At 36.4% G+C, this 141,970-nt stretch overlaps 8 protein-coding genes and 2 long non-coding RNA genes across 19 annotated transcripts; 5 read left to right on the top strand and 5 right to left on the bottom strand.

Moving 5' to 3' along the window:
• Nucleotides 1-1,509: 1,509 nt before the first annotated feature.
• Nucleotides 1,510-2,311, bottom strand: LOC108195730 (uncharacterized). Its single transcript, XR_001801582.2, has 2 exons — nucleotides 2,132-2,311; nucleotides 1,510-2,033 (listed from the first exon to the last, which is right to left on the bottom strand). It is a non-coding gene; the product is annotated as an uncharacterized LOC108195730 (long non-coding RNA).
• Nucleotides 2,312-6,057: 3,746 nt separating this feature from the next.
• Nucleotides 6,058-10,578, top strand: LOC108196865 (hydroxyethylthiazole kinase). Of its 3 annotated transcripts, XR_010285633.1 has the most exons (4): nucleotides 6,058-6,585; nucleotides 7,063-7,509; nucleotides 9,032-9,413; nucleotides 9,632-10,578. XR_010285633.1 is itself a non-coding variant. In XM_064081427.1 (2 exons), the coding sequence occupies exons 1-2, from the start codon at nucleotides 6,154-6,156 to the stop codon at nucleotides 7,450-7,452; spliced, it is 822 nt and encodes a 273-aa protein (XP_063937497.1). In that variant the 5' UTR covers nucleotides 6,058-6,153; the 3' UTR covers nucleotides 7,453-7,700. The 3 variants fall into 3 exon arrangements, 1 of the variants encoding a protein (XP_063937497.1); XR_010285632.1 differs by lacking the exon at nucleotides 9,032-9,413; XM_064081427.1 differs by lacking the exons at nucleotides 9,032-9,413; nucleotides 9,632-10,578 and having other exon boundaries at nucleotides 7,063-7,700.
• On the bottom strand, nucleotides 9,561-10,431 carry LOC108196867 (dirigent protein 16). Its single transcript, XM_064081428.1, has one exon. The coding sequence runs from the start codon at nucleotides 10,429-10,431 to the stop codon at nucleotides 9,688-9,690; it is 744 nt and encodes a 247-aa protein (XP_063937498.1). The 3' UTR covers nucleotides 9,561-9,687.
• A 5,866-nt stretch (nucleotides 10,579-16,444) lies between the features above and the next one.
• LOC135147911 (uncharacterized) lies at nucleotides 16,445-18,274 on the top strand. Its single transcript, XM_064081962.1, has 2 exons — nucleotides 16,445-17,420; nucleotides 17,550-18,274. The coding sequence occupies exons 1-2, from the start codon at nucleotides 16,445-16,447 to the stop codon at nucleotides 18,272-18,274; spliced, it is 1,701 nt and encodes a 566-aa protein (XP_063938032.1).
• A 21,119-nt stretch (nucleotides 18,275-39,393) lies between these two features.
• Nucleotides 39,394-78,078, bottom strand: LOC108196293 (myosin-8). Of its 7 annotated transcripts, none has more exons than XM_017363517.2 (36): nucleotides 77,580-78,077; nucleotides 76,458-76,586; nucleotides 73,865-74,008; nucleotides 73,440-73,585; nucleotides 73,196-73,352; nucleotides 72,995-73,053; nucleotides 72,721-72,880; nucleotides 70,361-70,510; nucleotides 70,153-70,289; nucleotides 69,933-70,079; nucleotides 69,738-69,839; nucleotides 69,351-69,408; nucleotides 69,159-69,260; nucleotides 67,515-67,552; nucleotides 67,265-67,418; nucleotides 66,856-67,026; nucleotides 66,636-66,767; nucleotides 66,434-66,543; nucleotides 66,271-66,331; nucleotides 64,861-65,038; nucleotides 64,619-64,755; nucleotides 62,599-62,775; nucleotides 51,612-51,752; nucleotides 51,406-51,461; nucleotides 51,095-51,185; nucleotides 45,570-45,740; nucleotides 44,621-44,743; nucleotides 44,190-44,357; nucleotides 42,955-43,050; nucleotides 42,800-42,870; nucleotides 42,595-42,691; nucleotides 42,459-42,515; nucleotides 41,344-41,400; nucleotides 40,150-40,233; nucleotides 39,945-40,018; nucleotides 39,394-39,868 (listed from the first exon to the last, which is right to left on the bottom strand). In XM_017363517.2, exons 1-36 carry the CDS (start codon nucleotides 77,685-77,687, stop codon nucleotides 39,751-39,753), a joined length of 4,161 nt encoding a protein of 1,386 aa, XP_017219006.1. In that variant the 5' UTR covers nucleotides 77,688-78,077; the 3' UTR covers nucleotides 39,394-39,750. The 7 variants fall into 7 exon arrangements, 6 of the variants coding, with proteins under 6 accessions (XP_017219006.1, XP_063937263.1, XP_017219007.1 ...); XM_064081193.1 differs by having other exon boundaries at nucleotides 67,292-67,418; nucleotides 76,458-76,699; nucleotides 77,580-78,076; XM_017363518.2 differs by having other exon boundaries at nucleotides 67,292-67,418; nucleotides 77,580-78,076.
• Nucleotides 78,079-82,250: 4,172 nt separating this feature from the next.
• On the top strand, nucleotides 82,251-83,657 carry LOC108194282 (uncharacterized). The gene is made up of 2 exons (XM_017361234.2): nucleotides 82,251-82,873; nucleotides 82,970-83,657. The coding sequence occupies exons 1-2, from the start codon at nucleotides 82,423-82,425 to the stop codon at nucleotides 83,206-83,208; spliced, it is 690 nt and encodes a 229-aa protein (XP_017216723.1). The 5' UTR covers nucleotides 82,251-82,422; the 3' UTR covers nucleotides 83,209-83,657.
• Nucleotides 83,658-86,074: 2,417 nt separating this feature from the next.
• On the bottom strand, nucleotides 86,075-100,459 carry LOC108196368 (uncharacterized). Of its 2 annotated transcripts, none has more exons than XM_064081073.1 (19): nucleotides 100,095-100,459; nucleotides 99,748-99,806; nucleotides 98,807-98,888; nucleotides 98,589-98,656; nucleotides 98,040-98,112; nucleotides 96,754-96,835; nucleotides 96,184-96,248; nucleotides 93,231-94,343; nucleotides 93,026-93,088; nucleotides 92,904-92,950; nucleotides 92,184-92,229; nucleotides 92,001-92,080; nucleotides 91,019-91,132; nucleotides 89,870-89,951; nucleotides 88,991-89,116; nucleotides 88,201-88,281; nucleotides 87,284-87,409; nucleotides 87,107-87,158; nucleotides 86,075-86,187 (listed from the first exon to the last, which is right to left on the bottom strand). In XM_064081073.1, exons 1-19 carry the CDS (start codon nucleotides 100,386-100,388, stop codon nucleotides 86,156-86,158), a joined length of 2,685 nt encoding a protein of 894 aa, XP_063937143.1. In that variant the 5' UTR covers nucleotides 100,389-100,459; the 3' UTR covers nucleotides 86,075-86,155. The 2 variants fall into 2 exon arrangements, with proteins under 2 accessions (XP_063937143.1, XP_017219114.2); XM_017363625.2 differs by lacking the exon at nucleotides 86,075-86,187 and adding an exon at nucleotides 86,504-86,616.
• Nucleotides 100,460-103,382: 2,923 nt separating this feature from the next.
• Nucleotides 103,383-106,137, bottom strand: LOC108196449 (beta-amylase 1, chloroplastic). Its single transcript, XM_017363744.2, has 4 exons — nucleotides 105,443-106,137; nucleotides 104,652-104,862; nucleotides 104,453-104,563; nucleotides 103,383-104,363 (listed from the first exon to the last, which is right to left on the bottom strand). Exons 1-4 carry the CDS (start codon nucleotides 106,021-106,023, stop codon nucleotides 103,557-103,559), a joined length of 1,710 nt encoding a protein of 569 aa, XP_017219233.1. The 5' UTR covers nucleotides 106,024-106,137; the 3' UTR covers nucleotides 103,383-103,556.
• Nucleotides 106,138-112,389: 6,252 nt separating this feature from the next.
• Nucleotides 112,390-126,810, top strand: LOC135148055 (uncharacterized). Its single transcript, XR_010285917.1, has 3 exons — nucleotides 112,390-113,048; nucleotides 125,826-125,885; nucleotides 126,506-126,810. It is a non-coding gene; the product is annotated as an uncharacterized LOC135148055 (long non-coding RNA).
• Nucleotides 126,811-127,468: 658 nt separating this feature from the next.
• On the top strand, nucleotides 127,469-128,684 carry LOC135147910 (uncharacterized). The gene is made up of 2 exons (XM_064081961.1): nucleotides 127,469-128,563; nucleotides 128,661-128,684. Exons 1-2 carry the CDS (start codon nucleotides 127,469-127,471, stop codon nucleotides 128,682-128,684), a joined length of 1,119 nt encoding a protein of 372 aa, XP_063938031.1.
• The last annotated feature ends 13,286 nt before the right edge of the window (nucleotides 128,685-141,970 follow it).

The raw sequence follows: 141,970 nt of genomic DNA, 5'->3' as shown, positions 1-141,970 counted from the left end.
ACAATTTTTTGCAAGTATTGTCAAAAAGAACCTGGAGAAGACTTTTGGAGTGTTTTTCTTTCATTAAGTATAGGAGATGTGTAACTTTTGTGTATCCAACATGTTGCTTAAAAAAAGAAGTTTCGCCGACTTCCGGTCTCATCTCTTGCTTTGAAATTTGTGGTCGACTCAATGCCCATGGCATTGCCCATATGCCCAACGGACGCATGTAACCTAGAGATTGATATTTGCCTTTCAGATCCAAGCCCTCTGGAGCTTGAAAAGAATAATTGCAGGATCATACAAACAATTTCTGGGATACCTTAACTGTAACGGGTTTTAGTAAAAATAAGGAATTTGTAGAATATCTTAACCAGATGTTTCGTTTCTAGTTCTTTGTGCTCTGATATGGCATATTGAACTTACAAAAATTAAGCATTCATCTTAGTTCATCCAAATAACTATGAACATCAGTGGAAGTCAATAATTTCTAATCAATATCAACTCATTTTCTATTGCCTATATAATCGAATCCAGGTCATATAATTCATTAAATATAAGAGAAAAATTTACCTTCAGAAGTGTGTTATGGGACATAGAGAGGTGCCTCTTTAATCTTGACCAATGAAACCAACTTCAATGAGGGTGGATCACTTCTTAAACTATTTGTTATTGACAAGGTTGATGCATATGATACTATTGAACAGAACTTGTCAAACAAACTAACAGAATATTTAGGCGGTGAACACATTTACTATAATCTACAATTTTTCTGTTGAGAGACACACACAAAAATTATGTCAACATGTTACAATTAAACTTGCTTTAACAAAGAAAGCCAAGTGTATATCTTGTGGATTTGATTTTCTCTCTTCAGTATGTAGAGCAGAAGGGGTTTGAGAAGCCTCGGCTCCAAGAACCACACAAACAACTTGACCAGAAATCCAATCATTCGAGGAGCTATAGCACATCACATAAACAAATTAATACAACCAAATTGGCAGATACTTGGGTAGATACAGTGTTCTGATATATGATGAGATGGTAGAATGGCTGCTATACTCATTCAACTATGTCTACAATCACAAAATGCATATTCAAGTGTTACGACTAGAATTGTTTAGAAGATAAATAACAGACTTCAAAAGGTGATAAAAGCCAAATATGCCGCTGGCAAAATGAAAAAATAGTTACAGTTTTGCCCAATCATAATAATTGGTTAGACGATATTGGACTAACAAGATTGCCGCCCTCTTCTAGAGGCGAACACCAGAGGACGAATCGTACCAGTATTTTATATAATCAACAAGCAGGGCAATAGCACATCACATTACATTTCCAGGTACAATATAGAACATGAAAACTAAATTTGAACAAAAGCAGACTTCATCAGTCTTTCAACATTCAAAGCATTCCGAAAATAGAGTATATAGACTAAAACATATAGTTTCATCGTCTCCACCACTAACATTATACCGGTAAATAGCATACATGTAAAACAACACAATGTACCACACTCGGCCTTAAGTATTTTCCAAAACCAATAAGTTAATAATAAAAAAATCCTAGCTGAAATAACTAACCTTACCAGTACACCAATATCCATGTTTTATTCCATCAATCTTTTGGGCTTCCCCCATTTAATGGCCCATGTAGTGCAATAAGAAAAGATTAATGATCGATACGCAAAAAAAATACAAATATTCAACAAATACATTTCCTTGTAGAGAAAAGCCACTGTCAGAATGCTGGAACATTTTAAATACTACAAGATTAGAGGATATTCACAAATGTTGGTGCATCAGCCCTCGGACTTTCAACAGACCTGTACAAGTACATTGTGTCGACGAGATCAGAATTCTCACCTTCTTCCCATTAAATATTTCCACAATCACACTCGGGATTTGACGAGCAATTTCCCTACAACCTCGGCGAGTTACCTTACAAGTCGACATCCAAAGGAATCTCATGTTATGATAGTGATGCATACCAGAGCGCTATATTTCCAAAAGGGGAATCCTTGATCTCAAGCTTCTCCAGTTTAGGGCAACCCCCTGAAGATCCTTACAAGTAATGACTAGTGAAAAAATATTGATAGATAAATACTTAATTTGTGTGAAGCATGAATTTGATTAGTATACAAGAATGTTACCTTATTAGCAGCTTCACCAATCACAATCTTCTTTTTGGAGCATCATCTTCATTGTTTATTAATATTATTTGACAAATACACAATTCTAATAGTTGAATTATGACTACCAAAGAAGAAGAAAAATGGAAGAAAGCAAACGAGAGAAAAATGGCGGAAACAAAACAAGAGCGGCCGAGCTGTGATAAAAATAGGGTTTGTGGAATGAAATGGGTTAACTAGCATGTTTTATGTACACTTATGGATGGGCCTTGTGTCTATTGGGCTTAACGTGCTTTTAAAATTTTTATATATAGGACTAGTGTGAACTTTCTTTTAACCCAACCCAGTTTTTATGACATTTGTTTATCAAACCCGACCCTACCCGAAATTAAAAACTCAAATTCTAGATTCATATTTTTTATAATCTGGTTTATGTTAAATTCTACTACATAAAACGAGGATGTGTCATTTTACAAATGTATTTTTTAATACGGTAAATACATATATTTTCTCATTTCACGAAACAAATTCTGGAAAATGTAGGTTAAAATATTGTGAAGAAAATAGGTCTCGGTGAAGCTCAGGGATCATGAGATAATGTTGGGACCAGAATTGGAGCATGAAAAAGATATTAAAGTTAATATCGAAGATAACACTGCTCAAGAAACACAGATTGTTCGAAGATCTAGTAAAATTCGTCATGAACCTGAGAGATATTATGGATTTCTCTTAGTTGAAAATGGTGATATGATGCTTATAGATTAAGATGAGCCCCTCACCTACCAAGATGCTATGAATAGTTCAGACTCTAAGAGATGGCTAGAAGCTATGAGATCTGAAATGGATTCTATGTGTAATAATCAAGTATGGACTTTGGTTGATCCACCTAAAAGAAGTAAAATTTATAGGGTGCAAATGGATTTTTTAAATAAATTCATAATATTGACTATGATGATTTTTTTACTAGTAACAATGGTCAAATCTCTTAGAATTTTGCTTGCAACAACATCTTATTATGATTATAATTTTTGGCAGATGGGGATGTCAAGACAACGATCCTTACCGGAAGCCTTGAAGAGGATGTGTACATGACACAACTTGTAGGTTTTGTCAATCCAAAGGATGTTGGAAAGGTATTTAAGTTACCCTGATTCGTTTATGGACAAAAATAAGGCTCAAGGAGGTGGAATATTTGTTTTGAACAGTCAATCAAAGATTTTGGCTTTATTCAAAAACGAAGATGAATATGTGTTTATAAGAAAGTTAGTGGGAGTCATATGACATTCCCAATATTATATGTTGATGATATATTATTTATAGTGCAGTATATATTTCTCTACAGGCTGTTAAGTCTTGTTTGCGAAAAAGTTTTTCGATTAAAGACTTAGGCGAGGCATCCTATATTCTAGTAATCAGGATTCAAAGAGATATATAAAAAAGGTTAATTGGCCTAAGTTAGAGTACATATACTGACAAGGTTTGCTTCGTTATGGAATCCAAGATTCTAAAAGGGGATTTATCCCGAAGTCTTATATGATATATATCTTAAGCGACTATAGTCCTAAATCATTGAATGAAAAGGGACACATAAGTAAGCATGATGAAGAAATTCCGGTCTAATGCATGTGAAGATCGCTAGACAACTATAGAAAATATTCTTAAGTACTTGAAAAGGAATAAAGATTCATCTTGGTATATAGAGGAGAAGAGAGACTAGTTGTAAGAGGTTTTACTGATTATGTTTTCAAACATACAAAGATGATTCTATATCTCAGTCTGGTTTAGTGTTTTGTCTTAATGGAGGCACTGTAAGCAAGAAACAATAAACAATAGCTGATTCTACAATAGAGGTTGAGTATATTACAGGACTTGGTGTGGTTCCATTGATTGATGATCTTATTGATCTTTAAATGACAATAGAGCCATTGAACATGCAAAGGAACCTAGAGCTAATTCCAGGACGAAATATGTGCTTTGAAGATATCACCTAATATGTGACATAAACGAAAGAGGTGATATACACATATGTTATCTGCATATACAGTAAATGGTAATGTTGCAGACCCAGTGACTAACGCTTTATTGCAACAGAAGCACGAATGTCACACTAATTACTAAGGCTTTATCGCAACATAAGCACGAATGTCACACTAATTTCATAGGTATTCGGTACATAGGTGATTGGATCCGGTTGAAGTGGGAGACTACAATAATAGATGGCATGAAGACAATACTTTATTAATGATATTATAGAGTTAAGTTCTATGGAGTACATAAAAACATTGGAGTATTGGAGTACAAATCATAAATTTTTAGTTTAATCATAAATAATATCTCATATTAATGATTTTCTAATTTATAACATTAATATATGTTAGCATAATAAATATCCTTCGAGAAGAATCTGAATTATTATGTGCCAAAGAGTTTGTAGATGATTGCACCTCAATTATTATAATTGATGTAGGCTATAAAGATGTTTTTATTATACCTCAATGAGATATTATGGACCGTTAGTAATGGTTGGTGTATACCAAATGTATATGATTAGTGTCTAAGAACATTATTTTTGTAGTTATTTGTTATTACAAGGTACTAAAATTAGACTATTCTTGGGTTTGACTGTTATGATATTTTGTTTTATAAGTCTTTTATATAAATATTTATGTGTATTTTTTAAGCTAGTGTTCATATTCCGAATTGTAGCCAAATTTAGGAGTTTATTTAATATTCTTAATATTATTGAATGCTATTTAGTTCATAAAATATTATCAGGGGGTGTATTCAATTAAGATTTTAAAGGATTTTTTCATTCATGAAATCTGAGCTGTATTCAAATCGGATTTTAAAAAATGTAACCGAAACTTGGGGTATTAATCAGGATTTTAAAATTATGCTTTAAAATCTTACGGTATTCAATTGAGATTGTTTTAAATCTATTAAAATATAATGGTATTCAAATACTAGATCTTTTTGGATATCACACAATTATGAATTTTATGGAATTATTCAGTGTATTTTAAGTTTTTTGAAATCTCACCAAAATCCATGTGATTTTGAATCATTATTTTTAAATCCTAAAGAATCTATATCAACTTTATGACATTTTATAAGAATTCTCGTAAAATCAAAATCTCAAAATCAGATAGAATACATAAAATCCATAAACTAAAACCAGTTCATTAAAATTCAAGTTGATATAATACTTAACGCGTTCGATTCTTTTAATATGATTTTTTATTTTAAATTTACATTGTTTTGGATTTGTTTGTAAGAAATTCTTATTTGTTTTATTAATTTTGACATAATTTTATCTCTTTTTAGTTGAGGAATAAGGTGATATTTTATTTTAGGATTTCTATTTTAGAATATTAAAGCTTAACTATTTAAATGTCCAAGATGTCATGCATTTTGGTTAAACGAAAGAAATTTCTCGCCTGAAATTAGATTCTTGTACGACTGTGAGTTAATCCTTCCGTCTCATTTTTATTTTTGAGATGTCCATTCTGTTCTCAATATTTTAAAACTTATCAAAAATAAAATTGTTTAATATAAAATTAACTATATCAGTTATCTTGCTCAACTGTAATCAATGTGTAATCTAAATAATCGGTCCCATCACTTTACCGCTTTCGTCTCTTTTTGGTCATTTTCTATTTTGGACGACTATAAAAGTCATAATTTATTAAAAAATATTATCAATTAATTACCACCGCTTCATAAAAGTTAGACATAATTAAATTTATATATTATAATTATAATTTTTAAGATAGATATCATATATATGTCATATGAATATAAATTTATATAATATATTATTCGAATTATTTGATCTGAACCAAAACATTTTCTTAAAAATTAAATCAAATTTTATTTCAATTTTTTGTTTTAAAATCAAATTTGCAGAAAATTTAAACACAGTCGAACCAAAATTGCATTCTAATCATCCCCACGAATGTGTACACGTCGGGTAAAAAAACATAAGAGACTGGAGTCCAGAGTCTCCAGACCAGTTACTGTTACCCCCAAGCTCTCTGAAATCCATGGAAGACGAAAGCACTAAGTGGGGTTCCACAGCATGGACCCACCTCTCATCAACAAGACAACAATCACCCTTGATCCAATGCATCACTAACTTCGTTTCAATGGATCTCATGGCCAACACTTTACTCTCCGCCGGTGCTTCTCCGGCTATGCTTCACTCTCTTCAAGAAATCCCTGATTTTACTCCTAATATTCATGCTCTCTGCATCAACGTCGGAACTCTTACCTCCGATTGGTTGCCGGCGATGAAAATGGCGGCTGATTTTGCTTTTAAGGCGGGGAAGCCGTGGGTCCTTGACCCAGTTGCTGCCGGAGCTTCAAGCTTCAGGTTGGAGGCTTGTCTTGAGCTTGTTAAGCTTAAGCCTTGTGTTATTAGAGGAAATGGGTCGGAGATTTTGGCCCTTTTTATGGCCTCTGTGGGCTCGAGTAAGGTATAAATGATGGCCCTTTTGGTTGAAATTGTATTTTTATTTGTTTTTTAGATGATTTTTGACATTCTTGAGTTGAGTGTATGGTTTGTGCTGTATTGTTTATTTTTTTGCTTGAATTTTTTTATATGAAAGTACATGTTTTTGGCTTAATTATGCTTGAGTGTATGGAATTTTCTCGGGTTGTTTGGTTGAGGGTAAATAGACCTACACTTACCCTCATGAGACCATAACAAGTGGAATTCTCTTTAAGAATCCAAATGGCCCCTTATTCATTGCATGCGGTGTTCGTTGCAATAATGCAATTTGAATGTTTATATTTGATTTGGTGTCTTTGATCAAGGGAAAAGAAGAAAGTAGTATGCTAGCCGTGCTCTAATGGAGCCCTTTTTCGTGCTAGACTCTCTTGTCTTGTTATTAAACACCGCAAAATAGTTGCCTCTGTCACATGTTTTTAACGTGAAAAATTGGTTCGTGTAGGGTGTAGATAGCACACATGATTCCACCGATGCCATTGACGCAGCAAAAGCCTTGGCTGAAGCAAATGGCTGTATTGTTGCGGTTTCTGGTGCTACTGACATTGTTACAGATGGTAAGCGGGTTGTAGGTGCACGAAATGGGGTGGCTATGCTACAAAAAATTACAGCAACTGGATGCTCAGTGACTGCTCTTATTGCTGCATTTGTTGCAGTAGACCCGGTACATGCCTTTGAAGCCACAGCTACTGCACTTTCTGTATTTGGTGTTGCTGCTGAGATGGCAATGGACTTTGCTAAAGGGCCAGCTTCGTTAAGGATGCACTTGATAGATTCACTTCATGGGCTTGATCAGTCTACTGTACTAAGTCGGGTTAACATCACCAGTTTGTAAGAATACGTTCGAGACTATAATGCTATGCCAATGCTGAGTGAATACATGAATTGGCAGGTTTGTAATTAACTTTTGGGTTTTTATTACCAGATGTTTCTTATGATACCATGTTTATCTCATAAGTTGTTTGTGTAAACAATTAGCAAGTCTGTTTTGAAGAATATAGCAATTGTAGTGAAATGTGCCAAAACTCTTGCTTGGGTTGTAAAAACAGGGTTCAGATATATTATAAGAAAATGCTTACCATACATTCCGTATTATCTTGTATTTTATGATTTGTGGAGTATCTAAATGCAGATGGTTTGTCAAATGTTTTGTATTATAAAATGACGCCACCCTGGCTCTGAACTTTTATGTCCAAGTACCGAGTTTCAGAGCATTATAATATGACACTGAAACTAATTTTTGACTAAGCGATTAATTCTTAATCAGGAGCATCCATGGGTTGTTATTTCTGCATTAGAAGAGCCGAACGCGGTCTTCTATGATATGACACTGAAACTAATTCTTGCGTCTGTTCTGTCGTGTATTTATGTAAAGTGTTTGATGAGCATGCTTATAATATGGACTGTAGTTGTTAGTGTTATCATGATTCAATGCTAATTTATTCTCTGCTGTAATTCCATTTTAGAATCTGTGCCTAGTATGTTTATGTTAAGCTTAATCTTAGAAATATGAACATGGATTAGGTTGTTATCATGTATTAGTGGGTGGTGACTAATCTTTTTCCAATCTGTTATCCACATCACTTGTTTACTTAGATTGTCTAGCAATGCCGGATGATTATTAATTATTAGTGTAAGGTAGACAAGAAATTAAATCTGTGCAAGTAAACCTAGATTATTAAGTTGTCAAAAAGTCAACTAACTTGCACAATCTTAATTCTGGAGTGTATGCTTATTTTTCTATTTTGCTTGTATTCACCAGAATTTGTGTTGGTAATATAATACATTCAGTCGCTGTGATCAGTTTATTTACCAATTTTCTGCATTCCATTCCTGCATTTCTGAATTATTTTAATAGATAATAAGATTTGTGCGAATAAATTTTTTGAAGCCAAGTTGAGTAGCATCGCAGTATTGCAAGCACAAGAATCTGCCAAATTGGCATTGTGACAATGTCTATGTTGTTCAGTCTATTGCGAAAATATGCATAAACATGTTTAACATCTTATGAAATCAATTTCTTATCTTCTAGTGAATGATGTAACTGAAATGTCATATTTACTAATTTAGAGGGATATAAAGATAAGTTTCAAGTTTTACCCTCAGTTTTTGTTTCAATTCAAAGAAAGGCTTGATTGTGCTATTGTGTTAGAGACTCACAGGTAGTGCTATTGATATGTTGCTAAATGTTTCATAGAAAGAATTTTGTAGCTTAATGTTTGAGAGTCTTGGTATACAGAAAGTAGCAGTTGCTGCCTGTATACAGCATGCTGGCTGCTACTGCTGGAACTTAAATATGCTGATGGCAATTTGGCCCTGACTCTTTGTTCTCGGTTGCAACCCATGTGGGACACTTGGACATGACGTTTATTTCGTGTCGGTTCCTTACTGAAATGTTGACACTTTTCGACCAGCTGAATGCGTAAATGTACTTGGGATCTAAAGAGAAAAGGATGAGAAGAAAGAAAGGGGAAATGAGAATCAAGGGAAAGAAGTCGATGCCTGATTTGCAGATTCTCTTACTAAATGTTGTTTAATTTGAGTATTACTGCTAGTTTTTGCTACAAAATTATATCTATTATACTTGTTTATCAATAAATTATGTCGTATCCCTTTACCTCACCTGTGTCCAGGAGTTGGACAGAGCAACATAGATAAAACTTTTTGCGATCAGGGTTATCTTGACTCTTAAATATCCATGGCGGAAGCTCAATACTTAATGTTTATGGACACTGGGGATGTTAGGCTAAAAACATGGTAAAATTTAAAAAAGTTCCAACTTGAGACACGTCAACAGTAAGTTTGGAATTTGCTTCTGCTCTTGTATTTATGCTTCTTTATTGGTGATGGTTTCTGTTAAGTTGTTACTTATAAGAGTTTCTGGTCAGCGTCTGTGGACACATGGTTTTATTGGATTAGATTTCATATTAAAGCGCACACACATGTATATATTTTGTTTCTTTTGCATACGTGCTCATATCACACACATTAACATATTACAAAGGAAATTGCAGATAAACCTGAGATTGGTGGAAACACACAGACAAATGCATCTTGCTGCAGAACAACTTTAAGAGTTAAGATGAATGGTGATCCTCAACAATGATTCTACGCCATCTGCAACATGTTGACCAGCTGGAATAAGCGAACGCACCTCTGCAAATCCACAAGCATGTTTAAACTTTCCAGTACCTCCGGTCACTGACAGCCGTGACATAGTGCTCCCTATCCTGAATACTCCAAAGAAGTTGAGGCTATCACCGTACTCTCCTCCTTCAAGCATGGCAGTAAAAGCCATCATCTGTGTACTCCCATCTGCAGAGCTTGCTATGTAGACTCCTTGAGCTTTCCCTACTGCCTGTGAGCCCAACTCAGGTGCAGTGGTCAATATATCATCAATGACTGTGATTGTTCCAAATCCTAGTCCTAAATTATCCGGTCCTAACTGAGTCTGCACATTATTACCATTGTTGTTGATATTTCCAGCAAAAGCTGTACCTGCTAAGCCAGTACCTAGTGGAATGCCGTTTCCATTAACAGTTGGAAGGGCACCATTGGAATTAGGAATGGCTACCCCTTTGGGTGGGAGGAAGCCTACTGGTCTTGCAAACGGCACTTGGCCGCTGTAGATGTTTCCTAGTAAGCCAGTGATAGGCCTGGCTGTAGGGCTGTTGCCTCCGAGAACGTCATGCATGTATATCTCAATAACAGGGACTTCTGAAACCGATGGATCAACTGCAGCCACTAATGCCGCTACATGCAGAGCTGCAAGTAACGCTGTGACAAAGATAGTAGCTGACGACTGTTTTAACATTTTGATGTATTTTTGAAGGAGAGGGATTTGTTTAATTGAAATCCTTGAAGAATAGTGTATGTTGGTTGAAATAGTATATGCTATCAGACCCTGTGATGTTCTTTATATATAGAATGTGAGGAAGAATGAAAGGTGGAGTTGTTTTTAGTTTAAATGTATAATTAGTGAAGTTGTTAAGTCTGATTACATAGCCAGCTATAATGGGTTGCATCTACGTTGCAAGAGTACTTAAATGGAAGAATTGCAACCAAATCACAAGGAGAAATGCTAGGTCCACAAAATTGGATACAGAAACTGTGTACAGAATGAGTTGGCGCGGGTGATGTGTAAATCTTGTCTGCCACTAACCTAATCTCCCTCCTTCGTTATTTCACTTTTGTTTGTCTGTTCTTTATTTCTTATTTAACTTTACTTTTCCTACATTACAAAATTCATTTATTTAATTTTTCCTCTTATGTTTTATTACTATTTTTATTATTAATTATTTATTCTCACTCATATTAATTTTTTAATATCCATTCAATATCTACTCTCTCATTTTATTTGTCATCAATTCTTTCCTAAAACTTATATATTTTTTTATTATGTATTAAAAATTTAACAAATTAAAATTATTTTCTCTGCCTTCAGTATCTGAAATATTTGGTACTAGCCATTCTTTATTATATTCCTAACTAATAATAAATATAATTATATATGTAGGAAAATACAAATATTTGTGGGGAGCATACTTTTCAAATATAATTTGTCAATGACCAATAATTATTCCTCCCTTATTCATGTTCATGGACATTTCCTACCATTGAACTCGTTGGCTCCGCGTTCATCAAATTCCAATATCAACAACATAAAGCAAATTCTTTTATACTCCATTTAATTTACAGATAAAATAATTTAATAACTAAACCCTTTTATTAAATTATGTATATATTAATATATTATTTTATATGCACGGAGGTGTTTTTGGGAATGGTGATCATAATTTCATATATATGAATCCAAAACAAATGGGAGGATTAAATATGAGTCTTCTTCGATAATTTTACCACGAGGGAAGAGACAAGAGGATTATGTTGAAATTTGAATATTTTTATTTAAGTTCTCCCATGTAGCGAAAATTATTTGACATTCCTGTTTTGCTACTTAAATCAAGAATTTTATTATTTTTGTTAATTATTAGTATATGTAAAGCATATTATTATTTAAAATGGATGTTATGTCATGTAGTTAGTTAATCTTAAATATAAATAATGACAAACACATTTTAAAAAAATTTATCATAAAAAAATATTTAAAAAAATTTTGTCACAGAAATTATTTCGAAAACACATAAAACAAATTTAACGTGCATAATTTTATAAAACATGTTTAACATAAAAGTACTCTAATGTTTTTTGATATGAAATTTTAAAATTATTTTTAAATACAAGTATAATTCATTCTATGCTAGAATCCTCAATTTTGTAAATTCAAGTGATTTTTTACATATTAATTTTAATTTGTTAAGTTTTTAATACAAAATAAAAATAAAATATAAGTTTTAGGAAAGAATTGATGACAAATAAAATAAGAGAGTAGATATTGAATGGATATTATAAAGTTAACATGAGTGAGATTAAATAATTAACAATAAAAAGGGTAGTAAAACATAAGAGGAAAAAATTAAATGAATGTTGTAATGTAGAAAAAGTAAAGTTAAATAAGTAATAAAGAACAAACAAAAGAGAAATGAGAGAGATTAGGTTAGTAGCAGACAAGATTTACACATCACCCGTGCCAACTCATTCTGTACACGGTTTCTGTATCCTGTGGACATAGCATTTCTCAATCACAAGAGTACTACTTGAGGGAATTTTTTGGTGTAAAATAGTAGAGCTGTGGTTTCTGTAACAACAAAACCTCAAACCATAAAAAAGTTTCATGTTGCTAACCTGCGGCAAAAGAACCTAGGACTAGCTAAAATTGTATATAGTGTTTTTAGATGTTCTCCTTCTAGTTTTTCCATTTTAAATTTCTGACAACTCATTAAGATGTGGGTTGGTTCGGCTGATTGGTTATTGGTGTGGGTATTTTCATTTTAAACCAATATTTGGTGTTTAGGTAAGAGAAATTCATTTTGAAACTCATACTTCAAATTCAGAAGGTATGAATTTTTCCTACTCAAATAGGGAGGTGGGTTTCATGCATGGGTATGAAAAATCAATTTTTTTTCCCTTTTTATTTCATCCGTATATATACAATTATATACATACTTTTAATACAAAACTAAATCAACAATTCAAAAATATATAATTAAAATAATATTCTAAATTAACCAAAAGACACGTAAGGCGATTGGGTGCATTTTAATCCAGATTTTAATTAATTAATAATATTTTATGAATTACAAGTGATTTTAATTTTATGTGGAGGTTGATGAATTTGGAGTAAAATATGAAAGAGTTGATGTAGAAAGTAGAAACGTAGATTTATTAGATTTAAGTACAATCTTTCAAAATCTCGATGATTACGAAAAGAATTCTAAAAATACAAAATAAACAGATTAATCTCATATAATTCATCATTTTTTAAAATTATAAAAAATTCAAATTTTGAATAATATCATATTTTAATAGAGTTTAAATAATCTCAATTATTTTAATTTAAGATAATTAAAAATTTTAATCAAATATCCTAAAATTTTAATTCTTTTTCCATAATCTAAATTAAATACCTTTGGAGATCACGAATAAAAACAAATCAAAATTTTAAGAATCTCAATCAGATAGACGTCATTTAATTAGCATAAATAAATAATTATATGTCTGAAATTGATTTTGTTCTGTAATACTCCCTCCGTTTCAATTTACATGTCCACTTTTAAGAAATTTTTTTGTTTCAAATTACTTGTCCACTTTAACTTTCAATGCAAAATCACATCTCCAAAGCCAATTCTACTCCACACATCTCTTATTTACATTTGCTAGATCAATCTCATTCCACATATTTTGATCATTTAATGCAATTAATTTATGAATATCCACTTTTCTTAAACTGTGTGATTTTTTTAAAATGGACATCTAATTTGAAACGGAGGAAGTAATATATCTTTGTATAGAACATCCATCGTTAAAAAAACAGCAATTAGCAGTTGAACCACTCAAATACAGATGACCAAATAGTAGAATGATTTTTATATTTCTCGAAAAGATGTGCGAACATTCTAATGCCTGAACTCAGGTATCACATAATTTCTGCTGACTAATCACCGGTTAACCTTTTGTCCCTTCGAGAATCTATCATCCAAGTCGATTTTGTTGTTTATTCAAAAAAATCAAAAAATTAGTCCCAAACAAAAAAATCAAGTGCAAGAAGCAATACTGATAGAATGTTCTTGTTTATGGTTATTCATGATATATGAAAAATATTAAATTTTATAATTTTAATTTATATTAATTGATTTTTATTTAATAACAATGACTTCTCTGCATATATAAAACCCACACTTATCAAAATGATCATAAGACATATAATTTAGTGTGTAGCATATGCGTCCATGAACACGTACTATACAAACCTCTTATTTGTTTAACAAAATCATACAATTAGTGTAGACAAGAAATATCAAGCGAACGAGAATACCGTTTATTGCATTAATTGAAAATTGCTCGCTGAAAATGTTGTAAAAATCATATTGTCCTCGCTTACTCGATTCTCGAACTTATTAAGAATTTGCATTACCATGTTGTGCATTAGTTAAAAAAAACACAAGTTTTTGTAGAGAAATCATAACGGATACATGATAAAGCTTAGAAAATGCTGTCAAAACTTTAATTCAACAAATTAAACAAATTATTTAGAGGAAGAGTACATTACATAATACCTAATAATTATTCAGAGCGACAACAACATTTATCATCTTGTGCACACACTCCGCGGTTAAATCCACATTGTTTGCATGTAAAATTGCAAACGGACAGATCACATGGAAATTGAACCGCTTTACATGGTTGATAGCACACGAGATTTTTGGATTGTAAATCTGCAACTTTGCTTGCTAATAATCGAATGATTAAGAATTAGTATAGTATCTCTCTTCAGAGGGTAAGATGTACGCAAATTTTTGTATATGAAATAAAATTGACAAGATACTAGTAGTAAGTTTCACGAATTTATAACATGATGGATTTGTTATCTAAGAAATTACCAGTTGAAATTGCAGTTGATGATGGAGTTAACACCACTACGATAAGCAAGATGTAGACAATATTTTTCAAAACCTCCATTTATTTTCGCCTTGATATACTCTTCTTCAATGCAGGTTGGCGTTTATATAGAGTTAAAAAGCATAATTTATTTGAATTTTGAGGAATTTTATTAATTTATCATATCTAATTTTTATTTAACAATTTTTACAAATTTAGTACAATACTGTATTTGTTGTCCATTCAAGATTTAATTACTAGATATAGAGATTTTTTGCCTATTAGCTAATTAAGTTCAGATGATATATATCTACTATCTTCTTAGAAATACGACATTACCATCTTGATATTATTGTCTCAAAAAAAATTGTAAATTGTAATATCATGTCTGTTTAATAAGAGCTAAGTATTGATCATATTCGATTATTAAAGACATTGAGATTTTTGTAACAATTTTGAGGGCAAATTTTGTTCAATGAGTTTGAAATGTAAAATGTTATGTATCGAGCTAAAGATAATGTGTCTTGACGTGGTAAGTTTTTTTGATTATATTAACATACCAAATATTTTTGAAACACTTTCAAATATTATATTTTTAAACACATCTTTATTATAAAAAAAACATATTAGAATAAATTACAGGAGGATGGCTATATTTTACATCGATTTACAAAATTATGAATGAATTTTAAAAATAGCAGAATGGTGGTTGACATTCGACTCGGGCATTTAAAATGTTGGCGGCCGTTAAATCTTCCCTAACGGATCACAGGATATTTGTGTATTTTGTGAAAGAATTTTCATCCTGTGACAAAAGTTTTCTTACATCTGAATACAAGTCCGGGTTTTCACTATTCTCCCTCTCAGTCGCTCCACATTCATAAGAAATAAGGATTGAGGAGCTGGTGATTTGGTTGGAATCACCAGTTGGAGTGCTAAAAGAATATAATTTACATCCATTACTGTTAAGAAGTTGATCTAGGGGTTACGGGCTGTAATTATGTGATGTGGGAGGCTCTCCAGCATTACGATTGGAGGTATTTAATTTGTGTCGAAAGTCTTCCTGACTAAGGGGGTTGGGCGGAAAGAAGTTTTGTCTTGAATATAAGCAGTTAAAATACACCATAAGTATGAGGGCTTTTGGGAGCCCAAAAATAAATTCGTGCGGAAATGGCCACAGCACGGAGCAGACAATATCATACTAATGCGGAGTTAACACACTACTGGAAAAAAGGGCTTAGACATCGGCTAAAAACCGATGTCTATTGAAAACAGGATCGATGTCTTTGCATATGCGGTAAAAGGTAGGTGATAGGGATTGGGATAATTACGACCTGATCCGAAAAAGACCCGATCCAATAAAGGTCCGAGTGTCATGTTTAGTCAGATCTGAATTCCGCTTCGATCCAATAACGGCCCAGCCCAGATGTATGAATCGTAGGGAGAATTTAGATGGACTCGAAGCCCATGTAACGGCCCAGCTACGAGCCTGAGTCCTGTAAAGCTACTAATTCTCGCGGATAAACGTCCGGGAGTCCATGATAAACACTAATATTCGAAGATAAGAGTTCAGTCTTATCTCCGACACCGAAGCATACTTCGATAAGAAGTCTGATACATGGAATCGTACTTCCATTCAGCTTCTGACTCCGAAGTATCTATATAAAGGGCTCTGCCCCTCCAAAATAGAACTACGTTTTGGACTTGATTCTTCTCCGAGGATACGTAGGCATCTCGCATCGAGACCAGTCCAAAGCACGAATCGCTCACCCCCTTTGTTTTCTGTTCCATAACATTTGGCGCCGTCTGTGGGACACGAAACAACAACCATGACGAACCCAACCGGACCACGTTCTGAAATCCATGTCCCACGAAGCCGAACCACCACTGGAGTCTCGACTGAATCAACCCCTGTAACTACCTCCCTCCCGCTCGGTACGACCATTGCTCAAACTACCGCTCCCCTGACTTTTGGCTCGCTGCCCCCTCTGACTCGAGTAATTGCAACCGTCACCGACGCCGGCACGCATTACTCAACCGTCACAACAACCACTCGTGGAGGCACGGGTGATGACTATGTGCACGTAACTGATTACGACTCCTCTGAGTCGGAGCAAGAGCGTGATACCCCCCCTCGAAGGAGAAGAGATACCGATCATACTCGGCACCGTCGACGCCGCCATAGGCAGGAGGCTAATGAGCTCCGTGGAGCAACGAACCAAGCCTATGAGGATCGAATCCGTGCTTATGAGGAGGAAATTGCACGATTAAAAAGGGACCAGGCAAGGTTGCCGCCTCCGGAACCAAGAGATGAAAACCCCCGTCAGAATGTCATGAATCAGATTCACTTGTTACCCGCGGGCGATCCTGATAACCCTGTTCCGCCTTTCACCCAGGAAATTATGGGTGCAAGGATTTCAAGAAAATTCAAGCTCCCAACCATAAAAGCTTATGATGGCACGGGTGATCCCGCTAACCACGTTCGAACATTCATGAACGCTCTGTTACTCCAACCTGTCACGGAAGCGATCAAGTGCCGCGCTTTTCCTCAAATCTTGAGTGGAATGGCCCAACATTGGTATAGTCGCCTACCCCCTAATTCTATCTCTTGTTTTGCTGACTTGAGCAGGGCCTTCATAGGACAATTCGTTGGAAGTAAAACTCACGCCAAAAGCTCCGCCTCATTAATGAATTTACACCAGGGTAAAAACGAATCACTCCGGGAGTATATGAATCGTTTTACCAAAGAGGCCTTGAAGGTCCCGGACCTAGATCAGAAGGTAGCCATTATTGCACTCCAGCAAGGTACCACTGATGACAATTTTCGCAGGTCTCTAGCCAAGAGAGCCCCTGATAATATGAACGACTTACAAGAGAGAGCCGGGAAGTATATTAAGGCAGAGGAAAGCCTAAGAAAATCCTAGAATAATCAAGGGCCGAACGCTAACTTTAAGAAATGTGGGAATGACGCCGAGTATAACGCTGAGAATAAGTATGCCAAAAAGGATGATGATGAGAAGTCCCCTGCTAAAAAGAAGGTAGGACCAAGGTTCACTGAATATGCTAGACTCAATGCCCCAAGAAGTCAAATCCTAATGGAGATCGAAAAGGATGAGAGTGTCCGATGGCCGAAGCCCATAAGGACTGACCCCGAGAAACGAAACAAGGATTTGTATTGTCGATTCCACAAAGACACGGGGCATAAAACCGATGATTGTCGGCAGCTAAAAGATGAAATTGAATTCTTGATCCGAAGAGGCAAGTTGTCCAAGTTCACCAAGGCTGGAGACAAAAGTTATCGGGACAATGACAACTGTGGAAGAGACAACGATGACAAGAGAAGTCAGCCTCGAGGGCCTGTTATTAATGTGATCTCCGGAGGGCCTACAGCCGCAGGTACTTCCAGTAACTCGAGGAAGGCTTATGCAAGAGAAGTAATGTGTATAGTTGGAGAACCCCCGAAGCGGGCAAAAATTGACTATGCAATGGCCTTCGATAACGTCGACCTCGAGAAGGTAAAGTTCCCCCATGATGACCCCTTAGTAATTACACCAGTGATTGGAAACTCGTCCGTAAAGAGAGTGCTCATTGATAATGGAGCCTCGGTGGATATCTTGTTCTATGATGCCTATGAAAAGATGGGATACTCCGATACTTAACTAACACCCTCGGACATGCCGATATATGGCTTCAACAATGTGGAAACCAAGATTGAAGGCATGATCCAACTCCCTGTAACTATGGGTACCGAACCTAAACAAGCCACATGTATGATAAATTTCTTGGTTGTTAAAGCCTCGTCAACCTATAATGCCATCCTTGGGAGGACGGGGATACACTGCTTTTAAGGCAATCCCGTCCACTTGCCACATGAAGATTAAATTCCCGACTAGGAACGGAATTGGAGAAGAATTAGGAGATCAGAAAATGGCCCGCAGCTGTTATATTGGGGCACTAAGATCTGGAGGAACTGGGGGGCAAGTACTACCCATAGAGGATCTCGATGTCCGAGAAGAGGAAGAAAGAAGAGGCAAGCCCGCCGAGGACTTGATTCAAATCTCATTGTATACTGAGGAACCCGAAAAGGTTACTTATGTTGGAGCCTTACTTCAGGAAGACTTGAGGCAGGAACTAATGAAGTTCTTGAGGAACAATCGTGATGTTTTTGCTTGGACAGCGGCTGACATGCCAGGTATTGATCCCTTATTCATGACCCATAAGTTGAATGTGAATCCCAATAGGAAACCGATTAAGCAAAAGAAGAGGAATTTCGCTCCCGAAAGGCAAGAAGCCATTAAACAGGAGGTCGATAAGTTGCTGGAAGCCGGGTTTATTGAGGAAATTCAATTTCCAGAATGGTTGGCCAACCCTGTTATGGTCAAGAAAGCTAATGGGAAGTGGAGGATGTGTGTAGACTTCACTGACCTAAATGACGCTTGCCCAAAGGATTGTTTTCCTCTTCCAAGAATTGATACACTGATAGATGCCACTGCTGGCCATGAGATGCTGAGTTTCATGGATGGCTTCAGCGGATATAATCAGATCCGGATGGACAAGGACGATGTACCCAAGGTATCGTTTATCACTGACTTTGGTGTATTTTGTTATTTGGTTATGGCCTTTGGACTTAAGAATGCAGGAGCAACGTACCAACGCCTTGCAAACAAGATGTTTAAACATCTGATTGGTAAGACTATGGAGGTATATGTAGACGATATGTTGGTGAAAAGCTTGAACAAAGCAGATCACCTTCAACACCTTAGAGAGGCATTTGAAGTCCTGAGGACGCATAAGATGATGTTAAACCCAGCTAAGTGTGCCTTTGGGGTCGGGTCTGGGAAGTTCCTGGGTCTAATGGTCTCAAAGCGTGGTATTGAAGCCAACCCCGACAAGATAAAAGCTATCCTAGATATGGAACCCCCAAAGAGTGTAAGGGATGTTCAGAAACTGACAGGAAGAATTGCAGCTTTGGGAAGGTTTGTATCCAAGTCAGGAGACAAGTGCTTGCCTTTCTTCAAAGCATTAAAGAAGGTTAAGAACTTTGAATGGACGGATGAGAGCCAAGTGGCCTTCGAACATCTAAAGAAATATATGGCAGAGCCACCACTCTTATCAAAACCCGAAGAGGGCGAAATCCTGTATGTATACTTAGCTGTCTCGGAACAAGCACTAAGCGCCGTCCTGGTTCGGGAGGAATCCAAAGTCCAGAAACCAGTATACTATGTGAGCAAGGTTCTGCATGGAGCGGAGCTCAATTACTCAGTGATCGAAAAGTTTGCTTTGGCCATGATTACGGCCTCGAGGAAGTTGAGACCTTACTTTCAGTCTCATAAGATAGAAGTCTTGACAGACCAACCTCTCCGAAATGTTATACATAGCCCTAAGGCTGGTGGAAGATTGATCAAGTGGGCAATTGAGCTTGGAGAATTTGATATCCGATACAAGCCTCGAACGGCGATTAAAGCTCAGGCCTTAGCTGACTTCCTAGTTGAATGCACCATTAGCAACCAGGAAGCCGGGGGGCAAGGAGACAAGGTAGAAGAACCTACTAAGGAAGAAAAACCTAAAGAATATTGGCTACTATTTTTTGACGGGGCTTCGAAAACAAAAGGTAGTGGTGCAGGACTTGTGCTCCAAAGCCCTGATGGCTTTACAGTGGAATATGCTATTAAGCTAGACTTTCCGACCACTAATAACGAAGCAGAGTATGAAGCATTAATAGCTAGACTTAGTCTAGCTAGAACCTTGAGGGTAAAGAATTTGAAGGTCTGTGGTGACTCAAAGCTTGTAGTCTTCCAAGTGAATGGTGAGTTTGAAGCCCGTGAGGAGACTATGCTGAAATACCTAAGGATTGTAAAGACCCAGATGGCACTATTCGAAGAATGCTTGGTAGAATATGTGCCAAGAGAGGAGAACACCAAGGCTGATGCCTTATCACAATTTGCATCCTCCGATGATGAGGTGTGCTCGGGAAGCGTTTATTATCAGGTTTTGAGAACCCCAAGCATCGAAGCAAAGTTAGTTGCCCACATTGACACAGGGGCCACTTGGATGGATGAGATTAAGTTGTATTTACAAAGCGGTCATCTACCGCCTAATGCTGATGAAGCACGAAAGTTACAGGTAAGGGCCCTTAAGTATGTACTCATTGAGGGGGCCTTATATAGAAAATCGTTTGTGATCCCTTATTTGAGATGTTTGAGGCCGGATGAGGCTCGAGAAGCCCTCAGAGAAGTTCACGAAGGGGTGTGTGGCCAACACCTCGGAGGAAGAGCATTAGCTCATAAAGTAACTCGCCTTGGATTCTATTGGGCAGATATGCTAAAGCACGCTCAAGACTATGTGAAAAGGTGTGATCGTTGTCAAAGGTTTGCACCCGTTGTACGACAGCCACCTGAGATGCTGACATCTATCAATACTCCTATCCCCTTTGCAATGTGGGGGATGGATATTCTTGGACCGTTTCCACTTGCTAGTGCGCAGAGAAAGTTTCTATTGGTTGCGATTGATTATTTCACTAAGTGGATTGAAGCCAAGCCGTTGGCCAAGATAACCACCAAGCAAGTTGCTCAATTTGTGTGGGAGAATGTTATCTGCAGGTACGGAATACCTCGAGTCATGGTTACAGACAATGGGACTCAGTTCAATAATGCTGAGTTTAGAAGTTATTGTGAGGATTACTCGATTGAGTTACGTTTCACTTCAGTTGCCCATCCTCAAGCTAATGGACAAGCTGAGGTGGCCAATAGGATAATCCTTGATGGACTGAAGAAAAGAGTTGAGAAAGCCCAGGGATCATGGGCCGATGAGATACTCCCTATACTATGGGTGTATCGAACAACTTGTAAGGTTTCAACTGGGGCAACTCCCTTTCAGCTGACTTATGGAGCCGAGGCAGTGGTGCCACTCGAAATCACTCATACATCCTCCAGGGTCCAGCAGTATGAGCCAGAAGCCAATGAAGAAGGTATGAGACTTGCACTTGATATGATTGATGAGATTCGTGATGAAGCTCATGCTAAGATTGTGGAAAACCAGAAACGAGCTTCCTGTTACTATAACCTACGGGTTAAGGAGCGATACTTCCGGGAAGGAGATCTGGTACCTAGAAAAATTGAAGCTTCTGGGGTAGGTCCCAAAGGCAAGATGGCTCCAAATTGGGAAGGTCCCTACCAAGTCAAGACTGTCACAGGCCATGGCTCATACAAACTTCAAACCTTGGAAGGAGTTGAAGTTCCCAGAAGTTGGCATGCAACCAACTTAAAGATATATTATATTTGATGTCTGCTCAGTGATAACAGAAGTTAGTAGTTACCACAAAAATAAGGTCATGTTGACCACTGCCATGTAGTTGATTTCCAAAGATAGTTATTTCTTTTACTATAATAATAAAGTCCTGAGGATTATCTAGCTTGTTTATCCAAGTCATTTTTACTTATACTTGTGCTGTCTTTGATGAAAGGTTCACAAGTTCTAAATTGAACTTACATGTTTAAAGATAGAAATCCTAAGTATGAATCAATATGGATAAAAGCTCGAAGTTGAAAAGTGCTAAGTGTGGCTCGAAGCTAAAAGCATGATATGCAAAAGAAGTTAACTCGATAGATAAGTTGACAAATAAATAAAGGAGTTAAACCCCGAAGGGTTGACATAAATATTCGAATAAATATATACAAACTAAAGCCACGCAGGGCTAAAAACACCTAGTCTAGGGCAGACCATCATCGAAGATGTCGTCCCCCTCTTTGGCCCCTGCCGCTTTCTCGGGGACCTCTTCGTCCTCCTCCTCCTCGGGGATCTCCTCCTCCTTCTCAGCATCCTCGGCCATAGGAGAATCGACCCCATCCTGAGCCTCCTCATCCTGGGTCTCAACTAGATGGGAGTCCCCGAACTCCGTCTCCTCGAGATCCTCTGAGGATTCTGAGGCCTTCCCCGGGATTGAGGGAACGGAGAACTTCTCCAGGGTGACCCCCTCAATCTTAGAGCTGAGCTCTCCGATGATGGCCTCCCAGCAGTTCTTGAAGGTCTCCGGGAAGGCGGCGTCGTACTCGGCCGCCATCAAATCCTCGTACTCCTTGGACTTCTTGAAGTCCTCGATTGCCTCCGTTCGGACTCGAGCCAGCTCGGCTTCCAGGGTTCGAACCTTCTCCTTCTCGGCCGCCAACTCCTTTTCCACCTCGCGAAAGCGTTCGAAGTTGGCCGTGGAGGACTCGAGGTACCTATCACGATCCCGCTCGGCGATCGTCTTCTCGGTCCTCACCTCCCTCAGGTTATGGAGGGCAGCCTGAAGGTAGGTATTGACCTACAAGATGGTGAAAACAAGAAAAGTATGCCTTAAGGAAAATAACTAAGGACGAAGTATTGAAAGGTAAATAAAAAGGTAAGGGTATTTTTACCGAAGCCACGGCCTGAGCTCCCAGGAGCTCAATCTGCAAATCATCCGAGGACTCGACCACGTGGGCTTTGTCCCTCGGGGTCACAACATTCTTGGACCACTCTACGGCGGCCCGAGTATCGCCCACCACAGTATCCTTGTTCAAAAGGCCCCACTGGACCACGTAAGGATTTGGATCCTCATCAATGGCAGTGGGCCTCACGGCAATAAAGGCCGGAACCTTCTTCACGATGGGAGAACCCCCCTCCTTCCTGGGCCGTTTAGTGCGGGCCTTCTCTACGAGGACCACCTTAGAAGCGGCGACTTCCCTTTTCTTGAAAATATTGCCCAAAGTAGCAAGGGCTGCAAATAAAACATATAAATAGGTTATGGCCCATGACGACATCCATAAAATAAAGTAAAGAAGACATGAGGATCAAGGGAATACCCTTTGGGCCTAAATCACTAAGCCCATGCGCTTGAAGTGAGGCCTCGGAAAGCAGTAGAGAGCAATGGTGAAGGTTGTCCTCCATCAAGATGCGAATGGCGGCCTCTTCTTCTAAGCCCAATTTAAGAGACCTAACGGGCCCATCTTCGGCCCGACTAAAGTTGGAGTAAAAACAATCCTCCCAACTGGCCCCCTCCATATAAACGTAGAACCATTGTTTTTTCCAGAGTGGGAGGGAGTCAGGGGCCGTGTCGGGAACAAAAATACTACGGGCCACATTTCTATTTTGGATTTTAACCCAGCCCTCGTCGTTGGGTGCATTTACGAACTTAAAAAAAATATCTAAATACTGCTACACTGGGCTCTAAATTATGCTTTCTACATTGAACTAGAAAACAATAAATAAATTTCCACCCATTGGGCTGAAGTTGGGTAGGACATATACGGGCCTCAGCCAAAAGCCTGCAAACGAACATAGGTGGGGGAAACCTAAACCCAGCATAAAGAGTTTCTTTATAAATCCTAAGGGCTCCGGGCTTTGGATAGCAAGATCTATCATTTGGGCCCGGAGCCACAGCCCTGTATGGCCCATTTATCCCAAAAGCTACAGCTATAGTATCTACGGCCTTTTGGTCGTATTTTGAAGGAAACTTATACGCTTCTAAATGCAATAAGTTAGGAAAAGCTTCCCCAAATTCTGAAAGTAAATCCCTAAGTGAAAAAACACTAGCATGAACTAGGGATTTCTTTTTACCTCGGTTCGCGCGAGGATGAGCGGTTGAAGGTTGGGAAAGCTGAGATTGCTGTGAAGAACTGGAATCTGCCATTGATATGCTTGTCTTGAAGGCTTGAAACCCAGGAAAATCCGCGAAGAAGATGAAGATCGATCGGAAACTGGGAAAATGCTGGAAGACCGGCCGGAATCTGGAATCCCCTTTGAAGATTGCCGGAGAACTCGCCTAAAAACTTGCCGAAAAACTAAAGAAATTTGAGAGGATTTGGGAGAATGTTTGGACTCTGAGATTTGGAAATAGTAGTGAATGAAAATGAGTCCCTCAGTCACTCTATATATAAGGGACAGTAACCGGTTCAACAGCCGGTGAACCCTAGGGTTACCGCCTGTATTCGGTAAAATGGGCTTTCTAGCCGGTGGATGGGCCGAGTTTGGGCGGCAAGCCCATGTAATTCAAAATTTTTTGAATGTTCTAGAAGAACATGAGAAATATCTATATATGAAAACAAAAAAGAAAATATCCTAGGCCTGACAGATATAGATCTTGGCCCACGGGATCCGACTAGTTCAAGTTAGCGCCAAAACAACGCCCAGGAAGCATGTCTTCCTTGGCCTACTTATATGAATGCCTCCTTGGCGTGGTTAACCAACGCCAAGGACGCATCTCACTGTTGAATCCTGTTGGACCAACAACGCCCAGGAAGCATATCTTCCTTGGCGTGCTTATATATCCTCCTTGGCGTGGTTGACCAACGCCAAGGAAGCATTTCACTATTGAATCCTGTTGGACCAACAACGCCCAGGAAGCATATCTTCCTTGGCGTGCTTATATGAATGCCTCCTTGGCGTGGTTGACCAACGCCAAGGAAGCATTTCACTATTGAATCCTGTTGGACCAACAACGCCCAGGAAGCACGTCTTCCTTGGCGTGCTTATATGAATGCCTCCTTGGCGTGGTTGACCAACGCCAAGGAAGCATTTCATTGTTGAATCTTTTAGCACCAACAACGCCCAGGAAGCATGTCTTCCTTTGCGTGCCTAGACAAACGTCTCCTTGGCGTTGGTGACCCACGCCAAGGAAGTTACTCGTTTGGGAGCCTGCGAGACCTTGCCACGCCAAGGAGGCGTACTCTCCTAGGCGTGGATAGTTGGATACCTTCTAGGCGGGGGTTACCCACGCCTAGGAGGCGTCACATTACCAAAGTCTGGAATAATGCAAGGAAAATTAAGACTTTATTTTCAGAGTTATTTATTAAAAAGCTCGAAAAATTCTAAGAAATTGGGATTTAATCCCAAGTATTCTGATAAAATGGAATTTAGCCTCGAAAAAATACGAGAACACCCGTAGATCTCATCTCGGTAGGAAGTGCGGCAAAATACTCAATGTACGACCCTGAAACTTTTGTAAACTTCCGATAAATTACTACGGTATTTGTCGAAAGTTGGGGGGCAAATGATAGGGATTGGGATAATTACGACCTGATCCGAAAAAGACCCGATCCAATAAAGGTCCGAGTGTCATGTTTAGTCAGATCTGAATTCCGCTTCGATCCAATAACGGCCCAGCCCAGATGTATGAATCGTAAGGAGAATTTAGATGGACTCGAAGCCCATGTAACGGCCCAGCTACGAGCCTGAGTCCTGTAAAGCTACTAATTCTGGCGGATAAGCGTCCGGGAGTCCATGATAAGCACTAATATTCGAAGATAAGAGTTCAGTCTTATCTCCGACACCGAAGCATACTTCGATAAGAAGTCTGATACATGGAATCGTACTTCTATTCAGCTTCTGACTCCGAAGTATCTATATAAAGGGCTCTGCCCCTCCAAAATAGAACTACGTTTTGGACTTGATTCTTCTCCGAGGATACGTAGGCATCTCGCATCGAGACCAGTCCAAAGCACGAATCGCTCACCCCCTTTGTTTTCTGTTCCATAACAGTAGGGGTCTTGGAGCATCTCCAAGAGACTCTTCATTTAGGCTCTATACTTGAAATTTGAGGAGGGGGAGGAAAAATGTTGCTCCAAGAGACTCTTAGTGGCTCTTTAAATCACTAAGAACCTCTTGTTTCTCTCTCTCTCTCCTCAAAGTTAAAAACCACCACATAGCTCTTAACTTATTTTTTCACAATAAAAAAGTCCTTCCATCCAATTCACTTCCTCTTAACTTTGTTATAGTGGAGCTCAATATAAATAAAATATGAAATATAGAAGAGATATAAAGAGTACTGTTGGAGTTTACACTCTTAACTTTGTACTAAATTGCTAAGGGCCACATTGTTTATATTATATTTAGGAGCCAACTAGGAGGCTCTTGGAGATGCTCTTAGACATCGGTTTCTGACCGATGTCTACCACAACCTTTCACAGCAGTTCTAATAAAGAATCAGATGTCTATACAGGTGTTGCGCGGCCCAACACTGATAACCGCGTAGAGATCCTAGTCATCATCCATATCTTGGAGAAATGAGAAGAGAGAGATTGAGAGAGAGGAAGAAAACAGGCGGCTCAGCCGCGAAAATAAAAAAAAGGAGGAGGGTTGTGCAGAGAAAAAGACGTAAATATTCCCTTCATTTTTTATTTTTTAAATTAAGTTAACAGTTGAAAACTGACGTCCTTAACGGCAACCAACATTTTGAAAGGCGAAGTCGAATGATAGCCACTTTCTGCTATTTTTAAAATTCAGTCACAATTTTGTAAATCGGTGTAAACTATAGTAACACCCTTGTAATTGACTCTAAATATTAATCACAATAAATATTATAATCAAACATAACTTTAATTTGTACTTTTATTAACCTTTAGTTCCTATTATCTTTTTTGTTATATTATTAAAATTTTCAACTTAAATTAGTGAGAATAGTTTAGATATTTTATCCATCCATTTCTTTTCTCCCTGTCAATCAATCTTTTTATTGTATTATAAATAAGTTATGATATCTAGTGATACATCATTGATATTCAAGTAATTATAATAAATTGGTGATTTCATTAAATTTTTTATGACTGATATTATATGTAATATAATCCTTTCAATCTTGGTATTATTAATAAATTCGAGGCATCATATGTTTCGTTTTCTTAATCAATGAGTAAATTATAAAATAAGATCAACATTTGAGCACAACCGTGCATTTCACAGTCTCGCTCAATCAAGAGGCCAATAATATCATTCCTAAAGTTAAAGGGTCAAATTCTTTTTACATCATTCATATATATATTACATGATTCATAAATGCACTCAATATCTATCTTTGTCACCTGCCAAAAAATAAATTATCTACCTTTATCATTTTTCTCAAAAAAAATCTACCTTTATCATTATCCGAACAAATGCAACTTTTGATCGAATCCAAATATATTATTTTTCGTGTAGAAATATAATGACTTCAAGTCAGAGAATCATTATATCATTATATCTATGAGAATTATTTATGACCAAATGAACAATTTATCATGTAGAATCCTTCCGTTAAATCAGGCCAACACATCTCTTACATGTACCCCCTTGTATTAACTTTAGTATCTTTAAACTTATGAGCAATGAGACGTGATGATCAATCAATCAATAGTTTTAATGTATTATTATTGTCTCAATTAACAATTAACAATAGTACTTGACTAGAAACATTTAAGAACAATCATGCTATTAATCTATATATGTTCATGTCACTTGAAATATATAAACACTTATCATAATTCGAAAAAATTTGTTATGTTAATATATTTATTCACAGTAAATAAAATATAATAAATATATTTAATAATCAACAAAACACAATCTTATAATAAGATATACATACTATAATGTATTGTATGCAGGACACCTACATTTGCAAAGTCTCCATACCAGACACATATGAATTACAATATCCAAGTTGACAATATATTGACGTTTATAGCTTAACTAGTCTCACTATCCTCTTAAACTTCACAAATACGTTTTTTGATCGATCGGTGATACTTGACCTCTAATATTCTTCAATCTTACAAGAATTGAAAAAAAAACCTATTAAAATAGATGTCACAAACCGTTTCGAATTTTCCATTTTTAATTACCAGTCTTTTTCTAAATGATAAATACTCTTTAATAGTCATTTTCATTTTCAGGAATTTTGATAAATATATATATTTGAATGTTGCGTATACAACAAATCGTAATCTAGAGAAACATTGGTATTATCAGATACAAATGATTTGTATTGTGAGGAACAACAACAGCAGATTTGTAGGGGGCTGTATTCAATTGAGATTTTAAAGGATTTTTTCTATTCACGAAAGCCGAGGTATTCAACTTGGTTTTTAAGAAAAATAACAGAATCTTGGGGTATTCATATGGGTTTTCAAATTATGCTACAAAATTTAGTGGTATTCAATCAGGGTTTAAAATTATGCTTTAAAATCTGATGGTGTTCGATTGTAATTGTTTAAAACTAATTAAAATCTGATGGTATTATAATACTGATGGATTTTTTTGGACTTCATAAAATGATGTATTTTGTGGGATTGTTTAGTGTATTTTAAGTTTTTGAAATTCCACCTAAATACATGGGATTTTGAAACATTGTGCTTAAATTCTAAAGGCTCTCATCAACTCTCCCATTTTATCTAGAATCCGCACAAAATCAAAATCAGATACAATCCATTAAATCTATAGACTAAAAATAATCCATTATCATCTCAGTTGAATACACCCCAAATTATGCTTAGGGGGTTGTTCAACTGGGTTAATGGATTGTTTTCAATCAATGTATTTTAATGGATTGTATCTGATTTTGATTTTGTGCGGATTTTGATAAAATGTTGCAGATTTGATATATATTTTTTAGGATTTAAGCACAATGTTTCAAAATCTCATGGTTTTTGGTGGAATTTCAAAAAAATTAAATACACTAAACAATCCCACAAAATCGATCATTTTATGAAATCCAAAAAATTCCATCAGCATTTGAATACCATTAGATTTTAATGGATTTAAACAATCCCAATTGAATACCATCGTATTTTTAAGCATAATTTAAAATCCTGATTCAATACTACTAGATTATGTATCATAATTTACAATCCTAATTGAACACCCCAAGATATTAATAGATTTTGAACAATCTGAATTAAATGCCCTCAAATTTTATGAATAAGAAAGATCTTTTAAAATCTCAATTGAATACACTCCTTTATAATTGTGCAAGTGAACCAGTTGCTATTTCGTCTCGACATATTTGACAATGACTCCGTTGTACTTAAAATTATTACTTATGACTTAAGATGATTTAATGTCATAAGATAAGAGTTAAAATTTGTTTGGATAATTCTGACTTATTAATGACTTACGAGTTATTAAAAATTTAATAATAAAAATAAAAATGATTTATGGGTAAATTATAACTTATTGTTAATTTTTACAAAAAAAAAAGGTTTGAAAAAATTAGCTCAAACTAACTTTTGACTTTAAGTAGCTTATTTCTAATTTTAGCCGACTTCAAATTTATTATACAAACAAATATTTTTTAGTTTAAGTCGAAAATGGCTTAAAATCCGTGTTCTAGGCCCCGACAAACAAGCTCTATTTCACAATACCGAACAATTGAAATTCCATTGATAGATTTTAATAGGACACACTCATGTTCTTGTATTGTGGGCCTGTTAAATAGTAACGAGTAGTGTTACGTAATCCAAATTTTGTTTTCAAATAACTTGATAGTAAAATGACTAATTGTAATTCAACAAGTGAAACAAAATATTTAGAGCGAAAATAAATTACATAATTCTTAGTAATTATTCTGAGCGACAACAACATTTATCATCTTGTACACACTCTCCGCGGTTAAATCCACATTGTGTGCATGTAAAATTGCAAGTGGATCGAGGCGGTCCATCCGTCACCGCTTCACATGGAAATAGAACCGCTCCACATGGTTGATAGCACAGGTCATCATTGGGTTGTACATCTGCAATTTTGTTTGCTGATAATCGAATAAAATAAGAATTAGTATCAGTAGCTCGTTTAAGATGGTAAGATGTACGAAAATCTTTGAACATGAAATAAAATTGACAAGATACTAGTAATAAGTTCCACGAATTTATAAATGATGGATTTGTTATCTAAGAAATTACCAGTTGAGATTGTAGTTGATGGGGCTAATACAACTGCAATAAGCAAGACGTAGACAATATTTCTCAAAACCGCCATTTCTTGTATCCTTGAAATACTCTTCTTCAGTGCAGGTTGGCGTTTATATAGAGTTAAAAAGCAAATTTAATTTGAATTTTGAGGAATTTTATTAATTTATCATATCTGCTTTTTAAATAAATTTTATAAATTTATTACAATACTATATTTGTTGTCAATTCAAGATTTAATTACCAAAATCGGAGATTTTTTGCTTAACATCTAATTAAGTTAAGATGATATCTATCTTCTTCAAAACACTACATTAAAATCTTGAAATTATGGTCTCAACAAAATATCTTTGAATTACAATAACATGTCTGGTTTAGGATTTAGGAAAATTTAAGAAGATATTACAAAATTTTCTAATCAGATCAAAAAAGTCATATGTAATTATATATAATTAAATACTTCAAAATCATAAATATAGTTATCAATGGTATATAATTAAAGAAGAAATTTTAAAACTTAAGTGCATATTTGTATTCATTTGATACAAATTGATTGTTGGTCAATTTCGATTCTCAGATACATTGAGATTTTCTTACTAAATTTAAGTATCATTTTAAATTGATAACAATCATTTGAGTTGATAAGAACTGATTACTGATCAGACTCAATTATCAAATATATTGAGATTTTTTACTAAATTTAAATGTAAATGTCATTTAATGAGTTAAATTATTACGTACTAAGCCAAAGCCGATTTGTCCTGGCGAGATATGTACTATCAATCTATCATGAGTTTTTTTCGATAATTTTAAACTACCAAATATTTTAAAACACTTTAAAAGTATTTTAGTTTCAAATGTATACTATAAATAGATAGAAATATATTAATTAAACAAAACTATAATTTGTACTTTATTAATCTTTGGTTCTTATTATCGTTACAATATTAAAAATTTCAAATTACTTGTGAGAACAGTTTAGATAGTCTTTCCATCCACTTAGAGGATCGTTATATCATTATAACTATGAGAATTATTTATGACACAATTAATAATTTATCATGTAGAATTCTCACGTTAGGTCAGGCCTGCACAGTGTACTATTACATGTACCTATGTACGATGACGGATCTAGAAATACATTTTATTTGGATATAATAAACTACTTTTTTAAGATAACATGATATAGTAAAGTGGAAGATATATTAAATAATTTAAAATTACTTGATGTAAAAGATGTGCATATATGTTGTATACATAAAACAAATTTTAAAGTAAAATATTAGGCTACTTTTCTTTCATTAAAGCTTACCCAAATATCCATTATTAGCGCTCTTGCAAGACAATTACTGTCGCATTGGCTGTGCCATGCAATTTAGACAATACTGTAAGAAAATTTTCGATCCAACATATTTGTTATCAGCTACGGGTTTTAAACTCGAGAAAGCTCTCAGCGATCACTTTCCCAAAGGCAAACGTTATCTTGATCTTGAGATTTTTGGTAATATTTGCTATTGCAACTCTGTTTTTCAGATATCTCTTTGTTTTTTTGTTTGTTACTTTCATTTTCTGATTTTTTTGAGTGGAATTGCGAAAAGATGTTGACTTTAATCTTGTTTATTTGTGCGTATTTGTTTGTTTGTTTAATCCTTGTGTTTTGTTTGGTTTTTTGTGTTTTTGACGATTTTCGTGTTACGAATGAGACGCTTCGTTGTTCGCTTCGCATACGACGAGGAAACTTGACCGATAGCATAGCGGTGGTGGCCGAGGGTGGCGGTGGTTTCGGGACGGCATCCGGTTTCAGAAAGGAAAACGTTAATTGTGCCTTAATTGAGGGCGTAAATTGTGCCTCCTAATTGAGGGCGTAAATTATGCCTCTTTATTGAGGGCGTTAATTGTGCCTTAATTAAAGACATTAATGTTTTATTATTATGCCTTAATTAAGAGCTTAATTGTCTCAATCATGAGTTATCATGATTGTGGAATATTTTGATATAATTTGTTAAAACTGTGGACTTATATTTTTCTTGTTTCTCTTGTTTTATTTTCAGGATTCTTGGAAGAAGACCGGTTTTTCTTTTCGGACATTAAAGTTTTATTGTCTAAATTTCACCGGTCATCTTGCATGTCCGACAGTTAGATAATAAACTTTCTTGAATGAAAAAATTATCACGGTGAATTGCCGATTCTCGTTGAGATTTATTCTCATTTAAAAAAAAATCCATTATTAGCATAAATGTGCCATAACTAAATTTATATTAAAGTATGGAGTTTGGGCCTCGAGTTTGGTAAAGGCCCTCCGTTACGGTGAATGTACAGTCCATGTATTAATCTTAGAGCAGCTCCGGTGCGTGGCCATTTCCTACCTAGAGACTCGTGAAATGACTTGGGCACTAGAAATGAATGGTCAGCTGCGTTGGATGATTGACAAAAAACTGGCCGAGCCCACTTTGGTGGCCAGTGCCCAATGACAAACTTTATTTATTTTTATAATTTTTTAACACAAACTTGCTCGGCAGCATTTAATTGTTGTTGTACTCTATGACTATTTATCTAAATGAAATGGGGTTGAGTATTGGATGATACTGGCCACATTTTTTAAACTGTCCACCGGTGCTTAGTTGGCAAAAAATTGACCCCACATGTAAGTGAAAGTGGTCATCTCCATTGTGGATGGTCTTAGTATCTCTGTGTTTATGATCAATGAAATGTGATTAACAGTTAATCAATAATTCTAACATGATATTATTGTCTCAATTAATGATTAATAATAGTACTTGACTAGGAACATTTAAGAACGATGATATTATTAATTTATATAATCTCATGTTCAAGTCACTTAAATATACATATACGTATTATAAATTTACCATATTTATTATGTTAATTTTTATTCACAAAAAATTAAATATACTCTCCCCGTCCCTTTTACATGTCCATTTTGACTTTTGACCAGTCAAATTGATTGTAATTAGACTAAAATTTACATATACCATATAATTGAAAAGAATAATAAAAAGTATATCATTAGAAAGTATATATAATCTATTTCAATATGCTATTTTCAGATTTTAAAAATAATGAATAGATAATTTTTAATATTTATTCAAAAACCGGTCAATTTAACTCCTTACAAATCAAGACATATAAAAGAAGACGGAGGGAGTAACAAACATATTTGTTGGTAATCAACAAAACATAATCTTATAATAAGATTTTCAAACTAAAATGTATAGTACACCTACTTTTAGAAAGTGACCATGTCAGACACACATGAATGAAAACTATTTGGCCCGTGTTTGGAAGTTAGCGGTTTGGAGAAAAATTAGAGGTTTGGGGTGATTTAGAGGTTTGACTAGGGGTGAACACGGGTCGGGTTGGCCGGGTTAGGGGCGAAAATTTAACCCAACCCAATATAATCGGTTTATAAAGATTTGAACCCGTTAACCCCGGAAAATAATTTCAACCCAACCCTATTATTCGTACATCGGGTTGGGTCGGGTTTATTAAATTTAAAATAAGAATGTGTTGTTGATGTCAGGGACTCTGCCTCCACAGAACAACCTAAGAACTAATAGTTCATATACCAGGCTATCATGGATTATATTTTTAGTTGCCTGCCTACTGAAATTCCACTTATGAAACCAATAACCTCCGTTGTAAACTGTCATAAGCAACTAACATACCGAATGAACTAATATGTGACTAGTAATATACACAAAACATTATACTGTAAATGATATTATCATCATATTTTTCAGTTAAATCTTAATGGGTTGTGTATGAATTGATGGATTTTCATAATAAATGTTAATATTTGACTATACTAATTTAAACGGGTTGGGTCGGGTTGGATGAGGGTTAATAATTTAAAAACCCTTAACCAACCCAATTTATTCGGGTAAATAAAAATTGAACTCAACTATTTTTCGGTTTCGAACGGGTCGGTTTGTTCGGTCGAAATTAGGGGTGGGTTGGGTCGGTTTGACGAGTTGATAGGTTTTTTGTTCACCCCTAGGTTTGACTATTTCAATCCGTTAATAATAGTGTTTGATAGTTAGCGGATTGAAATAGAGGTTTGGGTTCAAAAAGCTAATTTTCAAAAAGTTACTTTGAGGAGTTTTTTGGGTTGGAGGTTTTGGTATGTGTCATAAAAAGCTAATGAAACAGCTATTTACCAAACAGTTTTACACGAAACCGCTAATTCAATTCGCTAGTCAAAATATCTATTTCAATCGGCTAGTAAAATAATCTAATTCAATCCGCTAACAACTAACCGCTAATCGCTAATAGCCAAACATGACCCTAATTTGACAATATATTAATATTTATAAATGAACTAATGTTACTGTCCTCTTAAACTTCACATATACATTTTTTAATCAATCAGTTTTACCAGACCTTTAACATTCTCCGGACTTATAAGAATATGAAAAATTATTAAAATAGATGTCACAAACCATTTCAAATTTTCCATTTCTAGTTACCAATCTAAATGATAAACACTCTTTAAAAGTCAATTCCATTTTCTGGAATTTTGATAAAAATATATTGGAATGGTGTGTATACAGAAAAACCGGAATCCGGAGAAACAAAAGCATTTGTATTCCGAAGAACAACAGCAGCAGATTTTGAATTGTGCTAATAATGTGCTGGTGAACCTGTTGCTATTTCGCCGCTGCATATTTGAACATGAATCTGTTGGACTTAAGATTATGACTTATGATTTAAGACGATTTAATGTGATACTCAGAGCCGGCTTCAGGGAGAGTCTCCCCAGTTATTTGTCTAAGACCTTCATTAATAGAGGGGCCTCCAATATATACACATACATGTAGTATTAATATTTATAATTATTAGTTATTAATTATATCCAATAAATTCATTATAGTAATATCTATCTCTCCCGTATACATCAGTTTAAGAATATGGACAGTACTTTAAATTTAGTCCCATGTAATAGAATAAAGAGAGATAAAAGCCCAATAAATTATAATGTTTTTCAATATTTTAGATCATTTTAAGTTTTTAATATATCCAAAAAGGTAAAAAATCTAATACGCTCAATTGAGCAAATATAGAACCAACAAGAGCAGCAAAGGTATTATACATTGATCTAGGGGTGATCGCGGTGCGGGCGGTGCGGTTTTTCGCTAAAACCGCGAACCAAACCGCGTATGCGGTTTGGTTGAAAAATCAAACCGCAACCGCACCACGCTAGTATAAAAACCGCGTAAACCGCACCACAAAAATGCGGTGCGGTTTGTATGCTTAAGAATAAAAATTTTTGGTTGAAGTTCAAAATAAAATTTAAATATACAATAATTAAAATCTTTTCTTGTAATGAATTTATATGATATTTATCATTTTAAAACTACAACAACTACTAAAAAACACAAACAAAAGTGTAAATATGATAATAAATATGAGTACTAACTACAAAGAGACATATTATAATAATATAATCATTTTATACAAATTTGGTATAATAGTAATGCGAGATTGATTATATAATATTTAACTATTATTTGAAGAGATTTAACAAATATATATAACATAATTATAAATAATATATATGTATATAATATAATTTTATTTGACAATCACTAATATATATATATATAGGGGTGGGTTCTGGTACAAACTTACAAACTTGCAAATTTTATGCGTTCAACACATATATAATTTGAGTTCAATATTTTTTTTAACATATTTTGTTGAACATCGATTAGAATTGTGTTAGAGAAGTACATAAACTAATTTTTCAATGTAAGAACTAAGTTAAACGTATTATATAACTAATATTTATGATTCTAGACCCTGACCAAACCCCAGAATTATAGTTTAAGCATCTTTATAGATATATTCAACATAATGATAATTAGTGTTCAACACCCGATGTTGAACCCCAGTTACAAATGTGTTGAATGCACGATTTATTTACGCGTTTTTTCTAAAAATTGTGATGATTTTTCAAGAATTTTCAACATTAATACATTCTATAACTAAGGATTAACACGATGGAAGAATAAAAAAAAGTTTGTAAGTTTGTAACTTAAAATTTTTTTTATTCGATCATATCCCTATATATATATATATATATATATATATATATATATATATTATAATATCGCGGTGCGGTGCGGTGCGGTTTGAACCGCACTACTAATATGTCAAACTGCAACCCGCACCGCACCGCACCGTGCGGTTTGTGAAAAATTCAAACCGCAACCGCACCACGAAAATTAAAAACCGCGTTTTGTGGTGCGGTGCGGGCGGTTTATGCGGTTTGGACGGTTTTCTGATCACCCCTACATTGATTTCTTCAATTCTTTTATACTTTGATATTTTTAATTCAAAATTAATTTACTATACTAGATACTACATATTTTTGATTCTTTGATATTTATGCTTTGTTTCTTAGTTAAGAATTATTTTTAATACTGCAAATTTTTCATGTGAATTTAGTTCATCAAATTTTAGATTTTGGTTCAAAAATACTATGGCCTCCGAAGTCCTGGTGATGCGTTATGAGTTTTAAATGTTTGTTTGGTTGATTTTAACTTATTAGTAACTTATGAGTTATTAAAAATTTATAATAATAAAAATAAAAATGATTTATGATAACTTATGACATATGGTTAATTTTTTTAAAAAATGGTTTGAAATAGTTAATTCACTGGAAGAAAAAATCTCAAACTAAGTTATGATTTTAAGCAACTTATTTCTAATTTCAAACCGACTTCAAACTTATTATGCAAACATATATTTTTCAGTTTAAGTCGAAAATGGCTTAAAAGCCGGCCGGCAAACAAGCTCTATTTTATACTATTGAAATTCCATTTGTAAATTTGAATAGTACACATCGTTGTTCAAGTAATGTGGGACCGTAAAATAGCAGAGAGTAGTGCTACGTATTCAAATTTAGGGAAATGATTAATTTTAATTGGATGGTTGATGTGCATACAGATATCTCATTATTATTGATGCGAGTTGAATCAATTATACATTGCTAATTAGATTGGAGTAACAAATTGGAAACATCTTTTGAGATACCTAGCATTTTTCAATCATACAATCATAAAAGGAGGATGAGAAAAGAAAGGAGATATTTTGTTAGTAGTTGTTTTCTGCACCCATCTTTTATTTTTCTTCAAAGCTCTTTGGAATCATTGTTAATTCAAGATCTGAAGTAACGCGAGTGAAAAAGAGTCGTTTTCTATCGGTAATTTTGTGATTAACGGTAGCAGTATATCACAAGGCCTCACTGCTCCGTATCATCTTTTCAATGCAAAAACTGCATGACCGCAAATCATGATCTAATCTAGGCTTATATATCCAAAACACTGCATCAAACATGCAATGCTTATGTAACCTGCATGCGGTTAGGCTCCAATGAACCAGACCTTTATAATGAGTGCTTCAAATTAATTTATTTATCCAAGCACATACTATGAGACCGAACAAATTCTTTCCAGCTCTAGCGATTGCTATCTACCTGATTTCTACCAAATGTTATTCCAAGATTACGGTCGAAATCATCAGTGGCATCCATTCCCATGCTGAACCCGTTCGCGTTCGGTGTCAATCAAAGGATGACGATCTCGGATACCACAGTCTGGAATCACAAGAGCATATGGACTGGCAGTTCAAGCCAACACTTCTGGGAAACACACTCTTCTTTTGTCATTTCTACTGGAACGGCAAAGATAAAAGTATAGTTGTATATGACAACAATAAGATGTATGCTAAATGTATCAACAGGGTGCAGAGAATTTTAAAGTGTTGTTGGAAGGTTAAAGCAGATGGATTCTATTTCAGCAACATTAATAGAAGAGGCACATATGTGAAAATGTATGATTGGTGATCATTCCGAATTCAACCTACACTCGGCATTAACGCTTGTATGCAGTAAATCAAGCTCACAGGTCTGTCCCATGGCAGGGCCATGTCCTTGTATATTTCTAGTAAAAAATGGTATAATAAAAAAAGGTGTAAATTTAAGTGAAAACCTTGTTGCAGTCGTCAGATATTCACCAAAGATTGGTATGTCAGGGCATCATTGTATCCATATGATCGACATTGTCATCCCAGCAGAAGCTCTTTCTTCTCCACCCCCCGACAGACTTGGCCACTGCACACCTGTATTCTCAGATACAGGAGCCTCCCATCTTCTCAAACACATGTCAGCTGTAAACATGCACCATTTTTGTGCATATCACTGGACCTCCCATCACAAACCCCGATGCCTCTGGCCAAGTATAATCTGGTAACTGAGCACTATAATTATTAACACTCTGTGAAACCCCAGAATAAGAATCATCTCCAACACCACCCTAAAATCCTGCCTAATTATTTATCACCCACCCATCAATACCATAACAAAGCCAACTTATCCCTTATCATCGTTATGTTAGATGTAATGAAGAATTCTGCATAGGTGCTTAATTCTAAAACAGCACAAAACCCTAACTATCAACTCCTGCAGGCCCCTTGAATTAAGATGTGAGACAACATTTAGATTCTCTGTAGCAATTAGTCCACAATTGTGTATTAAGACAACATCAAGCCATAAAGACAGAAAAAAAAGGCCATAGCTATACTTCAGATCGAACAAGAACAAAAAGAACAAGGCACCCATCACATAAACAACTGTATAAACCTTATCGAAATCCAAGCTAACTAAAATCAGCAATCAAAAACTCCAACTCAAACTCACTAGTCCCAATACAGCAATAATGAATTTACTAAAAATAAAAACTTACAGCAAATGAATGAAAACTTGACCATAGGGAAGTCCGCATTGAGGATAATGATCCATTAGGATATTATCAGATTACTTGTACTTGTGTTTAATATATTATCATAGATTTATCATTGGAAAATTTATCATCTAAATCTCACAATTGTATATATAGTAAATGAAGTGATTTAAGAATAGTAACTATGGTGTTGATTCTAGCTCATTGAATTAAGCAACAAGATAAGATTCAAAGCCTGCATCTCTTGCATAATCTAGTGCATCATATTAGTGTCAATGTGTGTAAGATAAGTTATTTTAATCATAACCCTTTGGAACGACTTATAATTGAATACAATCCAAATGAACAAAAAAAAGGAAAAATATAAAAGATAAAAGAAAAAAGTTAGGAAGATATTACACTGCTTTGATGAAACCTATTCCTCTTGTCAATTGTTTAAACATAACAATTAGCTAAACAAACGAAAACTAAGATGTCAGAGGCTAAACTTTCTACATTCCCTGCCATCTAACGCTAATCATTACTTCTTTCCCTCCATTAATCTAAAAGAAAACTATATTTACACCAAGGGAACTGCATTATACAAATAGGGTACACCTCTATCTTGATACCTGATATTTGGGGTATATATATACACGTGGTTCTGGCAAGACAGGGAGTCAGCTCATTGTTGTTGACATTCTTGGATCTTTTGAAGCTTTACCCCTTTAAAAATTTGAAAGCTTCTAACTCTACAAGTTCCGAAGGAGGTTCCACATCAGAGATACCTTCCACTTTAGTTGTTGGATCATTGAGTTCATCAACCGTGACAGGAATGCTGGAATTGCAATGCACATTAGAAGAAAGAAGTTGGTATTTATGGTGTGGATCTAATTAATTCTGGTGAGGATTACCTAGAATTATCATCCAACAAAAGTGAGTTGACATCAACATCGGCGGTCATTATTTTTTTCATTTGAGAAAATATCTGTGCAAAACAGAGCATCGTACAGCAAAAAATGCAAGATATATGAATTACATATGTCCAAAGAATGCCTTGTAGATAAAAGAATCTGAAGACAAAAATCCATTAGAATTGTATAGCTCATATTATCTCACATCTGCCGATACACATGAATTAGCTTTCTTGCCATTGCTGTTAACAAGCGTACATATTCTATGCAGTTGCTGAACACTCAAACCCTGGACAAAGAAGCATACATAAGCAAGAGAGAGAAATTTCTCTGTGTATGTACAAGGAACCAAAATAAACAACAGTGCTGTTGACTTCAGAAAAAATAAATAGAGACGTGAGAAAAGAAACAGAGTAAAAGGAGACATTTTACGTGGCAAGGAAAATCTGGTAATTTGAGATTAGGGAACAAGTGAGAATGACGTTGGGCTGACTTATCTAAAGTGGTGAGCTAGAATTAGGGGTATGTTGAGTATTGTGTAATTGTTGTGTGGGTGAATCCAATCCTCTCAAAGTGGTTGGTGAGTCTTTACTGTGTGCTATGCTCGACGATAGGAGTCATGTCACTATTTTGATTGTTAAACACTCTTTATTGGTACTAATTCAGTTCTTACCATCATTTATACGGTGGATCGGCGCTGGTAGAGGGTCATGACGCCATGGCGAATAAGGCAGATAGACGTTATATTTAATTATATTTGTGTGCCTATATATATATATATATATATATATATGTAGTCTTATTCTACTGCAAACTCTCTTATTGTACAAACTAAAAATCCTGAAATATCACTAATTTCTAAAGCGATAATCACTAATTTCTCCCCCTCCACCTCCACCTTCACCACCACCTCTGCCACCACCTTAACCTTGACCTCAGCCACCACCACTGTCATACCTCCATCTCAACCCCACCTCCGCAATCTCAGCCCCCACCTCTGCCGCCCCCACCTCCTTCATGCCCCGCCCCACCATGTCCATTACCTCCACTATCTCCATCACCACCAGAGGTCCAGAATCAACAAGTAAAGATTTGGAGGTTTTCACCAATTTTTGCAACACAAATCACTATTTTCTAAAGTGAATATCACTAAATCGTACTGGTTTTCAGTATTTATTTAGAAGTTGGTTTGTATTTGATCATTAGCCTATATATATTCCAAGTTCTATGAAGTTCTCAAAACATTGGAGTATTGGAGTTTAAAATTGAATAAAATATAATCATTTCACAAGAAAATAATCATTCCACTTCCCACCTTTCCCCAACTAAGACTTTTTCCTTAAAAAAGAACGGCATACTGTGTGTGTGTGTGTAGAGAGAGAGAGAGAGAGAGATTTACCGGGCATAGATTATTAGTTAAATCAGTGTAGGTGACTTTCGATTTATCCTGCATAGCCTGCAAGTAAATTAGTATAAAAATGAGGGACTTAATGCATGAAAGCCACACTGCTAGACTGGCACAAAACTGCAATACCAATTTTATAATGGTTGATATTGACCAAAAGCATAAGCGAAAAGTGAAAAATTTACATGGTTGAAGGCAGGAAACTTTGAAGGTATAGAAACCTAAAATTATGATTTTAAAGAAAATTGTGTCTGTAATCTGTAAATTTTATTACACAAATTTTATTACAGTTGGATTCTACCAGAACATATAAGTTATACAACTTGAACATAAAACCCCAAAAGAAGTTGTTTCGAGCCCCGGCATAAACATGTAATAATACCAGGCCGTAGTTGTTAAAAGTGGAATACGGCTGCCATAGCTTAAGTGTAAATCGTGACATAAAGTGCACGCTTTATCATAGAGAAAGTACAATTGACGAAAGGATCAATGGTTATCCTGCCTCACATTTGCGATTCACAAACAGCATCCCTAAAAAAACTGGGTCATATTCAACTTTTAAATTCAAGCTATTTGCTTCTAAGCACATTCAACCACTGTCATGGGAAAACCCTATTGGTAAGAGCATCTCCAAATTAACACCAAAACCCTATAATGGTGCAACTTTTGATGTAAAACCAACTCCAGTGCAAATCTGTAATGGTGTATAAATTACGCCAATTGTACAGTGACGCCAAATTTGGTGTCTTGGGTAAATTTTACAGCCAATTTGGTGCTTGGTGTAAAAATGCCAAGTATACCTCATGTTCGCTAACAAAACAAATTTATTCCTTATGTCTCCTGTATATCTTATCTTATTATACCAACAAAATAATTAGTTTTACAAAAACTTGGATGAATATGTCTTCTTATAAATAAACTTTTCCTTTTGGTGAAACATATCGTGTAAATGGGTTGGAGTTGATTTTGTGGATCGCGTAAGTTTAACACTACAATAGTGTAATATTTACACCATGCTGGTGTTATGGGTTAGAGATGGTCCAAGTGCATTTTCTTGACAAGAAAGCTGAATCTAAAATGAATATCTACTCTCAAAGCAATAGACATACCAAAAATCCAACAGCCTGCCTTATGTGAGTTAATTCATCCCATGATGAGCCTGCATACTATATCAAGGAATTGAAAGTCAATCTGTTATTATCTGGAGATATGTAGTAGATATAAATGAACATAGGAATCATCTACCAAAGCTGCCTGGTCACACCAAAGTTCTATTACACCTAAGCCAGCCTCCAAAAATTCCCCATTGACTAGCGAGCAACATTCTTGATGAAGAAGAAAACTGGATGGGATATAAGAAGAGGGAAATTGTTAGACAAAAATTTATTAAATCAAAATTTTTCTTGTATGGTAGAGTAATATATAGGAGTTTTGAAGATTGATCAACTACCTATTAAATATCTTTACATTAATATAGGAAAATGTCTGAGTAAATATTTTCTGTACAAGAACAGGATGCACCTGAAAAAGAACGAATATGAAACGATTAAACAAAAACAGTGGTATGTAAATATTTTAGCAATCGAGTAGCACAGACTTACTTACATAATTGTCTTTGAATGTACGTAAAGATTTTTTTAAAGTGTGAAGAATACTGTCCCAGTGTTTATCTGGACTATCATCAGGAAGCTTTAAACTCGGCTGCAAAACATTTTATTTAGAGGCTTTCGGTGGCCAAAAGGTTAAAAATTTATAATATTACATGTCACATTGCATGGGGCAAAAAACATAGCAAACAAAATGACATTATGCCCTCAACCAACTATTCCTAAATGTTTATCTTAGTCCCCAACAATTTATAAATGGGTGGTACCACATATACAAATATGAATATACAAATTAATTTGTCAACAAAGATTATTCAAAGAAAGGAAGTAGCTACAAGAAATTAGTGGAAAGGTCAAAGAAGAGTTTAGTGAACAAAACTGTTGGGTGATTTTTAATCATCTAGTCATCCTCCCTGTCATGGAAAATCTTTTACTCCTTCCGTTTTTTATGTCCCTTTGACTTTTTGCACACATTTTTAGGTGCTTTGAACGTATAGTTAAAACTTATTATTTTTAAACAAATTTTTTTGTAAATTAAAATTTTGATTACATATTTTTATTCACAAATAGAAATTTTTGCCAAAGGACCTAAGTATATGTGCAAAAAGTCAAAGCGACATATACAAAAACCGAGGGAGCATTAATTATTTTCATTAAAGGAGCCTGATTAATTTGTGAACATTTATTTGTTATTCATGCAAATGCAAAATTTTGCATTCTAATGCAAAATTAGGATCAGAAGCAGAGTGGAGAGCCTTTGATAAAATGCACTGTTAATTTATTTTTTTTGTCTTACCCTTGATTTTCAGAAAAGAAGGCTACAAATAACATAGATATCGCAGCATACAGTCAGTGCACTCTATAATCTACGGTTAGTATTAGCCAACTATCTTATTCTACATTTTCATACTAGAGCAGTAGCAGTATTACTGCATTCTACAATAGGCTGATTTGTTAATGGAACAGTTAAGTCTTCTCATAATGCTTCATATTTTCCAAATTCCTAAAGATGTTTAGTTCACCTTTGCAACAGAAAGATCGAAGAATAAAGTACAAATTTTTTTTTTAAATGACATGTAAAGTGTTGGAGAAAATTAGCATTATGCCCTAATCGCAGATGCCAAGACACCAGTTCCTAGTGTGTCAATGTTTACTGGTTATACAGTTATCCAAACTAAAGCAAAACCACATGGTATGTATATTTTTAATCGAACAATGCACAAGGGGTAGTACCTGAGTAAAATAATCAAGAGATGGTGACAATTCCTTCTTCAGATTGTTCCTAACAATTGTATATATCTTTTCAACATAAGCTGTAAGTTGCTGTTTAAAACGTATTGCTGGATACTTGGGCTCAACTTCTTGCGTCCCCCCAACATCTGAAGGAGATGATAGGAAGCCCTGAAATTTTTTTCCCATGTTAAGAATATTCTTATTTATCGAGGCATATCAATCTGATAATTACAATATCAATCAACTAGATAAAATTAAACCGCACTAAACATACCCAGCATGTCCAACGATTGACAAGACTACTTGGACAAATATCTCAATGTCAATTTATACAAGTATGGATTAAAATTATGTACAAGAGATTTACTCTGAAGCAGTATCACAAATACAATTAATATAATTACTGAAATACCTTGTGAGAATTACATTACCTGTGTCATTCTTCCAAAGAAACCTGTTGGTTGGGTCTTTGTCTTGAAGCTTCTTTGAAGTAAAAAGAGTAACGTGGATGTGTTGGAATACCAATAAATTATAAGCTCATTATCACCCTCATCCTGGAAAAAACGCAAATGTTAATAATGTTGAGGTATGAAGATATACAATCTCAGGACTCCACACTAAAAGTCAAAAACTATAGCATACAGGCCTATATACATACTGTTTTCATGTGTTTGTATGTGCGAATTTATTTAAACAGGGAACTTAAAGCTACTATGTGAAGCTATAAAATCCTTCACAGTAGACTGTAGATATGTTAGAACAATATATGATCATGGTAAGCACTCCTACTAATACCTTGAGTTTTTGGAGAGCTGATAATTTAGCTTGGTATCAGGTTGAAAGAGGTCTCAAGCTCCAGTCATCCCATCCCCATTATTTCTCATAATTTATCCCTCCCGCCAAAATACTATCATAATTTATTATGGACACGAAGGCAAATGAGTGACCCAAAGATGGTAGCCGTGATACACTCTTTGACCCAAAAAGGAGAGTAAAAATAATTTATGATCTTGGTAAGCGCTCCTCCCAACACCTTAAGGTTTCAGGAGGGCTGGTAACTTAACAAGAAATAGAGGCTCTTCCATAGGCAGAGAGCAATATAGACACATCCACAATTCATTTTCCAAAAAGGAAAATGAACATGATACAGCTACACGAAGGATGCAAACTTAGAACACAAATAATGGAAGTAATAATGGATTGGAACAGCTGCTCTGCATATCCTAGTTAGAATTACCCAAAAATATTCGAACAAGTAATTTTAGATACATAATAAATATGAAGAGAAGACAGGATAGTTGAAGATCTAATGCACATATGCTACAAAACATCAGTTTTCGGATTTAATTTATCCTACATTTAGAAATAATAGTAATTTACCTCAATTTTTGAACCAATCATCTGAATAAGAATATCAAATACTCTACTTCTATCTGCTTCAAAAGACTTCCACTGCATGAGGCATCTGAACATGGTAACTGCTGCAACTGGTTTTTTTTGACTAAACCCAACATTTTTCGTAACACATCTTATAAGATCTTCAATGTGTTCCTGCCAAAATGTAATATACATATATGAGTAGCATACACAGGGAACAAACATTATTACTACAATAACAGAGAGAAGAGGCGAAACAGATTTTTGTTAAGTTTTTTTCCTGTATTACAAGAGGCAAAATTGACTTTACCGAGCAAGGGTTACAATTCTCTATAATCAAGTGCCAGTTGGAAAGTTAAAGGGAACGGAAAATCGACCTCTATACTTCACATTAGAATTGAGAAACTGTTCCCACAAAATCAAGCTTTCTGGTCATCAAACTTATTCAAAACTTACAATGTGTTGAAACATAGAAATATTAACTAATCAGGATCCTCAAGATTAGCATAATAATTAATACATTCTGAAGATGCTCCGATCTGATGCATATATGACTCCTTAGTTTTAGGAGTTGATTGTGGTTGTATTTCTATTTAAGTTTCAGCAATGTAAACTAATTGATTAAGGAAAATGAAATTTTTTTTCCTTTAAACTTTCATGATATCAGAGCCACAATAATCTTTCAATAACACCCTTTTTCTTTAATTTCAAAATCACTTTCATAGATTATATAATGGCAGCCACAAGACAAGAGAAAGCTTCATCATCCATTCACGCTAATACACATACTGCTGATTCCAGCCATTCTTTCTGATGTGACAGGAGGAAATCGACAGTATGGAAGCATGATAGGGTAACAAAGTTGTTTGGCTCAAATGTGCTTTCAGCTAACAAGTCATAAACTGAATGGCATAATTTTCTTGAATAGGCACAAACAATGACATCAGGAAAGCTAGGACATCTAAATGGTATAACCGCTAAACCGGCAGAAGGTGATCCCAAATTGAGTAGTTGGAATCCTGAAAAATTCCTTAATAATACTATAGCTTATCAACTCAGTGGAACCTGTTATTGGAAAACCTCATATGTTCTTACCAACAGCAAAGGATGTATTGGATGTACTCTGATATAGAAAATCTTTCTCAAAATTTCGAATTAAAAACCAAGTTGTGGAAGGCGAAGTAGGCAAAATGTGATATTCCTATGTTCTATAATGAGCTAATAATCTTAAGGAAGAAACTAGATTTGTGCTATGACGATAAGTGGAAATGTCAAAAAGACCCCATATTGTGTCAGAAAAGGGAAGAAAACGATCAAGTTTATAAATTGCAAGATTTTTTAATTCATAGCGACGTTTGGGGTCCATCAAAAATAAAAAAGGTAACCGGAAAAAGATGGTTTATCACTTTCATTGATAATCATAGTCGAAATATTACAGCATTGTTCAAACACATTTAGGAGATCTTTTTTGGAAAAAGGATTGTCCATCAAAGTTCGTCCACCAACACTCTAAACCAGAATGGAGTAGCTGAGAGAAAAAACAAGCATCTCTTGGAAATTGCAAGATCCTTGATGTTTTCTACTGATATTCCAAAATACTTGCGGGAGGCTTTTTTAATTGTTGCATACGTGATAAACATAATGCTCTAAAAAAATTTGAAATCATTGACAAAAATAAAAGTAAGCCTTCGTCACAAGAACATACATTATTTTTGATCAAAAACAACAAATCTTTTTACTTTCATGGATGTTACTTTCTTTGAGGACAAACCTTTTATTCAGGGGTCTCAACTTCAAGGGGAGATTTTTGGTGAAGATTCATAAAATGATTTAATATGAATGGATTGTGCACACTGCATCTGATGATTGTATTGAAAACAACCATGAATATGAAGGTATGGTCGATACTAAGATTGATTTGGTCTATAAAAATAATGATGTCTCGATGAATAAAAACGCAGACATGTGTCCTTTATCTATGCCGTTACAAATAGAAATCCATATAAATAATGAAGCGGCTAGATGGTTCAAAGGGAAAGTATTTTCGAGATGACATCCAAATCCATGGAAAGGAGATGACAAATTGCAGCAAGGTCAAGAGTCCAACGAAATTGCAAATCCAAAAGCTAATCAATAATCATGTAATTTTTTCATTCTTATCGTACCGGAAATTTACGAGTCAGTTCCTTCTTCAAACCCCAATCAAGATTTACACTTACATACTGCTCTTAGAAAAGGTTCTAGAACATGTACAAAGTATTTATTATGTAATTTTACATCTGTCAAAAATCAGTCACCATCATTTCGAGCTTTTACTTCTAAATTATCAAGTATCTATAATCCTAGAATATACAGGAAGCTCTTGAATGGAAGGATGTTGGTTTGGAAGAAATGAGGGTGTTACAAAAGAATAACACTTGGGAAAAGGTTGATTGTCCAAGGGGGAAAACTCCAGTGAGATGTAAATGGGTTTTTACAGTAAAATAAAAAGATGAGAGTATGAGACCCTAGAGAGATGCAAGGTGAGGCTAGTTGCTAACAGATTTACGCAGACCTAGGGGATTGATTATTCAGAAACTTTTTCATTGCCAAGTTGAACACAGTTAGGGACTTAGGGTCTTAATTCAGTTGCAGTAATCTGGATAATTGCAGTGCATCAATTAAACGTCAAGAACGCCTTTCTAAATGGATATTTAAAGTAGGAGGTTTACATGGATCATCCTCGTGGGTTTGGTAAGAGCTTTGGCTCGAACGTCTGTACACTAATAAAATCTATTTATTGGTTGAGACAAACCCCGAGAACCTGGTTCGATCAATTTGAAAATTTCACGAAGACTTAAGCTTTTTTTCCACTCATGTCATACTCAATTTGTGATAATCACGTCTAGGATTATTGTCATTCTAATCGTTTATGTGGATGATATCATTCTCACTGGTGACGATCTTACTGGAATAGAGAAGATGAAACAAATTATTTTAAAGGAGTTTGAAATTAAAGATTTAGCACAACTTAAATATTTTCTTGGGATGTAAATTGTGAGATCCAAGGAGGGTATAGTTATATCTCAATGAAAGTACAACCTAGATCTTTTAATGTAAACCGGTATGAGTGGGTGTAAGCCATCAGATACACCTATGGAATTCAATTTCAGGTTAGGAGAAATAAAAGGAGGTGTTCCGGTGAATAGTGAAAAATATCAAAGGCTGGTGGGAAAATTACTATATTTATCCCACACTAGATAAGACATCTCATTTGTAGTTAGTATGGTCAGTCAATACATGCACGCTCTGTGCTAAGAACATCTTGATGAGGTATGTATTTAAAGTCATGTCCAGGAAAAGGACTCTTATTCAAATATTGTGACAAAAGAACTTTCAGGCCTACACTGAAGGTGACTAGTCAAGATAAGTAACTGACAAAAGGTCAACTTCAGGTTATTGAACCTACTTGGAGAAACTTAGTGATATGGAGAAGTAAAAAGCAAATTATAGGGGCAAGGAGCACTGTGGAGGAAGCGTATAGAGCAATGGCCAATGGATTTTTTAAAATTCTATGTATATAGTTATGATCTTCTGATGAAGTCATTATGTGGTAATATAGTTAGATCGATATTGCTAATACTCCGATTTAATATGATCGGACGAAGCATGTTGATATTGATAGGCATTTCAAAAAAAAAACTTGAAAATAGAACTGTTTGCATACCCTTTGTTCCTACAAATCATCAGGTTGCTGACATTTTCACAAAAGATAAAAGTTCGTGTACTTTGTAAGCAAGTTGGGCATGATTGATATCTATGCACCAAATTGAGGTGGAGCACTGGAAACATAGAAATTATAACTAATAAGGATCCTCGAGATGTTCTAGAATGATCTGATGCATATACCACTCCCTTGAATTTAAGACTAGATTGTGTTTATATTCCATATAAGCTTATGCATTGTAAATTAACTGATTAATGAAAATAGAATTTTTGTTCCTTTCAACTTCACAATGCTCCAAAAAACTTTCGTGTGCAACAAATTCAGAAAGCATCCACCAAATTTCTGACGACATAATATCTTTTAATCAATTTTTTTTAGAAATAAACAAAAGAAAAGGAAATTAAACCATTCATTACACAATATGGCTTGAAATATTAAGCTTGTGCACAACAGAAGTTCTCAAATATATCATAGGATAATCTAATCCAATCTGGAATATGTGTTTAAGAAATTGGATTCTTTTAAAAAATTAACACAAGCGCGCAGATAGTAAACAAGCAAATGGAAGAGAATAACACAGACATCCTCTCTCTCTCTCTATATATATATATATATATAAGTGGAGCATACATCTAAAGAAACATGTAGGCTAAACTTTGACAATTACATGACGACTACTTTGTGAAGGCTGCGAGTAAAATAAGAACAGTAAGGGAATATAGGCCAGATAAAGAAGCTAAAGATAATGTGGAGTGTTAACCTGGCCCGTTGTTGGTCATAATGGGTGACCCGGTAAGAATTGTCTGTTGTCATATAATGTGGAATGTTAAACAGTTTATTACACAATACTTCATGCAATTTTAAGCTTGTGTACAACAGAAGTTTTAAAAGATATCTTAGGATTTTGTAGTTTGATCTGGAACAATTGCTTAAGAAATTAGACTCTTATAAGAACTAAAATCCTGCTCACAGATGATAAACAAGCAAGTAGAAGAGTTAAACAGAGACACACGTCACACACCTCTACATGTTTATATATATTAACGTGTGTGTGTGTGTGTAGGGTCCTTCTCTCTGAGTAACCACGTAACTAATTAACTATACTGTATAGTTAATTAGTTGTGTGGTTACACATTAAAATATGTTGCATTCTCCACCTTATGCGGAGGTTATGGTACACCCTATAGTACATGATACAACGGATTCTTTCTGTACTCATGTATAAACAATATTTTTATACTACTTTTTGCTTAAACTTTTAGGAATAGAAATAGCAATGATTATAATTTTCATTACTTAAAATATAAAATCACCATCATAATATCCATGACAAATAATAAAAATTAAATAAGAATCTAGAATACATAGTTCCAATTAAAAAAATTATCATGAAATGTAATACATTATCCAAACGAAATGTATAATACTTTTTAAAACTAATAATGTATAATATGTATTTATATTACAATTTTAACATAAAATTAAATATTAGAAATATACAAACATAATCACATAACAAAAAATATACAGAAAACCCAAATATATCACTGAACATAGCATACAATAATGTATACAGAATATAAATTATATATTAAAAACATGAAAAACAATTGTGTACAAAACATAAAATTATATATACAAACTTTTAATGTTTCAGCTTTAATAGTGTAGTATAGTATAGATGGAGCATACATCTAAAGTACCATGTAGGCTAAGCTTTGACACTTACATGATGACCATTCTGTGAAGGTCACGAGTGAAATAAGAATAATAAGGGAAAATAGGCCAAATAAAGCAGCTAAAGATAATGTAGAAAGTTTACCTGGCCTTCTGCAGTTGGTGACCCAGTTTGTACTGTTTGTTGCCGTAGGACGTGACCCTCCACCTCAATGTCAGACAGTTTTTCTTCAAGTCTGACAAATGAATTACGACAAAAATAACCATTAAACAAGTTAACTCTAAGCTACCCAAAAATATAAAAGTAACATCCCACTTGGATGCTGAAAATAGTTATCAGAACAGAAATTGTTAATTAGCTTCCTGAATTTTGTCATAGATATCATACTGAATTTTTTTCTGTAAGCAATCATAATCCTAAAGTAATTGAGAGGAGATTATTTTCAATGTAACAACCGTTGCATGTCTGTCTTCAGCTGAATAATTCTGTTTTCCAGTGTATTAACTTGGGACTGCAAGATTTGGCAAAGAAAACACATGGATGGTTATGAGTGATGCAGTAAATTACACATATTATACAAGTCAATGTCATATAAAGGATGTTTGATAGCCAAAATATTGTCAAAAACATTCAAGTAATGTTGTCAAGTTAGCAACCTGACCTTGAGTTTCTCGTTTTCAGCAGTTAGTGCATTAATGACTTCATTATCACTTGCACCAATTGGAAACCCAGAAACTTTGCCTCCTTGAAACTGAAGCCGCATCTTTTCCAGATCAGATTTCAGCTTTTCAGTTTCTTCTGCCTGGAAAGATAAAGAGAAGAGGATTAGAAAATCTGCTAATTTTAGATTAATAAGTTTTTACTCAATTTTTTGTTGGACAAGAACAAACATCATTCTGACTATCAGAAAAGCATACAGGCATGCCTTATATATCACATTATGAACTACATACATGGCCTGTACTTGGCTTTTAATTCCAACTTCTTTCAATGTAAAAAATATACATCTACATGTTCAAATAGGTTACTACATATCAGCCTCACAGGTGTTATTCCAGTACATGGAAAGCTTAAACAACTCTAAAGATCTCGCGGACGAAAGATGATCAGAGTTTACATCATAGGCACAGACTAAGGATCATCACAGAGACTGGTTCGTAGTTAGAAATTAAAGAATGACAGAGTCTATCGTAGAGTTAGCCTCCTTGTACATAATTGGAAGAAGGTGATTCTGCAGTTAAAAAAATTATCAAATTGAACAATTAACACTATCAATATATGGTCCAAGATATATTCAAGAGAGGAAAGATAATTCAAGAAAAGGCTATTAACAAACATAAAAAATTTTACACTCAGGAAAGAGGTAGGTCTAAATAACAACCACGTCTCAGGTATTGTGCTAAGAACCCCATGTAATTCACTTGATTAGTTCGATTAATAACCGTTCAATTGTTAATGAATGTAAAATCAGAGTTGTGATGATTGTGTTAGTCAGTAATCCTTGTCTTGGACTTGTGCTGACATTTTAAGAAATGAGTTTTGGTATATCTGTGATTATCTTTGAATAATATGATCTTGACAATATAGTTAAGTTGTTACATTGTTATAATTCTGTACTTCCCTTGATATATGTCTAGGACATGTCTCAAGTCTGTGATTGTAACAAAATTTGAAGTGATAGTTTTTTGGATGGTTCTCTTTGCTTGTTTACTCTCATACTGACAAATAGGTACAATAAAATCTGAATGATAATTCGATAATTCCTATAATTTGTCTAGTTTTTTCCTTTTTTAAGAGGTTTGATATCTACACACTCTTTAATAAATTTGATGATATTTCTTTGCTTTACTTCTAATGTATGCAAATCAGCTTGTAATTATTGCTATTTTTTAGATTAATCTATTAAAATTTTGCTGCATAATTTTAGTAGTACATAACTTGTTTATAATTATGGTCATTTAATTGTGTTTTATTTGTTGTCTTAAATGTGTTAGAGCATCTCCAACGGCCTCTTTAAACAAGCTTTTAACTCTAAATTTAAAGAGGATGTGAAAATTTTGTGCTCCAATGGGCTCCTAGTGGCTCTTTGAAATTGTAAGAGCCCCCTCTCTCTCTCCTCTTTTTTTAAGAGCATGTAGGTGCTCTTAATTTTATTATCATGGAATATTATATTCACTTTCTTCCAATTCTATTAACTTCTCTCTCAAATTTTTCTCTCAAATAAAAATAAATATGAATAGAGAGCAAGTATAAAGAGTAAGATTGGATTTGTCACGATATTCAATATATTAAATTGTTAGAAGCCATATATTATATTACTTTCTAAAGAGTGATTTAAGAGCACCATCGGAGATGCTCTTAGAGCAAGTCCAATAGGTTACTTATCTCATTACCTATTAATAATATAAAATAATGAATCTTAGTAAGTCTTAGTGATTTAGGTAATCTACTTTTAGTGTCAACTCCAATAGCAATCCCTATATTTGTTCTCCTATTATTATTTTAGTAATAAATTTGAGAGAGATAAGGGGAAAAGGAGGGAAAAGGCAAAAAAAGGAGAGAGATGAATATTTTATTCATAAATATTAAATAGGTAATGGCTAGAGGTTACTTAAAAATAGGTAATGGCCAGGAGATTTGAGGATGTGCTAGTGATTTAAGTAATCACTACGATAGTGTTGGAGTGCCTCTTTTGTAATACATTACCTAAATATGAGTTTAGGAGCTCATTTAAGTAACCTACTGGACTTGCTCTGTGTGTGTCTTAAATGTGTTAGTTGCTAGAAACGTTCCTTTCCGTTGATTTTGTACATGAATTATGTAATTCACGGGGACAATACAAATGGCTTTATTGTGCCTTAAAAAAGGTATTATAGTACCATTCATTGTGGTTGGCAAGATTTTGGTCTATAATCTTACTAAATAAATCTTAGCAATAATTTAACTCTTTTAGAATTTAGCTATTAAATTATAGATAAATTTTAGTTGTCCAATAATTTTTTAGGAATGAACAAGAATCTACTCGGATCCTTTTAGTGTTGTAGGAGCTACTGTGAGCTATTATATTTAAATTTATGTTTTTCAATCTTTGTCTTGGATTCATTTACGAGGCATTCATATACCTGGGAGAGTTTGAAAATACATCATTTTTCATGAGAGCATCTCCAAGGGAACAAAACCCTTAGCTAAAATGTCTACATGGCACTTAGGTGGCATCTAGGTGTCAATTTTTAGAGAATATGTAAAAGTTTTGGACTCCAACCATATTCCCCTTAGCAAAAATTATAGATAATCATATTTTGATTGGCTATATTTGCTGAACCAACAAACCTTTTAGGTATAATTTTAGCTATCATATTATACATAATACCATTGGAGTGTCTACCCTTCCCCTTAGGTAAAAATTTACATAATCATTATTTTATTATATTTTAGCTAACAGTTTTTGTTATCACCCTTGGAGATGCTCTGACATGTATGTTGTTATTAGGTATAATTTGTTTAGGTAACTAAGGGAATGCAACATGCATTATCCTTTAGATTAGATTTTATTTTGTTATGATATATTTTACTATTATAAGTTCTTATTACCACTTACCATATCAAATTTTTTTATATTTTTTCATCTTATATTGTCTCATTTGAATTTATCTTTGTTGATTTTTAATAATTTTTTTATTAAATTTAGTTTATCACCTTCACTTATGGACTTATTATTTTCTATTAGCACTATCAACTTATTATTTGTTTGATTTGTTATTTTAGGGCACCAAGATAGAAAGCAAAGCGGTGAGCCATCAAAATGTATTTTAATAACCGGATGCACATATGATAATACTAGTCGACACCGATAACTGTATTTAAGTACGATCGGGGCGGGGTTCCTGGCCTATCCCAAGCCTAATTGGACCCTTGGTGAGGCTCTATTGGGCTCAGGGTGGATTAAGAGGGTTGGTAGCCCCCAAGTATGTGATGTCATACGGGGTAATGTCATGTAGGCATGGATGATGTCATGTGGAGGGGGGATTTCTCTTGATTTCTATTTCAGTGATTTCTATTTGCGCGTGTGCACCCACACACAAACACACACACGGACACACGCACATATATATATACGGGCTAACTCCACTACAAACTCCCTTAAACTAAAAACTAGAAATCGGTGATTGGAACAGTTATATTTAGTGATTATTTAGTTCTATCTTGGCTCCATCCCCACCCATCCCAGATCCAGCTCCAACCCCAACCCCACCCCAACCTTCCTTCAATTAGGGGTGTCAAACGGATAAAACGGATACGGATTTGCCCATATCCGTATCCGCGTACTCAAAACCGAATCCGGATCCAGATCCGCAAATTTTAGAAAAAAAATCTGTATCCGTATCCGGATACCGATAATATCTGGATCCGTTTTTTCAAACATCGCCAAAAATCAAATATACATTCTGAGATTAATTAAAAAACATATTTTGAACCATTCAATAGCAAATGTATACTCAGAAATTAGTAAAATACTTTAACAAAAGCTTGGGCATTCAGGCCAAATCTTTTGAACAAAATATTAATTTTAATAACTTAAAATCACAAAAACAACACTATCTGCAACAATTTTAAAAAGAAAAGGCTTGATGAAGATAGTTCTATTTTCTCCATATGCAAGATACTTAATGTTTCTTTTTTATTTTAAATATTAATTCTTGTTCAAAATTTATATGATAAAATAAAAAATATAAAAAAATAATAAATTTATATAAGTACTATTAAATATATATATATATATATAATAAATAATTTTAGATACGGATATTTTCAGATCCGGATACGCCTATATCCATATCCGTATCCGCAATCCCTGGATTCGAATACGGATAATATCTGTTTTATTCCAAACACGGATTATATCCGCTCTTTCCCGGATACGACAACGGATTTTCCGGACGGATATCGGATTTTTTTGACAGCCTGCCTTCAATCACCAATTTATACGGTATTAATCCCTAAAAATTATCAATATATCATCAACATTACCCGCTATCTCACATCTGCTACCATAATCTTATTGCCTCGGCCTTTGCCGCCACCATCATAACACCATAGCATCATCACCATCTCAATCACCGTCACGGCACCTTAACCACCAAATCTACACCAATTATCAACATTATGTCAAACACAAATCTAGAGGCAGAGCCCCGACAAATCGGACGACTAATCTAGCTGCTACGGCGTAGCAACGACCTGGCTTTTCGATTCAACAGTTAAAAGTTTGTGGTTCTGAGATTTTGGAGAAAGAAAAGGAGAAAGAAGGCAGTGGGAGAATATAAGGGGGGGTGTTATGATGGTAAGTAATCGCTAGTTGTGGTAAGTTATGGTGACAAGTGGCGATAACTATTAGTAAGGCGATGGTGGCAAGTCATAAAAGGTGCTGATAATGGTGGAAAGAGGTCTATTATCGTTGTACATGTGAAGATGATGATCATATACGTTGTATATATGTATGTCTATATTTATATTTGAGAGATGTTATATAAAAGATAGTGATTTGTGATGTACAAGTTGGTGATTTCTATAATTAAAAATTGGTTAGGGACTAGTTTTTACTTTGTAGACTAATTTGGTTTGTATTGGAGCAAGACTTTATGTGTGTGTGTGTGTGTAGTTTCACTCCAACACAACTACAAACTAGTGTAAAATAGGGCGGCTGGTGTCATCTGGGGGGTGAGGTGACGTCATAATGTCAACATTATGAGTCTGGGGTGAGTCCCGGAGATGGATGGCATCATCATGATTTTATACATGTGGGGAGTGGGGTTAGTAAATTGAGGGTTGGAGGTTGACACATTGGTTTGTATTTGAGTAAAAGCCTATTTATATATCGAATTTATAATATATATTAATAGACTTTTTGTATAATTTTTAGTCACGGCTATTTTATTTTTAATGCAAAGCTAAAATCTATTTATTTTATTATTTAAGATATGATGCACCAAATATGATTGGTTTGGTTTATAAGATATGACAGTCCAAGTGACGTACACTCCAAATATTGTAACAAATTATTTTTGTATTGTTTAATTTAATATTACCACTTCTATATGTTGGGTGCATGCTTATAATTAAAATGTCAGTAATAATTATATATCTTCTATCCTTGTGTTCATTTTAAGATCTCCTTACATTTCACCTCTGTTACACAGATAGTGGAATAGCTATCATTAGTTAGTTAGGACTGCCAGCTAAGCATAACTGATTCTGGCATAGAGGTGGTAGAATATTATAGCGTGTTGGACAAGTATAGTAGCTTCCAGGCTGTTCTCTAGTTGTGTATATAAGCATAGTTCTATTTTCAGTTGTAAGAAAGCTTAATAGAAACATTTTAGTTAGTTACAGAGCTTCTTCTTCATCTTCCATTTCTCCATTTCTGCAACTTTATTCTACAGCTCTAGCTTTGTGATATGGTATCAGAGCTTTGATCTCTGGTTCCTTTCGCCGAGAGTATGCGATCTTATGCTTCCGCGCTACACAATACACCACAAACATCACAAAATCTAGGTCAAATGGCGACAAATCCGGTTATTGACATCAATCATCCATACTTCTTGAGTTCTTCTGATCATCCTGGACTAGCACTTGTGGCGCTTACTGATGTGTTAACAGATCACAATTATGCTCAGTGGAGCAGATCTGTCAACATTGCTCTGTCTTCTAAGCTCAAACTCGGATTTATCGATGGATCTCAACGCAAACCTGCTGATAATTCGCCACATGTTGCTCTCTGGCAACGCAGCAATGCTCTGGTAACTTCGTGGATTCTTAACTCTGTTTCCTCTGAAATTAGGAAAAGTATTGTGTATATGAACACTGCTAAATAGATCTGGGATGATTTAGCCACACGTTATTCACAAAATAATGTTCCTCGACTGTTTAATCTTCGCAAAGAACTAGCATCACACACTCAAGGCACTAAAAGTCTCACTACATACTTTACACACTTTCGTGGATTACTTGATGAATTGGAGAATCTAGCTCCAATTCCTCGCTGTATTTGTGTTACTACGAATTGTGCCTGTGGTGTTTCTGATAAAATTGATCAGTATGAGAGGCAGATGCAGTTGAGTCAATTTCTGATGGGGCTCAATGACACGTTTACCTCTACTCGAGGACATATCATGCTCATGAAACCGTTGCCTGATTTAAGTCAAGCGTATGCTATGCTTCTTCAAGATGAAAATCAGAGAGACAGTGCTAATCAGTTAACATTGACCTCTGAGCACACAGCTATGAATGTCAAACTACCTACAGCTAAGTCCAAATTTACAGCAAAGAAAGAGGAAAAGAAAGGATCTGATCTGACTTGTGACTATTGCAAGATGTCTGGACATACAAGGGATAAATGTTTTGCTCTTCATGGATATCCTGAATGGCATAGGCTCCATGGCCAGCCTAAACCTAAAATCAGGAATCAGCCTAACAAGCAATCAACTGTGAACTCTGCTCAGATCAAGCCAGATGCTCCTGAATCTATCACAGATGTTAAAACATCTTCTGCTCTCTCTGAAACTCAGTGTCAACAAATTATGCAGATGATTCAAGCTCAACTTCAACCAGCTGCTGCTAACAATGCACCTTGGATACATAATGCTACTGGTAACACTGTTGCAGGTATCTTTAAACCTTCGATTCACTCAGTTATATATGCCTCACCTGTGCATTTTGCACATGCTGATAATACTTGGATTTTAGATTCCGGTGCCACACATCATATTACACCATTTTTGCATCTTGTTCATAATGCAAAATCAGTTCATACTGATTTAAATCTGCCTGGAGAGTCCTGCACAGTAACTCATATTGGTGAAGTGTGTTTAACTACAGACATTGTGTTGACTGAGGTTCTAGTTGTCCCTAATTTTCAGTGCAATCTTTTGTCTATTGCTAAACTACTGGAAAAGACAAACAACACAGTTATTTTCACCTCTACTAAATGCATTCTACAGGACTCAGCTATGAAGAAGGGGAAAGAGATTGGTAGCTTGATGGATGGACTGTACAAATTATCAACCTCTACAAGTCTACATGCAAATAAAGTTCAGTCAATGTCTGTTTCACAGTGGCACAGCAGACTTGGACATCCATCAGTGACTGTGCTACAACATATTAAAGCTATTACTATTCCATCTAGTACTGTATTACCTGATTGTGAAACTTGTCACCTAGCTAAGCAAGTCAGACTGCCTTTTCCTACTAGAGAAAGCAAAAGTAGTAGTGTTTTTGAGATTATCAATTGTGATGTGTGGGGGCCATATAGACATACAACTCATGGTCATTGTAATCAGTTCTTAACCATAGTAGATGATTTCTCTAAATGCACTTGGTTATTTCTTTGCTCTGCTAAATCTCAAGTTCCACAGTTGCTCAAAAATTTTGTGTCCTTTGTACACAATCATTTTGGCAAAACTATAAAGATTGTGAGATCTGATAATGGTTCAAAATTCATCAATCATGATTTACAGACACATTTTCTACAGCTGGGAATTGTTCAACAGTTCACTTGTTCATACACCCCTCGGCAGAATGGCTCTGCTGAGAGAAAGCATCAACACTTACTTAATGTGGCAAGAGCTTTGAGATTTCAGTCTCATCTTCCTATACAATTCTGGGGAGATTGTGTGCTCACAGCCACACATTTGATTAATATACTTCCAACCCCTGTGTTGAAGTACAAATCTCCATTTGAAGTTCTATTTGGAAAGCTGCCTGATTATTCTAGTCTTAAAAACTTTGGATGTCTTTGTTACATCTCAAATCTGTATGACAAGCCAGATAAGTTTGCCCCAATGTTAATTAAGTGTGTATTTCTGGGCTATCCTTTCAATAAAAAAGGCTACAGAGTCATGTGCCTCCAAACAAGAAAGTGCTACATATCCAGAGATGTTTTATTTGTTGAAGACCACTATCCTTTTCAACATATCTCTGCTAATCCTCAAGCTGATACAGGATCACCCATGTTTCCTACTTCACCATTTCATGAGTTTCTTACAGATGAAACTCCTGCCATTGTGATTCCTGTAAATTCTGTTACTGAGAATCAGGGAACACCTAAGACACAAGTTACTCCTGAGACACAGGACACTACTGAGCAACAGGATGCTCCTCCTGTCTCTAACTCCAGGCCAGTCAGAAATAAGCAACTTCCCACCAAATATAAAGATTTTGTTGGATTGCCATCTACTGCTACTGCATCCACAGTGATCTGCAACAAGACAGGTTCATCTTGTGCCTGTCCTTTGTCAGATGTCATGTCTTATGAGAAGTTTTCACCTTCATATCAGAAGTTCTTATGTGCTACTGCTGCTACTGCAATACCTTATACTTACAAGCAAGCATCAAAGGACTCCAACTGGCTTCAGGCTATGAAGCTTGAACTTCAAGCTTTAGAAAGCAATCATACCTGGGAGTTAGTCCAGAAACCACCAGACCAACTTATTGTAGACTGTAAGTGGCTTTTCAAAATAAAATATCTGCCCAATGGTCAAATTGAACGTTACAAGGCGCGCCTGGTGGCCAAAGGATTTACTCAGACGTATGGTCTTGATTTTTTTGAAACCTTTGCACCTGTTGCAAAGATGACTAGTGTCAGACTGCTCATTGCTCTTGCTGCTGCTCAGAACTGGCCAATTTCTCAGCTAGACGTCACCAATGCCTTCCTTCATGGTGAACTACATGAACAGGTTTACATGAAATTGCCCCCTGGCTACTTTGCACTGTCTGCTATACCACAGATGAATAATATTTCTGATATGGACAATTTGGTTTGCAAACTAACCAAATCCATTTACGGTTTAAGACAAGCTCCTAGATGCTGGTTCACTAAGTTTGCTACAACATTGAAATCCTACAATTTTATACAATCTCATGCTGATAACAGTTTGTTCACTCTTCATACTTCAAGTCACTTTGTAGTTGTCTTGGTGTATGTCGATGACATTCTCATAACAGGGACAGATACTGATCTTATCAAGAAGATCATTAACTACATGAGCACAGCTTTCAAAGTTAAAGACTTGGGACACTTGAAATACTTCTTGGGTATTGAAATTGCCAGATCTAAATCAGGCATTTATATTCACCAAAGGAAGTACACTCTGGATATTTTACAGGATTCTGGGATGCTTGGTGCCAGGCCTTCTAAAGTCCCAATGGAGCAAAATCATACATTACAGCAAAATACCAGTACTCTTCTGTCTTCAGCTGATGTTGCTTCATATAGGAGACTGGTTGGCAGATTACTGTACTTGACAGTGACTAGACCTGATTTGGCTTACTCAGTACAGGTCTTGTCACAGTTCATTGCTGCTCCTCGGATTGATCACCTACATGCTGCTTATAAAGTAATTAGATACTTGAAGTCTTCACCAGGACAAGGACTGTTTTTGCTGCTAACACACCTTTGACTCTTACAGCCTTCTGTGATTCTGATTGGGGGGGATGCAAGACCTCTAGACAGTCATTAACTGGCTATTGTATCATGTTTGGCAACTCCCTCATCTCTTGGAAATGTAAAAAGCAGCATACGGTTTCCAGGTCTTCAGCTGAGGCTGAATATAGGTGTATGGCTGACACATGCTGTGAAATAACATGGTTGCTACATCTGTTTAAAGCGTTTGGCCTTATCAAGCTTACACCTGTCAAACTGCTATGCGACAGCAAGTCAGCATTGTACATTGCCTCTAACTCTGTGTATCATGAACGGACCAAACACATCGAACTTGATTGTCATTTGGTCAGAGAGAAATTACAACTTGGTGTCATTACCACAGCTCATGTTGAGTCAGCACATCAGCCTACTGATATTTTCACTAAGTCTCTATCCTCCACTTCTTTGCAGTACTTAATGTCCAAGTTGGGGATTGTTAATTACTTCCAATCCTCCAACTTGAGGGGGGATGTTACACAGATAGTGGAATAGCTATCATTAGTTAGTTAGGACTGCCAGCTAAGCATAACTGATTCTGGCATAGAGGTGGTAGAATATTATAGCGTGTTGGACAAGTCTAGTAGCTTCCAGGCTGTTCTCCAGTTGTGTATATAAGCATAGTTCTATTTTCAGTTGTAAGAAAGCTTAATAGAAACATTTTAGTTAGTTACAGAGCTTCTTCTTCATCTTCCATTTCTCCATTTCTGCAACTTTATTCTACAGCTCTAGCTTTGTGATAACCTCCCCAACCCCAATTAAGAAAACTTGATAGACAATTATCTAATGAATAGAATACTATCGCATTCGTAAACAGATCTCTGTTGGTTTGAATAGGGGGTAGAGCATGACTGGAAGAAAATGCTAGGATTTTGGATGTGTAACCTATACGATCTAATGTTGCTGAACAGGAAGGTGAGTGCTTTTCTATATCTCACATATAGAAGAGCTCAAGAGCAAGCTGCTATAGCACTTTCCAATGCTACTAATTAGCAGGCTAATATTAGAGAAGATAAATTTCCACTTCTCAACTTGTAAATAGTGCATATAACTTCGAGTTCTCCATAAGGAGGGATTAAGCAGCTATATTCCAGGGAGAATACTCCCCAAGACGTATGACTGCATACTACAAAACAGAAAGCAAGAATTATTTGTGATTTAATGAATGAGTTACCCTCATGCGTTTCTCTAACTGCAATTGCCCAGTCAGTTCCTCAACTTCCTGTTCCAATTTACTCTTGGGTTCCAAGTTACTCTTAGGGTCCAATTTACTCTTAGGTTCCAAGTTACTCTTAGGTTCCAATTTAATCTTAGCGCTAGCAGCTTGGGGAGGACCAGTTCCTTTAGCAACCTGCAGGTAGGAAAAAACACCTGTAAATACATTTAAATATTCAAAATAGAGGATCCTTGGGCTAATGAATTTGATACAGAGTTTAGATTGAACAAAATTCTTCTAAGTGACGCACCATATGTTCTTTCATTCTTTTGTATGAATACCAACAGGTTGTCACACCTCAATAACTGGCACACTTCAGCATACAAAGTGAGAACTACAAAGAATTATATCTTGTCATCCCCAAAGCCAATAGATTTTTTTAATTCCTACCAAATTAGAGCTTTATACGTATAAGTAGTATGACATATAGGCCAGCCCTCTGGCCTTTTCCCAAACCCCACAATGAGTTTATAGTTGTTTTTGTTCCCACTTTAAGAACGGTATCATTAAGTTGATGTAACATGTTAGTTTGAAACGGAATAAGTGTGATCTGCTTTCTCTGTATGATGTGTAGGACAGTTTCACCTTTAGTATATAATTATTTATAGACGAAACAACAAACACTAGAAGAAAGGAAAATGAACATCGTTTAACATCCTTGCTTTCCTTACTCCCACAAGGAGGAGGAAGGGGGCATATGACTTGTGCAACCCAAAGAATTACTGGATTCGATGACAAACCAAAATGTGGAGATATCAATTACAGCTAGACTAATTAACACCTAATAAATCAAAAGATGAGCTTCAAAAGCATCACAATATGACCATTGTTATCAATAATATACCTACGCCAAGAGATAAAGTGGAGCTAGTGGATGACTACCTAATAAGATTGATAATATGTTTTATGTCCTTCAAAAGTAATTTAAATGAAGTAGCATAAAATTAGAGGGATAACTGAGAACACAATATAAGGTCTTGATCGATGTTCTAACTACACAAACAACAGAAGACATATAATCTACAACATAATTTCACTAAAAAATATGCATGTTTAGAGTGTGTTAAAATTTTATGCATCCAGGTTCACACTTCAAAAGGCCATCATATTATGAAACATTACTCTCGTATTGCCTAAAAACTTATATTGCTTAAACGCGTCATTCACTTGGCCAGTGAGCCTTGCAAAAACTCTTAAAAAGCTTATTAGAAAACATTCTTTATGTTAGCATATCTTTAAAACAAGATACAACTTGTACAGATATTTTGGTGGGGTAATTCTGAATTAAAATTCACAATTCAGAATCATATTAAAATTCTTTCGGATCCGTAGATTCAATAATTTCAGCATACATAACTGCTTTTGCCTCAATTTCTATCACCATATGAGTTTAAAAGCTTCATGCCCATAAATGGAGTTTTTGCATTGAACTTCTTTCATACTATGAGCCAAATATTTTTATTTTTTCTATTTAACCATCCAGACTTCTTATAGGCACTCTTTAAGCCTCTAGAGTTGTGTTGTACTGTTTAATCAAAGCTATATAAGAAAGCTTAACCTGGCTTATTATGTGTTGACTTCAGGACTAAGAACAATCAATTACACCTTTGACTCTTGGCACATAAAAGAACAACTTATCCTTCACTAAAGCTACTAATAATAGCAAATCCGCAATTGATTGTATCTGTGACACGGCTACTAAATTAGAAGAAAGATAATTCTTCCAAAGAATTTTATCAGAAATATTCACCCTAATTGACTTGAAAATTATTTAAGATTCCAACTTCACAACAATTAAAACACATAATTCCTTAGTGATTTAAAAACCCATAAAATTACCAACAGTGTCCTGTCTATGGTATTAACTATTTCAGTGTAAGAAGTTACAAGAGTTGCTAGTATGGTATTAACGCTGTAAATGAGTGGGAAAAGTAAATTTTGGCATTAATTTTGTACCAATATCGTTACATGTATTCACCTGCATTTTTGCTGCTTTAGTTTGCTTCCTAGTCCGAAAATTAAGCCGAGCAGACATCCCACGTATTCCAGCTTGAATGTTAATAGCTGACTGCACCAACCTTTTGGCAGTCTCATATCTCTGGCGTGCTACTTGCCCTGTAATCATCATGTAGACAGAAGAATAGTCAAAAAGACATGTAGTTAATAACATTAAAGCTTCTGTATAATTGATAGAATGCAGATATTTAAATTTATATATACTTCTGCAATATGTTTGGAATGGTATGACACAGAACCGCAATCTTGTAAAGTCCCTATGAGCATGGTATGAACGAAATTTGCTCTGGATGATAATTGCTGATTTTCCCAAGAGTTCAGTAAGATGAGCATCTAGCTCTGCCATTTGACCAGCTCGAAGAAATACTTTTGTCTTGCCAACCTGCAAAATTGATTAGATCAATTGTGGTTGACTCATTACTCAGTATTATAATTACAGAGCTTTCGTTTTTGTTGCTAAGCTGATCTACGCATCTAGACTGGCCAAGAAACATATAGAAGCTTTAAATGTATTTCAAGTGCAAATACTTTCAATATAATATGTTTAAATTTTCCTACATTAGATCATATAATAATATAAATAACATGTTTCGTAGTTTACTAATAGTAATATAAAAAGGACATTCCAAGAACAGACAACAAAATTAGAAATAAACATTTACAATGGTCAGGAAGAGATTTGTGTAACCAATAGTATGTTAGGAGTTGTCACACATCGGTTGTGGGAGGGGCAGAAAGTTAGAATATAAGCAGCCAGATATCTCCAATAATATGAGGCATTTTGGGAGGTGCCCAAAAAGCAGACAATATCATATACTATTGTGGAGTTAAGGATCGCTTAGTTGGACCAAAAAGTGGTATCAGAGCCAGGTAAGGAAGAGGCAAGTGGGTCTTCCAGTTGGGACTAGGGGGAGCTACATAGCCATATGGACTTCCAGTGTAAGATATTTGTTAGTTAGACCAAAAAGTGGTATTAGAGCTAGGCAAGGAAGAGGCAGATGAGCAACCTAGAATGTGGATTTGTTTTTTCGGCATCTCCCAAGGCCTCTTACTATTGCAGTTATCTGGCTGCTTATATTCTAGCATTCTGCCCTCCCACAACCGATGTGGGACAACTCCTAATATAGTACAAGCACGCATAATAGGAAAAAAAATCAAGCAATAAAGGCAACAATTATTGAGCAAGAAAATGAAGAATGGAGGATACAATGTCTTGTTTGAAGAATGGAGGAAGGAACATTTTTTTCCATATATCTATACAACATTAAAATGTTATCTGGCTGCTTATATTCATATACATTTTTTTTTGGTTTGAGATCTTGTTTGAAGAATGAAGGAAGGAACAAGGATCATAAGTATATATCTATACAACAGTAAAATTTTATTTCACTCCCTTTGAACTTCATTCCTTCCAATCAAACAGAGCATGTTTGATTGACACTCGAATCAAGACATCATTATTTACTCTTCAAATCAAAATATAAATAACAAATTGCAGAGACAATTTGGATGTAATTTTTTTTTAATAAAATGTATTTAATGCATCATGTTTTTTCTTGGTCCATTGTTGTATGCAAATCATATACGAATTTCGCACTTCAACCAAGAACATACCTGGTAGCCCTTAAGGCCTGTCTTCTCCAAGAGCTTCTTGCAAGCAGTAACTTCATCATATCTTCAGAGTGAAAACCAGAAACAAAAATCTGTTACAGATCAAACAAAGAATAGATGACACATATAATACATAAAATCATATTAGTGAAGTCCATAAAGCAACCTTCCACCCAAAATATCAGGTTCAAGTAATCTAAATCTTGTTTTGAATTCATCAAACGTTTTCCTTGTTGGAAACCCAGCACGACTGATCCTTATTGCCTCCATGACTCCCTGAAGATATCAATAGGATATCTATATTTCTGAGTTTTGCCAAAATAACAAACTATCACTAAGATACAAATGACATTTAGAGCTAAACTAACCCCACATTGAAGCTGATGTAGTGCATTTTTATTCTCAAAGATACCAGGCTTCAGAAGATTGTTTGGCTTTATACAACGAACATAGTGTGGCTCTGTAGCACTAAGTGTCTCAAGCAAAGACTGGAGTTGTTGCTGTTGGGAGACAATCCATAAATGAAAATTGCAGAATGTGAAACCAAACTTTTCAAATCAAACAAGTGGGTAAGCAGTACAAACATACCTTGAATCGGGAACCTATTGACGAAAATTTTGATTTATTGGAAGATTGTACAGGTAAGGGTGGGAACAGTCCTGATACAAAGGGACTCCTGGAAGCACTCATAAGATCTTGATGCTCTCCTATAACATAGTCTTTATTTTTATCCAGGAAAAATTCACTCTGATAAGTGACCTGAAGCAGAATAAAATACTATTAATGTTGAAACTATTCCATCTTTATTTAAGGTACAATCTACTCGAATGAAGTTTTTCTTGTTTTGTTAATGGCGAATGACACAAATTCAAGTAATCATGCACACATGTCTCCACTGAGGCTCGAACCTTCGACCTCTTGTTAACAAGAGATGAGGGAGGGCTATCCACTAAATTATAATTATAGGGAATTCGAATAAGGTTTTGAGAATACTAACACAGCTCCTATGAACAGAAGTACATACATCACCAGCATAATGGCATATCGTAAAATCAGTCTGTGAAAACTTCGGCTTTTTGAAACGTTTATGAGAGCTGAAGGTTTGATACAACTTTTCTGCGAACGTTTTATGTGTTGATCTGGGCAAAATGCTAAAACCAATAACCAAGTTAGCCTCAATAAATGTCTACTTATTTGGTCCAATCATGTTGAGAAAATAAATACCAAGGTTTCAGAAGCAAACATACCAAGCCTCATCCAGAAGAGCAATTATTCCTCCAGGTTTCTGAAATATTAGATATAATATATTAGCGAATCAATTTCCATATAATTAACACACCTAGATTATGTGTGCGTGTGCAGTAAGTGAACATTTGGAAACCAAGTCAATTTAGGTCAAAACTACAATCACAACTTTGAAAATAAGCATATTTAAGCCCAACATTTCATCTTCTAAAAAGGGGTAATGGGGATTCATGTTGTCAAATGGCCTATTCCACTCCTGGAAGCTGCAAAATTAGGCTCTATCGCACGTAACGAAAGTCATAAATTTTTAGCTGGACCCACCATTAAGGTCTATTTCAGATAAGTCTAAAAATTTCTTTCAGAATGCACTAGTTGGATTGTATACATAAGTCGCAGACACTCATCTGCTTCTCTATAATAATGAAGACCAGAGAAACCCTCATGATGGAAAGAATGTGATAGGTTGTGGAAATAGTGGTAGAATTTAGTCTACCAACATTTAAACTGCATATTTGCAAAAATATGAAGTCAAAGCTATCAGAGGCGTGCTACATCATTACTCCCTCCTATATCTGTACAAGTAGGCTGCCAGACTTAAAATTGACATTTAAATGATTAATCCTTCTCAGACACCTGTACTTAATCATCAGAAATGTCTTTGAAAAAAGGTCCTTATTCATGAAATCCCAGGTTTGGTGGTGTCCAATTTATATCAATTCCTGTTTTATTATGATTTAGGGTTCGAATATTTAGGTTCAGTGAATAGTGTTCGGGTACATAGAGACCATAGGTTAGTACAAATTTAATTTAGTCTCAGAGTGAGAGTAGGATCTTACAGGGGCTCGAACAAGAACGTATAATGAACTTAATATTTGTCTTTGACAAGCAAAATTGTCTTGCCACTAATTATGCCTCAAACTTTAAAGATAAAGTGCAGCTGATTTACTTGAGCATTGCCAAACAACATTAAATTTGTTGTCAGTTCTATCATCTTCCAATATGTTAGATTCTTCATTTGTCATTTACCATAGTCTCATGAGGCTCTGTTTGAGTTGGTTATATCAGTATATTAGCCTAGTCTGAGTACGAAATTTATTTTATCATGCAAATCTGTTTTCAATCATTAAGAAAGATAGTATCCCAACACAAATATGAATTCATAAAATATGTCTGCTTTCTACAAAGCTTCACTAGGCAAATCTACAAGTAAATTCACCATTTCTGCAAATTACATTCCCCTTGGTCAGACTTAACCTTTTCCTATGTTACAGTTCTCAATGTCCAGGACGGAGTTTATTTTTACTCTCCCTTTCTTTAGTAAAATTAAGTCATTCACCTTCAAGTTAATAATTTATTAAGCACACTGACGATTCCAATTTCTGTATGTTGATATACATCTTGTCTACTGTTTCCCTTGTCCACTTCAGTGTTTGTAATTAGTCTAAAACTCTGGGAACTGGCCATTTACTTCCTTCTACATATCTTTATATCAGGGCCTAATACATCAAATTCTTATAGGAGGCTTAACATATCATATTTTTAATTTCATTCGGTAAACATAAACATGGAAATAAGGGAAAAGGAGGGTGGCTGGAAGAGGGGGAGGTGGGGGGAGACATGGATGCTTTTCATATGCATTCATTAACCTTTTCAATGAGATCAAGAATATCTTGATTGTCAACAAACTCTATATAACTCCAGTCAATAGCTTCTTTTTTGTACTCCTCTTGTTCCATCTTGAAAACATGCTGCCAAAGAGAAAATGACATGCTACCTTAGCTTAAGAGAGTTTCTCTAAAACTGCTCATGAAAAGAGAAGGCATAGTCTATGCATGAACCTGATTGAAGTGTTGTTGAAGTTTTTCATTGGTTAGATTGATACAAAATTGTTCAAAGCTGCATGAAACCACAGTATATTATTTAACCAAATAAGCATTATGCCATGTAAGAATGTATTGAGAAAGTACATTTTCAAATCAGCAAGCTATTCAGTAAAGCCCATACAAAATAAAGCACATTATTCAGCTGAATATGAGCATTTATGAATCGAACCCACATATAAATAAAGCAACAACTTCCAAATGAACAGATATTCAGTATGTAAAAGACAATAGGTATATGACTTTTCCGTAGATCCCACCATCGCTAGAAAATGAAATTTCCCATCGCCTTTTAGGTGTGCAGTACATATAAATGTTGGAAACAAAAGCGTACCGGCTAAGCACCTGTTTGTCTTGAAACTCTCAAATCCATAGATATCCAATACCCCAATCAAATATTTTGAGCCAGGATCTTGACCAATAGTATCATTAATCTTCTTCACAATCCTGTGTTACTAAGTAAGTGAGTTGTTCGATATAAAGAGAAGTGAGGCACCAATCACCTATCAATGTAAGATCTACAAGACGGATCATACTCACCAATCAAATAATCTCGAGTAAACAGTTTTTGCCAAAGCATCTCTGCTGATTGCAGCAGCGGCCGGGTCTAGGTGTTTGGTTATGGCCTCACCCCTAGTTACTATCACACGTTTGCACAAGGAGTCTTCTAGTGACTTCTCATCACACCTGAACAAGAGAAGCATGTTACAGAGGTACTCATATCTGCACATAACATAAGTGGGTCTTAAAACATAATTACATAAATAGCTCAGCTGCAGTTTTTAAATGTAACCGAGATTGATCATCCTTAGGTGTAGAAGAATCCGAATCCCCACCCTTTTTGAACTCAATATTTCCTAAGTGGAGAACAGCTGCCACCACTCGGAAAATTGCATCCTACTAAAAAAGTTATGTTAGCAAACGATCGTCAGAATAGAGAAATGAAGGCACATCATCTGGACATTAACCTGTTCATCTGGACCAATTCCCACAACATTCATGGCCCTTTTTGTTTCAACATACTCCTTAGAATCATCCATTGCATCCAATTCAATGCATTTTGATTGATTCAGATAATGGTATGTCCGTGGATTGCCTACCTTGTACCTTTCAGCATCCTAAAAATGGGGAGATTTATATATATCTAAACAATTATTACAATTGACCGCCAAAGATATAGATTTTCAGGGAAAAGAGATATGAGGATAAAATACAACGTACAAATATATAAAAATCTAATGACAGAGGAAATCTGAGTCTTGAGAGAATATAAATAAGATAATTTAAGATGTACAATTGTCGTCTTCTTTTAGACGTATACTGCAAGAAACCACAATTGTAGTTGATCATTTTTCTTGCCATCAACTCAGACAAAAATAAATCTATAAGGTATTTCAAACTTTTGGAAGAAGCTTAGATCAATTTCATTTCATGGGGTGGACCAAAATAAGTGACATTCAAGTGGATCTAATATGTCTTGTGAAGTATCAATCTACAAAACAACAGAAGATAAAAGACGCAAAGGGATATTTTGTTTCTTGAAAATGCACCACAAGTTAACTACTGGCCAGTTTAATAAAAATTAAAGGGTATCTATAATCCAAAATTTATATACAGATTAAAATATCAGAAGATCCAGAGTCGGAAAAAAATAGAGCTATGAAATCACCAATATATTAGATGCTAACCTCTAGTGATGGTACAGCCAACTTTATAGTGATTTGAAGTTCCAGAAAAATCTAGCAAGTATAATCTATTGATTCTATTTCTCACATCACTTCATGTCTACTTTTTTTTGACAAATATGGCTTATAGCCTTACAAATGAGTATCTGTTCTAAGATATTCTCGAGGTGAGCCAGGGTCGAACCCAGGACCTGGGACGACAGAGGATAAGCTCTTAACCACTGAGCTATCCAACCGTGCTCCACTTCATGTCCACTTAAACAGTACTGTAAAGAACAAAGAGATTAAATGTGGTTTCAGTGTGGTAGGATTTGTCAGGTCATTTTTCATCTAAAGCCTTATAATTCAATGCAAATTTTCTTTTTTATAGCCCTTTCTCTCGCACATGCCGAACTTGTAAAAGTCCCTTTTAAGCACTTCTTAGATTCTGTTTGTGCATATTTCAATCGCCTGTGAGTTTAGATGAGAATTAAATTTGGGTTGTTACTTTAGATTTAGCATTGATCTTGAGTTTGATTTAAATTCTCTTGTTCAAGTACATGTAATTGAGTAATACATGTCCAATAAGTTTGACCTTCACTATACTTGCCATTGGCCTATTTGGAATTATATATGAGAACTTTTCCTCTCATCAATTCCTTTTGTTTATTTGCAAACTAAATCCTAAAGGTAAACTTCATGTAAAAGTGATTTCTTGTGATACAATTTAAGTTAGATTTTGTTTTGAGATATGTATATACACACACACATGTCTAAACTGTTGTGAACACTACCACCAGCAAACACTAATCAACCAGACCGTGAGTAAAATATAGGTAAGAAGAACTCAACTCTAACATATAGAAACATATGGTTACAAATGCCGGTCTTAAATTTGTGTAGGAAACAGGCACTTTCATTCTCTAATGCATAAAGTTAGTTGCAGGACATCAATCAATACGAAGGCAACTGTTGCATAACCTATAATCAAGCTTCAGTGGTATAGGTTTATATCTCTTTGCAGGAATATAACAGAATAAATGGACAGTGCCCTCCGTAAGTACTCAAGAATCTTAAATTTTCTTGACACATAGAAAGGAGATAAATAAGTATTCAGCTGCTATCAGCACAAAGTATCACTTGAATATCTCCAAAATAATATCAAGGCATTCCACTTTATCTTATAGCACCAAAGGAACTGACTGTTACAGAATCCAAAAAACATTAATATAACTGAAGGGGTCTTGTGACTCTTCTCCGAGCAGTATTTACTTTTCTCCAATTACAAGAGGTTGATTATTCGATCTTCCTCCCACCAAAAATTATTAGTGAGAGTGAGTGGTGCCTAATTATTGGGTAGTTGTGGTATATATGCATCGGGTTTCCGTTGCTGCTTGGTAGTGGGTGCTGAATTACAGAGGTGCTCACTAGGAGGTGGCTGTTTAATTAGCTCTACTTGCATTACTAAATACTCGGCGGTCTGGCCAGTGTTAGTCTGGTAAGGTCACCAGAAAGTTTAGGATGGTTCGTGCTCATTGATGACTAGTGGGGTGTGTGTGTGTCCGTGTTCGTTTTTATATTATTTGTGATCGACCTCAACCTAAAGAAAGACTACAATTTACATATTCATAAGATAGTATTATGCAACCAATAATAAAATTTACCTCAGGCGGTGCAGCACAAATCATATAGAAGCAATGATAATTTCTTTCTGGATCTGAAACCTGACAAACACGGGATCTTTCCAACAGATAAGTTCTGATAGCAGCGCCAGAGATCTTTCCCCGATCATTGAACTGAATCTCAACAAATTTACCAAAGCGGCTACCATGCATCACATGTAAGTACGAAGAGTATTATATAGTCGAAACGAGAACACATTACTTATTTACAAAATTCAGAGGCTAATAAAATAGGTTTTGAAAGCAACCATGACACCTTGAGTTATTGTTTCTCACAGTCTTTGCATTACCAAATGCTTCAAGAACAGGATTGGACTGCAAAAATTTAAAGTATTATATGTATTTACTTAACATATTTAAAAGAAAGTAAAAACCCAAACCAGATTCCACAATCATCATGTACTCCAAGTTAGGTAAATTATATGAAAGCAAATTAAACTTTTTATGATGTGCATACTTGTAGGACTTGCTGCTCAACGCTCCGTCCATCGGCTGCAGCTTTCCCTCCCATATATGCAAGATACTGCATAAGCATTTTGGTGCTTTCTGTTTTACCGGCTCCACTTTCTCCACTAACCAAAATTGACTGGCTTATTCCCTCATCGATCATTTTCCTGCACATAAAATTGCATTAACATGTGAGACATAGTAACAACAATATAGCTATAATGAGTAAGAGACAGTAAGATTTGTAGTTTTACTTGTAGGCAGAATCCGCAATAGCAAAAGGGTGTGGACTCAGATCATGTAAAGCAGCCCCTTTATATTGTTTCATCAAATCCTTTTCGTATAAATGAGGCAGTCTTTGAAAAGGGTTTACAGCAATCAGTATACGGCCTGTATAAGTCTACAAGAAAAAAGAAATTTTAATTCTCAAAGCCGAAAAAACTAGTATATATGAGATGCAAGAAATGACTGCAGCCTGTGTCGAGGAATATTAGATGCAAAAATATCTAGAATAGTAGGAATTTCATGTCCTATAGATGTTAGGTTTACATCAAGCAAGGATATACATAGAAGTTGCAGCCCAAATATGGCAAATGTCATCAGCAGAAGTTGTCATGACAATAACCTATATAACTAGGACAGAAAAATACATGCTACTACAAATAATATAGATGCTTACATATATTTCATTCACACCAAATCGGCAGCTTAGATTCTGCAAAACACCAGGCTCATCCAAATAAGTTAACTTTGTCATATCATCGACACCATTTGAAGGGAGCTCAGTATCTTTGGGAAAGATAGTGGATATTTTACGTACAACCTAAAGCATAAAAAGTATAAGTGATATAATAGAGATAAAACCTCGTTTTTGACATTTAATAAATATGACCAGGAAATTTTTTATAATTACCCGCAGTATATGTTTGCATGTTTGTGTGAATTAAAAAGACAGGAAAAGAGGAAACATCAAAGAAAACTGCAAAATACAAGGCAACTGTTTTGACTTAATTTCATAGTGAGGCATGGTCCACTCGCACCAGAGTGTGGCTAGCAAATTTCGAACATGCAAGACCTAGAGCTACCATTTTAATGGCTAATTACTGAATCAACAATCCTTGATAGATATCACAACATAACCATTATGAATTTAGTAAAAAAATTTGTGTGCGCCAGTATTTATTAGACTAAAGAGTTATGTTCAACATTCTTATACTACTGACACTTATGGAACTGGTGGATGCCAGAACATAGTAATAATGCACCTAATCAAATGGTAAAATAACTTGATAAACTAATCTTCGTAATAGATTTACTAGGCTCCTTGCCGATGCTATGTAACAACTGATAATTTCTTTGTTCCCAAGTATTGAAAATCAGGAATGAACTTTTGCATTGTCATAATGTCGACAGCTATGTACGAAATGATAGAAGGAATGAACAAAATTAGAAAGATACGGAGTGTATTAGGTAACAAACAAAACTAAACACTAGTTGTGACTTCAACAGACAAATCCAACGTATCTCAGTGATAGATCTCTCTCTCTCCTCCCTCTCTCCCTCCCTCCCCCCCTCTCTCTCTCTCACACACACGCAGAGAATTAGCCCTCACAAGAACCCTAATCTGAATGAGGAACGAACTCCAATTAGTTGCATAATCTCTTGTTACCTCTCTCAATTCTTAAAAATGGGCCGGTACAGTTAAGACACTTGGATTTTATAAATAACCTATTACATGATAACTGTAAATTTATTGCTTTGTTCTTTCATGTCAATGAACCTCCTTAACCTCGTAGTTACTAAAGCCGCTCAATTTCTCAAGGAGCACCATGTGTCATCCTCACTCCTCAGGGCACTAGAAAGCAGGGATACTTCATCTGGGTGAAGAACTGCGTAGGGGATACTTGGGGGTGCGGCGGGGTGCGCACGGGATACGGCACGTGGCGTATCGGTGGAGGCGGTGATGGGGATACGCAGGGGTGCGGGGATGGAGGTGCGGGAGTGGCACAAATCGTAATTTTTTACAACTTTTTAAAAAAAAAAACTTAAAATTAGTTGGTCAAAATCATGGAAGCCATGATTATGCTGATTGAATCACTTAAATTGCAATAGTTATTTATGTATTTTAATTGTCAAGACTTAAGGATGATTAATTTAGTTATTCCACTATTTTGTTCTACTTAAATGCATCTTATGTATTATTTATATATATATATATATATATATATATATATATAATATATATAATATTTTAATATTTGCCGTATCCCCCCGCACCCGTATCCCCATATTTTGGAATTTGGCGAATTCCCGTATCCACGTACCGCTCACCCGCACTCCCGCACCCGCACTCATGCTTCCTAGTCAGGGCATCTTTGAGAGCATCTTTCTATTACTTAATATCAATCCTAAACATTTGGGGAATATGCTTTGCAATTTACCATTTGTAAAAGGGAAAACTATCAAAAGCATCATTCACTTATTTAAATTGTCTCAAAATCATCATTAAACAGAAACTTGACCCAAATGAGTCACTCGTTAGAAAAATTTGTATCGAAAATATCACTATATCGTTAGTCGGAATTCTGAAAGTATTATATATTGAGTTTCGCACATTTTTTATGAATGGTATTACATCTAAATGAAAGATTCTGAGTTCTAGTATTTTAGATAATATTTTTAGATTTTAAAAAATTTATCTACTATTTATTTTAAATTTTTTGATTGTTTTAAATAAGTAAATGATGCTTTTGATATTTTTCCCATTTGTAATATCCAATTGCAAGCCTGATCTGGACCCAAGTTCTCTTTTATGGCCAAATCAACTTGCTAAAAATTAGAAAGGGTAGTCAGGGTCTCAGCAGTAACTATTACTCCTAGTAATTTGAAATCTTATGGCCATTCCATATGTTCAAAGTGGGAATGGGATAATGCAAGTGGAACAGAAATATACTACACCTCTTTCCTTTGATATGAGTGTGTGTCAAAGCTATCCTATAAATCTACTGAACCTCTTCACTCACCAGAAATCCTAAAAGAAGAAATAATGAGCATGAGCTATATTTCAAGATTAGTTTCTTGCACCAATTATAAGTTCTTATAAATACATAAGCCACACAGAGCAGTGAGATAAAAAGTGGAACTGCAACAAAAAAGTAAACTAATAATATAAATTTATTCATCAGACTTAATCATACTTTGGAAGAAAAATTACTACCAAAGGAAAGAGAACGTTAAATTTTTTCATTGTATTTCACAGGGAAATTACTAACCTTTTCTCCTGATGTGCACCTTACTGTAATTACATCACCCCTAACTTCCGTAACGTCCCCATCTTTCCAAGCGACCTCAGGATCATCCACCCATACATGAGATCCAACTACCACAGTTTTTGAGGTAGTCTGCAAAAGAATGTTAAATGCATCAAACATGACATTTCATTGTGTGTTTCAATCCATAGGCAGCCAATACTGATAGATTGATGGTGTTTGTTCATTTCTTCTACTGGTAGTATCTTCAAAAATTGAAATAGAGATGAAGTAAACCATCAATGTCACACAAAATGTCTAAGCAATAATTTTATTGAGAAGCTCGCAAACAAAAATCAGACTCTTCAGTGTGTCTACACAAGTCACACAACACTTAACTCGTGTCGGACAGTTAGGACATGTGTTGACTTTGACGAACTTAAGATCACATATTACTTGAACTTGCGATGCAAAATTTTAAAAAGAAAATGGCAGAAACAGAGAACCTAAAATAAAAAGTAGTAGTCAAGATGCCTAATCTGCAAGATCCCTCAAAAAATCATACTTTATCAAAGTTTGACTATTACAGTTTTTAGGGTCTCTTGTTTTCTTTTTAATACATTATGTCGCGCCCCATAACCGTGTCTTCCTCGTTTCCACAATAATTAAAATTTTCAAATCTGGCGCACTTATTTGTCTAGTCCGACACTTTGTACCTCACTGAGGAGTGACATGCTGCAGCTGTCATTAGCTAATTCAGCTTAGAAGAATCAATATTACATCATCTAAATATGGTCACCACTGTAGTTGTGGAGACTTAATTTTAAAACTTATTTAACCAATGCTTTTCAGGCACATAACCATTCTTTTGCAAGTTCACCAAACAATGCCTCTTAATGCAGAAAAAATTTGACAGATTCTCGATTAAACTTCATCATATTCTTACTCAGTTAAATTAAAATGCCTTGACCCTATAAACAGCACTTACTTGTAAGAAGAGAAAAATCCATTGGCATAATAGTTAAACTTCAAATAATTCACTCAAGTAAATTGCCATGTTAAAAATTCATATCTGTGCAACAATTGTCAATCTAGGCAACAAAACAATTAATCACAAAATATCGATTAAAACATAATTAGCATTACCATTTCTCGGAAATCGAGGACGAATAAAACCCTAATTACGAGACAGAGCCATAGAAACCATTTAGAGACAATGGACGTATTATAACGAGAAAAGCGGTGGTGCTGCATGCTGGGGTTTCATAACTCTCGTCGTCGTCGTCTTCTTCGGTCTCTATATTTATTTATATACATAAACATAAATGGTTATAATGATATAGAAACGTTGCAGAGGGTGCAATTAGCGTGGATGGGACTTTAATTTTCGGGTGCGTTTTATATTAAAGTCCCCTCTGCAACTTTTTCCTCTGCGGAGACCCTTTTTTAATTCAATCTCTAAGAAAATCTCTCTCTGATTCTCTCTTTCTCTCTCAGATTTTCTCGCTCTGGCTAGGATATATCTCTGCCGCTTTGTTGTTGCGTCAGGCGGATAATTGAGACAGAGAGACGTTGGCGATCGCAAGGACGGGATGTCAGATAAGTCCGGTGATTGAATTGCACCTATGTGTTGCTTGGTTTGTTGATTGTCAAATGTCAAAAATGTTCTTTCTTGGGTTAACCGGAAACCTAATAGCAATAGGTGAGGTCCAATTAAATTTTTATATCAGATATTGATTATCATTTACTTTTTATAATCTGGAAAATATTTATTAAAATAGATAAGATGTCCTTTTTAATACTCCCTCCGTCCCAACAAGATTGAACTGCTTTGATTTTCACGGAGATTAAGAAAAAGGTAGTAAAAGAAATTAAATTAGTTGAAAAGTTGGTAAAGTGGTGGGACCCATCAAAATTTTAATAATAGATTTGAGATAGTGGAGGAAAGTAGTGGGTGTAATAGTGTTTATATTATTATAGAATAGAGATAGTGGAAGAAAGTAGTGGGTGTAATAGTGAAAAGTAGTGTTAAAAAATAGTAAGTTTAATAGTTTCATTCTTTTTGGGACGTCCCAAAAAGGAATAAGTGTCAATTAAAATAGGACGGAGGGAGTATTACAAATTTTATCAGATGCCAATTTAAAATTTTTTTGTATTAATTTGGCCAATTGACCACAAAAGAGATTTGGGTGATTTGCAACGGAAAATGTTATTTGTAGAGCAACATTTTTAGTTCCAGAGCAAATTTAATTCTCTCTCCCCTTGCATCTACACAAATCACACCCTGACAATACAAATCCTTTCAAATTGCTCTGCAAATTAAAAAATTGCTCTGGATATAACATTTCCCTTTGAAACTGAGGGACTAATACATTTGGTGATTTATTATTATGACTTCCTGGATTCCAGGGAACTTGGACGGTCATACTCCAATGCAAATTATTAAACTACAAATTAAATACAAACTAATGTGATTCACAATAATTATAGGTGGGTGAATGAGAAGAGTTTTTGGACCGGAATGGGCCCGGACATGTATAGGTGGGCCTAGTAGGGTCGAGATGGGGTCTTGTGGGACCATGATGGGGCCGAGTTTCGACTCTTAAAGCTGTCCGGGGCCTGTGTGCGGAGCCTTGGCGAAGCTCTAGCGGGACTGGGTGGATTGAGGGCAGGCGAGGGCGGACCATAGGTGCATGATGTCGTTTACATATAGTTTCTCATGGTTCTTATTTTAGTGATTAATATTTGAACAATTGCCTACATATATATAAACATATATATATGTAGATGATTATATGCAACTAATATTAGCCTAAAAAAACTAAAAATTAGTTTTAAAATGATTAAAGATCTCCTTATACTTTTTAAAACTTATAATATGTACCTCCTAGTTGGCAAATCAATTTTCCAAAATGGACACTTTTTACCAAAATGTCACATTAGCAATGGGACTCAACCACCAGCCACGTCAATATTAGGGGCCCACCCAAACCCCACGTTAGTTGCCATGTCAGCAAGTACTAACGTGAAAATTGCCCCATTAGTAGCCCCACCACGTCAGCAGTGGCACCCCAAAAATTAGAAAGAAAATGAAGTCATGCAGTGGACTGCAGTTTGTAATTATGGTATGGGGATAGTAATATTGGGAGTGTACCTAGCGGTTTTTAGTTTGCAGACTAATTTGGTTTGTATTGGAGTAAGATCATATATGTACAGTCCTACACCAATACAAACTACTAAACTACAAACCAATGCGATTAAGTAGAATAGTAAGGATTTTGGACCGGGGATAAATCAATGCGATTAAATAGAATAGTAAGGAATTTGGCACCGGGGATGAATCTAGACGGAATCTAAGTGGGGTCTAATAAGGTTTAGTGGGACCATGGTTTGGCCGTGGCAGCGCGCGCATGAGACACAAAACAACATCATACACCCTCACATGTTTTGATAGTTGTACACTATTCTTAACCATGATATCAAATAAAGTTACACACCTCTTTTTATTATTTCAATTGGGACAAATCTCAATTACTCTTTTCAAACTCTTTCATATTTCTCATTTTAACTCAATTTCCCGATGGATCATAATAAGAAAAATAATTAGATTCAAAACACTTTCAAAATTATATCAAGAGCATAATATCATTACCCTAAAATCCTTTTTTTTACACAAAAATATATGACGCGGAAAATTCATATCCCAGCTTGTATTACTAATCAAAATTGTTATCAATAATACAGTCAATCAAATTATGATACTCAAATCTAACAATACTCAAGTATCCGCTCTCAAACAAGATCTAAGTTTACATCTTGAACACATAATCAATATAATATGACTATGTGTATATAGACATCTCAAATTTAATTAAATCAGTATAATTCTGAAATATCTAATTAGATTTCAATTCTAAAGTCTAACTCAAATTAGAATTCAATTCAATTCTCTTCTAACTTTGTGATCCCAACATAATTTTTATAATAATTATTCAAATATTTAATTATTAATTATTATTCTTATATATTTTAAATCATTCAAACTCATATTATTATTATATTGGGCTCATATCATGGAGCAAAGAATCAGAACATCCACGTGTACAAATATTGGATGAAAAAAAAATACAAAAAATTCCCAAATCGCATAACATCAATATTCATCGATACAATACTATAACATGGTAGATATATATACAGCTAAGAACAGGGCCGGTTTTGAGGGAGTGCAACAAGTGCAACAGCACAGGGCCCATAAAAATTTAGGGCCCTCAATTTATTACTACTTCTTTCTATCTTTTGGTATACTCATGATAAATATAATATAATATTAATATCTCTTTAATTTTTACCTTTATTTAATTTAAACACTAATCAATTCTCAACTCCCAAGACCCAGCCATGCACGTCTCTTCTTATTCCTTCTCTCTCCTCACAAACTAGTAGATTGCACAAACAGTAAATCCCACACGGCCACACACATATTTAAGTCTAACTACTTTAAAAAAAACAATTTTTCAGTTGTAGTAGTCTAATTTTGTTTATGATATCATGTTATTTTAAATATATTAAAATTTTGTTTTGTCATTTGGAAGGGCCTCATTCTTAAAGTCAGCACAGGGCCTCAAAAAAGTCCCAGACGGCCCTGGCTAAGAATCCAATGATGTACGTGCGATTCATGTGGAGCTAGCCGAATGAGAATGACTAACGTTATATCCCATGCTACAGCCGCGCAAATCAAGTGAATAAGTGATTGCGTATTTGTATGTAATGCAGCAGGATGAATCATTCATAGTCCAACTACATGCATGCAATTTGCGATCTGAGACATGACAACATAACTAAATTCTGATGGTAACGTTTCACCTATCCGGACCAACCGGATATATTATATTATATATGTCACAGTGTTAAGCTCTGCTTCTGCATGTGACTGCACGTAATATACATGGGTTATGATTTACTATTTTTATACCATATATTCATGATTTTTTTATACAAATTTGTAGATAATTCTCCGCGGAGTACTTTTTATTGTTATTATCGTAAATTGTACGGAAATGTATTGTTTCGTGAAACGCAGCCACCCTGTTATAATGATGTTAAATTTCCAGATTCTAAATGTAATTGTCCTCTGTTATGTTTGTCGACAAGAGTTACCAAGTGCCATTGTATTGTCCTTGGACGCATTGTGGGACTCGGAAAGACTATTCACCTTTCAGCATTTTCAATCATTATTTATGTAGGTGATAGGATTTCTCTCGGTAAAAATGATATTCCATCTTTTCTCAAATATTTGATACTTGATTCTGTTAGCACATTATTTTAAGAGTATTGATTGTATATTTAAAATTTCATTTTATGAATAAATATTAGACTTATAATACTTTGATAAAAAAAAAATTATTGTTTACGTAAAATTTGCTCATCGGCTATATCTTATAAGGAGTAAGTATTTACTATATCATGTTATTATAAATAATAAATTTTATTTTACTATGATAAAAGATGATGTATAATTTTCATACATACTTATTTTCTGATAAAGGGATACATATTTTTTATAAAAACAATTATGATATTGTTTATTAAATTTTAGAAAAATAAATACAGTAAAACGGAGACAGAATTAGAGAAGATTATTTTATCTTTTTTATCATTATTAAATTATAATCACAAATCCGTCTATATAAACATGGACATCTCTTTGATTCTCCTTAATTGCGTACGCTCCGTCCCATTAATTTCAGCATTTCTCAATTGCATGAAACACGCAACTATTTACATATAAGCTCATCACGAGCACTTTATCACTTGTATTCATGATCTGAGAAATGAGAGCGTAGAATAATTGCTGCATTCAATTCGCATCATTTCACGGTCTCCCTGAGCCTTTATCAACTATTTTTACACCCTCCACTTCATCTCCCTCTCTTATATAACCTCTTGCAACTCTTGAGTGAAGTTAGCTAACAACGACATTGATTTAATGGGAGGGTCTCAAGCTAAACAAAGAGGTACCCACGTTAAGGACCGCGAGGTAGAAGCTCTGAGGGAAAAGCTGAAACTGCAGAAAGAGGACATGGAGGAGATAATGAGCATGAGGGAAATGGAGAGTCAGAGCTATGAGCAAGAAAAGATGGTTTTCGTGATCAAGGAGGCGGAGTGGAAGATGGAGAGGAAGCGATTGAGGGATCAAGTGAAGGAGTTTTCGAGGAAATTGGAGGAGAAGGAAGTGAAGATCAGAGGGCTTATGGTAGATGAGGAGCTGGTGGGGGATGAATGTGAGTATGAGAGGAAAATGCAGGGGAATAGGAATTATCTCATGGAATGCATGAGGGAGGAGAGATCGCGACGAGACGAGGCGGTTGATAAGTGGAAGAAGCTTTATTTGGCCATCAGGACTGAGCTGGATCATGTTATTAAGATGACACATCAAGGTACAATGCAGCACAATTTGGAACTTGAAATTTCTTAGCTTTGTTTGTTTGAGACTTAAGAGTGTTATTTGTTTTTGTTTTGTTTCGATATCTTAGAAGAGCGGATGACTTGGAGACTAGGCGAGGCAAATTTGATAAACGAGATGTACAGGGAGCTGGAGGCCAAGGAAGATACCATCGAAGCGTTGAGGGAACAGTTAGCTTCACAGGAGAAGGAAAAAAGCAGGATGGAGAGAGAGGCGGATATACTAAGGCAGAGCATGCGAATAATGACCCACAGGAAGGGTAAGCGCAGTGCCAAGTGTTCCAAAAAGTCCCTCGCAAAACAGAAATGAGGTTCCGATCAGATGTCACACAGACTATCACTACGAGAGACAGGCCATTATCGATCGAAAACCGTGCGACACTGGATCGGATGTCACACAGACTATCACTACAATCACTACAAGAAACAGGCCATTATCGATAAAAAAAACCGTCCTAGCAACATTGTGGCTCGACTTAAAGGGCATAAGCGACCAATTAACAACGATTGTGACAGATTGTGTGGAGATCAGTAATGACGGCATTACCGACTAATGATGATCAGTTCCAACCGTTTTCCATGGTTGCTTTGAGGCCTTATTCTGGTTGTGAATACTACCTATGTTGCAATAATTCTTCAATAATCCAGAAAAAGATTCATATACTTGTAATGTATCATGTGTGAAAGTGAAGCAGCACAGATTTATATACTTTATATGTGTTATATTTCTCATCATTTTATAAAGTTATTCTTCATATATAGTACGCATAAAAATATATCAAGAAAGCTCTTCAACAGTTATTTGGCAAATAAACTTGTCCAATAAAGAATAGGTGACAATTGCAATAAGTGTCATAAATATAGGGACAAAAAGTTTGGAATTCATTAATTTCTTGGTGAAGCAGGAGAATATTCAAGAATGATGCAGAAGACCCTGTTGCATGATTGCATATATCTATATGACTCTCTACTAGTTCAAACAAGGGGAAAACAAAAGAGAAGAAGACAAGCATAAAACAAGAGTGTTCACCTTTTCAACAACAATTTCAAATATAACCTGTGACATTCGCCTGGAACGTAGAAATACTGTGAAAGTGTGAATTCTGACCACAAAATATGGGAAATTCTTTACTCAAAATATGAAGAGTTACTCTATTCTACGTGTCACGTACTTGGACCAAACATGATTTTGTACCGTTAGAGCTGTAATTCGAGTCGGGCGGCTCGCGAGCTCGCCCGGCTCGAACTCGTTTAACTAGACTCGACTCTAAACGAGCCGAGCTTGAGCGAAAATTCCGGCTTGTTTAATTAAACGAGCCGGCTCGGCTCGACTCGTGAAATTAAACGAGCCGAGTTTGGGTAGAGGTTTGTGCTCGATTAAGTGTAAAATTAAACAAGCCGGCTCGCCCGACTCGTTAAACCCGGCTCGTTTAGCTAAACGAGCCGGCACGGCTAGACTCGTGAAATTAAACGAGCCGAGTTCGGGCGGGGATTTAGGCTCGATTAGTTAAACAAGTCGGCTCGGCTTGACTCGATTAACTTTGGCTCGAATTACGTCCGGCTCAAAACACGGCTCGCTCAGCACGAATTACACCTCTATGTACCGTATAGTTTTTTCTAGAAAACTTAAAACTTAGAGAAAATAAGAGTTGAGTACTTGTTCATTCAAAAGGGTCACGGATTTAAATCTTAAGAACTCCATCGCCCCGGACGCTCATCCGAGTTATATAGATAACGGTAAGATTTCAGCAAAAAAAGTCAGGTCCCGCATCATGCATATGACTAGGAATTTCAATCACGGAAACTTATAACTTGTTTAATCAGATTTACGTACGTGTGTTCCGGTTATAGATTTACGTGTTTGTTTAATCAGACATGCGTTGGTTATAAATTTATGTACATGTGTTAGTTACAGAGCTCGTGCCACTTTGGTTACATTAAGATTGTGGAACATTGTTGAAGTTGAAATACAAAATCTTGTCTTAAATCACTAAGATTCAATATTTTAGAGTAATATTTATAAGGAAGACACTAAGACACTGCTGGAGATGCTCTAAAACACAACTTCAGCATAGTCCTATTGATTCCCTAAAAGTTAGGATGCCCACTTCATTTCTCATTTTTAAGGATTGTGGAACCATTCCTCATAAACAATAAAATATTTATTTTTCTCCCTTTTCTCACTCTTCCCCTCATTTCTCTCTCCTACTTACAAGTTGAATATAATATTATAATAATAATAAAGAATACAAATAAGAAATGTTGTTGGAAGTCTCATTCTATAAAATAAAATGTAATAATTATTTAGAGAACAAGACTCTGCTAGAGATGCTCTAGCCGACTGGTTTTGAGATAAAATCCTAAACATGCTAGGTTATCTAGCAATGCGCCCTTTTCAATCAAAAATTAAATAACTTGCCGGATCACTAAAAAATTTAGTTACATCTCACACAAATATTTTATTTTATAATAAGTTAAATTAAAATATTCATTCTGTGCGTATATCTTGTATCGTTAATAATTAACATAATGTATATATTGCATTGATGCAAGACCAACCATGAGCTATAAGCCTAGAAGACTCCAGTTGAGCATGATCATTCTAGAGACAAATAATATGCCAGTCCTAAATGCGACACCTGAACTGATTGATGTCAGACATCCTTGTAACCATAAATATTCCTTGCCCCCTGTAGAATCCAATGCTTTGCTTCTGTTTTGGTGATAAATTTTGCTATTCCCCAAAACAGCAGTGACAAATTAGCACACTGCTGAAACCCATTGTTCTGTTCTCAGAATAGTCTCCCTTTGTTACTCCCTCTGTCCCAATGAATTGTATACAGTTTCCTTTTTGGGACGTCCCATCAATTGTATACATACCAAAAATGGTAAGTTTTTATAATATAAAACATCATTACACCAACTACTTTCCTCCACTATCACCCTTCTATAATAATATAAACACTATTACACCCACTACTTTCCTCCACTATCTCAAATCTATTATTAAATATAAACGGGTCCCACCATTATACCCACTTTTCATCTAACTTTACTCATTTCTTACACATTTCTTGGTCTCCGTGTCCCAGCCATTTGTATACAAATGACTGGGACGGAGGGAGTACTCAACCGACAATATTAGTATTAGTACAATGATTGAAGATGGCGATGATAGGTACCTTGTTCGTTGTACAATTTGTTCAACCACATGTCGACAGGTTTATTAAATCCAGCTTCCATGGAGTCGTTAAAGGTCACCGTCCATTTAAGAGCTTCGAATTAACATCTAAAATAGAATATAATTATTAAATAAGTATCATATTAATGAGTCATCGCCTGCATTTTGAGTTGTAACTTGTATCTTGGACACGTTTAGGAAGGCTTATAGCTCATTTGTAAATTGTAAAGAACGTTCACTTTTCAACTTATGGATGGCTTATGCACAAATGCTAATCAGCCCTAGCATATTGGTTTATATACAAAAACAGCCCCGAATTTTCGATTTTTTGTTGATTACTATGGTTTCTCTTTCTGATTGATCGAATTTTTGTGATCATAATACTACGGATGGTTTCTCTTTCTGACTGGTCGAATTTTTGTGATCATATTACTGTGGTTTCCCTTTCTGATGGATAAGGTGACTGCAGATAAACAATTGCACCTACGTCTATGACAGTACTTCAAAATTTGTCTTCCCAGAATTCTTCCTTGCCATCTACAAGCCAGGAACAAGAATAAATTTACTTGGCTTGATTAGACGTTACAATGCCCTTATGCTTGCTTCTTTGTGACCGGACATTATTATAATTTACAGTTTATTTCATCAGAATCTCAATATTTCGTCATAATAGTCCAATGTCACTACATTCAGCCACAAGTTAACTATTGTCTTGATCATACATACACAACAGATAAAGTCAACCCAGTGCAACGGGTTCAACCTTCTGTAACAAGCATCATTGGACTCACTTGACCTTACAGTAACAAATGTTATGAACTACGAGAACATTTTACATGGTGATCAGAAATATATGGCTGCAAAAGGGAACCTAAAAATAATGTTACTTGTTTTTACTCGAGTATTTTGAGTTTTTTGTACATGATATTTTACAGTAATATAGAAACAATACAAGTTTAGATATGACTATGCGGAGAAACAGAGCTAATTTTAGCCAAATAAGCAGATTAACTAATTGATATCTTACCTTCTTCACTTGGTTTTGAGCTAGCAACAGTCTGGTAATTTGACCTCACATGCTGTTTGTTTTTCAGAAAAAAAAATAGGAGAGGGAGGAGAAACATTCAGCGCAAAAGACACTTAGTTATTTTAATCAGTGTTATTGAACAGGCATATAATCACAGTAATGATTGAATCTTTTTACCTCTAGCAAAGTAATGTAATAAAAATCTTCCATATGCTGCATAACTGCAGTCCCATCCCTAATTGACCGGAAAATATTGATTTCTGTGCTCAAAATTTTATCAAGAAGTTCCTTCTCGCCTTTAATCTGCAATCTTAAGTGAGTCAATGTTGTACATGAACAAGAAAATATAAGTAGAAGTCCCTGCTATATAATTAGCAAGAAAAAGTTTTCGCTATATGAATAAAGTGAAGTCCCTGCTAAACAATCTAGTTAAGAACATCAAATTTCACACACATTTGGTACCAAAAAGAAAATTAATAGTGTAAGGCATGTATTTTTGTTTACTTATTTTGTAGAATCTATATTAAAAAAAGCATTTCCTTTTAAGAAAGTTGAATGTCCAGGACATTTATACACAGTCACACACCTGACATCTCACAAAGTTGTTTAATATGTAAAGTGAAAGCCAAAATCAAACTCTAGAGTCTAGACCTCTTTTAGCACCCTTTGTGTCTAAACTCTAGAATCTTTTCATTTTTTTTCTGATCATTTATTTCAGGTTAATGGGTCATTTGGGTCAAACGTATCATTTCAGATCAATTAGGATTGTGCACCTTGAGTCAAACAGGTAAATTTAGGTTCGGGTTGACAAAACTTTTAAACCTTTTTCGGTTATCGGGCAGAAACCCTGCCCATGATCTGTAATAGCCACCCCTGACTACTGGTAAGAGCATCCAATTGACATATGTCGTTAAAAAATGTGTTTTTACCAATTACAGTAATTAAGGTCAAATATATATATAGAATCAGCAAGCTGGGACGTAGACGTAGGTAATTAACTGAGTATGCATAATGACGACCCACTTTACACACGTAATATCAGTTTTAGTTTACTAAAACCGTACTAGAGAGAAGTTAAAATTAAGAAAACATACAAATTCATTAACAAGGGCATCAGGCGTTGACTCGCCAAGAACATCAGCTTCATAACCATCTTCCACGGGCTCCAAATTTTCCTGAAATATAGTGTTCGTAGATCAGAAAAAGATGCTTTAGTCGGATCTAGGATTTCAAACTCATAAATTTCAAATATAATATATCACAATTACACATTTCATATTTTGATAGAGGGGGTATTTAATTTGGGGGTTCATATTTTGTAAAAAATAGAGAAAGCAGGAGCTTCTCTTATTTACTTGTTTGTGTTGCCTGTTGTGTGGCTGGGGTGAATATTTAAGAGTGCAGTTCAAATAAAGTGGGACTCAAACCCTTGTCATCTCCGTAGCAAACCCAAGCCTCAACCATGGGGGCAAGGCTAATTTTACAGAAAATACATAGAGTAAAAATAGAAGTACTAAATAGGTTATTGGGGGCAAGTACCCCCAATGCCCCCTGTCTCTGCGTGCCTGCCTTTAGTTGACTACCTTGGCTAGAACAAAAAAATAGCCTGGATTTGTCATTTAGCTGCAGACTTGCAGCTTTAACTTAGTTTTGCCTATGGACGAGGACCTAATTTCCATCAAGCTAGCTTAAAGTAATAATACTAAAAAGAAACAGTATAAAAGATGAAAGATAGTATACATTCGTGCAGATCTTCATCTTGATGGAATCTCAGTATGCATGTTGCAGTAAACTTTTTGAGCAAAGGATATAATGGTAAGCAAGTAGTAGGTTTACAAATGAGACAACAAGTAATTAAATACCATTTTAAAGCAAACTACCTACCAATGCACTTTTCATATATCCAGTCGAAAGATATATAGGTTGCGCGACATGGCAATAACCCATTAAACGTGGGATTGTAGGTATGATATCTCTACGATTTATAAGTCTCCAACTGTCTTTGACTTTCTGCAATATAAGCAAAGGTTCTTTTAAAATTCACCTGATATGCACTCAGTCTTCAGTACATGAAAATTTCCAACAGAATTTAGGATACCTAATTGCAGTTACAGACAGTTCAAAACTTAAACAAAGATTGTACAAAGAAAAAATGAAATCGTTTATTAAAACTTGTGAATAGAAAGCTTTATGTTGTTCAGATCACCTTTACGTATCGGTTACACCCTTTTGATTTCACATTTAATATTTGCAAATCAATGTGTTTGATACATCTAAGCAAAAGTTCAGTTGTAATACTAAAATAACCTGAAAAAAATAAAAATAATTAATGCGCTGTTGATTTTATAGGGACACGTATACATAGAAATTCATTGATAGAGAAAAGTTAGCAAATGATTTAGCTTCATCATCAAGTAAAAAGTTCCAAAAGCTGTTATTGAAAATTTCAGATTTGTATAATTAATTCAAGAAAATCTGACGGAACGGATTTTTATATCTCTGAAACCCTAGTTATTTCTGTCCTTGTTGTTGATATTGCCTTATTCACACTTTTGCACACAGATTTTTTATATGCTCAATATTGCAAAGTGTGCCTAATATGCACTTTTCAGAATATATTTGTGCTTTCATTACATGATTGAGTAGACACATAAAGTTTTATATCTTTCAAAATTTTGACATCAAGTACAAATAAATTGTAATTTGTGTCATTGGAGGAACAAATATAGTTGAAACTCGTTAGTAATGATAAATATTGATTACCTGGTTATATAAGTCCGCAAAATTTCTGTTCCCAACTCTTGGTGATCCAAAATTATACATAGTCACGGAAATATTACCACGCCTAAACACAGTAGTAGGAGCATATGTTAGCAAGCATATAGAAGTAAATATAGCATCTTACCAATCCCCCAATTCCTATTTTACATCAACTACTTGTACCGGACACTCAACACTTCATTTTGGGCGAAAATTATGGAAAAATTCATATATCCCGTAACCTATCCCTGTTGGACAGTTCAAGCCGAGTCTGAGCTCATGTAGCACCTACATTTTAAAATTTTACATGGGCAAGATCCATAGCTACAATTCATTATATTTCAACATTTTCTAAACTAGAATTTCTTCTTTGTTCAAACCTAAGAGATACCAGGAGCATTACCAGTTATTATACACTATGTACCTATGTTTGTAACATCAACGCATTCAACACACGTATCAAGTAAGAAAAGGAAACCATATCAATGACCAAACCACATATAACAAAGAATGATAAGACCTGATATACCCAATTGTAATACATAGTAAAAGTTTAGGCCAACAGCTTTAAGCGATCAAATCCCGGAATGAACCAGTGCACTAACACTATCAACAAGCTTAGATTGTCCCTTTAGTAGATTTTAAAGGTGAGTAAGTAATGTAGTGATATCAGAGAACAATAACATGAGCATAGACTTGGAACTTCTTTCTAATTTACAAACTGTTTTCTTCTTTTCTTTTTCTTTTTTTTCCTTGGGAAAAAAACTGTTTCCTTTCTGTGCATATAAAGTTCAATTTGTTCAGGAAACAGACAATGATGAATGCTTTAATCTAATTACAACTCAATCGCGTTAAATAATAACAGATCTATAATCAGCTTGAGCAGTTTATCCACCAAAACCTTATTTGTTTAATAATTACTGTTAACTTTACATATCTGGTGCCCTGCTATATCCCCAGAAGACCAAAATATTAATGCAGGTGAGCGACGAATCAAGCTAAAACCATAGATAAGAAAAAAAAATCCATCATGAAGAAAAAAGCAAAAGCACTCATTATGCTAATTGGATGGAAATTTAGTGAGGAATCAAGCTACAGCCATAAATAAGAAAAAGATTGTTTTATCATAAAGAAGAAAGAACAAGCACTCACTTCGCTAATTGACTGGAAGATAACTCAAGAGCAAGGAGGGTAGCTAATGCACCACCTAAACTATGACCAGTCACGTAAACATGCCATTTGGAAAGCTGTTCACCGCTGTCATCGCTGCGAGAAAACATGATAAACTTTTATATCCTGCAGTATAAGTTTCAATGCAATGCATAAATAAATATGTACAAAACTGTAATCATCTTGACTACTCTGTTTATATAGAAAGACATAGTTCACAAAATGGATTCTTAAGAAAATAACCTTCTGAATATTTATGATGGGATTTCAAATTTGAACGCTAGCCATGTTAAGGATTCTGGAACCAGTTAGGGAAGGAGGCAAATATGATTCGGATGAACAGCAGAAGTCATAAAATGCCGAGCTCCAATGGAGAGGGTGTCAAAAAGAAATTTAAAATTTTGTTGGGCTATTCAATCAAGTTGAATATAGTTCATTCATAAGGTTAGAACTCATCTTGTTCGTGCACAAAATATTATCCTCACGAAGTTCATATTGTGTTTTAACATCTAATAACGCTAGATAATCAATTTGGTCGACAAAGAAAGCTGTGTTAGGTAAGAGGTTGTACCATTTGCTTTTTGTGTTAATTTACGGTCTTTCATCCAGCGAACTGAGTATCAAAGATAAAAATGATTTCCGGCTTTTTGTTTCAGAGAACAAAATCCAGACTCAAAACAAATTTTTCAATCAAATACAAGTTAAATTCAACATGTTATATATAATGACTTGACTTTGCCTATTAGAATTAATCATATATTCTCCAATAAGATTTCAGCGTGTATTAAAATTAATTCAAACACATGTTATTACAATTGGTGAAATACTAGTAAATAAAGATTATATAACTAAGGTGTTTATGATAGCCTGTTCAGATTTTTTACGACACAGATGCATACTAAAAATTAATCAGATTTGAATTACTTATATTGTTTCTTGTAATATATGCATAATCACCACATACATGTCGCCCGTTACCAATTTGATAAGAGATAAGATCCTTGTCCTGACTGAGTCATATGCACTCAAAAATCCACTGTGAACCTGTAAAACCATAGAAAAGATTTATAAATCTTGAAAGAATGTGAGAACTACATGACTTTTCCAGCTTTTTATATCCTTTAACCCTAACAAAATCAAATCATACTTGAACTTCTTTCTTAAAATCACCACCTATCCTTTCCGGATTGAGCCTGTCGATAGAAGTCAGAAAGAGTAAGGAGCTTTGGACTGATCATACTATTCATGCTGTTGAAATAAGAGTAGTCCACATGTATATATAGTACTTCAAATATGCTTACAGTAGTATAGCAAATACACAGACTCTTTTTCCTTTATCAAGATATAAGCATTGCAAGACACAAGGCAAAGCAACTAGAAATTTAGATAAATGTTCAGCCATTGGAAATATGATCCATTCATCTGTTATCTTATATGTCAAATCGAAACTATTTCTAGATTTAGAACTTTAATGGTAGCTCCTTCCAAAAAATTATATTATCAATATTCATTGAAAATCTCTCTTCCTATGGGGCATATCCCCATTGACACCACGTTCATAGTCTCCCTCCTTACAGCAAAAATGGGTGATCCATAGTTTGTTCAAAAGAACGTCAAGAACATTTAGAAGATCTCTATAAAGGTTTTATTAGGATGCCAGACTTAACAACCTAGCCTTGAGGAATGTTGTCCTACAAATATAACAGAAGAGCAGTTAAAGTTCTTAATCAAGAAGGCAGAGATCAATATGGAAATCAACTTACGTGGACTACTGGATGACGTATATAATAAAAGGAATCAAAGAAATATAATAGTGAAACATTTCTCCAACCACCAAGACATATCTTAAAAGGAAGTCTACTTTTACCCTGTAGGAACTAGCATTAAATCTGTCCGCAAGTCTTTCCACCTTACCTGTTTAAATTAGCAATTTAGAATTTAAACTGATAATTTAATATTGCATTACTAGTAAGGATAGAAATGACCTACTTGTTCGGTTCCTCTGAAAGCAATTACTAATCTTTTTCGACTAGAATCACGCCAAATTGCAACCTGCAGCACTTGTGAGTAATTGATACAAATATGAGGTGCTGTTAGAATGTATTCTACATCTTCAGTACTGTTCTTGAAAGAAAATTAAGAAGTAGCCGCCAAGTCAAGAAAGGATAAGAAAAACTCCTGAAGGATGAGATACCTGAGTATCTGTTCCCTCGTTATCTAAGAAACATATCTTCTCAAACTCAGATTTAACAAAACTAGAGTGGCCCAATGAAGTTGCTAGCAATGCCCATGCCTCCATAGCACTTTCTGCGGTTGAAAAGAGTTCTTTCATCTCCGCAGCTCTTTCCTCATCCAATATTGGTGCATCCAGAGGACCTGATACGTTTTCTTCCTTGGAGTGCTCAGAATTATCTACTTTGGTAGACTCATCGTTTTCTGTATTAGCCTCTTTTGAAAGTTGTGCTTCACTGTCTATTTCAGCTGCCGTGGCATTAAGAACCATCAGCCCACCTAAAATGGAGTCAGTTTGGGATAATACATCTTGGGTCATCTTCTTGATGTCAAGTAATGAGGACTGCACATCTTTCATAGTTAGATGGCCAGTTATAGCATTACTCTCAGAAGCATCCTGGCCTTGTGCAGTTGCAAGTCCAGATTCTACGTAAGCTGTTTCTGCAATTTTTTGGGACTGTAGGCCTATAAGATCTAGCAGTTCAAACCTATCCCACTTCATATTTTCAGGAATAGGAAGTCCGAGTTTCTGAATGATATTTTCATTCACAATGTCTAGGAGTTCAAACTTTTCCCATTTCATGTTCTCAGGAATAGTAAGTCCAAGTTTCTGAACGACATTTTCATTAACAGTGTTAGACAGATTCATCCAAAAATCTCTGTCTGACTGTAAGGAGGCCTCATTATCTAGCGAAACAATTGAAGCAGGTTGCTCATTTCCAATATCAACACTATCAGGGTGGGGCTTTGGTATACTGTTATCTTCCTTATAGCTTGTGCCATCTTCTGGTAACTCTGATCTAGACTCCAGTTGTGGAGGCATGTTGTGGTCAATAATAGAATTTTCAGATGTTTCGTTACTTTCTGTTCGAAGTTTGTCCAAGTTATCTGGTAAGTTAAGAGACTTTAACTGACCAAATACATTCTGCACGAATTGACGTGCTTGCACAGAATCTGAGCCAACAGCATTTCTCAAAGCGGAGTCAAAACCACCTTTTCGAAGAAATTCGGTGACAAGGGGAATACTCCACCAGTTTTCGTCTTCTATTACATCATCAAAACTCCGATACTTGACCTGTAACATGGATAGGAAGATAAGAAATCATGTTTATTAAGATTTATTGATTTGATGTAACTGCTATCAGAAAAACACAATACTAAAGCTAATAAGGTTTCACTTGTAAGAAAGCAGTTGTGGTGTAACCACGACTAGCTTTGACCTGAGGAGCTGAGAAATTGTTTTCAGATATTAGAAACCAATGCCAAATGGGCTCTATATCAGATGATACCTCTATCATGTAAACTGTTGCTTCTTCTTTTTCCTGAATGATTTGATTTAGTTACTTTCTTGGAACATAATATGTACCCCACAAAAACAATTAGCGGTAGAGATAGATCGAATGACCCAATATATTGAAAAATTGTAGTCTTTACCTGACATAATTATTGGCCATTCTCGTTATTTGTGAAATTGGGAATGTGCAACAACAATTGTGAACTACGATATTTGTGTGTTTGTAAAGGAAATACGAGAAACAGAAAGTGACCAAAATAAAGCAAGCTATGGTTAGTTCTTGAAATATATGTTCTTGGCAAAAAGGTGCTTGATCTTTCCACCACAAGCTTCAACAGACCCCTCACGTAAAGACACTTCAAATAACTGGCGGGCACTTTTTCCTTTAATAATTTTATATATCTTCTAACCTAACTTGCACCAAACACATCATTGCATTAGATTTAGTTATGACTATCTGATTAAAACAAGGAGCATTTGCTACTCATGTTTTAGAACTTGCTGCTCCTATATATGTTCATGAAGCACTGGGGCCAACACTGGAAAATAGCAGGTTGTAAGATAAAAAGCCTAAGAAAATGGTACTTAAGATACCGAGGCATTTGAAGGTTAAAAATTGCTGACCTAAATTCGATTACAAGATGCAAGATGGACCTTACAATAATGAACAAAGCTGATAAAGGCAAAACTGTCTGAAGGCTTTACTCAAAAGTATGGAATAAATTATTATGAAACTCTTGTTTTAGTAGCTAACAAATATTCATGTGGAGTTTCAAGATATCTGGAAGTTAACTACAATTAGTCTTTTATACGAGTTGACTACAATTGGTCTTTTATATCAGTAAGATGTAAAAATGCTTTGTTAAAAGCGGTCTCAATAAAAAGGTGATTATAAGTCTTCTTTCTGGTTTTCAAAGAAAAACAATTTGTAGACTCCAAAAGTCCTAGTGGTATAGACTTAATGATGTGGGAGGAAGGTGTACTTTGGTTTGTGGGGTATACTGAAAATACACACAGACAAAAAATGTATATATAGTGTTCAACACAATATGATATTCTCGTAAATTATATTTTTAAGGTACCACTTCAATACACATCAAGTCAAAAGTACTATTCTAATCCACATGAATCTCTCAAAGAAATTGTTTCCCAAATTAAAAGATAAAGTATACAAATTCTAATTAATTGGCTGGGCTACTAATAGTCTTCTAATATTCTTCCCATATTGTTTCTTAAGGCTCTTTGATCACTTACCTACACTAAAGCTCCTAGAGCTAGTTTGGAAATTTTGGTAAAGATATCAAACATTATGGACATTTGAAAATCCATGCAGACCATACTTTGTTCTCCCGACATGTAAAAGAAAATGCAGTTGTTTATATGCATGCATTAATGACAATAGCTTAAAAAATAATTTAATGTATGGAACTTGTATCAAGAAGGAAATTTGCTGAGTAGTTTGAGATCAAGGACTTGGAACAGCCAATAAATCAATCATACACCTTTAACAGATATATATACATTAAATGGAAGCTTTATGCCTGCTAATAAGATTTTATAAGCATTCTGCTTCTCTAAATTCCAAAATCGATCAAAAGTATTTTTTCACAAATGTACCTACCTCCAGTTGAACCTTGCCACCACCTCCCATTCCTTCCAAATCAACCATCACTTCATGTGCATTTCCTGGAAAAAGATATATTCGTAAACCAGTCTTCTTAAAGTTTATTAGAAGTTGTGCGTCCCAATTTATGATTTTGAGCATTTTACTTAAGTAGATATGACCGGTCTCTTGCCATATCATAAGCAATTGTGGAAAAGAAGTTGCACCCTTCCTGTATTGGATCACTTGTAGTAACCGGGAAATCTCTAAGATGGGCATCTTAATAATTAACAGATGCTACAGTAAGGTCAGTGAAGTAAAACCCTTACCACTCTAGGCTAGGAATACAATTATATGCCTATATTTTTTTTATTTGTTCAAAGCTATATGCAATGAAATTTAAGTATGTATACATCTGCTCCCAAGCATCGTAAGCTAGTGGAAACTGGGAACCCCCACTTCTGTTGGTAACAAGAGGCTGAGGGTTCAAGCCTCATTGAATTATTGAGTCTGTTATAATCCAAATTTTTATAGTTTACCATTACCAACATAAGTATATATACATGTGTGTGATATTCGGATTCTTACCATCACAAAAGCACTCCAAGCTAATTTCAGCATTCCCCATGCGCTTATGTGGAGCTACAAGATTTGCATCCCAAGCTGCAACCTAATATTATTTAGAAAGCACTTATAAAGAAAGAAGATTCAGTGTTATGAAGTATAAAGTTCACCAATAACTATTACAATGATCTGAATTCCCAAAACATATATGCATAAAGCATGTCTAGCAGAAAGTAATATAAAAATCTACTTATCCTGTTGATTATGACTGTAAAGTTAAGGCTATCATAAAGACCATACAGCAGTATACATGATGTAGATGTTCGCCATTTGTCTCTGATTAGATATTCCAGAAAACAAGTTTAATAGTGACTAAAAGGCTCACCAAAGATAATAAGGACAAAAAGGTGTAACGCTACCCCAAAAGTTAATACTCCCGCCGTCCCCTTTACATGTCTATTTTGAAAAAATCATACATATTAAGGAATAGTTAGTTGTATAATTTTTTTTTTTAAATACCCCCTAATTAATGTCTTGAAAATGGTGAATTCAACTAAGTTTTAAACAAGTCAATTCTTGGAAATACTCCCTTTGTCCCTCTCATTTCTTTACAGTTTTTTTAACTCCTTGACACGCATTTTAATATAGGTTTACAACTTATTTTAAAAAAAATTCTTTATCTGTACAAAAATTTAAACATTAAACGTTTATTCAGAAGAAAAAAAAGTTCAAAATAATTTATCAAACTACACCCTCCGTCCCAATCAATTGTATATGTTTGTTTTTCACTGTCCAGCACGCATTTTAAGGCTATTATAAAATATAGTTCTATAACTTATTTTTAAAAATTTTCCTTTTTTGTATAAAAATATGAATGTTATACTTTTATACAGAAAAAAAAAATATTAAAAATAAGTTGCAGAAGTATACTTTATTGAAGCATTAAAATCCGTGTCACGTCCTCGTCCCCCAATGTATACTATTGGCTGGGACGGAAGGAGTATATTTTATGAGAGCCTTAAAATGCGTGCCTAGTCCCCGTCCCCCATGCAAGCAATTGAGGGGGGCGGAGGGAGTAGAAATTATGGGGATAGATTTGGAAAATTATCATTAAATTTGCTTTGAAAGTATAAATTGACATGTACATAGGAACAATATTTATTTTGAAAAATGGGCATATAAAAGGGGACGGAGGGAGTATATCATTTCTACTTTATTGTAATTGATAACATGCATTGAAACTTAACGCACTTAGCACCTTGGTTTAAAGGATATTAATGCAAACAATTTTAAAATATGTGCATAATTACCTGGAGATTTCTATTGTTTGGGGGCAGCTTGATGTTTACAATAAGTTCTTCATTCCATGTTGGTTCCCTTGTCCTAACAGAAATTATATGTCCATATAAAATAAATCTAATTTCGAATGCGAAAGACTTGCAGATGATATTTTAGGATATAGAAAAACATGAAAATTAAACTAATATGGAGTTTCATAAATTTCTCTACATTCACTTGCATTGTTCTTATATGTCTTATGCAGAAAACAAGAGATTAATATATAACAAATGAAACAAGATCATACAGAACTATGACTTCAGAGACAAACTTTTTCCAGCTGGGGATAAAGCTAAAATGTACCTGCTTCTATCAGTTCTTAGCTATCTGTAGACTTACAATTTTTAATTTTTGTCAATGATTGCTTGGCCTTTCGGGGCGGGGGGGCGGGGGTGTAGGGTATCGCTATTATGGTTATAAAAGAAATTATAATCAAGAGAGCACTCAATGATATTTGGACAACACCATGAATGTATAACATAATTGCTAATTTTATCTAGGAAGTAATCCCAAAAACTGACCCCCATTTGACATTGCTCTTTACCACCTGACTTTCTAGTTGGATGACAACATATGGATCACTCGTTCCCTGGAAAGAGATAAAGAGGAAAGGACATATCACTAGTAAGCATTGATCATAGCTCACTGAGCCATAAAGAAAGTAGATCAAATAAAGATCTTCAACTTTGTGTAACATATTCTAATAAAATGGAATGGTAGCTTGAGATATATGGTATACCCAAGGATCCAGGGCAGGAAAATTAGAGCCTTTCTTTAGCTTTATAATCAACTGACCATCATATATCTCACGGAGAAAAGATCTGCAGATCACGGAGAAACTTGAATCATATGGTTTTTATATATATCACAACTCCAAATTAGAATTGAGAACATTTTCAACTGCAGATTGTTTGCCCTAGTAACAACTAATATATATGATATTCAAATATAATAAAATTACAGTTTAATGATATGTACTGTCCTTACTTCCAGCTGCCTCCTATAACATTTTGAATAATATAATCTATTATATATGCATTTGAGTGAATGACACAATGTATATTTATTTTCAGTTGCCTGTATAACAAACACGCCATGGAATATTTAATAGACTTTATTTCTTGCAAACTAAGCTTACCCTTATTCCTGACTATAGCAGATCAAATAAAGTTAAACCTTGATAGAAAAATAAACATTTTTGAAAAACATAACTAAACTGGTTTCCACACCAGTGCCAACTACTTGTATCAGAAAAAAGAAAACCCACCACACAAGTTCATGGCCTTGGTTGGCACAATATTCATATGTCAACTTGCTGTATGCAATGTCATGAAACACCTTTTATGAAAAATAAGGGTAAGGCGCATACATAGGGACCTTTGCTGGACCTTGTCGATATGGGAGTTTTGTGCATCGGCTACGGCCCAACACACACAATTATACAATTCTTTTCCCAGAGAAAGGGAATGTTAAGTATTGTGCAAAGTGGTTTGGAAAATTGGGGAGTGAAATTAGCATCTTAATTGGAGTATTTAATCAGTTTCGAAGTTATTAACAATGGCGCTACTTAAGTATAACCACATTGACCTCAAGCAGCTTAACTTCCTATCCTAACAACTTAATAATAGATCACTATACCCTCGCCATGGTCGAAAAATTAGACAGGAAGAAATAACATACTCTGAAAGAAAAAGTGTTTGACAACCTGCTGCATCCACTTCTCGCTTAGCCGCATTCTCCTGATGAATTGCAAATACAAATAGCAAGACTTATTCACTACTTGAGTAACAAACAGTAAATGTATTAATCTTTTTTATTTGTTCACTAACGATATCATCCACTTAATTCTCATCAACCTCCTAAACAGAAACGTGTGCACATACTAGAACCTCGATAAATTAAGAATATTCCTATAAATAAATAATATCGTGAAATGAATGATATTTTCTGATCGCAACATAATAAATTTTTCCGATCCCGAGAATATTAATTTATCGAGGTTTAGCATATCGAAGTGAAAGAATTACAGGCGGACTAATATAGGCTTCGAAAGCAAAACCGGCAAGAATAACAGCGAGATTGATATCGAAAGGCGGGCGCTCGATCTCTTCGTCCTCCGAAAGCGTCTCAATTTCAGAACTTCTTCGATAAAAGCAACAAAACGAGTGAAATCCATGGCCAGAATTCGATAAGTCGCCGATATTTTTGCAAATTGAGGAGGTGTTTTTTAGAAGAGTGGGGACTCGGAAAGTGTGGAGCTTGGGAGAGTGGAAAGAGGAGGAGCAGTGAAGGAGATGATGGTGAGATTGGAGAGTTGCCATTGGGAGAGGAGAGATAAGAGTAAAGTGGGAGAGTTTGTAAAGATGTTGTGGAAACGAGTCTAGAAGATACTAGTAGTATCATAGTGTATATGTATATCAGTCTATGTATGAGTGGTGGGTATTCCACAAGGCCTTGGCGCCAAGCTACTAACGGTCTGATGGTCAGTGCGTGATCTTCGGGTTTTGTTTAATTAATTCCGCTTTATAATTTTGTAAAATTTATCGTAATCTTATTTCAAATATTTTTTTTTTGTAAACAAAAAAATAAAAAAAATGTTTGAAAGGATATGTGAAGTACTATTTATAACATAAGTGCGTTTATGTATAGAACCTAGCAGTTCTATAATTCATATTTTTTAAAAATCATGATATCGCTAATTAAATTTTAATGTATTATGTAAAAAAATAAATAAATATGAATTATAAATATTTTGTAATTGAAATGAAAAAGAAGTGAAAAATATTTACTAAACTCGTAATTATAAAGTCAAAAATTTAGAAGGTTTATCGTTGAAATTGTTCATTTAAAAATTTCCCGAAAAACTAAATACGGGTTCTTCTCTCCATTGGAACAAAAGAGCTGTTATGCTCCTTACGAAACTTGTTGAAGAGATGAAATATAGAGCTTTGATTGTGTTGAACATGTTTATCATGGCTAAGCTCTATAATTTAGAAGGGTTAGTTCGACAAGTTATTACACGTATCAGTGCTCCATTTCATTTTAAATTTGAAAACTTGTGGATCACTGAAAATATGCGTGAAGAGATTGTTAGGGATGGCTGGAGTAGTGACAATGAGACAACTATCTTTCAAAAATTAAAACTTGTAGTCACAGTTTAGCTATACGGGGAAGGAAGATAACTGGTAATTTAAGTGACGGGATTAAATTTTGCAAGGCAGAAATGAAGCAGTATAGATGTAATAGAGATAATGTCTAGAAGGAACAGAGAAGTTAGAAAATATTTGACGAATATTTTAAACCGAAGAGAGATATTTTGACGTCAAAGAAAATATGGTTGTAGGCTCTCTTTCAAATAAATCCGGATAAAGCACCAGGTCCTGATGGGATGACACCGGATTTCATCAAAAAAGTACTGGTAAATTTTCGGTCGAGACATAGTTACACTGATTTACAATTTTTTGCTACTGGAATGCTTTTGGAGGAGTTGAATGCTACAAATATAATCTTGATCCTTGAGAAAAAATGTCCAGTGATGGTTGGTGATCTACTACCAATTTCGTATTGCATTGTCCTCGTGAAAATTGTGACTAAGGTGGTTACGAATCGACTTAAAGATATGCTTGATCAGGTAATCTCAAAAAATCAGAGTGCTTTTATATCTGGAAGCCTGATTTTAGATAATGTGATGATAATGCACACGTTAAAATGAAAACGAAGGGGAAGAGATGCTTATATGGTCTTAAATCTCGACATGAGCAAGGCATATGGATCACCTCGAATGGAACTATCTTCAATCTATTCTCATTAAGATGAGCTTTGATTTATGATTGGTTCACTTAATATTGCAATGTGTCCAAACAGTTCCTTATCACATCGTTCAAGCTCGAAGAGAAATAGGTCCAATCTTGTCAGGTCGAGGCTTACGCCAAGGAGATCCATTATCTCCGTACTTATTTATACTCTGTATAAAAGGCTTTTCAACAATGCTCCACAAGTTTGAAAATCCAGAAACTGATTCAGGGGTAAGATCTGTACACGGGCTCCTAGCATCACCCACATGTTGTTTGCCGATGATTCGTACTTATACTGTAAAGCAAGAGAAAGTGAAGCGCAAAGAATGTTGGAAATTCTGTCAAAATTTGAGTTGGTCTCACTCCAAAAGATCAATTGGTCAAAATTCTCAGTATTTTTTAGCACGTGGCAATTAGACAACGGCTCTGTAACATACTTCAAATGGATGAAGCAAATGATAAATTACATATACGGGACTGCCGCACATGATGCAAAGAAGCAAAGTGGCAATGTTAGGATTTTTGAAGGATATATAGTGAAAGCGAGAACTTCGGGGCTGTATTCGATTGAGATTTTAATGGATTATTAAAGTATGGATTGTATGTGATTTTGATTTTGTGCGGATTCTTGATAAGATGTTGCGGAGTTGACAGGATTTAAGCACAATGCTTTAAAATCCCATTGATTTTGGTGGGATTTCAAAAAACTTAAAATACACTGAAGATTGTCACAAAATCCATCATTTTATGAAATTCAAAAAAATCCATCAGCATTTGAATACCATCAGATTTTAATGGATTTTCAACAATCTCAATTGAATGCCATCGAATTTTAAATTATAATTTAAAATCCCAATTGAATACCTCAAGATTTTAATGGATTTCAAACATCCCAATCGAATACCCTCGGATTTCATGAATGCAAAAAATGTTTTAAAATCTCTATCCAATACACCTCTCTTAAGTTGGGATGGTAAACTTTCCTTATTTGTCAAAAAAATATTATATTAAATTATTTATCGAATATCTTATCGATTTATGACTATCCATTTACTGCAGGAATGGATAACCTGCAGGCTGCAGATGAAACTGATTAATCTGGCTCCTAATAAACACTTCCCCACATGAAACTACTTTAAGCACCCCAAAATTAAAGCAAATAGATCCTTCTCCTGGGCCTCCTAAATCCTCCCAAGAACGGAAAGAAAATATTTCTCCTCGGCCAAATCCCTGCCAGGTTTGTTGCTGAAGCAATAAACTTGTGGTTAAGAGCCACATATTTAGCATGTTAACGTGACAATCTTGGAAAGAGATTCAAGAAGGAAAGAGGCCTAGAACGTTCGATGTCCCTTGTCAATTGTGACAACCACTATTCCTTGGATATTGGCGTTTCCTAAACGAATACTAATTCATCTCTAGACAAATTCACAATCATGCTGATACCGAAACTTCTAGCAGCAGCTAACACTAATCTCCTCTTCACATTATTTTCTCCATCCTCAATTTTGTTAAATCCATAAATCACATAAAAAGCACTGATTATTTGAACAAGTGGAACTTCTGTTTACTACATGTAAATATATTATTATCTTTTAATGTTACAACACATTACACAACTACATTGGGGGGACTACAAGTCACTTTATTACAATACAGTTGCATAACTCATAGATGATACAACAGCAGCCAGTACTTCTAGTGGCTCAGTGCAACAGCAGCTTCTTGAACCAGAGGCTGAGTGACATGAACAAAATGCTCTGCCTCCCGCTCCACCTGTTCCCAGCACTTGTTTGTGTCTTTTCCTTCCTTCATCTTCTTCACAAAGGCGACAAAACGTCTCCAGTTATCGGGCTGGAAGAGATTCGGATTCATTCTCAGGTATGTGAATGCACACATTTCCTCTGCTCCCGAGTCATCGTCCAGGTTTAGCGATGCTGCATTCAGTATCTGCTCGTGTGCATAATCATCATATCGTGGCAGTGCATTCTCCCCCGCCAGCGGTACCTGAGCCTCCCGAGTGGCTAAAGCCACTTGCCTAACAAGCTTCTCTGGTGCACATTGAGCATCTTGTGGCTGCTCGTGATCACGCATTTCAATGCAGGTGAAATTGAAAACAGCACCATGACGGGCAAACATCTGGGCAATGGGAAGATATCCATCACGGAAACGTGTGTTATAATACCCTGCTGTGAGCTCGGGAGCATGAGAACGGGTACCGTAGTGCCAGTGGATACCAGCAACCTTGACGGAGATTTTAACACCAGTGTTTTCAAAGATCGATTTGGCTGACGTCAATATCCTCTCCCCATGGTCCAAGAGTAACTGGGAATACCAGGTAAGGAAGAACTCGCCATAATCACCATCCCAACCTCCACCTTCTTTACGGAAAAAGTTGGTATCTTCCGGCCAATTGTTATAGCTCCCAGCATCTGTAGGGCCAGTGTTCCCCCATTCTGGCTTCCCAATACCTTCAGCAGCAGCTTTCAGGCTACTGATCATATACTGTAACAAAGTTGAAAGGTCATATTAGAACACTGTGTACTATATTGATCAAAGAGTACTAATGCTTTTATAAAAGAATAATGGATCACCTTGTCATAACACTGGAAAGCACCTATTCCAGGAAATCTCCATGTTCCATTTTGCTCGGGATATGATGGATACCGAAGTTCACCTGCTGGTCCCATACCTACTTGAATTTCCTACATAAGCCATGTTTCAGATTAGATTTTAGGTAGATGTGTAATGAACTACAGATCACATACAAGATATGAAAGAATATGCACTTACAACAATAGTGTCACCGAGGAGGTGGTTAAATTTTTCTTTAAATGCACGCATGTAGTCAGAGTAACACTGCACAGGTGATCTTCCCTTTAAGACCGGGAGCGTATCACAACCAAGGGAAAGGTATTCATAATTCCTCCTGCCCCATTGATCCGTGTAAGCCAAGTCGGGGTCCTTCTCCATCTCCTCTACAACCCACTTAGGAAGAGGAATCCTGAAATAGAGAAATCTGTTAATTCTAAGAAGAATAATTATACCAAATTACTAACATCAATTTATACTTGCTAACATCAATGATTGCCAAAAACCTCAGATTACCTAACTGACTACTCTCCTAGGCCAATTTGACATTGCTATATGATGCAGAAAAAGAGTTATTCAAAATTATGTTCCTTTAAAATTGAGTCGAGATCAATACTATTCGGTATCAATTCTATATCTGCAAGGCAGACTGGTGTAATCTTAAGGATGATCTTATCAGTTATTCCCCGAGTTATCGGTATACACTCAATCTTACAGCAACTGTGATAGTCCCCCTTACGAGCTAAGTAAGGTCAAACAGCTGCTTCCATCTCACTTGATATTTACTTGCATACTCATCTAATGCTTCACTTTGAAGTTTTAAGACAGACTTTTACGCATCTTCCTACTTAAGTTTTGTCTTGAATCGGAAATATTCTAACAACTTAAGAAATCGAATTTGGTCATTGTTGACAGGTACTAACAGGATCATATGTTATATCCGAAAATAAAACTAAAATTAAAAGAAAAAACGAAAGGGGGAAAGTACTTACGTGCAAGAATCGCCGACATTTCCGCCACACTGATGAAACGACATGACAGCCTGAACTTTCAAGCCAAACTTATGAGCCAATTCCAACAAGTCCTGATAACCACCCCAATTATACACCCCAGGCTCATCTCTCTCCACCAATCCCCACCACACATCCATCATTATCCCCTCCACTCCCGCACTCTTCAAAGCCTGTAAACTCGCACTCATCGCCTTCCTCCTGTTCAATCCATTCCCCATGTTCACACTATCCAACGGCATCATCACGTAAACCGGCACCCCCTTCCCCTTATCCTGCGCACCTCCGCCTCTCGCGTACCTCCCCTGCTCCACCACCGCTTCATCGAAGGCCTTACACGCCGCCGACAGATCGCCGCGCATCACCGGGCTCACCGGCGGCGACGGCGATATCCTGTCCGTCTCGCCGCCGGGAGCACGAACAGCGCACCGGAGCGTCGTCGTCGCCGGAGATTTCCACGCGGAGACCGTCGCCTTGGACGCCTCTCCGGAGATGATGCTGCCGGACTCCGCGGTGATCGGAGCTCCGGCGATTCCTCCGAGCTGCGAAAATGACATTGCCATATCACGGGAATAAATAAATAAAAATATTTATAATTCAATAAAAAGTGTGATGTTGCGTGTACTTTTAAAAAGAGATGGAGAGTGTTTAGATTGAGAGTCGAAAAGTTAAATGAATCTAAAAGCGTATTTGGTGATTATTTATAGAGAGACCCTACTTGTGGATTCTCGTAAATTAGTATAATTTATTATTATCCAATTAGAACCGTTGAGTTTTAGACACGTGTCCACTTTTACACGTGGCGGACGGTAGGCGATAACGGAGGCGATGGCACCGATTTGCTTGGAAGCACGTGAAGGTGGACGGTCAGATTGTCTCCCCGCCTTGCCAGTTGCTTGTATATCAAAATTTAAGTCGGTAATTTATTGTATTAAAATGAGTGGATCATATTTATTTACGTCAAAGTAAATGTTTGAGCAATTTAACTCTAGCCCGAATTTGATAAAACCCGATTTGGCTCAGCTTGTCTACAAACCTTATTCCAAACAAATCTCAAATCATGCAAAATTAACGAAATGACAACTGACAAGCTTATGCGAATGCCTGTATTAAATTACAATGATAGGATATTTTTACAAGTTATATTGAATTTTGTCTTTCGATTTTTTTTTTAAAATGATATTTGTCAAATTTTTCAGGTCAAATTCAAATCTGATTAGATCTTAGAGGTCATTTGGGTGAGTTTAAAATAAGTGTTTCTTACTTAAAATAAAAAAGTAGAGTAGAAGTTAGAAGCAAATTGAGAATTATAGTAAGTGATTAAAGTGTTTGGTAAATAAGCAGAAACCCTGAAACGGTTCAAATAAATACTTCTAATTTATAAACCAGAAGTCTAGTTTTTAAGCCGGAAACAAAACCCCCCTTAGATGCAACTTTAAAAACTTCGCACAAAATATAAATTTCTTTCAGCTTTCTTTACTTCAATGATTTTCACTCCTTCCTTCCTCTCATTCGGTCATTCTTTTATCAATCTTTTTAATGTGTGCCAAAGCATACAATAAGCACGAACTCTCATGAAAATGGTTTGTTTTGATTGGTGGAATTGGTGTGGATGCAGGAGCCATTAACATTTATTACCCATCCACCAATAAAAAACTAGTATTTTCACGAGAGTTAGTGACTATCATGTGCATATGGGCATACCACGGAAAATTCGTTCTTTTATTATTTTTCTATATCATAAATGTTAATTTATTAAGAATTTGTCATGTATACTATTTTTGATCTTTTTTACAAATAAACTCTCTAAAATCTTTCAAATATACTATCTTTTCGATCTTATTTTCAAAAATACGACTTTTGCTAATTCACTTTTTCATTTCTTTACTTATCTATGCTCCTCTCCCACCTTAACCCCCCTACTTCTCTCTTTCTCTCTCACCTTTTGACGCACACACACGTCACACACAAAACTCACGCACCCGGCCCGATCATCAGCTTCCTCTCCACCGCGCCCCTCGTCGGCGTTAAACACGAAGGCACTCTGCCGCCATTCATCCCCCTGTTCATAGCTCTCTTACCCAAACACATACAACGCACACACATACATCGTCTCCCCTACTCTGCCCCTTTCTCTTCACCCCGGCATGTAATACTCGCGGATTTTATTATCTGTTTTATATAAAATAAATAAATAGAGTTTGTGCAATTATGTGGTGACTCCTATAGTTTTGTGAATTAGTTGTTAAAGTGCATTTCACTAAATCTTTTAATTTTGTGATTCGAATGATTATGCAAGCATTTAATTATAAAAATCGGTTTAATGTTTTAAAAAGAAAAAGATTCTTTTTATATTTATAAGCGATCTAGAATTTTTACATAAATTAGCTAAGTTTTATTTTAGCTTTCAAGAATATTTTCGAGCCCCAAAAATTATTTTAAAGCTTAAATAGCTTTTATTTTAGTAATAATTGGGGCCTTAATTTTGATAAATATAAATTGATTTCTAAAAGAATCAATTAAGGATAAGAACACAGAAAACATCCCGAAGTCACTGTGAGGGTTTGTGGCGGCGAAATCAATCACGGTAATCTCCACTTCTTCTATTCTTTTTAGTTAATCGAACAAATCCATGGTTTAGTATATAGGTTTTATGTGCCTGTTGTGTATGTACTGGTGTTTGTGGCGGATTGGGTTGGTGTGAGGTCGTTGTTGCGGATGGGGAGGCTGGGGGAGCTGGTTCGAGGGAGTCCAGGGGTGAGAGTGAGGGAGAGTTGAGTGGAGATGGTTGAACTTACAAGTGAAGGAGATGGTGGTGTGCACTGGTATTGCTCGGTTAATTAAGGTGTTAAGTTGAGTTGTAAAAAGGGATAGGCTGATATAAGATGAAGGAGTGAGGTCTGAGTAGTGGGTAGAATTAGAAAGATGGATAGGTATAAACAGGGGTAGTTGAATTGTGTGGTTGATTAAAAAAAGGGTCATGTTCCTTGACAACCGTGTGTTAGATAAGGGTTATCTAACACACTGTACGGGGGCGTTAGATCTATATTTCAAAGGCCCATATCCAATCTGAGATTTTAATGTATCCGCTATAAAAAACCGCGGAAGGGAAAACTCCCTATCCGCGGTTATTAACCGCGGATACATTAAAAACCCAAAATTGGATCTGAGCCCTTGAAATATAAATCCAATGACCCCCGTACAGTGTGTTAGATAACCCTTATCTAACACGCGGTTGCTGTGGAACAGGACCCTTAAAGGAATAGGAAACCTGGAGATAAAAAGGGGTGTAATAGATATGTACACCTATGGGACCCGAGGGCAGATGGGACCTTGGTGCAACCCCGGAGTATGGCGGGAGGATAATACACTTTGATTCAAATTTGTGTTAAATACAGTAACTTGAAAATATTGTGATTTCATCTTATATTTAAAAAGTGATTTATGATCGATTTCTGATGCGTGTGGTGTGAATTATTTATGGATTATGCGCATCAATTATTTTAAGTTATCGCACCTAGATTTCACTATCGAATAACTATTCTGGCTAGATACTGGATTGTATTGGGAACTACATGTTCATTGAAGTTGAACTATTCTTGACACTCAGAGTTGTCTTAAGTATTAATCAATATTGATTCCTGTTGATATTGAGTTAGTTTTTGGTGTTATGACTTATTTGACTCGGAGAATCTTAAGATAATAAATATTATTAGATCCAGTACTGATTAAAGTGAATGCGTGCTTATGTAACGCAACGTGTATATACTATTACTAATTGCTTACTTGCAAATAATCTATTTTACTTATTTGCACATACGAAAGGTAGCAGATAGATTTAATTAGTAATTTAGAAGACGACTTAGATTGCTCGTCAACTGAACACTGTCTTTTATATAGGTTCTGAAACAAAGGATAAGGGCAAGTGTGTGCAGTCAGATAAGGTGTAAAGTCTACTCGTTTCAAGATTTTGCTATATATCAGGCAAGTATTCTATTCTTGACTTGTAACTATTACAAGTAATCATATTCTATATTGATAGTGAAAAGCGGCACGTGTTTTATCCCTTCTTGTAATTAAAACAAGTTGATGAATTATAGTTGATAGCATTTTAAGAGATATGTTCTCATTATCTTGTAGTCAAATTCTTGAAGGTATAATTGAGCTCTTTTACAGCTTGGCATTACTGTTGATTTATAGGTATCCTGGATTGATACTATGAGATAAGTATGATCTTGTGTCATCTACTTATACCTTGAACTTTGGCAATCAAAGTATATTCTGTTTATAGCCGGGAGAGCTTGTTAATTCATGAGCTGTATTACAAAGTTTAAACTTTAAACATGTATTGAGTAATAATTGAGTTTTAAAGCATCGTGGAATTGAAAATAAAAGGTTGGCGTAAGAGGCTAGTAGATAGTCCAGCCAGAAGGCCAGTTAGATGCCTGTTTGATACCTAGTGTCGTTACCGGTGGGACTTAGATCTAGTGCCCGGAACGATCCATTGCCGGTGGGACTTAGATCCAGTGCCCGGAAAGATTCGTTACCGGTGGGACTTAGATCCGGTGCCCGGGACGGAAGACTTTACGCAGCTGATTACCCGTATTGTCTATGAATTTAGTTGAAAAGTATTGGAATTAAATAATTGGTTGAAAGGAAGGATGTAAGTTAATAAAAAGAAAGAGTTTTGGTAAAGAAAAGGCTTTAAATGAATCTCGTGGTTACACAGATCCTGAGTATTGTTGTTCATTTTTCAATTAAGTTCATTTTCTTCTATGAACGTTGGACATCATTAATTAGTTATATCATGTATAAATTGCGTCCCTAGCTTATAATTTCATTTCAACGCGTATTAAATTACTTTATTCATATTATATCTTGTTGAGCAATGTTTTGCTCACTCTTGTTACTGTTTCCAACCCTTTTCAGCTAGGATCAAAGCCAACACGTCAGCATAGGGCGGCACGTAGGTGTTCGATAAGGAGACCCGAGCTAGCTAAGTTCCACTTTAGGGAAAACGTAGGGAGTATAGTTTGAACTGTTTTGTAAACTGTAACTGTGGGGCAGCTTGTTTTGAGATATCGTGTTAAAAGTTACATTGGATTATTAGTTGTGTTTTTTTTAATCAAAATGTAGCTAATAGTGGAGATTTAGTGTGTAATAACATTTAGTAAGAATATTCTGTTTTCAGTATTATAACCTGTGTGCGATCCTGAAGTTTTAGGGGTCAACTCTATTTCTTTTATTTATCATTGAAATTCCAGGGTTTTTTTTGAAAATGTTTGTAAGGTTAGTGACACCAGATCTTGATCCCGAATTTTTGGGCTGTCACACGGCATATTTCCCCCGCTGATTTCTCCCCTCACCCCTTTCGTTTTGTTTATGAAACCAAAGTTCTCCTTTGTTTTTTAAACATACAAAACTCACAGATATAATTTAATTGATTTTGAATTTTGAGTTGCTTTTGAGTTGATTTCTAATTTATTGTTTTAGTTATTTTTTAGGTTGTAATGTTTGGTCTCGCAAGGGTTATTTTTCTATCTTGCAATCGATTGCAACTTATTATATAAACAATTATAATTTTTAATTTTTTTTTCAAAGTTGCATTTCTGAATGTATATGGTTGCTAGCAGTTGCACATATTGTTGCACATGCAACCCCTATATTTTTGAAAATATTTTCAAAAATATAGTATTTTTGCAATTTGTTTTAAAAGGTGATAGAATTTTCGCAAATTTTTTTTCAAACTTGATTATGTATAAAAAAAGACCTGATTTATTTTATATTGTTTAATAAATATAAACCTTTTCTTTTAAATATCTATATGATTCACCCCGTTTTTTATATCACTTGAATTTTGATTATTAATTTAAATATTTTCATCTTAAAATTAATTAATTATTTTATCATAAATTATGGTGTTAATTAAACTTACCTACATTATTCATAAATTTTTAATTTATATATTTTCTTAGTTCAAATAAAATATTATTATAATATAACGAGACACGTGTGAAGGAACTAATCTACTGTAGTTATTTTTTTTTCCCAAAATTAAAGGGGATTTCATTAATATTTAGAAAGAAGCAGTTCAATCCCTCGATAGATCGTGCAACCAGATTGGAAAACAAATAAGAAGTTAAATAATTAGTCATTTTGTTTTCGAATTGCTTAACTAACTAAATACAAATATTTTGAAAAATAAAAATGAAGATAATGGTTTCCTCGTAATTTCACAATTGACCCTCACGGTAATTTCATGGATAGTACAAAGTTTAGAGGACTTGCAAAAACTGAGTTCAGAGACCTAATGTTATGAACAAATATTTTTTGTAAGAGGTGGGCACATGTGATTTTTATTATCGTTCAAACGCACTCCGGCTATCTACCTGCCGGACACCAGCTATAATGCTAAATGTGTTGCTGCCTTTGTTGGTACGAGATTTCCAGATGTTTTAGTAAACCGTAAATTTCATTTTCAACATGTTAGGTCCAATCAGACGTAGAAGGGGGGGGTTGAATACGTCGTACCAATTTTCTTTGATTTAATTTAATTGCGGATAATCTTTGTTTCAGTCCATGTTAAATCAATCGTAAATAAATAACTCCAGCAAGTCGGGGAATATTCTTTGTATTAGAAATAATCCTCGGGTGCTACAAATTCCAACACAAGTGTCGGCTGCAGAGACTACATATAACAACTGTGAATTTTATTTATAATTTAAATTCAAAAAAAAAAAATCATATTATATAAAAATTACGTATTATGTGGTTAAGTGTTGATTTAATATTTGCTCTTGTGTGAACTATTAATTGTTGTATCGAGTTAGTGTTTTAAAAATGATTTATTTACTTTTCAAATTTCGACGAATAAGAAATATCTCCAATTTGAATTTATAAGAAATACAAAACCATTCTTAAAAATCATTTTTATCGTTTCATAATTAGAATAATTATTTTTAGGAATTTACAAAATTGTCAAAATATTATTTTGATAAAAATCTGATTTTAAAATATTTTCCAAGTCCATTTAACTTCTAAATCGCTTATAAATTTCAATAATGCTCCATAAATCCTGAGACTTTTATTTTATTCGTTTTATAATATTCCGGGATTTATAAAAATATTTCAGTAACTTTTCGAAGATATTTTGTTACAAGTTATTCCGATAATCGATTAAAAGCAGGCTTAGATTAGTGATTATTCAGCATAAACGAGACACGTGGCAAGCCAGAGCTGCAGCACGTGCCCTGTACCACCGCCATTCTTTTCTTTTAATTCCAGTTCTCCCCTTTCCCTTTTATTTCCATGTTAATCTCTCCTCACCCCCTCTGCTAATCTCTCACACTCTCTCCCGTACATATCTCCTCCATTCCTCTTCCACCTTTGTTCCCCGTTCTTTTCTTTTCCCCCGAAACCCGCCGCCGCAGCTGTTCAAACTCCGGCCAGTTGCCGGCACCACCACTGTGTTGTTTCTTCTGATTAATTCACCCGCGATTCTTCGAGTTCCTAGGCAATCCAGACGCAGGCTTGCTGTTTTCGGACGAATCCAGCCCTGTTCTTCAGCCTCCAGTGTTGTGTTAGCGCGGTATAACCCAGTCTCGTGTATATAATTCGATTATTATGATTTTGGTTATTTGGGTCGGATTGAGTTGTTGATTGGATGCTTAAATTCGGATTAATGTTAGTTAATTTCTACTAATATTAATGTTATATACGAAATTGCGAAGACTTGTTTAAAGGGCCAAGCTCACAGAAGAAAGACTATTTGGGCCAGGAAAGTCAAGAATAGACCAGTCTCAGAGTAACCCTGTCAAAAGACAGGGCGCGCCCTATCTTTAGGCGCGCCCACTTACCGAAGAAGGTTTATTTTATCATCATTCCGGAGGGCAATGAGGGATATTCTGTGTTTAGGGGGACGCCCTTGAGCATAATTAGATCTCATTGTTGTATGAAGAAGACTCTACCTTGTAGTCTGGGGAGTTGTCCTCCTTGGGAGGTAGAGGATAAAGATGAAGACTCCCTGGGAGGTCCTATCTCTGTAGTCTGGCGGGTTGTCCCTGTCGGGGAGTAGGTTAGTGCCCTTGCATTTGGGGTAAGCCCTAGGGGCTAGGCCTCATCGTATTGGGCCCCTTCCAGGAGGAAGATTCTAGAAGGGGAGGCCCAGCCCACATGGGTCTCTTGGGAGAAAGAACTACGTAACGGCTTGATCCCCTATAAATAGGGGTACGTAGGCAGATTGTAGGCATCGATCATTCTTGAGAGCTATTCCAGTTAGCAATCTTGAACCCTTTGCTTACAATTGCAGCCACCCCATAACAAACAACCAACCATCTCCTACATTCTCGCCAACAGAAATCTTGATCCACGCCGCGAACCTCATCTTTGTTAACCTACCAGTTTTCTCCGTTAACAAATTGGCGCTAGAAGGAGGGGGTAGTTCAAGATTTTCCATCGAGGAGAAAGATGTCGAATCACGGCGAGACAACGCCCGGCGGGAACCAACCCCCCGATCCTAGATCGGGGATAGGCGATAACCCTCCCGTCGACAACACGCCGGTCGGGAACGCCTCCCAGGACAGAGCAATCATCATAACAGACGGAGAGTCGGGCGTTATGAGACGCCCCATCTCCGGCTCGCCGCCGATATTCATAAGCAACGAGGAGCTACTTAAGGAGTTGCACTACTTGAGAAACGAGGCGAGAGAACAGCAAGCGCTCAGAGAGCGAGTCGCTCAACTGGAGTCCCTTGTTCCCGGAACACATCGTTCCGGGAAGCAGCCCTTTGAAGAAGAAAGTCAATCAGGCCATCGTGATGATAGAAGGCCTGTTATTGTTCCACGAAACTTATTCGCGTCAGGCGGCCAGACTACCGCCGGAGGAGAGGGCGCCAGGGACGGAGGAAGACCCCCGCAAGATAGACGAGCGACCGCACATCTGGAGGAGGCCAGTCGAGATGTTAACGCTCTGGCGGAAAGATACCGAGGAAGAGTCAGTAGGGCGGATCTTTTGGCCCTGATCAAAGATCTTGAAAGCAGACCTGAATATGGGAATACCGGGTCAAGAACGGCAGGCACGGGTCGAGAAGGACATAGGAAGGAGATTCCGCATGGGTCAGACCAAAGAAGCTATGACAGATCGCAAGAACCCCGAGGTTTGGGAGGAAGATCGGAGCAAGACCCGATCGTGCTTGAAGGACGGCAGAGTCAGGGAGGAACGCGCGAGCATGCGACGTCTCCGGGCAACGGAAAGACTCATCATCAGGTTCTTTTCTTGTCTCTTCTTTGTAAATTATTGTAAAAGTTATATTATATTTCGTTCTGGTAGTAGTAGAATATGTAATAATGAATGGTTAGGCAAATCTTGATCAGACCATTGCCGATCCACACATCCAAGCCTCGTCTCAGGCCAATGCTCATGCCAATCCTCATATTCAAGCCTCATCTCAGGCCAATGCGCCCCCATCTGCTCAGACTCACGCTAATCAATCCAGTCTTCTTGCCACGGCAAGTGATCTCATGGTCACCGGAACACTACCATCGATGACTCTGTCACAGCCAAACGTTCAGACCATTCCAGGCATTGGAGCTATTGATGTCAACAGCCTAAGGAAACTTCTGGCACATTTCGACGGAAGCCAAACGTCTCTTTCGAGTCAAGCCCTATCGCCATTCTCTGCTGAAGTGATAGAGGCTCCGCTGCCAGCCAATTACAGAAACACCACCTCTGATTTAAAGTTTCATGGCAACTCAGATGCTGTAGAGTTTCTTGGAAGGTTCAACGTTGAAATGGGTGTCTACCAAATACCGGATCCTGTTAGGTGTAGACTTCTTGCGGCCACATTCAGAGATAGTGCCTACCAATGGTTCCGGAAATTGGAACCAGCATCCATCACTTCTTGGACAAGTATGCAGACTATGTTCTTGACTCAGTTCCAGGCAACCGTCAAGTATGCTCCACCAGTCACCACTCTGGCAAATATCAAACAGAAGGAGGGAGAGACTCTTCATGCCTACTTCAAACGTTTCAATGCAGAGTCATCCAATGTTCGGGGAGCAACTGATGAGACATTAAAAAGCTTCTTGGTGGCTGGGCTTCGAGTGGGAACTGATTTTTGGAAGCACTTGCAAGGCAATGATCCCAAGTCTCTGGCAGATTTATATGCAAGGGCTGAAGCATACAAAAATGTTGAACAGTCGCTGGCTGAAAGTCGAAAGAATGAGAGGAGCCCGGGTAAGGCCCGACAAAAGAGAAGGGACCGGTCCCCAAGTCCAGAGCAAAGGGGAAGGCGACGAAGCCCCAACCGGGTCAACACCATGTATAGAAGGAATTATACACCTCCTCGAGACCATGAAGAAAGGGAGGATCGCTGGACACCACTTGCCGCGCCAATCGATCACATCTTCGAGGTTAATCGTGAGAAGGGACTCTTCCGCAGGCCGGCTCCACTAAATTCCTGGCAAGCTAAGAATAAGGACAAGTACTGTGAATACCACGAATCAACCGGGCATGATACCCATGAATGTAGACAACTGAAAGAAGAGATTGAATTGCTAATCAAAGAAGGCCAGCTTAATGAATGGATAGTACGAGAAGCCCGATCCCGACGAGATATTCGAGCCAAGGACAGAAGGGGGCTTGGCTATACTGGCGATCAAGAGAGGGGGAAGCAAGAGGATATCCAATTCGTTAAGGAAGGAAGCATTCATGTCATCTTCGGAGGGCCACATTTGGCCGGTGAGGGGACCAGGGCTATGGAGAGATATGCTAAGGAAGCAAAAGGTAGGCCCCTAACTAATATACATAATTTGTCATCTAGACCGCCTAAGGTCTTTAGAGGCGAAGCCATTGACATTACCTTTTCAGAAGAAGATGCCAGATGGGTTCACCACCCGCACAATGATGCCCTGGTGATCGCTCTTCGTATTGGTCCAATGAACGTTCATCGAGTGCTCGTTGATAACGGAAGCTCTGTCAACATTCTCTATTATGGCACCTACCAGAAGCTTGGCCTCCCTGATAAGGACATGAAAGTTGAGGATGTCTATATCTATGGATTCGGCGGAGAGGCTGTAAAAGTAAAGGGGACAATCCGGCTCCCGGTAACTCTAGGAGAGGGAACATGCTCAGCCACTCAGGTTATGGATTTTATGATTGTAGATCACGACTCGTCACACAATGTCATTATTGGGCGACCGTTACTGAAAGAAATGAGAGTGGTCACATCAATATATCATTTGTCTATGAAATTTCCAACACCTGGAGGGATTGGAGTCGTGAGGGGGTGCCAATATGACTCCAGAGAGTGTTACCTGCAATCTCTTAAAGGTTTCAAGAAAAATAGACCACTGAAGGAGCCCCTTGTTGCCAACACTGGTGGGGAGGTCAATATGACTTACTTTGTCCAATTTCCTGATGAAGGAGATAGTCCCGGGCAATCAAAAGGGAAAGAACCAATGGAAGTTGATTCAGATGCCGAGCTTAAGCCTTGCTCTATATGGGAAAAAGGGGAGACATCTGGAGCCAAAGAGGAGTCTGATCTAGACCCAAGGCTGCCCCTAGAGTCAACCAAGACTGGTCCAGCTGAAGATACCATTGAAATCCAGGTTGGAGAGGCTGGAGAGGCCAAAACATTGAAAATAGGATCTAAGCTGAAAGGAGAGTTGAAGGCAAGCCTAATCCGTTTCTTAAGAAGCAACTTGGATGTTTTTGCTTGGTGTCATGCTGATATGGTTGGGATCGACCCGGAAGTAATGAGTCACCATTTGAACATTGACCCTATCAAGAAAGGGGTGAGACAGAAGAGAAGGCCTGTTAGTGGTGAAAGGGCCCAAGCATTAAAGGAAGAGGTTGACCGGTTGTTGGGCGCTAAGCTGATCAAGGAATCATTCTACCCTACATGGCTGGCTAACCCGGTCCTTGTCAAGAAGCCTAATGGGAAGTGGAGAACCTGTGTTGATTTCACAGATCTGAACAAAGCATGCCCAAAGGATAGTTTTCCACTCCCGAGGATAGACCAGTTGGTGGATGCCACAGCAGGACACGCTCTGTTAAGTTTCATGGATGCCTATTCAGGATACAATCAGATCCCCATGCATGAGCCAGATCAGGAACACACCTCATTTATAACAGACAGGGGGTTGTATTGCTATATAGGGATGCCATTCGGACTAATCAATGCTGGTGCAACTTATCAACGCCTGGTAAACATGATGTTCAAAGACCAGATTGGTAAGACTATGGAGGTTTATGTAGATGACATGTTGGTCAAGTCCAAGGAGGCGCAAGATCACATTCGGCACTTGTCTGAAATGTTTGACATACTTAGGAAGTATCGGATGAAGTTGAATCCCCAGAAGTGTGTATTTGGGGTTGAGTCTGGTAAATTCCTGGGGTTCATGGTGAATCATCGAGGGATCGAAGCTAATCCTGCAAAAATCAAGGCATTACTTGGTATGAAGTCTCCTCAGAATGTGAGGCAAGTTCAGAGCCTTACAGGGAGGATAGCGGCATTGAATAGATTTGTGTCTAAGTCATCAGACAGATGCAAAGAGTTCTTTAAAGCAATCAAGGAGGCCGGAAAGACGTTCGTATGGACGAATGAATGTGAAGAGGCCTTCCAAAAGATAAAGGAACAATTGGGAAAGCCGCCTCTCTTGGCCAAGCCCGTTGAAGGGGAAACATTGGTCTTATACCTGGCTGTCTCAAGATACTCGGTCAGCGCCGTTCTTGTAAAGGAGGAAAAGGATGTCCAATTCCCGGTGTATTACGTTAGTAAAAGGCTACTGGATGCTGAGACAAGATACACTAGCATGGAAAAGTTGGTATACTCCTTGGTCTTAGCGGCAAGGAAACTTCGTCCATACTTTCAGGCACATAAGATTGAGGTAAGGACTTCGTACCCTCTCCGTCAGATTATGCACAAGCCAGAAGCAACGGGAAGACTCATGAAGTGGGCTGTGGAGCTAGGACAGTTTGACTTGGATTACAAGCCTAGGGCTACTATCAAAGGCCAAGCCCTGGCTGATTTCTTATTGGAGTTTGAGGATGATGCTCAAGGATGGGCAATAGTACCATATAGTCCAGTTGTTGAACCCATTAAAGGTCTTTTAGTAGAAGATGACACCTGGTGGAACTTGCATGTCGATGGAGCTGTCAACTCTGACGGAGCTGGAGTCGGTATAGTTTTGGTTAGTCCCGGGGGGTGTCGATTGTTAAGTGCCATCCACCTAGGGTTCCCTGCAACCAACAATGATGCAGAATATGAAGCTTTGATCAATGGTCTAGCCCTAGCAGTAGAGATGAAGGCGAGGAACCTTATTGTGTACAGTGATTCGATGTTGGTAGTCCACCAGGTAAATGGGGGGTTCTTGGCTCGAGGTTGGAGAACGAACTTATACATGACCCATACGCAAGAGCTGATGAAGAAGTTCAGAGAAGTACATTTGGAAAAGGTTCCTCGCGAGAAAAATGAAGGTGCTGATGCCTTGGCCAAGGCCAGTTCTAGAAGGGACACCAAGTTATTAGGAACTATCCAATTCTGTGTTCAAGAGAAGCCCAGTGTGTCAGAAGCACAGAAGGTCACCCGGTTCAGAGGAGATTTGATGGAAGTAGAGAAGGAAGTCGTGGATACTTGGATGACTCCAATACTTAAGTTCATCCAGGAGGGTCAACTCCCAGAAAGTATAAAGGAAGCCAGAAGTCTCAGATACAAAGCAGCGAGATTTGTGATATATGATGGTGTCTTGTACAAGAGAGGGTTCAACCAGCCGTTGCTGAAGTGCATTGCTGGGGAAGAGTGCAATTATATCTTAAGGGAAGTACATGAAGGAATATGTGGCAATCACTCGGGGGGTAGTTCACTTGCACTAAAGATCCTTAGGCAAGGATACTACTGGCCAACTATGAGGAGTGAAGCAAGCAAGTTCGTGCAAGCCTGTGACAAGTGCCAGCGATTTGCCACATATTCATCTCGTCCTGCAGCAAGTATGACTCCGTTACTCAGCCCATGGCCATTCGCTTTGTGGGGGATAGATCTCATTGGAGAGCTTCCAAAAGCCAAAGGAGGAGTCAGGTATGCAGTAGTGGCAGTAGATTACTTTACAAAATGGGCCGAGGCCGCGCCTCTAGCAACCATTACTGCTAAGAAGATAACAAGTTTTGTATTCAATTCAATTGTGTGTAGATTTGGTATCCCATACAAATTGATATCTGATAATGGGAAGCAATTTGATAGCAGAGAATTGAAGAAGTTATGTGATGACTTGAATATAAGGAGGAACTTTGCAGCTGTGTATCATCCACAGAGCAATGGACAGACTGAAGCAATCAACAAGATCATCAAACACACGCTGAAGGCCAAATTGGAGGAGAAGAAAGGAGATTGGCCGGAGGAGCTTCCAATGGTACTATGGTCGTACAACACTACGCCAAGGACAACCACTGGGGAGTCGCCATTCATGTTAACCTATGGCTGCGAGGCAATGGTTCCAGTAGAAGTCGGAGCCGGTTCTTTTAGGAGAGACCACTTTCAGGAAGAAGACAATGCTGTCAACCAAAGGCTACATCTAGATATGCTGGAAGAAGTCAGAAGGGAGTCGCAAGTTAGGTTGGCAGCATACCAACAAAGGACAGCCCGGTTCTACAACAGTCGAGTCAAGCCCAGACCTTTCAAAGTGGGAGACTTGGTGTTGCGCAAGATGATGCCAGGAATGAAAGTGCCAGGTCAAGGAGTGTTTGGTGCAAATTGGGAAGGACCCTACCGTATTCGAGCTGAGATCTTTGGAGGAGCATATTACTTGGAGGACATGCAGGGGGAGCCCATCTCCAAAGCATGGAATGCTGAGCACTTGAAGAAGTATTATCAATAGCAACATGTAGCCAATAAATATGGCAGAAACACCCCTTGTAATCATTTTTCAATATATAATGGCAAGACTTTTTTAATGCTCTTCACTGCCTGAAAACACAGGGCGCGCCCAAACACCAGGCGCGCCCAAAGCAAAGATTGTTCATTCCTCTGGCTTCTCATAAGAATAAAGCAAAAGCGATCGGTATATGTTTAATCATACCCTTTCAGGAACAGGAAGAAACAAACATAATGGGTTAAAGTTATGAAGGAATCCAGATTGGGCGCGCCTAAGCATGGGGCGCGCCACGATGCCGTAGGGAATTATGAACAAGCAATATCGCGAAAGAAAATGTCAGCAGAGAAGGAAAAGAGGAGTATTAGACGTGCCCTATCAATGTTGTGGGAGCAATAAACAAGAAATTCAAATAAATATCATACCAGGTTCATCAGTAAGTTAAAATATCAAAATAGTCTCGTAGCCAGAGGGCGCGCCCCAGATCACGATTTGGGGCTAAAAATGTTAAAATTACAGTTTGCATGGGTTACAGGGACCCGCGCCCAAATAAAGTTCAGAACGATACAGAGATAAACAAAAGGAAACCATATAAGTAATCAGGCCTGATCTTGGGAGGAATCATTAAGGTTAGGCTGAGATCCAGTTGTATCAGCCGTCTCGACAGCTGGAGGATCTTGAGAAGCATCCACGCCTGACTCAATCCTAGGGATAGGATTCTCCAAGGACTCTTGGTAGTCTTGGCGCGCCTCAAGTGGAGAGGCCTGTTCCAAGAATTTCTTGGCGGAGTCAGAAGCAGTCTCCAGCTCAATCTGCAACCTTTTCTCCTCTATAGCCTTGGCTTCCTGGACTTTAAACTCTTCAATCCAATCTCTTGTAGCTGGAACAAACTTACTCCAGTCATATTCTGGGTCCACGGCCAGAAATCCAGTAACATAGCTGCGGAACCCATCTGCAAAGGCTAGACGATTGTCTTCAGCCTGTTTCTCCTCCAGATCTTCAAGTTTCTTCTCCAAGGACAGTGCCTTTCCACTAGCAGATGTCAATTCCTGAGCAGTCTTGTTCAGCTCAATCCTGAGGTTGTCAGCATCTGCTTTAAGCCTAGTTATATCTTTCTCAGCAGAAGATTTGAACTTCTCCAGTGAGGACTTATCTTTCTCTGATGCTTCCAACTTTTTCTTCATCTTTTTATTTTCCTCTTCCGCAGCATCAAGGCGCGCCTTAAGTTTCTCCGTGTCAGAAGGGTTGCAGGTCAGATGAAAGAACAGTTCACCTGCGGCGCGCCTACACGCTTCCGCCGCTTGCTCGCCCGTCCTTTGCTGCCAGTTGTGAAATCTCCCAGGACCGAGGTAGACGTCAGCCATCTTTGCAAACCAGTCACCAGCAGCAGTAACTGGAGCTTCATAGGGGAATTCAGAGGTAGATTCCCCCACCTTCTGCCTCTTTGATGGATCAAGAGCGAGGGTGACCTTGGGCTTTCTCTTCTCCAGGTCTTTCTTCTTAGGAGAAGACTTTTGAGGAATAGGCTGGCTCACGGAAACCTTTGATGCCTGTCGAGAACCAGACGCGCCTTGAGAGTTGGCGCGCCCAGTGGAGATTCCAAAACCGGATGGGAGAGACATATCTGCAGAAAATAGACAAAGTAAAACGATTACGGACAGTAACATAAATGCAGAAATGGGAATAAATATAATAAGCAATGCAATGGTAGTAGTAAACAAGGTAAAACAAACAAGCATCGACAAGTCAAGAGAAGAAAGAAAACCGTAAGCGGGCGCGCCCTGACTGGCAAGCTCATCAGAATCATCTTCCTCTTCGGCTTCGACTTCCTCAACAGATTTTGCTTTCCTTTTTATGGGTCTGCCCCCATAAAAATCTTGGTATGGACATATATCTCCTACCGCGTTGCTTAAGAAACCATATTCTTTTAGACGCTCGGTAGTGACTAAATGATTGATAATTTTGGCTTCGTAAGGAAGGTTAATAATATTCTCTGCGCGCCTTTTGGCGCGCCCAGATAAAGAAGACTGTTTTCTTTCAACTGGGTAAGGAAAAAAGAAAAATATCTAAGTACATGATATTGGTAAAAAGAAATAAAGGAAAGATATGGCGCGCCCAAAGATACTTACTGGGTGAGGTGTTGAACTGAGTTCTGATCCGTTCTTCTGGCCAAGCATAAAAAAACGGCTCTTTCCATTTCTTTTCATTACTGGTCTTGCCTTCAGACCATCCAGTGGAGTTATGGGATCTCCTCACGACTAAATAAAAGTAGCCGAGACTGGACGCGCCCAATCTGAAGAAGAAACTTAGATCCTCCATTGTGGGCGCGCGTTTATTGTGATCTTGGTATAGCATGTAGAGAGCAATAGCCAGTTTCCAACTATTGGGAGAAAGTTGGATGGGTGCAATATCAAACCACTCAAGAATGGATCTGAAGTAGGGATGCAGAGGGGGACCAATGCCTAGCTTAACCAGCTTTGGAGTGAGGACCATCCTTGGGATCCGTAGCCTAGGATTATAATCGAAAATATGGGGCCTCATCCAGGGATGTGGGCGCGCCCAGATGCAGCCTTTATCATAATATTTCAAACACCACTTAATCTCAGCATTAGAAGCAGTGGAAGACAAACCTACGCATGCCAATTTACCAGCTTTCTTTCGAGCTTTTACCTTGACGGTCTCTCGGATCTCTTTGTCTTCATCCCAGTCAAAGTCTAGCTCATGTTCGGAGATACGGGGATGAGCATAAGGGTTAGGAGATGGCAAGGGAGAAGGAGGGCGCGCCTCATCATCCGATGTCTCGTCATTCAAATCATGGTAAAAGGTTTCAGCTTCGGCCTCTGCCTCAGCCTCTTCAGTGTTTTCCTCATCCATACTGACTTCAGGACCGCTGTCCTCAGCATTATCTTGCTGATCTTCATCCGATTCGATAACTTGAGAAATTTTCTGATTAGCAGGGACACGAAGATCCCGCTCATCTTGGTCCAGAAGATCCTCTATGTCCATATGATGAGTATCTTGAAGTTCAGGAGAAGATGCACCACTCTCAGACATGATTATAGAAGATTGGTGTGGAAAGGATCGTAATGGAGTAGGAGAAAGTAAAGTAGGCGCGCCCAGTGTGGCTAGCTGCAAAAAGAAAAGAAAGATAAAGATGAATTACTGGGCGCGCCAATACATAGATGAATCAAATGAAGAGGGATGGAAGATTTGAAAAGAATATTCTGGAAGGAATATAAGAGAAAAAGAGTAGTAGAAGGTATGATTATCCTGATGCACGTGTGAATAAAGGTTAAGAGGATGATTAGGCGCGCCACAACATGAGGCGCGCCTACATGTTAATAAGAGGGCAGGATTCTAGCAGAGGAAGGATAAACTGATGTAACCCTAATTATATTACATACATATCACGGGAGAAGTGGAACCGTACAAGCCTATGTATAAAAACGTCTCTCACTCAAGGCCTCAAACACAAACATCATTATCATACATTAAACAGGTAAAGATCAAATGACTATATATACACATATACATACAAGCGAACATGAAGAACAGCGAAGAAGGCAAAAGGTCAAATGCTCATTATCAACAATCCACACGGTAAAAAGGGAAGATAAGGACATGAAAATGTACCTTGTGAAGAGACGAGTTGAAAGGTAGCTTCAGAATTCGAAATGGAGGACGGATGCGTACGGTGGAGCTCGACAAATAGCGACGGCGACGGAGAGGGTTTGTTTTAATGAAAATTGTGATGAAGATGAGTAAAGAAATGAGAAAAAGGGGTATTTATACCTGGGAGGAAAATAAAGAATTAAAATAAAGGAAAAATAGCAGGAAGTGGGATACAGCTGTACCCAACAAAGGCTTCGACAATCATAAACCTAGGGCGCGCCTCGTTAAGACAAAGATAGCTGAAAGGAGATAAAAGTATCAAGATCTCGCCGACATTTTCAATAACGACAAGATCTGGGGGGTAGTTGTTATATACGAAATTGCGAAGACTTGTTTAAAGGGCCAAGCTCACAGAAGAAAGACTATTTGGGCCAGGAAAGTCAAGAATAGACCAGTCTCAGAGTAACCCTGTCAAAAGACAGGGCGCGCCCTATCTTTAGGCGCGCCCACTTACCGAAGAAGGTTTATTTTATCATCATTCCGGAGGGCAATGAGGGATATTCTGTGTTTAGGGGGACGCCCTTGAGCATAATTAGATCTCATTGTTGTATGAAGAAGACTCTACCTTGTAGTCTGGGGAGTTGTCCTCCTTGGGAGGTAGAGGATAAAGATGAAGACTCCCTGGGAGGTCCTATCTCTGTAGTCTGGCGGGTTGTCCCTGTCGGGGAGTAGGTTAGTGCCCTTGCATTTGGGGTAAGCCCTAGGGGCTAGGCCTCATCGTATTGGGCCCCTTCCAGGAGGAAGATTCTAGAAGGGGAGGCCCAGCCCACATGGGTCTCTTGGGAGAAAGAACTACGTAACGGCTTGATCCCCTATAAATAGGGGTACGTAGGCAGATTGTAGGCATCGATCATTCTTGAGAGCTATTCCAGTTAGCAATCTTGAACCCTTTGCTTACAATTGCAGCCACCCCATAACAAACAACCAACCATCTCCTACATTCTCGCCAACAGAAATCTTGATCCACGCCGCGAACCTCATCTTTGTTAACCTACCAGTTTTCTCCGTTAACAATTAATACTTAAAATCAGGATTGTGTCTATAATTAGCCGGTTGTTATATGTGCGTATTATACGTGCTTGTTAAATGTGAATTTGTATATGAGACTCGGATATAATTTTGTGTTGGTAGTAACTATCGGGACCACTAAGTTATTTTAATTTAATTGTTGATTGATGTTTGATTTGGATTGTTGGGTTTACAAGTTAGTAATTATCTTACGAGGATTAGAAGTAAAATTTTGATGATACATCTATGTATGCCTCGACTTTTCGGGTATATGTGTTTATATTATTAAAATTTATATTTTTATAATGTGATAATTGATTATTAACTTTTCGTGCCTAGTTGATCCTGTAAGTCTTATTAAACGTATTTTATGTATAGTAAATTAGCAATCCTGCTAAAAGTTTTCTTATGTGTTTACTACAAGTCAAGGCGGATTTTCTTATGTGTTATGTGTTTACTGCAAGTCAAGGCAGCTCTTTTCATGTATTAAGCAATATTAGTGGCTATTCTTGGTATTGAAAACAGGTGGATAGTCCTATAAACAGAGGAGGTGCTGCCGAAATTTTGTTAGAAATTATATGCATTTAGACTATTTAAAGGTGTTTGATAGATAATAAGTAGAGACAATAATATTGGTATACATGTCTACGTGATACGTGATCACTAGTAATCTTTAATAATTATAAAAGTATTTCTTGGTTGACTAAGTTCTATGTGTTTGGCTGAAATTTATGTTTATATAAACGAAGGGTAGTGATTAAGTGATATTGAGGATATGACTTTGGATTCAAATAGTTAAGACCCAGTCTTCTATCCTGTAGGTTCCGGTTAGAGAGCCTAACAGTATAGTGCAGTCTTATCTCTAGCATTCTATTATCAAGGCAAGTATTTCTACCCTACTTCTCTAGTACCTATAGATACTAAAACCTTCTTTATATCATGATTCAAATTATTTGCAATTACTCTCTTGTGAAGCATATCTAGTATTTCCAAACTTTTTGGTTGAACGGATAACACTTTTGGTATCGACTCTACACTATTATATGCATAAAGAAATTGTTTTAACAAAATGTTATTTTGGCTCTTGAATTACATGATGGAACTGCAGATTGTTCTAAAAATTAAACTATTGGGTTGTTTTTGCGTAAGAGGCTCGGGCACCGGCCCAGCGTGAAAGGTGGCTCCTTAAGCCCGGATTACCGGAATTCGTAATATTTGTCAACCTTGCTGAATAAGCTTGGTTTATGGACTATAGCATGACTGATCATCTGTTATAGCCAGGTGTCCAATGATTTTTAAAGCCCAATAAAATTGTGAATAGTTAAAGAGAGGTTATCCTGCCTTCAAGAGATATTTGCTTATACATTCATTTCTGCAGTTTTAAATATTTTCACTTCTTTATTATGGCATTGCTGTACAACAAATATCAATTTCATTCTGTTATACTTGCTGAGCATTTCTTTGGCTCATACCTGTTTATTTTCAAACTAACCCCTTTCAGATGCCAAGGATTAGAGCAGCTGCTTATAAGGTTTCCCAGAGTTATCTTTTGTGCTAGGAAAATCGCAGGATGATGCTAGGAGTCTTGGACTAAGTGTGGATTAGTTAGTACGACTTGTTTCTTTGAAGTTGTATTATAGTGTCAGTATGGTTGTAGTGGAAAACTCATGTAGTAAGGAACCTATGTCGTCGTTCGTTTGCAGTAACAGTTTAAACCTTTCGCAGACTTAAACCTGGCAAGATCTTTGGTCAGGGGTGTAATGGTAAATATTTATTATGTTAATCTATTCAGCTGTCATTAGTTTATTTTATTGTTTAGTTTATTCTTTTTAGTGACACCGAATCTGCACCCCGGATTCTGGGCTGTCACAGTTGGTATCAGAGCGACAGGTTTAAGTCACTGTGTTAGGTTAGGTTAGGTAGAGAGTCTACCCTTATTAGTGATATTTGGACTAGGTGATTGAGTCAGCAACTCATGTTGAGTTGAAAGTTAAGATTACAGAATGTAGTTTTAATAAATATTGGTTAGGATATAGTGTTATAGCTTAGAGTCATTGTTTAGTTCTGAACTACGTGCTTGAGTTAGGACCTAATATAGACTGTTGCAGAAAGGACCAGGACTATTAGAACTATCCACATTAATACAACCAGGGTCAGCATGTATCAGAGTCTTGTGTATTGGTTAGTGCATGATAGGCTATATAAGATCTTAATTATTGCTAAGGATTGTACTAGTATGCTATCCGTATTATGATATGTTGCTATTTGTTGAGAAATTGTGGTTACTTGATCTGTAGTTGGCATATTGTGAAGATCTATTTTGGATGACATTTTATGAATTTTTGGACTAGCAAACAATGTGTGATAGTGAATTTGCACTTTTCAAAGGACTACATATTTATATATTTTATCTCAAAAATAAATGAAGCAGATTGCTAAAACAGATTGTTTGTGGTAACAGAAAATGTCATCTGAAAGATCACCACCGAGCAATCCTGGAAATCAGGGTACTTCAAACCAACCAACTATGGATCAGATACTACAGTTGCTACAGCAACAAGCGACAAATATGGTTCAGCAGCAACAACAATATATGCAGCAAAATCAACAGCCGCATCAAAATCGTCAAGTAGAGGCACCGATGTCGACGTTTAAGTCATTTCAAGCAATTAAGCCCCCAGACTTTGATGGATCAAAAGGACCTATTGAAGCAAGGTCTTGGTTGAAGGAAATTGAGAAAGCTTTCAAATTAGCAAAAGTAAGTGAGGATCAGAAGACTGATTATGCTAGTTACTTTCTGAAAAATGAAGCTAATTATTGGTGGGAATCGGTAAGAGCTCTAGAAGGAGATGATGTGATCTTGTGGGATAGGTTTGTTGAACTGTTCTTAGAGCAATATTTTCCGGAGCATGTACAAAGCCAACTAGAGTTGGACTTCTTGGAGTTAAAACAAGGAGATAAGAGTGTAGCGGAGTATGAGAAGAAGTTTATGGAGTTGGCAAGGTTTGTCACAGCCTACGTGGATACTGATTTGAAGAAAGCTAAAAGATTCCAACAAGGGCTAAGATCGGATATTAGAATTAGTGTGGCAGCTTTAAGATTGAAGACTTATGCTGATGTGGTTCAAACAGCAATGGTGATAGAAAGAGAGCACACTTTAGATAAAAAGGAGCAAGAGAGTAAGAAAAGGAAGGTGGAAGCAATTGAAGGAAGTCAAGGCCAAGGAAGTTCTCAACAAGGATTCCAGAAGAGGCAGAATTTCCAACAAAATAGGAATCAAGCATTTAAGAACCCGGGGCAGAATGTTAATAGGCAGTTTAATAGGCCCCCGAATCAGAATCAACAAGGTGTAGTGAAACCTCCAACACCAGACTGCAAGAATTGTGGGAAGAAGCACTCAGGAATGTGTGGAAAATTGAACATAGTATGTTTTAAATGTAATAAGAGGGGTCATTACGCTAATGAGTGTAGAAGTCAAGGGGCAATGAGGTGTGACAATTGTGGGAAAATTGGGCATTATACCTATAATTGCAAGAACCCGGCACTGGCAAGCGCAATGGTACGTGTGCAAGGATCAACATCAGGGAAGAGGCCTAATGCTAGGACTTTTAACATGACAAAGAAGACTTCGTCTAAGGATACAGATGTGGTAGCAGGTACGCTTTCTGTTAATTCCGTAGCTGCTAAAGTTTTAATGGACTCAGGAGCATCGAAATCTTTTATATCCGTGGAGTTAGTTGATAAATTAAATTGTAAGATAAATGATTTAGAGGAGGCGTTGATAATAGAAATTGCAAATCGTGATAGAATACCAGTTAATCAAGTCTGCCCTCAATGTAAGATTGAGGTATCAGGAAATTGTTTCATGGCTGATTTAATACCCTTTAGGTTAGGAGAGTTTGATGTCATACTAGGAATGGACTGGTTATCTCAATATAAAGCTAAGATAGATTGTAAGGGTAAGAAGGTAGTATTGTTCACTCCAGAGGGAAGTAAGGTAATTTTTAAAGGACAAAGGCAAGAAAAGAAGTTTTTAACGGTCATGCAAGCGAAGAAACTATTGAGACAAGGATGTGAGGCGTATTTGGCTCATGTAGTAGACACTAAAAAGAAGGCACCTAATCTGGAGGAGGTTCCGGTAGCAAATGAGTTTCCTGAAGTGTTTCCAGATGAGTTGCCAGGATTACCACCAGCTCGCGAGATAGAATTTTCTATTGAGTTAGTGCCAGGAGCTGAGCCAGTATCGAAAGCTCCGTATCGAATGGCTCCGGTGGAAATGAAGGAGTTAGCGAAGCAGTTACAAGAATTATTGGATAAGGGAGTGATTAGACCAAGTGTTTCACCTTGGGGAGCTCCAGTGTTGTTCGTTAAGAAAAAGGATGGGAGTATGAGATTATGTATAGATTATCGAGAGTTGAACAAGTTAACTATTAAGAATAAGTACCCATTGCCAAGGATCGATGATTTATTCGATCAACTTAAAGGAGCAGTTTGTTTCTCGAAGATTGACCTAAGGTCTGGTTACCACCAGTTGAAGATTAAGCCTGAAGATATTCCGAAGACTGCATTTAGAACCAGATACGGGCACTATGAGTTTTTGGTGATGTCGTTTGGTTTGACTAACGCGCCAGCAGCATTTATGGATTTAATGAATCGAGTGTTTAAGGAGTATTTGGATAAATTTGTGATTGTGTTTATTGACGATATTTTGATATATTCGAAGTCAAAGGAAGAACACGGAGAACATTTAAGGATTACTTTGCAAAGGCTAAAGGAGAAGCAATTGTACGCTAAGTTTTCAAAATGTGAATTTTGGCTGGAAGAGGTTCAATTTTTGGGTCACGTAGTTGGTAAGGAAGGTATTAAGGTGGATCCAGCAAAGATTGAAGCTGTGATGAATTGGGAACAACCAAAGACACCGACTGAAGTAAGAAGTTTCCTAGGATTAGCAGGATATTATAGGAGGTTTGTAAAAGATTTTGCGAAGATTGCAACACCATTAACCAAGTTAACTAGGAAGACTGAGAAATTTGTTTGGAGGGATGAATGCGAAAGGAGTTTTCAGGAATTGAAAGAAAGATTAGTAACTGCTCCAGTGCTAGCATTGCCGGATGAAAAAGGAAATTTTGTGATTTATAGTGATGCTTCTTTGAAGGGTTTAGGTTGTGTATTAATGCAACATGATAGAGTTATTGCCTACGCGTCTAGACAACTGAAACCACACGAGCAAAAGTATCCGACCCATGATCTAGAATTAGCAGCAATTGTATTTGCATTGAAACTATGGAGACATTACTTGTATGGAGAAAAGTGTGAGATTTTTACGGATCACAAGAGCTTGAAGTACATATTTACTCAAAAGGAGCTAAATATGAGGCAACGGAGATGGTTGGAATTAATTAAGGATTATGATTGTTCTATTAATTATCATCCTGGAAAGGCGAATGTAGTTGCAGATGCGCTAAGTAGGAAGGAAAGATTAAATATGATTGACATTGCGAAGGAATTGTCTGAGGAATTGGAAAAATTGGAGATTGAAGTATGTGTACCAGGAGTAGTTCAAGAAAGATTATATGAAATTACTTTTCAGCCAGAGTTACTGGAAAGAATCAAAAGATGTCAAGAAGAGGTAATGAATCAAGATGGTCAATTAACAAAAGAAGAGATTTGTACTTGAAAAAGGTAATGACGGGGTGTATAGATTTTCTTCACGGATATGGATTCCTAACGTGACTGAGTTGAAAAATGAGATCTTACGAGAAGCTCATAGTTCGAGATTTTCTATCCACCCAGGGAGTACCAAGATGTACCAGGATTTAAAGAGAAATTTTTGGTGGCCAGGGATGAAAAGTGAAATAGCTGATTGGGTGAGTAAGTGTCATACTTGTCAAAGAGTGAAAGCGGAGCATCAAAGACCAAGTGGATTACTACAACCCCTAGAGATTCCAAAGTGGAAGTGGGAGGATATTGCTATGGATTTTGTAGTTGGATTACCAAGGACCAAAACAAACCACGATGCCATATGGATTATTATTGATAGATTAACGAAGTCGGCGCATTTTCTCCCAATTAATGAAAAGTACCCGTTAAATAAGTTGGTTAAGTTGTATTTGGATGAAATCGTAGCTAGACATGGAGTTCCAGTTTCGATTGTATCCGACAGAGACCCGAGGTTTAACTCCAGATTTTGGACCAAATTTCAAGAATGTTTAGGAACACAGTTAAAGATGAGCACTGCGTACCACCCTCAGACGGATGGACAAAGTGAGAGGACAATTCAAACAATAGAAGATATGCTCAGGGTGTGCGCATTGGATTTCAAAGGAAATTGGGATGATCATTTACCATTGATTGAGTTTTCTTATAACAATAGCTATCATGCCAGTATTGGAATGCCACCTTATGAAGCTTTGTATGGAAGGAAGTGTCGATCTCCAGTTTGTTGGGAAGAAGTAGGAGAACGGAAGATATTAGGGTCAGAATTGGTGCAACAAACCAAGGATGTGATTCAACTTATTCAAAAGAGATTGGTGACTGCTCAAGATAGACAAAGAAAGTATGCGGACTTGCATCGAAAGAATATTGAATTTGAAGTTGGAAGTTTAGTTTTGTTGAAAGTATCACCATGGAAAGGATTAGTCAGATTTGGCCAAAAAGGAAAGCTTAGTCCACGATTTATCGGTCCTTATGAAGTTTTAAAGAAAGTAGGGAACGTTGCTTACGAAATAGCACTACCGCCCCACATGCAACATATCCACAACGTCTTCCATGTATCAATGCTGAAGAAGTACATTCCAGATTCTAATCAAGTTATAGAATATGAGCAAGTAGAAATTCAGCCAGATCTCTCATATGTAGAGCAACCGATAGAGATCCTAGATAGAAAAGAGAAAGTTCTTAGAAATAGATCTGTACCTATTGTCAAAGTGTTATGGAGGAATCCTAGAGTAGAGGAAACTACTTGGGAACTAGAAAGCGATATGTTAGCCAAATATCCTCACTTATTTGCTTAGACCAGATTCTGAGGACAGAATCTTCTTAAGGGGGGGAGTCTATAACGACTGTGAATTTTATTTATAATTTAAATTCAAAAAAAAAAAATCATATTATATAAAAATTACGTATTATGTGGTTAAGTGTTGATTTAATATTTGCTCTTGTGTGAACTATTAATTGTTGTATCGAGTTAGTGTTTTAAAAATGATTTATTTACTTTTCAAATTTCGACGAATAAGAAATATCTCCAATTTGAATTTATAAGAAATACAAAACCATTCTTAAAAATCATTTTTATCGTTTCATAATTAGAATAATTATTTTTAGGAATTTACAAAATTGTCAAAATATTATTTTGATAAAAATCTGATTTTAAAATATTTTCCAAGTCCATTTAACTTCTAAATCGCTTATAAATTTCAATAATGCTCCATAAATCCTGAGACTTTTATTTTATTCGTTTTATAATATTCCGGGATTTATAAAAATATTTCAGTAACTTTTCGAAGATATTTTGTTACAAGTTATTCCGATAATCGATTAAAAGCAGGCTTAGATTAGTGATTATTCAGCATAAACGAGACACGTGGCAAGCCAGAGCTGCAGCACGTGCCCTGTACCACCGCCATTCTTTTCTTTTAATTCCAGTTCTCCCCTTTCCCTTTTATTTCCATGTTAATCTCTCCTCACCCCCTCTGCTAATCTCTCACACTCTCTCCCGTACATATCTCCTCCATTCCTCTTCCACCTTTGTTCCCCGTTCTTTTCTTTTCCCCCGAAACCCGCCGCCGCAGCTGTTCAAACTCCGGCCAGTTGCCGGCACCACCACTGTGTTGTTTCTTCTGATTAATTCACCCGCGATTCTTCGAGTTCCTAGGCAATCCAGACGCAGGCTTGCTGTTTTCGGACGAATCCAGCCCTGTTCTTCAGCCTCCAGTGTTGTGTTAGCGCGGTATAACCCAGTCTCGTGTATATAATTCGATTATTATGATTTTGGTTATTTGGGTCGGATTGAGTTGTTGATTGGATGCTTAAATTCGGATTAATGTTAGTTAATTTCTACTAATATTAATACTTAAAATCAGGATTGTGTCTATAATTAGCCGGTTGTTATATGTGCGTATTATACGTGCTTGTTAAATGTGAATTTGTATATGAGACTCGGATATAATTTTGTGTTGGTAGTAACTATCGGGACCACTAAGTTATTTTAATTTAATTGTTGATTGATGTTTGATTTGGATTGTTGGGTTTACAAGTTAGTAATTATCTTACGAGGATTAGAAGTAAAATTTTGATGATACATCTATGTATGCCTCGACTTTTCGGGTATATGTGTTTATATTATTAAAATTTATATTTTTATAATGTGATAATTGATTATTAACTTTTCGTGCCTAGTTGATCCTGTAAGTCTTATTAAACGTATTTTATGTATAGTAAATTAGCAATCCTGCTAAAAGTTTTCTTATGTGTTTACTACAAGTCAAGGCGGATTTTCTTATGTGTTATGTGTTTACTGCAAGTCAAGGCAGCTCTTTTCATGTATTAAGCAATATTAGTGGCTATTCTTGGTATTGAAAACAGGTGGATAGTCCTATAAACAGAGGAGGTGCTGCCGAAATTTTGTTAGAAATTATATGCATTTAGACTATTTAAAGGTGTTTGATAGATAATAAGTAGAGACAATAATATTGGTATACATGTCTACGTGATACGTGATCACTAGTAATCTTTAATAATTATAAAAGTATTTCTTGGTTGACTAAGTTCTATGTGTTTGGCTGAAATTTATGTTTATATAAACGAAGGGTAGTGATTAAGTGATATTGAGGATATGACTTTGGATTCAAATAGTTAAGACCCAGTCTTCTATCCTGTAGGTTCCGGTTAGAGAGCCTAACAGTATAGTGCAGTCTTATCTCTAGCATTCTATTATCAAGGCAAGTATTTCTATCCTACTTCTCTAGTACCTATAGATACTAAAACCTTCTTTATATCATGATTCAAATTATTTGCAATTACTCTCTTGTGAAGCATATCTAGTATTTCCAAACTTTTTGGTTGAACGGATAACACTTTTGGTATCGACTCTACACTATTATATGCATAAAGAAATTGTTTTAACAAAATGTTATTTTGGCTCTTGAATTACATGATGGAACTGCAGATTGTTCTAAAAATTAAACTATTGGGTTGTTTTTGCGTAAGAGGCTCGGGCACCGGCCCAGCGTGAAAGGTGGCTCCTTAAGCCCGGATTACCGGAATTCGTAATATTTGTCAACCTTGCTGAATAAGCTTGGTTTATGGACTATAGCATGACTGATCATCTGTTATAGCCAGGTGTCCAATGATTTTTAAAGCCCAATAAAATTGTGAATAGTTAAAGAGAGGTTATCCTGCCTTCAAGAGATATTTGCTTATACATTCATTTCTGCAGTTTTAAATATTTTCACTTCTTTATTATGGCATTGCTGTACAACAAATATCAATTTCATTCTGTTATACTTGCTGAGCATTTCTTTGGCTCATACCTGTTTATTTTCAAACTAACCCCTTTCAGATGCCAAGGATTAGAGCAGCTGCTTATAAGGTTTCCCAGAGTTATCTTTTGTGCTAGGAAAATCGCAGGATGATGCTAGGAGTCTTGGACTAAGTGTGGATTAGTTAGTACGACTTGTTTCTTTGAAGTTGTATTATAGTGTCAGTATGGTTGTAGTGGAAAACTCATGTAGTAAGGAACCTATGTCGTCGTTCGTTTGCAGTAACAGTTTAAACCTTTCGCAGACTTAAACCTGGCAAGATCTTTGGTCAGGGGTGTAATGGTAAATATTTATTATGTTAATCTATTCAGCTGTCATTAGTTTATTTTATTGTTTAGTTTATTCTTTTTAGTGACACCGAATCTGCACCCCGGATTCTGGGCTGTCACACTACAAACACTCTATTACAAACTCTCGATAAATACGATCTTCTAATTTAACTCTCGAGAATGTGTATAGTGTGTGCACTTACAAAGTGTGTAGTTGTTTTCAAATGAAAACACAAAGCCCTATTTATAGACTTTCCAACAACTAACCATGGTTAACGAGTTCGTCCTGGACGACTTGAGTTCGTCCTGGACGGATTCGTTTTATAAAAATAAAACTAACTCCAAAGAAATGAAAGTTGCGCCTGGAGTATATAGTGTATATATATATATCAAAGTTGCGCTTGATATACATATACACATATATATTTGAAAGTTGCGCCTCCTTTACACTCCTTTCTTTTGCCTTAGAACAAATTCAGAAATTGTTCCTTGATCACAGTTGGGGTCGCAACCTTTGACTTAGTCAAAGGTTGCGCTCCACACATGCCATCCACTGTCTTCACTGTGAAGAAACTGAAAGAAATAAACCAAGGGAAATGGATGCGCCTCTTGACTCAATTTGGAGTCGCAACCTTTGACCAAGTCAAAGGTTGCGCTCCATTCTTCAACTGTCTTCACTGTAGGCTGTAGATTTGAGTTAGACAAAATTCCATGAGCTTTTCTCTTTGAGGGGGGTCAAAGGCGCCAACTTTGACTTAGTCAAAGATTGCGCTTTGACCTCCACTGTTCTCAGTGTATGAGTTGGTACTTAGAAAGAAATCTAAGTGCTAATTCTCCATTAATATAAATATATATTCATATAATTAATTGTGTAAATAATTACTTGAATTAATTTATATTCAAGTAAATCACAATTAATGATATACATATATATTAGTATTAATTGAATTCTCCACTGATGATTTTTTAAAATCAAATTAATTGACTTGATCAATTAATCCGTTGATCGAATCCACTGAATATTTTCGTACGTCCTGACGTCCTGTGCACTGGTCTGGTTCACGAACGACTCGAACTGAAATAATTCTTTGAATCCTTTGCTTGATAATATACTTGATCAGTCATTCCGGGTTAGATGTTGCTTCGATAAATTTGATTATAAATAATCAAATTACATATACTGGAATCTTCTGGTCTTTGATACTTGATCTTCAGGCAATCTTGATAGCAGAAACAATTTGAACTTTATTCTTCACTGAGGCTTGAACATGTAAATGAACTTCTTCCAGTGGACGGATGCTCGTCTCAGATATCTTGATTGTCTTTGTCTGTTCGTATCGAATCTCCAACCTGTAGATTCCTGTATTATACTTACGTATTGTTTCCTGTCTTTTGATGTGTTGAGTTATCGTAATTACATTTATGTTACATTATGCTTTACAATCTCCCCCTATTTGATTGTTAGAGTTCGACAAGCAAATCCTTTAAGAGGATAACTCAACTGACACAATGAAAAAGCATACTAATTTAAACAGGAAATAATACTAAGTACAGTCTGGATTATATCTTACAATTTCCAGAATTCAAAAGTAAATACAAGTAGCCATTTGTTCCTCTAGCCTGAACTAATCTGTCCTTGGTTTCTTGGCTCTTGCATTCAGCAGCTTCTGCTCAGCTTTCCTTTTTGCAGCTTCCTCTACTCTCTTCTGAGTAAGCTTGTTTTCAATCTCTTCAATCCTTGCTGTAATGGTACTCAGTGCCACTTGCTCCAGTGTATTCTCAGGTGGAGGTTGCTCTAGATTTTTCTTCATCTTCTCTAAAGTCTGCAGGTGAATCATCTTCTTCAACTTCTTAAAAGTGACATTCATCTCCATTCCTTCAATTTTCATAATGATCCTTGATGGATGAGCACGAACTCTAGAAGTGTTGTGGACAGTCTCTACAGCTTTTCTTATCTCCAGAAGATCAACCAAATCTTTGAGCACACTCTTGTCTTCTTTTACTACTGACCACTTAACAGCTGCAACTGCACGAGTGATTCTTTTGGAATTGAGTTTTCCAATCTCTGTGAGTGGTATAGCAGTGACTTCAGAGTCTTTCTTCTTCTTGAATAGTACAGATGTAGGATTGTAAGTTACAACAGGTGCATTTGGATTTTCAGGATTTTCAGGGTTGAGTGGAGGCAGTGGATATGGTGGTTGACGATTGATGGCTGATAAGTCTAAGTCTCTCAGAGCAGCAAAGTTCAGACGATAGGCATATAGCAGTTCAGCAGTTAGTCTTCCCTTGCTAGTCCTTGAGCACTTCTCCCTGACTTGAGCTTCCAGATATTTCAGTATACGAGGATTGTATGTTGATAGTGCTTCATCAGTGAGTCCAATACTCTGAATCATACCATCCTTGAAGTACTTAATAACTGAGGGCTTGTCATGAATTTCAACTCCAATATCAGTGATCCATTCTTCCACCATATCTCTGAATATTTCATTATGCTTTCTGCCGGTTGAGATGATCTTGTTTCTTACCACAAACAGCTCAGTTAAAGAAAGATCTCTGAGAAACTGACTTGACACATGCTTGAGTCCATGGCCTTCTCTCTGTAGCTCAAATGATATGTTCACCATCCATCCTCTCCTGGGAAGAACAGCAACAGACACAGTAGAAATGATATCATTTAACACCTCGTGATAATCATGTAAATCCTTGTAGTTGTTCCTGAAGGAGTCAAAGATATCTTTTACTTCGTCATCATCATTGTCTTGAGTGACCTCTGGGAAATCAAACACAGATCTAGCAGCATCCCATTCAGCTCCATCTTTATGTAAGTTGGCAAGTCTCCTTTCCCTTCGAATCCGTCTTTGGTTTTCTAACTTCTCCCTTGCTCTCCTTTGTTCAGCATAATCCCTAGCAACATCAGCAATGTCTTGTGGATTTGCAATTTCAAACTCTTCAGCAGGAAAGATGTCATTGTGATATGCAAGTTCATCAGCAAAGACTTCAGCATCTGGAATTTCTCCTTCTTCAAGATCTTCATTCTCAGCACCAACCATCCTAATCACCCTGTCATCCACAAACTCAGGGATGTATTCATCATGACTGTAACTGAATTGATGCCTCAGAGCAGAATCAATCAGTTCTTCAGACACCCCTGTTATCACCCTTTTCCCTTTTGCTTTTTCTGCTGCTCTCTCCCCCTCAGTTGAGTAATCCTCTCTGGAAGTTTGAGATGCCAGCAATTTAGCTTCAAGTGCAGCCAACCTTTGTTCCATAGTAGACTTAATCTCCACCAACTCCTCCCGTAGAACAAGATTTTCAGCTTCAAGATGTTGAACTTTGAATTTCAGAGCTTCAAATTCTGTCACAGATACAGTTGGAAGTGGTGTAGGTTTGGCAGTTGGGTTCTCACTAGTGCGTTCTGTAGGTGTTTCTCTCGTTTCACTCAAAGCTAGAGCACTCAGTGGGTCAGAGGGTTTCTGTATATCAAGTTCTGTTGGTGTTTCCCTCTCACTCAAAGACATTCCAGCATCTTTAGATGTACCTGCAGAAGAAATCTTCTTAGCCTCTTCTAGAGAGGTCACAGAAGGTGCAATGAAGGTTCGTGAGCCTTCGTCCTCAGTTTCCTCGTCAGATGAATCTGAGTCATAAGAAACAAGTTGCCAACTACTCGAAGGTAGTGAGTCCTTAGTTGGATCCTGAGTTGGAATCTCAGGGTGGGTAGACACAGGGCTCGAAGGATTTGATCCTTGAATTGGCGAAGCACCCTGGTTTCCCACAACTGCCTTTGACGGCGAAAGACTTTGTGACAAGTCCTCTATAACTGGCACACTTCCTGATACGAAGGGCTCAGAAACAGATTGCCGTTCACCTTCGAGAGGTGAAGAGTCCTTTGAAGGATCTGGGAATGTTCCTCCCAGGGGGGTAGACAAGGATGTAGAAAGTGGCATTTCATCCAAGTTTCCCCCAGAAGCCTGTGAAGGCACTTGACCCTTAACAGGATCAGAAACAACAGTGTCTATCCCTGACATGGACGACAAAGTGTTCGCAACCGTCAATTCTTCAACTGTGTGTGCAACCTCACTGTGCATTGGAATAGTATGTGGCTGAGGTGGTGAAGAAATAGATTTATCTGCAGTTGTCTCAGGTTCTATTCTCCTTTCCTGACTAGGAGACAGAGCTGCAGTTTCAGAAACAGACTCCTTGTGTGGTGCACTTAAGGCACTTTCTCCCTCTCTCTCAGAAATAAGACTTGGTTGGCTGAGGGGTAGAGTAGTTTCTGCTTCAATTGGTTGTGAAGTGGTGCCTTGGTTATGAACTTGGGGGATTTCAAATTCATTGGCACTTGTGAGAGGTGGTGAAAGCTGATTGGAATCCAAAAGATTCTGAACCCAATCAGGTGCATCAAAGGACAAGTTGTCAGAGTCAGAAGGAATACCTGACTGTAACAGTGGATTGTAAGTGTTAGAGAAAAGTTCATCAACATCCACCATTACATCAGCTGCATTGGTTTGAATAGGAGTATTCACTTCATCTTCAGAATCAGTGGAGTTGTCTTGTAGTGAATCCTCTCCTTCAGATTGAGCATTGTCATCTGAGGATGTCTGTGCATCTTCCACTATCACCTCTTCTTCCATTTGTGAAGTTTGAGTCTCAGGGATAACAGCTTGATGAGATGACTCAGGGACTTCAGTACTTTGAGTTGCAGGGGCCTCCTCTTCCTGAACCACTGGATCAGCAACATTTTGAATGTGGGGTGGAGGCACATTTGGATTGTTCAGGAATTCTTGCATTGCCTCCGGAAGAACCACATCTTCATTGTTGGTGTAGTTCTGATGGTTTTCCAGCATAGAAATGACCCTGGTAGTCATGAAAGAGCATATAACATTGTCTATATTGGGATAGACAGCTCTCTCAGCAGGAGTCAGCAGTTGATTCAGCACAATCTGGAAGAACCTAGGATAGAGGAGTATGTTTCTGTTTTTCCTTAGGGAGTCCTGAAAAGCTCCCATGATCATGTGTCCCAGATTTATCCTTGTATTCTGAGCTATTGCAATTCCAATTTCCTGGTTGAAGGTTGTGATGCCATGGAACCCTCCAGTCTTTGGTGCAAATACATGAGAAATGGAATTAAAGAAGAAATTCCATTCTCGAGGTAAATGCTTGACGTACATTTTGCTTGGAAGATCACCATTCTCCCTCTGGCAATGGATAGCAAAGAAGAAATTTGTTCGTTCAGCCTTGTCTGGAACATCTTCAAAATTGTCAGTTGGCAAATGGAGTGCATTGTTCAAGGTTTGTTCAGTTATCATCAGTGTTCGTCCCTGAATAACACACTTGAGTCCAAATACCTGTCCTTCATTCACAACAGAAACAGAAGACAGAAAATCTCGAAGTAGAGATTTGTTAAGATAAACTGACTCTGTCATAGCAACCCTAGCAAATGAATATTCTGACATATATCTTACCCAACGTCGATAATTCGCTTGCGTAATTAAATTATTATTTTCAACAATAGTGAAATTTGTTTTCGGAATATCAAAATTTGCAGCCATTTTTAATTAAAATTAAAAATGATTATAAATTTCGTTTCACGAATAAACACGAACGAATATTCACTTTATGTCACGAAAATAATTAATTAATAACGCTCCGAAAAACCCTAAATTCAAGAATTTCAGATTTTGATGAAATTACAGTATGTTGTACTTCTTGAAATTCTAAGAATAATGGTATCGGTTTCGCAAATTTTCGATGCCAAAAACACGTACGAATCAGTCCTAGAATGTGAAAGGTTTCGAAAAACCTTTACGAAAAACGATCACGGATCGTAAAAAGGTTCGGATCAAATGAAAGCCCTTGACTCAGAGGTTCTAAAACTGGTCACAGATTATAAAATGGACAAGGTTTAGGCGGTGTTTTATGAGTTTAAAGAGCTTCGTGTGCGTGAGTTTGAATGGCAGTGGGAGAGAAGTGCGTCTGTGTATGTATATGTGCATATACTGAAAAAGAAAAACAGGTTAAGTGTGGTATATATGTACCCAGTGGAGGGAGAGGCGCAACTTGGTTAAAGACCAAGTTGCCCCTTATACTGTGTACAGAGAACAGACCAGGCGCAACCACTGAAATGACCGTTTTGCCCCTCATACACGTATTGTGTATGAGAAGCGCAACTTCCAGACTTAGACAAATAATCAATCAAGCAGATAAACATACATGGACAAGGGGGCGCAACGTTTGACTGAAAAGTCAAAAGTTGCGCCGAAATCCTGACTTAGTGAAAATACTAAGTCCTGGCTACATACAGTGCCCCTTATGCATACTTGGCGCAACGTTTGACTTAGTCAAATGTTGCGCTCAAGTCATAGCAGTACAGGGGTTTGTACTTAGAATTTTTTAAGAGAAATTCGAAGATACACACCCCATTTACCACTCTATCGAATATATTTTGATTGGATCAAAATAATCCAATATTATGATAAATTAATCACAATTAATTCAAATAATGTTAAACTAAATTAATATCAGTTAAACAAAATTGAAATAATTATGCTGCAAGTATTTTAATTAACATTTAATTAATGAACAACTTAAAATAATTTGAATTGCTTCAAATTCATTAATCAAATATAATTAAAATAGGAATTAAATAAACACTGATATTCATTAATTGACTATAAGCATTTAAATAATTCATGAAAATTAATTCTAAATATCTACCACTTAGCACATAATCACATAAATCATGCAAATCATATAAATCATGGCAAATAATTAAAACTAATTATCAGAAAATTATGTAAAATACTGGATGCACTTAGTAAATTCACAAGTCCTGAAAATATGTAAATTTTAAAACTTGTGGACTTACGAACAAATTGCAGTTATTTCTTGTCTAATTAATTAGACATATTTAACATCCCAAGTTCACCAACCAGTCTAGAGAAAGTGGATTCGTCTAGTGGTTTAGTGAAGATGTCTGCAATTTGTTGATCAGTAGGTACAAAGTGTAACTCTACTGTTCCATTCATGACATGCTCGCGAAGGAAATGATACCTGATATCAATATGCTTTGTCCTGGAGTGTTGAACAGGATTGTTGGCAATGGCAATGGCACTCGTGTTATCACACAGAATCGGAATTTTATTCAACATGAGTCCATAA

The sequence above is a fragment of the Daucus carota genome, chromosome 7 (assembly GCF_001625215.2).
Source record: "Daucus carota subsp. sativus chromosome 7, DH1 v3.0, whole genome shotgun sequence".
Classification (NCBI taxonomy): domain Eukaryota; kingdom Viridiplantae; phylum Streptophyta; class Magnoliopsida; order Apiales; family Apiaceae; genus Daucus; species Daucus carota.
Note: the sequence above shows the minus strand (reverse complement) of the source record. Positions and strands in the feature narration are given on the sequence as shown.

Excerpts from the sequence above, each read along its gene's own strand:
- LOC108196865 (XM_064081427.1), top strand. The coding sequence starts at position 6,154 with ATGGAAGACGAAAGCACTAAGTGGGGTTCCACAGCATGGACCCACCTC. Across the intron at positions 6,586-7,062 it reads CCTCTGTGGGCTCGAGTAAG|GGTGTAGATAGCACACATGA; the intron begins GTATAAATGATG and ends TGGTTCGTGTAG.
- LOC108196867 (XM_064081428.1), bottom strand. The coding sequence starts at position 10,431 with ATGTTAAAACAGTCGTCAGCTACTATCTTTGTCACAGCGTTACTTGCA.
- LOC135147911 (XM_064081962.1), top strand. The coding sequence starts at position 16,445 with ATGACGAACCCAACCGGACCACGTTCTGAAATCCATGTCCCACGAAGC. Across the intron at positions 17,421-17,549 it reads CATTATTGCACTCCAGCAAG|GGCCGAACGCTAACTTTAAG; the intron begins GTACCACTGATG and ends AGAATAATCAAG.
- LOC108196293 (XM_017363517.2), bottom strand. The coding sequence starts at position 77,687 with ATGCAGCACCACCGCTTTTCTCGTTATAATACGTCCATTGTCTCTAAA. Across the intron at positions 69,261-69,350 it reads TTCAACAACACTTCAATCAG|CATGTTTTCAAGATGGAACA; the intron begins GTTCATGCATAG and ends TCTCTTTGGCAG. Across the intron at positions 51,186-51,405 it reads CTGAAGACAGACATGCAACG|ACTTGAAGAAAAACTGTCTG; the intron begins GTTGTTACATTG and ends TTCATTTGTCAG.
- LOC108194282 (XM_017361234.2), top strand. The coding sequence starts at position 82,423 with ATGGGAGGGTCTCAAGCTAAACAAAGAGGTACCCACGTTAAGGACCGC. Across the intron at positions 82,874-82,969 it reads TATTAAGATGACACATCAAG|AAGAGCGGATGACTTGGAGA; the intron begins GTACAATGCAGC and ends TCGATATCTTAG.
- LOC108196368 (XM_017363625.2), bottom strand. The coding sequence starts at position 100,388 with ATGGCAACTCTCCAATCTCACCATCATCTCCTTCACTGCTCCTCCTCT. Across the intron at positions 98,657-98,806 it reads TTCCTGCCCTGGATCCTTGG|GGAACGAGTGATCCATATGT; the intron begins GTATACCATATA and ends ATCTCTTTCCAG. Across the intron at positions 98,113-98,588 it reads AAGAGCAATGTCAAATGGGG|GACAAGGGAACCAACATGGA; the intron begins GTCAGTTTTTGG and ends AATTTCTGTTAG.
- LOC108196449 (XM_017363744.2), bottom strand. The coding sequence starts at position 106,023 with ATGGCAATGTCATTTTCGCAGCTCGGAGGAATCGCCGGAGCTCCGATC. Across the intron at positions 104,863-105,442 it reads AATGTCGGCGATTCTTGCAC|GATTCCTCTTCCTAAGTGGG; the intron begins GTAAGTACTTTC and ends TCTCTATTTCAG. Across the intron at positions 104,364-104,452 it reads CTTTCCAGTGTTATGACAAG|TATATGATCAGTAGCCTGAA; the intron begins GTGATCCATTAT and ends ACTTTGTTACAG.
- LOC135147910 (XM_064081961.1), top strand. The coding sequence starts at position 127,469 with ATGTCATCTGAAAGATCACCACCGAGCAATCCTGGAAATCAGGGTACT. Across the intron at positions 128,564-128,660 it reads CGGCACTGGCAAGCGCAATG|GTACGCTTTCTGTTAATTCC; the intron begins GTACGTGTGCAA and ends ATGTGGTAGCAG.